The sequence below is a fragment of the Anser anser genome (genome assembly GCF_964211835.1).
Source record: "Anser anser genome assembly, chromosome: 2".
Taxonomy (NCBI): domain Eukaryota; kingdom Metazoa; phylum Chordata; class Aves; order Anseriformes; family Anatidae; genus Anser; species Anser anser.
Window position 1 is genome coordinate 144,052,302 of NC_139721.1, and position 144,179 is coordinate 144,196,480.

Sequence of the window (144,179 nt, forward strand, 5' to 3'; positions counted from 1 at the left end):
ATGGTGCAGTGGTGCATTCGAGGATGGAGGGTGGCTCTTCATCCCTCCTGGCTTGCTCAGCCCCTGAGATCTGGGTGTGATGTCTGGGTGTGATGGGGGGAGGGGGAAGCAGGCCAACCCCAAAACTGGGGTGTGGCAAAAACACAGGGCTGTTACAGGCCTCTGGGGTTTCTGAATGAAAACAAGAAGTTTAGCAAGCATCTACCATAAACCTCTCTTAATCTCAAACTGTTTCTTTCAGCATATGGAGTGCATTAAAAGAATATAAAGCTATTCTCAGTGGAGTTTTACTGTGTATTATACAAAAATTGAATTGTTGTAATAGCAACTGCAGCTGACTACCACCTCTAAAGATGCGGCATAAATCTAAGTTTTAGTGCCCCATATAGTAAACGTTTAGTGGCTAACTTCGCAGTCTGCACAAACGATAGTATGGAGCAGTGCCTCTGTACCAAAAGAAACACACAGCCGCTAATCTGCATTAGAAAATAAGGAGGCCACACAAAATTACCAGAAATATATATTAAACAAAGCAGACCGTTATTAGACACATAAATCTAAGTTGTTGTGAGATGTTGTTTAGCAATAGCAGGATCGTAAAATGGTCCTAATAGCCTATAGAGCCATTTGGCTTGATACAAAAAGGCACATATTCCTTTGACATATATAGGAGTGGTATATTGTTACAGTAATTACCTTAATCTCACAATTGCCATAAATATTTCTGCTTTTCTAGGACTTGAGGATGCTCTGGGTAGTTACTACTCTTACTATAGTATTTTTTTGTTGTACAAGGTAATTATTTAGCATTTGAATGTGACTAATGTTTTCCATATAAATGTATTTAAATGTATATAAATTATTAACTGTGACTAAGAGGAGAAATAATAGAAAAAATCAGGACCCAACACAGAATTGTGGTAATGTCTTATGCATATATTTTTCTGATTTTCCAGATTTTATGTCATTTCCCACATTAAAGTAATCACAAAATATCCCTGTTCTTCTTCTGTTTGTCAATGTGTTTTGAACTTGTGATTTCTGCTGAAAATATACATAAAATTAATTGTTCAGACATCTTTAAATTCACAAGCAAAGACCATGGAGGAAATGTTTTTTCTTAAGTCTGATGAATTAAAAGAGAAAATATCAATGAACAGTAAAAAAGTTAACACACAACCAATCTTTTAATCTAGCAAGAGCTATAAATTTCATGAATAGAATAAGGCAAAATAAATACAAAATGCCACAGGGAGGAAATGCCTTAATATCAGGAAGAATCTTTGTGTCCCATCTCTACAATATTAGAAACATTCTGATGTGTATGTACAGTGATTCTGCAGAATATAAAAACCGTGATTCCTCTGTCATTTATAATCCATAAGCAATAAAGTGAGGTCTTTCTCATTTCCCACGTGAGAAGGGTTGTTTGCATTCAGAGAAGCAATATGCAGTATTTTGGTATTTCAGTACTTGAAATCGTGACTCATTGAAAAAGCAGAGGAGCATTGAGTGCTGAGCTCATGAGGAAAGGCCTAAATGCACGAGTTTGGAGTTCCCACAAATGAATAGATGAACATCTTCTACGTGTGGACCTAAGGCAAGGGTAGGAAGATTCAATCTACAAAGATAAAAATGAACATCACAATTGTTTACAATACTTACAATGACTTTAGACAATAGTAGAAATACTAGAAGACATAATAACAAATAATCCATTTACTACCCCAAGGGTGACACCATTCTGGTGTTGTGCAGCACACCACCAACACAGTATGCTCTTGCATTCTAATAGCTGCAAGAAGTTTCTGGGGATGCTCAATCTGAACTAGTTTCTAGAAGCCTAAGCAGAGCTGGGCCAAACTGAGCCAAATCAACACATGGAATTGTTTTGCTTCTAAAACTTACCATACTTTAAAAATAAACCATAGAAGTAACATCTCCACTTAGCATGAGGAATGGGGAACAACAAGTTGACTGCAGTATGATATAAAATCTTGTCTGAATTCACCAAATGTGTCCAGGACGGTTCCTGGACATTGGGCAGCTGCCATGAAATGGCCCAGGTCTGTCCTGAATTCCCCCAGCCCCTGGACAAGGTGTCATATCTAACCTGACTGATGGGAACGAAACCAGGCTGTGCTAACTCCCCAAATCTGTCTAGGGATGTTTTCTGAGAGGAGGAGCTCTGACAGCTTTAGGGCCTGGGAACACTCCCAGTGGGAACACTGGGAACACATTCACTTTGTGAAGTGTTGACGCAACTAGGATTGACACAACAAAAGGGGCAATAGTCAAACAATAGCTGAGCGTGTGTATGCATGAGAAAAGTAGCCATGAAAAACCCTTGAAGTCTAACATATTTTAAAATCTTTCTGAATACATACTGTTGGTTCCTGCAATCGTTCCCTTTAACCACAGTCACCAAGATCCCAGACCTGCATCTGGGGAGGGTGAAGGTCTGGTCAGCAAGTAGGCAATATTTGCAGGGAGTGTTGGCAGGACTGATGCCCAGGCACCTCTGCTCACCACGCCAGCATACTGGCATTAATACAGTCCAGTGTCCCTGGAGCAAGCCTCCAACAGTGAAGCAGCAGAATGCAGACAGCTCAGCACTGCCCTGCGTCTCTCTCACACCAAAGCTGACCCAAGTCCCACCGCTGCCTGCATCCTGCCTTCCAGCCCTGCTTCTGCTTCCCTGCCCTCGTTTGGAGGCACTGCCTCCACCTTCCTGCACTCCCCAGGCCCATCCAGCAGCCGGTTGTGTCCCCCATCACCCACACCCTACCTCTCCAGCCGCTTCCTTCTCTCCCAGACACAGCTCCACCTCCCTTGCCCGTGAGTCACATCCTTCCTGCGCTGCTTTTCACCACACACCCCGCCTCTGTTTTCCCTCTGGTCTCTGCCCCAGTCCATTTGGAGAGCCGATATCCACCATCAGTGAACCTCAGCCTTCCCAGCATCGTTCCTCTGCTGTTTGAGTCATCTCCTCTTGAGCACCAAGCAGCTGTGGAGCCCAGGACACCCACTACAGAAAAATCTGCCTTGGCTGCTTGTCCTGGCCCCAAGACGGTGAGCCACGCCACGGGGACACTGCCCTCCCCATCACTGGGGCAGCTGGAAGAAGGCCAGAGGAAAGGGAATGCTTGGGAACTGTGCTGAGAAAATGGAAAGCCCCACCCAACAAAGTGCTTCCCTCTTCTGAAATGTAGAAACTGGCAAAATCTGGGCAGATTTTCACAGGGCAGAAAAAGTGCAACTCGGAAGCAGGATGCTTGTGTCAAAACACTCCAGTGCTAGTCTCTGCTGTAATTAGGATTTTTAACACTGCTAAAACAACATATTTCTCCAAGTCTTTCTCCGTGAAATACTAAAAATGTTTGGGCAGCAACACTGAAAACGGGCAGCAGCAGTAACAAATACCACTTGGAGCAAAAATCCAGCTCAGAAATTTCTCTTAACTGAATGGGCACAATTCTGCAAGAAACTGAAAAATAGGATCTATGGGACTGTCAACACCCCCTGCACATAAAAGCATTCTCATAATGCAGGTAATATGGATGACCAGTGCCTACCCAGTTTAATGCTGAATGGATTAGCTGTTTCAATACTGCATTTGAAATGTTCATACGTATGCTGGGCTCTCACACAATCAAGTGGTAGTGGTTGTTGCTGTTGTCTTTTTTTTTTTTTTTTTAAAGCTGACTCTCCAATACCAATGCTGTACCGTAGCCTAAAGCAATTTAAATGATTGACTAGCAGAATGTGCTAATAACTTTGATTAGCTTCATTTATTTGCATATAATTATTTGCTAATTTCTCTGCAGTAATTAGAACTGTGGCACATTGCTGACATGACTTTTTTAAACAAGAATGTTTTTAGTAATATTCAAACCTGTTTTGTAGTTTCCAACTGGTGCTTTCCAGAAAGAGAAATCAGCTTCAGGAAAGATATTTCTAAAACAAATATGTAATACTTGATTTCGAGCAGTCATTATATAGACATTTTCCTATGACTATGCATGTTTGAAACACAGAAGACCAAGAAATAATGGAAGTGACCCAATGTTCTGCACTTGAAGCCCCAAACAGGTTGAAAGAAACACGGATAGAAAATAGTTCAATCCTGTACTACCCTAATAAATGTATTTCAATTGACAACTGTATTTCAATTGACAACTCTACCTGTGGTTTTTAAGCACATTTACATTTGCTTACTAATTATGCATATTGCATTTTGGTTAGCGATTTTGGGGGCTGCTTGTGACTATATTACTCTTGTAAAAGTATTTAAATGCTGCTTTTTTTTCTTTCACCATTTTAAATCGCACGTCTACTGTGGATGACTGGGTGCTAACAACTGAAATATTTTGTACAGAGCTAGCCTGGATACTAGTGTCTTTTCTTTTCCCTCATTAACATGAGGTTAGCATGCAATTCAGAACCCAGTTTTGTGCCTATGTCCCTACAAGACAGAAGAATAAAAGTCAGGGAAAAAAACCAACTTTGTTCTGGAAATCATGACTGGGCAAATGTAAACTTTCCTGAATGCTTTGCCAGCCACCTGACAACTTTAAATAGAAGACAGTGAGCAGGTGAAGAAACCAAACAAAGTCAGCATTAATGATGCTGCCTAAACAGTTTAGCTGTCTTTGCTCCATTTCTCCCCCAGCTATTGCTGACTGTGACTACAGATAAGTTGAACAAGGATGGAGGTCACCAAAACAAGAAATGCCTCCATAATTAAGGGCTCAATATGTTTCACAAATACACCTTCTCTGTCTGCTGCCAAACAGCTGTGGATCTGTGATATCTTGTAAAAATAAATTAAGAAACCTGAAAGGCTCTTCTCGTAATCTAAATGTGGAACTGGAGATGCAGAATGAGGATGAAACTCCTAATTACTCTCCCCAAGCTCATACTTGCAGCATAATCAAATCTGTCTACCGGGGCGATCTGCACTTAATCAATTGAAGTGTGATATAACCTTGCACTTCACAAGACTGTGAAGCTAGAACTAAAAAAAGCCCTGTCATTGTTATGAGCATATTTTCAAGGCACAGAATTAGCAAGCTCTGCTCTCCAAAATGAGCCCCTCAACATTTAATTAACTATAGTACACTGAAACATTTGCTATGGTTTGTGCCTAGCTAACAGCTGAGCCTGCCAACACCACCAGGTCCTTCCTCTGTGGTCCTAAGTGCAGCCTGCCATTGGGATTCCTTGTTCCAGCATGCTTATTAAATGGTAAAATGTTAAGTTCTCTGCTTGTTTTAATGCAAATGATGACTTATTCAGTAAGGAACCAAAGCACTTTACAGTTTTTGCATTGCTGTATCTCAAAGTCTGAAGAAAAACCTAATTCTAGAAGAGAAAAGATTTTTTTTTCTCTTTTGTAATTGAGAATATTCATGATAGCCTCGCTGAAAACCTATGTGTAATGTCAATAGATGCTTAAATGCTGTGTTTGGACAAATAGTGGAATTTCTAAATCACAGGGCAGCTCCTCTGAATGTTACATCAGGAGTGGCAGTTTGAGAAGCAGACTTTTCCTCCATGATTCTCTTGTCTTTTAATTATGGGGATTCAAAATAGCTGGGATTTTTATGACTTTTATTTCCAGCTGAAAATGGGAAATACAGGGACACACAAAGCCAGAAAAAGATTTCAGCTTTCTGAATCTGTAACTTTTGGGTTAAAAATTTGAGTAAAGATTGTGTGTCCACTCTTGTTTCACTCAGACTTGTTTTTTCTGCCTTCACAACTGTTATTCCTATTCCATGCCCATTTCCATGTTCCTTTCCAATCAGCATTTGAAATAGAAGTATCAGCAGAAAACACTTCGGTTTTGTTTGTCATTTCTCGTGGAAGGCAGAGTGTGTCAGATGAGTACTCATCTGCTTTTCAGTTTGGGTAATCGCTTGCACCTGTGTGAAGTAAGGGTCCAGGCCCCTGTCCTGCTGCTGTAACACGTCCTGCTCTGATGACTGTACATCATTGTATGAAATGCAGGGGGAAGCATCTGGCCTGATTACTGCATTTCTACTGGAAACAAAATCTGTCAAGTAGCAAAGACAAAATTCTGCATTGTAAAACCTTCACATTTTTTGCATCTGTTTATTGTGACGTCTGTCTCGTAAAGAAATGAAGGCCATCTTTATGCCACGGCATAAATGAGCAAACCCCACGTTTCTGCTTCCTAGTTGTAGCACAGCCTGTGCTCTCATAAAAATACTCTACCAGTAAGCAAAATGGGAATGCAAAGGCATGGTAACTCTTCTCACTCCTATTTTGTCCTATCACCTTCTGTCAATCTCCAGACAAGTGGAACAATCTTCATAATTTTAAAAAATAATACAATTCCCTGTGGGCCTCCTTCCATTAAACAGGAACAACAGAACATTAGAGGAGGTCATCTGTCTCCCTGAATTTGTCAGCAAAATAAGAACATCGGAATTATGAAAATGTCCAAACTCAACCAAAAGTTCATTAGCATTCTGAGGAGTCACTTCAATTAAAGAAAACTCTTCTTTTGTCTGTCTCACACTTGAAATGTGGACTAAAACTGGAATATAAATGTGACTATATTTTATAATGATTTAATGTGACAATCTTTCTATTTGCAAATGGCCTAGCAAAGGGTCACAACTTAACATCAATTCATAATGTGCACGTTCAAAAACATACCATAACAATTTGCAGGATGCTTTTTAATTAGCTGGCAAAAGACACATGGAGATTTCTTACATGATTCATTTTTTGCATGTGTTGCCAGTTCCGAACCACTGGTAACTTGAGTTTTTAAATTTCTCTTTGGGATGTTTGCTAAAAATCTGTCAAGAAGCTCCTGCAAAGCTTCTCTTCATTTCCAAACAACTTCAGGTGGGCTGCCTTTTCCTGCTGATGGGATAAATGTGCTGAGCATTTTCAGCTGGATATCAGATGAAACTAACCAAAATCACGTCCTTAAGGCTCTGATTTTCAGAGCACTTAACACTAATAACTGCAGCTTAATGTGGTTGAAGCTGCTGGGGCACTGTGTCCCTGAAAACTTGAAACAGCGCTGTCTTCTTGATGAGGATGGTGCTTGGTTCATCATGCCTGCCCGGAGAAGAGAGGTAGGGTGATTTGGCACATATTGTAGTGGAGGGAGAGCAGTGCCAGCTCCATCACGCACCATGCAGAAAACTATAAAAGCCAAGTGAAGCCAGGGATCTCTTGCAGCTCTTGATTTCCATATTTCCTTTTAGGAGAAGCCATTGGGAAGTAAGTGGTAGTGGTATTTTGGAGGTTGCTTCTTTTTTGTTTTTTAACTACATCTTTATTAACCATGATCCAAAACACAAAACAAAAAACAACAAAAAAGGAGCTTTTTAACCTAGTTTTAGTGTAGCGTGGTCTATTTAACAGCAAATTCCTTGAAACTTTTTTTTTTTTCTTTCTTTCAAAGAGCCAAGAGCTTCCTTCTTCGGCTGAATGTGACAGACTGGTAGCTGAGTGTGTCTCAGTCATACCTATGAACATGAGGCCACTACAAAACCTCAGGCTTGTCCTCAGACTTGCTGTAGCCCTGCCATGTGATGTGCCCATTCACAAACACCTTGATTATTTCTCTCAGCTGGGGGTCCAGAAAAGGAGCAGGACTCAACAACATCAGCACTATCAAGTAGTGGCACCCAAAGTCAGCGTCAGCAAAGCAAGGTCTAAACTCTGACCTCCGTAACTGACAGTCTGTGGTTACTGCAAACTGACAAACTAAGGCTTAAACCACCATCTCGGTGTTCATTGTAGTTGAAATTAAGGAGTGCTGTGACTGATATGAACTTCATTTGCACCTAAATGGGCATGCTAGGGTCAACCCAGCACAACTGGCCATTGCCAGTTGCCGTAATGTCATGCTACAGTTAATTTTCTGCTGAAGCACTGCTCTTGTGTCAATTGTCAATAACTTGCATTCACTTATTTCTTTCACAGATCCAAGCACGAAACTTCAAAGCGCCACTGAAAAAATATTATCATTTTCATAGTCCAGTGGGGCTCCTTGCTCACCATGCGTAGCGAGTTCCACACAGAATGTGTTTACTTTAATAGAATAAAAAATAAAAGTGTTTTATTAGCTGTCAGTCTTAGAAGCTGGAGTGGATTGATTAAGCACACGAGACAGGCTGTACAGGGTTAAGCTAAGCAGTCATTTACTCCATCAGCTCTCTGACAGCAGCCAGTGAGAGGAGCACAAAGCCAGGGCAGCCATAAAACACTTCCCCAGCACAATGCCCCAGCTTCAGGTGACCCGTCACTCCTGCACTACAGATTCCGTTGCCAGATTTAATAGAGCTGGATGGAGTTTTCTTAACCTGCTTTGCCTAATCGCTTTGTGAAGCCCAGAAAACTCTGTTGAAAGTCTCTGGAAAGAAATTTTACAGCTAACTATGTATTATTTCTTCTGTTTGTTTTGAATTTGCCATCTGCTTTGTCTGAATCTTCCTGGTTCTTTTATTAGAAAACACGATGAATGCAACATCCTTATTTACGTTCCCTATACATTAGTGGTGTTGTAGACCTTTCTTACAGCCTCATTCAGTCATCTCTTTTCAGATTGAAAAAGCCTAATCTATTTAATCATTTCTGATGCAGAAGCTATTTGATACCTTTGTCATCCTGATATATTGTCTCCAAATCCTTTTTTTCAGACCTGCCATATGCTTTGGAGATGGGTGGACCAGAACTGCCCACAGTATTCGTGGGGTGGGTGCCCCACATTTATACAGTGTGGGATGACTTTCTCTACCTTCTTCTCTTTTTCATTCCTACTAGTTCCTAACACTCAATTTCCTTTTTTTTTTTTTTTAAATTTATTATTATGACTCCTGAGCATTGAGCTGACACATCCATAACCTGTTTATTATATTTTCAAGATCTTATTCCTGAATTATAATGATAATTTGAAGACTGTCACTGTATATATAAAGCTAGGATTGTTTTTCTCAAGCTTGCTACTTTACATTTATCTACTTTGAATTTCATCTGCCACTTAACCATCCAGTCAGTCTGTATCACCATGTTGTGCTGTTTTTTTTTTCAATTGCACTGAAAAACTTTTTATCAACAGAAAACATTTTCATCTCCCAACTAACCTCCTTTTTTGCACTGAAAAACTTTTTATCAACAGAAAACATTGTCATCTCCCAATTAACCTCCTTTTGTGGGTGATTTAGAAGTGGGTTGAACAGCTCAGACCCAGTAAGACTCCACTAGTGCCTTTCCTGCATTGAGAAAATTGACTGTTTATTCCTATTCTTCATTTCCTAAATCTTAAAAATCTTAACTCCTTTTATTTATTTATTTATTTATTTATTTATTTTTAAGAACTTTTGTTAAAGGATATTGTCAAATGCCTTTTGGGAGTCCCAGGAGGTTGAATCCCAATTAGTATGTGCAGAATAGGGTGGGAATTGCTTGTTCAGTGTCTCTTCTGTACATGAAGTAGGGGCCATTTAAGGGCACTGCTAGAAGCCACACTTAGAACAAAAAGCAAGGTGATTCTTCATGCGATGTGTAGGTAAGTTTCGGAATTCATTGCCACACATTAGCAGGATAGTGTAAGGTTTTCTGGATTCAAGAGACAGACTGGCCAAGTTCGCAGATGACAAATCTATTTAGGGTTACTAAATTCATAGAAGTCTGCCCGAGGAATTCCTGGAAGCCAGAACGATTGGAGGCCCCAAGAGTACTCATCAGGAACATCACTTACATATTTCTTGGTCTTCTCTTCCCCAGGCATTCACTTATGGAGGCAAGACACTGGGCCATTAGCAAATCCAGCACAGCTATTTTATTTTATTTATTTTATTTTATTTTATTTTATTTTATTTTATTTTATTTTATTTTATTTTATTTTATTTTATTTTATTTTATTTTTTTCCTGCTGCCTAGGTTCTTATCTGGGTGTCTTCTTGGTTGCCTTCAAAGATGCCTGCCTGGTTTCCAAGGCATGCCTTCCTTTTTAAAAGTTGCTTCTCCAGGGTACTACGCTTTTCCCAGCATACACTGATTTATTTTCTACCAATTATCCCAACACAGTTGTGAAAGCTCCTAGATGGTAACTATCCTTACAACTTTTTAAAACTTGTCATCACATTTGCCACCCTCCACTGCTGCAGTGCCATGTCAGCTTTAAATGCCTTTGCAGCTTCCATTAGTAGGTCAGCTTTTAAATCACCTGGACCTGGCAATTTGTTACCTTAATTTTTACAATTTCTTCTAGAGATTCTTCTAATGAACTCACTCTGAGATAGCTTCTCTGACATATTGTCTCTGATGTATGAAGAAGGGTTCCAGCCCAGAATTTTCTCTAAACTCCTTCAAGGCTGCAAAAAATCATTTAATTTTCCTCCTCTGCTTTATCTTCTCTGAGAGCTCTTTTTGTACTTTGATCAATTAATGGGCCTACAAACTCTATAGCTTCCTGCTCCTGATGTGTTTGAAGAAATGATTAATTATGAGGTTTTTACGCCTTCTGAAAACTGTTCTTCAAACTCTTTTTTACTGGCCTGAAACCAGAAACAAGGGAGCTTTGCTAAAGGCATTCATTTTGATCTTTTTTCTTTCTTTCTTTCTTTCTTTCTTTCTTTCTTTCTTTTTTTTTTTTGTATTTGTACTTCATAAAAGAAAAGAAAATTCTTATTGATTTTCATAATCATGCACATATACAGATTTGCAACTGAATATACTTTTATACCAAATTTGTTACTCTTTTGGTCCTACATACATATTTATTACAGCAGTTACACAGCATAACCTGTTTTTCTCTGTAACAACATTTTACATTTTTTCTACCACATTAGTATACACCAAATAACTAGGTACTTTTTCCCTTGTGATTGTACCAAGTGTCTACAGTATGGAAAGTGGATTTCAATTTAAAACACACTAAAACAGAATTTCAGCATTCTCTTTCCTTAGGCAAATGAAATGACTCAGCTTTTTATTATTTATTTCCTTTAAAGAAAAGCCATGGATGCCTTTCCATTTATCTGCTTATGTCCAGCTGATTCACAGTTTACTTTATGCTTATGCCAGTTTGTTGCTCTGGTGTTCTTCTGAAGACGCTTTTTCCTCCTTTGCATTCTTATATTCGCTTCTGGATGATATTTACTGTTGAAACTTACATGCTTCTAGTTTTGTACATGCCCAGTTCCATGTGACAATTTGTGGTCATTAGTATGTCCTTTGTTTGTTCATATGTTTCTATATTTGTAACTTTGCTAGTCCACTCAGCTTTTGATAAAGAGAACATTGTGAATTAAAATTATTTCTTGCTTTCTGTTCTGTCTTAGGACCGTGTTGTGTTTGGGCATGCCTCTGTTCTGCCTCCTGATGGCAATAATCCTATGTTGTTGCACAGCTTCATCTTTGTAGATGTTGACAGATGTTTCCTATGTTGCTTTCTACTTTACCTTGTGCTCATGTTGCCAGAAACTTTCCCTGATTATACCTTTATTTATGCTTCTTTCTTGTTGTTCATAATGCAACTGAATTTTCCATAATCTCTGATTTACTCTTGGTTATTCACAACCATTCAAGTTTTGCCAAATTTGGTGGTCTTGTTGAAATACGTAATTTTCTCCATTGCTCATAACTTTGGGGTTTATCTGTATGTGCACAGAAATGGGGGGAGGGTTAAGTCATTAACAAAATGCAGCTCCTCGCATTTCAGATGTTCAGTCCCAGGATATCCATGGTGTCCCTTGCCCAGGCTGTCTCATGGGTCTCTCTACGGCCAGCCCAAGAGGCTGTGGTAATAACACACTAACCCGATACTTTTCACTTGTTGCGCTCTTCTCCTTCTGATTTCATGGCTAACAATATCTGCCTCCTCACTAGAGGATTATTGCTCCTATCTAATTCTAACTATCTTTTGAGGTCACTTTATTCTATGAAGTGTCTCTTGAATGACTGTTATTAGAGATATTTTGCACTTCTAGGATTCTTAATGATATAACTTTTTGTTCAATGTATGATTTTCCTTCTCTGAAACCTTGTTCTTAGGTGCTTGTCTCTGATTTCATTCACTGTAATATCGCCGACATTAACATTTTCTGGTACTGACACTAATAATAGCCTATTTCTTACATTTCAGATTGCCATTCATTTGGCAGTTTGACAGTAAAACCCTTTCTGACATTAGCAAAAGTAAGACATTAGGCTTGTTGGGCACTTCTAAAAATCTGCCTATGCTTCTTTACTTGTAGTTGCCTACATTTATTTATTTATTTATTTATTATTATTATTATTTTTAGTTAATCTCATCTCCTCCCATCTGGTTTTATTTACTTCATTAGAAGAAAACAGTAAACCATTTTTAAGGCAAATACATCTAACAAATAATGAGTACTATTGAGTAGTTAACCATGTTTACAATTAAACAATTGTATATCCACAATTTAAAAAAAAATCTGTGTTGGATAGCAGGCATGGATCTGTCTGTGTGTTATGAGATTTCTAACCCTTCATAACCCCTGGCCCTCCAGATTCTGTTGAGGTTCTTGAGTCAAGGCGTTTGTAAGAATAAATTTCTAGAAGTTTAAGGATGTTCTTTGAAATTTCTGACAACAGAACCCACTGTGGAGGGATTAAATATACACTGTTTACTCCTTCCCTTCTACTGCCCTTAGAGGTGCTGAGCAGAGCACAAGAGACCTGTGCTTCTATGAAATGATGGAGCAAGATGGTGCCCATACATCACCTCAGATGTTGCTCTGCATGATCTGAGAGTCTCTCATGATTGCCTCTTAGAGGTGAGCATGTTTGCCTTTGCACCTCTGACTGTTAAGGAGTATTTTTGCTTTGCTCACTTGGTAAGCCTACCAATGCCTATGCCCAGCAGTAAAGGAAACTGTTCAGATGAACTGCCTGCAGTGCTTATTCATTGAGTGTTGACTCAAGACCAATCTAAACTGGTATACAATGCAATTGACCCCTCAGTGAGGCAGCCAGTTTCCAGGCACCAGATGCATGACTGATCTCTGCAGGGAAATGAGATGCAGCTATATTCACCCTGGCTCACTGTCCAGCCCCTATCTTAGTGCCCAACTCCCCTTCCAAACTCATCATGGTATGCTGTTAGGGCAGCTCGGGCTTGGCCAGGAGATGTGCCCTCCCGCAGAGCCCCCACTTGCTTGTTGTGTTTTCTGATGAGGGGAAGCTGCTGGTGGCTCCCTCCAGGCCTACCCATGCCAGTCCACTTGTCCACACAGAGTATCGCACATGGGAATTTTCAAGTGATTAATGTTAGCTAATTCCTACAGCATGATAATTCCTGCACTGCGGTCAAACTTTCTTTTATCGCTTTGTTCTTCAGCATGAGCCTGGTGGTCCCAGAAGGATCAGGGTCCCACTAACCTGGGACTCGTACAGATCTTTAATGGGATGTGGTTCCCTGCTACACAGTTTGCAATCTACAAATTCCTTGTGACGTACAATGAAGACCAATCTACAGAACATAGGCAAAGGAATTAATTGAATGTCATATCTGTGAAAGCCAAAGGGCAAAATCCTGGCCTCACTGGGGTCACTGGCCAGGCTCCTGTTCATTCCAGCAGTGCCAAGAGTCTTTGGGGCTCAAGCATTTGTATTCTGCTCATGTTGACCTATTTCAGGTTGAAATTCCTTTTAGTATTGTTCACTAAGCCATAGGGCTTGCCGGTAACCTTAGCATGTTTTGCCAATGCAAGCTGACAAGGGCATGACATAATTAGCCAAGTTTCACATCCCACTGACCTTGCCATCATGACTTAATCTGCCAGAGTCTGTCATCCCTAATGGTTTGATTTTAAAGTGCTTTACTGCACTTGTTTATTCACCTAGCATGGCCAAGTGTGAGTGTTCAGCTTCTGTTAAGGAAATGCAGATATGCAGAAGCTGCTGTATGTCTCCTACAACATGAGAATTATAACAAAGTTTGATAATATTTTAGGTAGTTTGCTGGAGTAGCAGGCTGGCAGCTCTGCTTTGTCTTGTTTTCTGATATCTGAGTTATGGATTTTTTTTTAAAGGCTGATATTGTGTGAATTGTGTCATGCTGAAATACCCAGGTTCTGGGAAAACTTGGTGTTTCTACTGAGAGGGTGATTGATCATATTTTGCACATCTATCACATTTGTCTTTCAAAATTTCACACCATTTTATAGGCCTCGTTACCCTGATATTTAATTTAGAGAGAGTGAAAAATCATTTCACACTGGCAGGCCTGGCCAGGAACCATCTTCTTCACTGCTTCAGTCTCTCTGTGCCAAGAGAGGGAACTCTCAGTGCCAAATCTCCAGTAGAACGCTGAAGTACTGCAGGATTGTTCTGCAGACCAAGCACCCAAGGAGTGCACCTTCCACTAGGAATAACACGAATGAGAAATATTAATTCCAGAGCATTGTCTGTACTCTTCTCTACGTGCTGTAGGGAGGGGGAAAACAAAAAGTAAAAAAAAAAAAAAAGTAAAAAAAAAAGAGAGTTTATGTGGTGTCAATCCTTCTCTTTTCTAAGTGGCTTGGGCATCTGGGAGAAAAGAGGGAGCTTATGGACCTGTCCCTCAGGTACTCCTGTTTGAAGTGCCTTTCCACGTTCCCAAGGCCTCTCTTCTATTCCTGTCCAACAAGCTGCATCATGGCCAGGAGAGTGAGCATTTTACCACACGAAGGAAGAAGTGTATATGCTTTACAGCTGTTTTGCTGAACTCCTTATACTGTTTTCATTAAGAATTTGTCTGTATGGGGGAGTTATTGCAGAATAAATTTTTGAATTTAAAGTGTTACATGCAGTCTGTACTCATGCCCAGTGCAGACTGAACCAAAGAGAGAGACGTTTACAGTATGGATTAGGAATGTCCACATGAAGAGTTAGTATGCAATAACTATTCTAAGCTATTTCCCCAGGTAGACAAGCCTAAACATCTGATAAATAGGCCTATTGCTTTTTCTCTTAACCAATTAAGTGCTTATTTTAGAAGGATAACATGAATTATCACATAACTATTTCACTGCAATATGTCTTACTTAGTACATTAATGTCAGAAAAGGCAAACTACTGTCCACAGACTGGAAGGAAAGGTATTAATGTTTTTGCATGAGATGACTTAGAGATGACTTTTGGCCTTATTATATTTTGGGTGAAGATTATGATGTATTGTTGTTTTTGCAACATTTCACATTTATTTCACAAAATAAATCACATAATGGACTGTCATAATAGCTCCAGTAGCATGACAGCAAAAAAGAATTGGTAGAGCTACACTTCAGTGCACAGTGAAATAGCTAACAATTTGTTAAATATCCCATGAGTGGATTAAATAGGCATATGATCAGTTATGTGGCTGCCAAGCCACAGCAGGAACCAATTAGAATTCACCAAAAATAATTTAGATGAAAACTGATGAATCTATCAAAACCTAATTAAATTTATGGAAAAAAGCAAACAGCTCATTGACAGATTATATAACCACCAAATTTCTCTGTAAACAGTCTGCAAAGGATGGCTACTGAAAGAAGAGCTGTATTACTGGATCTGCTTTGCAGAGTGATGGGTCTTCTAACATTTAATATTCTTCTGGTATCGGTTTCACGTAAATAACTCCCACAGAACTGAGTTAGTCGATTTTACATGAAGTAGCATGAAGTCATCCAACAAATTGTAACTATTGTTAATAGTTATATTAAATATTGTTGATATTGTCACGGCCAGTCTTATGTGAAACATGGAAGAGCCTGTTTAGGGAAGAATTAAATGCAGAAGAAAGATGCAGATGGGGACCTGTCTTAAGGATCTGATTTTTTTTTTAATATCTTGAACTATAAAATCTGTGAAATACAATTGTATTTTTGTCTCTGTTTTGCAATATCATTTTGGGGTAGGGCATTATTTTTATTGAAATGCTGGATATTAAGCCAGCAAAAGGTGAAGCAAACCTATATGAGAATGAACACTGATATGAGATATCGGTAACAAAATGCATGAGGCGGAAAGGCAAAATACCTCTCAGTCAGGATTTTTAGCTGCAGTAAATAGACATGCTGCCTTCACAACAAAAAGACATAGGCTTGCATAGTTATTCTCATTTAATCACTGCAAGGAATTTGCCAGAAACAACACTGCTGCTCATCTTACTCTAGCAATGTCAGGATAGATATTTCTGCAGTGTACCTTACACTCCAGTTACTTCTCAGATTCCTGGACTGTTCATTCTCCCATGAAATGCTTGCACATCGTGAACTATAAACTGAGTTTTCTCTTAACAGAAATTCAGTTTTCCCTATTCAGAAGTGAAGCTTTCAGCTGCCAAGAGAAGAAATGTTGTATGTGCTTCTTCTCTATGCCTTTGCTTCTCTTTCGTGATGACCTGAGAAAGTGCTAGGAAAAAGTCTGATTCTTCTCTCTTCAGACAGGGAATAACTTTGTTCTTTTTTGGTCCTATTTTCCCCCAAACTCAAGACAAGTGGAAAATCAAATCCTTCCAACACGGGTAATAAAATTCTCCCAAACTTAAGAGGCAGATTATTTACAGACTAGATACCCTTAAAAGAATAAAAAAAAAAAGAATCAAAAAAAAGAATCAAAATACAAAAGACAGCATATGTTCTGTCATCACCAGATGAATGGTAGTGTTATCCAGGTTCCTGCAGTGCGTAAAGATGCCTGAATTGCCTTGTGTAAGATACCATTACTGTCTATGAAGACATTTTCAAAGGAGCCTCTCTTAATTCATAGATTCGTTATAAGAATGTGTTTACTTTCTTTGTGAAAAGTAGCAATCACATGTGCTTCATTTGCTGATTTTCCTCCCCTAAAATGAAAGTTATTCTTCAAACTGAGGTAAAAACAGAGTTGCACTGTAGGATCTGATGCCTTTTCATTTCTCAAATTAACTTTAAACTAAGATGACCTGAAATGGTGAAGAAAACTGAACGGGAAAAAAAAAAAAAGAAAGAAGAAAAAAGCAACCTGAAAGATGAAACAGAAGAGCTAATTGAATTAACCACCCTAAAAGCGAAGGATGAGTTCCTGGTCACAGCACGGGGCTGTGTGAGCAGGTCTCAGCATCAAGCAAAACAGCTTCCCTGAGCCTGAAGGCTGTAGGTTGGTGGTGAGAGGATAGGATACGCGTGTTGCTGCCACATGAGTCTGTGTTTCAATACAGAAAACTGGAGAAGTGACTCACCAAAAGATGTTTCATAGCTTTGGGTGCAGCTCCTGCTCTGGGTGGTCTCTGAGACGATGAAGAGAAGACTTTTGGGCACGCTGGGCAGCGTGGAGGAGCAGTGGGTTGCAGGAGTGATGCACTGGGTCATTATGCAGGATGATACCCTGTGCAACTTCTCACCAGCTGTGAGCTTCTAGCAGAAAGCACGCAGCAGACAAGCTGTGAATGTGTAGCACTTCCTCAGCACTTAAAAACACATCACCTCAGAGCTAATACCACAAAAGGAGGCTGCCACTGTCTCTCTCCTTGCTCAAATCAGTCTCAGGTCATAAATAAGTAACTTCATACACTGCTGCTAAGTACTGCAATAAGCTCTCCAAGGACCAGGACAAATCGGATTTTGCCGAGGACATGACAAAATGCAGGAGCACAGTCCCTCACTAGTAGATTTCTACGGCTTGTTTTTAGGAGAGCTGGAGCACCGCATCTCCCACCGGCTCTGCCAAGAAGTCCTCTGACAACAAGGCCATTTGCTGCTGTGGTGGGTCCCCCAGGCTCCTCCTGACCAGCCATAGCCTGTGCCTAGCTCTGCCCTTAAAGACTTAAAGGACAGCCTCCTTCTCTGTAGCAAGGAAACAGCCCAAAGCTAATTGCTAAAAACTTGCTATATTTTGAGTTTCTGAATGTGTGAAACAGAAACTTCAAGTATTTTCGTTATCACAAGCTGATTGGACAGTAAAATATTTTTTCACATAAATATAAACACTTTTAGAAATATGTCCTTTCCACATCCAAGGATCAGTTTCCATGTGTTGCTCCTAAATAGTGTGGCTTGGGAGGAATGGAAGAAAATATGGCTGTAGATCCCTTTGAAACATGTATCCTCCTTTTCTGCTATGGCTGGTGCATGGAAGGGAATAAGGACATGTCAAGTGAGTGCAAGTGAAACTTGCTCATGTCTTGTGGTAGGTTTTGTATCAGATGTTGCCAGTATGTTCTATGTTTATGTCTGACCAGTTTTTGATAGTTCTTGAAAACTTTGTAGTTTGCCTTGTTAGCATTTTCTTGCTGTTTATTTTTATTTTTTATTTTTTAATTATACACAAATTGGATCTCAAAGTAACAGCACTGGGTATTAATAATATTCAGCAGTTGTTTATTTAAAAGACAAAACAACAACAAAACCAGATAGCTTTACTATTTATTTGCATAAGTAAGCAGGAACAACTTGACATGCACAATTCCTAATGTAGAAAATTTCATGAAGTCCCCTTAATAGAGGTAGTACATTGTAAAGTCTAAGAATGTATTGCAGGGCATCCTTAAATGAGATTCAGAGTCTTGTGGAAATTGTCCATTTTTTAAAATTGCTGGATATGCTCATGATAGGGAGCTTGATTCATGCCCAATAACATCAATAAAACTATAGTCATTGGCTTCACTGAAAACAGGCTCAAACTAATTATTTGCTGCTGTTTTTACATGTGCAATTTATTTCGGACTTAATTTTCGTAGGTACTAAGGCACACCCCCATAACCCATTGATTTCAAATAATGCTTTGGGTGCCTGGCACTTAAAAAAAATGAGGCTTCATTATCCTCAAATTCAGTCAAATTGATAATCCACATTGGAAATAATGGACTAAGCTAATGGAATCTGCAAATAATTTGGAAATGGTGAATTAGTGCCTCTCCTGACAGTCGTGGAGAGCTGCCTTATCTAACCAGCCCTATCCATTTTTTCACCTTCTCTGACAACAGGCTGCCAGGTGTAGGTTGCTCTGCACAGCAGCAGTCTTCAGCTGAGGCACTTTCTGTCACCCGAAAATATATTCAGTGCTTGAAACTAGCCTATTATTAATAAACACTGGCACATCTCAGGGGTGGTACTCATCTTAGCGCTATCCTTGTATAAATCTTTTTACTCTTTGTGTGATACATTCTCAAGATAGTAATATTTTGTATGTCTGGAAATTATTATTATTATTAATAATAAAATCCCTTCATTTTTCTCTGTGAATTCAAACCTGAAACTGGCCAGTGCAGAAACTGTATAAAATTGGATAATCTGATTACAGAAAGAACTGGATGGGTAAAAGAGTCGGCAATGACATTCAGCCTTTGTTTAACTGGCTCAAATACATTCCAAGCCAGTAGTTTCAGAGAGGCTTTACTGACTAAAAGTTCCTTTGAAAAACCTGTGAAAAAACAGTTCATCTGTCATGTTTGGAACACCATCCAACATAGAATAGATACCAGCACACGTAACATTGTCTGGTATCGTAGAGAGGCTGTCAGGATTTAAACCAGAGATGATGAAACAACAAATGGGATTTCTGGTACTTACAGGAGCCTAGGAGATCCAGTTTCAAATGCTGATTGGCCTCACTACCCTAACTAAACAAGAAGAATGGGAACATATGTATAGCAAGAATAACTACATTTTGTTATTTTATACAAAAGGCACCTAAAAACTCATGCATTTTTAATAAAAGTCAAGGTTGGAATAACTATTCCTTATTTTTAATGTCATAAGCTCAAGTTTCATTTCCAGCATCTCCAATGACTGCTGAATATTCTCCTAAAATGAACTTTGGATGAATGATTTCTCCATGAGTTTTAAATTCTGTATTTCAAATGTATGAATCTCCTGGTATAACAAAATGGAGAAACTAGACTGAGGCTTACTCAGGAAAGCTGAGCAGACATGAAGTTTAGAGTAAAGCCACATGCATTGGTTCTGCCTGTTCTATATTTTAATCCACAGAATGCTATATAAACAAAATTTAAATGGAGAGAAGTTAACAAGTAAGGACAGAGAATGAGTGAATTAAAGGGACAAAAATTGACAAAATAAAACAACTTGTGTTTTAAAGTTAAAATGAAAGCAAAAGGTGTAAAATTTCCTGAAATACTATAAAATTATGAAGAATTTGTTGTTTTCCATTCTTAACATTGGGAGAAAGGTGAATTAAAATAGGTTTTTATTTTCAGAGGTTAGTGTGATAAAGACATACATCTTTGCAATTTCTTATTGCTGTTTTGCTCATGCTGCACAGGTAAAGGAAGCAAAATCCTTTGAATATTCAGTTCTAGCTCTTCCTGTAGGCTGTTTGGCATCCTTGCAGCTGCAAGAAAATCTCACACCAGATCCAGGTAAGTCTGGCTGAAGCAGATGGCTCAGCAGGAATGTCTCAGATGTTAGGACTTCTCTTCCATTTGAGGACTTGTAAACTCCCTGCTCATTTTTTCTCATGCTTGTGCTGCGTCTGTCCCATGAACAGGGATGGAGAACATTCAGTGCTGGATTCCATGTTGTGGCATGCCCCAAGGAGTAAGAAATAGCCTTCCTGGCCTCACTGCTCCCCTGATGACACAAAGATGTGCCAGGGCTTTAGTTTCCACCAAAATCTGTGATTATGGCAGTGAAAAAGTGCAGGTATCTTATTGCCTGTTGCAATTACAGCTTCAGTACCAAAGTTCTTACACCTGTGACATCTGTTAGATCATTTTCACTTTAGTAGAACTTACCACCTATATGGAGCCATTGTTTTTCTGTTTCTAACCTGCCTCTCACCCTTAACAAAAGCTGTCTGTATTTATAGAAGTTCCTGCTGAGAAAGTCTTGCTTAGCCATGACATGAGTGATGACCTGTGCACCTGAATCTGGAGGGAATCTGCAACTAGAACAAATGCTCACCTTAGTGGCAGTTCTCCTCGGCCTGGGTACCTGAGAGGCAGCAGGGTTTTCTGATTTGTTTGTGTTTGGTAACAACATCACCTCCTATTGTGTTATGTTTTTTCTTCCTTCCAATAGTAGAACAAATACTTTTAGGGCAAAAGTCACTGTGACAGCATCCAAGTTATTTAGCAGGTTCCAAAATTCTGAAGGAATGTGATATTTGCAGGATTTTTAGTAGTCCCATAAGAATGTATGACTGAATTTGCAATGCATGGTATTGCGATGGATATCAATCTGCATCTGGAGAGGATTTTAAAAAGCAATGTGCTGCTATAGACGACAGCAAGGTGAGTTTGTAATCAAAACAGTGAAGCACTGAAGTGAATTTTATCCTTCGCAAGCCACTCCATAAGCCAACAGAACATAAAGAAGTAGACAAATAGTTATGTCTCTCTCTCCTTTGTATTAAGCTATGTAGTACCCCTCAGAAGGCCCTGCAGCAGAGGATGATTGATGCACGTAACAGCGAATTTCATCCTGCACCCAGAGGACACGAGTGATTGCTGTGCCTTTGCTCTTCATTTTACGCAGCATACCATACTTTTGGCTTCATGCTTTTCAAGTCCTTGAGCGTAATCAAAATAGTGATCCTGAAGTAAAGCAGACAATTTAGAAAAACATTTCAGATATTCTCCCCCTCTGATTTTTTATTTGGCCTCGGATCAGTCTGGTTTCTTATTTAGGCAGCAACCATGTTGGCATTTAAAAACAAACACTGTACAGCTAAAGCCAGCCTTTGCAACAGGTACAGGAAAGACAACACCGTGTTCTCAGGCTGAGAAGACTGCTTGACTGGATTGCGTCATTTTAAAAAAGTCTCTTTTGTCTGTAATAAAATATTAATTCAATATTTTGCATTAGCTGTTCTTATTTCCTTATGTGCAGCATTCTTTCATACATTTCTGGTATATTCTAATAACTCTACAGACCTAGGAGGAAAAACATGCTTCTAAAAACTTCTTGCTAATGGAAGAGTGAAATTACAAGTCAGTCATCTTAAAACCACTGAGTTACAGTACTTTCCTGTTTACTAGAAACATTATTTACTTTTTCCAAATGGCTTTATCTTCCTCTTAGATTTTCCATCTCAGCCTGCTCTCCAGCAGAAATAAATAACTGAATACAGTCTTCTGGTGTGGCCAAAACCTGTCTCTGCATTAGCTGCCCTGGGAAGTCTGCACAAAATTCAGTGCTACCAGCACTCAGGTATGTCATCGTGATTTCTATAGGGTTGGGATTCTTGGTATTTAGAGGAAATCTGTCTAGGTCTTGGTATTATTGTTATTTTTTTTCATAGAAATCGTTGTATGGAAAAACAAATATGAGGCTTAAAACATGGGGAAAAAGCAGCTTGTGTGTCAGCAGAGCTTGCCTTGAGAAACTAGTAACCTCTACATTTTCAAAAGAGCGTAGCACGTATGCAGTTTTGCCACAAAAACGTGTGTGCACTGTGGGCTAGTCCCAATGACAGAAGATTTTCCTGTCTTAGCAAAAAGACTTGGTTTTCCAGGTGATGTGGGAGCTGTGGCAAGGAAGCTGGGATCCTGACAGTGCTGGAGTTGGTGGTGGTGGGAAAGGTTTCTTACAGCCACCATGTGCCACTGCAGCCTTCAGCTGGAGAAATGGCCAGCTGGAACCAGGTAAAATTTTAATCATGCAGTGAGTTTTAGAGTGCCTGTTCTATGTCCTGAAATGGTGGAAAACATGGCATTTTTTGCATGTTCGTGACTGGTTTTTTGGCTGCCTTTTTATTTCACGTGGCGCATTACTGAGCGGGGGGGGGAGCCAATCACACACATACAGTCTCCAGGCATGATGAAATGCTGCATTTATTGATTTCTATGAATTAAAAATGCTAGAAACCCATACAAACTGCAGACCAATACAAAATACCGTATGGTTTTTAGAGCACAAGCCCTGCTACACTGTGCTGCTCCTTCAGCTCCACAGGTGAATGCTGTTTAAGAGAGATATCCTACACAGAACCTGCTGAGCCACGCTGGTGAGTTACTATTTGTTATGAATGTGATCTGCATTTTCTAGCTTCAAATTATGTCATCACTGTCACCGTTCAAAGGGCAGCATGTCATCTTGTCTTTGTGTGTTGATGATGTAGAAAAATAGCTTTAGTACTTCATTTTCTACAGTAATCACATGTGGTTTTGACATACTCTGTGTTTTCTTTAGTCTCTGGGAACTAGTGATCCCTATAAACCGAGCAGGTTCCTTCAGTATTCATAAAATGTCTTGAAATGTTTATCAGTAGTTCACCACTGAATATGTAAAATGAAGTTCATACCATTAGCCAGATTTACTGGAGTTTATTTTTGGAAGCTCCAAGTGTTGATTTCATGGTTTCACGATGGCTCTACATCTTAATATACTTGTTGCACAGAGCATTAGTTCTGTTACTCTAAAGATAAACTGGAATACTCTATAAATCTATAAAGAAAGGCATAATCCCATAATTTAATGCCTGGTGGGTCTGTCATAGGTTTCCCTAAGTCAAAAACGACAACTGTGGTTTTAGCATTTTATCAAAGGTGCTTTGATGATGTTGGGAACTGCTCAATCATGTAGTAAGAGCAACCATACTAGATGAGACCAAAGGCACACCTCACTCCACATTCTGCCTCTAACAGTTGCAAATGGCAAATCACTACGGAGAAAGGAAGTATAAGCAAAAATTCCCACGATTTCTGCCAGTCATCGGTTTAGGGACTTCTGTGCCAAATATTGCATCCACAGCACTGTATTCAATATTCTTGGACTTCACTTGTAGAAATCCATCTAATTGATTTTTGAAAATGTTTGTATTTCAGGCTGAGTCAGGCGTTACTCACTGGGTGCTTCAATTTCTTTATTTTAAACTTGAAATTGGATAATTTCAACTGTGATCTTAAGATATGAAGGAGAATAAATAATGTTTTATTTGCTAGCTCCATACTGCTCAAGATTTTAATACTTTAGTTACATTCTCTCAGTTACCTGTTTTCCAGAATGGGGGGTTCTGGTTTTCTTGGTTCCTCTTTGCAAGGAAATTGTTCTATCACCATTCAGAATCTGTTCTACTGGAGGCTTAAATCTCGGTGGGATCCTCTCTGTGGGATTGCTATTACAGCTCAGGCTCTAATAGGCTTCAAAATGTGTTAAGAACTATCTGTAGCTTTACTTAGCACCTCTAAAATCAAGCCATTAAAAATAAGAGTTAAAAGTTATTTTATTTTCCCACTGGAATTTACCCATGGTTAAGAAAAAAATAAAAATAAAACAAAAACACATAGTTAAAAGATATGGATCTTTTTTCCAGGAGGAAATTTGACAGCACAAATACACATTCACATGTTAAGTAATTCTGGAACTTTTTTTATCCTTGATGTAGAGGTGAGGAGAGGATGAGCTTCATTTTTTGCATTGCTCTTCATAGACTCATTCTCTACTGAGCGTTTAGGTGTCCTTCCTTCCTTGGTCACAGGCACATAAACAACAAACATGTAAAACAATTGTATGTATACACACACTTTCTTTTCCTTCTGGCAACTTGCCTGCCCTGCAGAATAGTTCCTGGTCCATTGCTGCTGCAAAACCATGGCTGGCAGTGCTTCAGCAGGATCTAATGAGCCTACGTGCCAATAGTGAAGACAAGGACACGGCGTTTGTCCCATCCTCCCACTTTCCCCTTGAAGACTGATAACCAGGAACTTTCAATGCCCTATGAAAAGAGTTTGTGTGGTTCTCCAACCTACTCTTATTACTCTTCTCCTTGTAGTTGCATGTTACGAACTCCTACTGCTCAGCAGCAGAAGGGCTGACTTAGCTGGGAACAGAACTGAGGATGTTTGGTTTGCCTTCCTGTTAATGCTGGCGTGTCACTGTTCATTTCCATTTTATTGAAATGTTATGACTTTCAGCATTTTAATGTAATTTCAGTGGATATAGTCCAGTACAGAGTTCAAACCTAAAACCTTTTTTTTTTTTTTTTCATTTGAGCTTTTATTTTCTAATATATTCTTCAGTTCAAAACCAGATGATTCCAAGGTCATCATGTTCTTGCAGCATCAGAAAACTAGTCTTCTTCTCCAATGCATAAAAAACATGCGACTAAATTAAACTGTAAAATGAATTGCTAGGAAGGGCAGAAAACGTCTTGCTCCACTTCAGTGCCAAAGTGGGCAGAGAAGTAAATCTTTGGGCTCAAAAATAAGGCAATACTTGGGATGGGGGAAGGCAAAAAGCTTTCAGTTATTTGAGGGATTCAGAACAGATATTTGGGGTTGAAATTAAATATTTCTTTAAGGACTTTAGTTTGCCCAGAGAGGCTCTGGATGCTCCATCCCTGGAGGGAGGTGTTCAAGACCAGGCTGGATGAAGCCCTGAGCAACTTGATCTAGTGGGTGGCATCCCTGCCCATGGCAGGGGGGTTGGAACTGAATGATCTTTGAGGTCCCTTCCAACTCAAGCTATTCTATGGTTCTATGACTTTTTTTCCAGAAAAAGCAGAGAAAAATGTAAATTTGGGATTAGATTTGCAAGGGAGAACCAGGACTCTGTTGCAAACACCCAAGCCAGAGGCATTGGTGATAGTGGTGATAAAGCTGGAGACAGTGCCCTGGCCCACCAGCTGATGCTACCCACGTCCCCGCTGGGGGGCCCTTCCTTCATACACCCAGATCTGGGCTCTCACAGCAGACTTGATCTCACACTTTCCACCAGTTCACAGAGAATTTATAGCAACTCCATGGTTCAGGAAAAAGCCTCCTTCATGTAGGTAGATTACCCATTCCCTGTCTTGTCCTGGGTGTCCTCAAGCAGCCAATTTTCATAGAAATTGTAGGAAATTGATTTTTCAAGACCTTTCTCTTGTTTTAAAACCTTGTTGAAATTGGCTGAGTACTCTGTCACATACTACTGCTAAACCCTATAAAAGTTTTAATATACATAGATGTTTGGTATGTATATTTTAATATTTTCTAAAAAAAAACAAAGCAATTTCCCCCCCCTGCTGTGTATTCCCTGCTTTCAGGGAGGATTGTATGCTGCAAGAGGGTGAGAATGCTGCCAAGATGAGGAAGTTTCTTGCAGTATTCCTTTCTTCCAAAGTGCAGAAACTTCTGAAGGACAGTTTTTCTGCAGAGCTCCCTGCTCAGAGATCTGAATTAAATCCAGGAAAATATAAATAAATAAAGTCTAAAGCTCATCCCACAAGAAAAAGATGAAAACAAATGCATGCTATAGCCCCAGAAAATATAAAAGAGTAAATTAATTCCTCATTGACGTGGATGCCAGGTCATGTTGCAAGGGGAATGAATTTGGCTCTGAACCTGAACTGCAAGCCTGCAGCCTCCCCAGAGGTTTGGGTTTGTTGCAGTGGCTCTGTGTTGCTGTGAACGCCGCTTTCTGGGAACTAAGCCTTCCTCCCCTAAGTAATTCTGTAGAATTGCAATACTGTATTTAATCAGTTCAGGTATCTTAAAATATTTCCTTGCCCAGCAGGAACATCACTGCACAGACCCAGAGATCAAGCAAACGTGTACTTTGTCCCCATTCACAAAAGCCAGACATTCCTTCTTTAGAAGAACAAAAGGTAGGGAGCAGACGGAAGAAGGAAAATATGAAAATATTACATCAGACTTTTCATCCCTTTTGTAAGGTGATAAAACTTCAGGGAAGTTTGTTTTCCTGCTTTTTTTAATACTCCCGATCTCTACTTGAATTTTGGAAAACAATAGTCTTAGACATAACAGTACCTTAGTGACCTCATGTTTGTCTCAGAAAGACAACAGAGCAATAAAATCAGTGAATGCAGAATTTTTGTGGAGATCACATCAACAACAATTTCCTTCATTTTTTGTGGTGCAATTGAGAATGAGAACTTTCCTATAAATGGAACATACCCAGCGAAGCACAACACATCATCACAAGAATCCTATCACAATACCAAATATTTAAAAAATGTAGATCTTCATCTCAAAATGGAGCATCTCAAGCTGACTCAACACTTCGCTTTTTGCTTTCCACTTGTGAATAGTTGCATATCCGTATCTTGCTATTTGTTACGGTTACAGAAGCTGTAGATAACAGCTAACAAAATTATGAAATACTTAACCTTATGTGAAGACAATAGGAAAAGTGATTCCTTTTGAAAAAATCCCACTGAACAGGGAAGGTGGTACTTTTAGCATCTCTAAGGCCCTTATTCTGCCCATAGGAATGATTACTGCTTACTTCATTAGGAGTACCTGAAAGAACAATCCTTGTCTGCAGATGACAATGCACTGTTTTAATGTAAGGTACTAATCCACGAGAATTTAGTTTTGCTTGTGCAAAGGACTTTATATATAATTTCTTAAGGTCATCTTAAATTGATTAATCATGGGTTTGAATTAACCATAAACAAGGTTTTCTTCAGTATAGCTCTGGTGTAAATAAGTTGTTGCAAGTACATGTTTACGAGGCTTTGAACCTGCTTGTTAGTCCCACAGAGAGAGACTCTAGGGCCTGTACTAAACCTGAGGGACATCACTGGGATTTTCCTATAAAATGAGGTCATTTGCCTCGCACTCTGTAGGTCTGGGACCTTCTGTTCCCCTGTGTGACAAGGCTTGGGAAGCATCCTGTGAGAGAGCAGGAGACCTTGACTCTGCTGATGCCAGTGAGAGCAGAAACCATGCAGCACCTCTCTGGATACCTAAACAGCATCCTAAGTAGTGGGATCTCCTAAATAGTAGGATCTTGACAGCAGCATCTCTTCATAAGAGCACCGCACCCTCTGTGGCACATGGGGTGTGTATATATGGGTGCCTGCAGTGCAGCATCTTCTCTTCAGTCCCTCACAGCTTCCTTGACCCCTTTCTGGAAAAGAAATGGTAGAGATTTGGTCTCAGCTGGACTGAGATCATTTCAGCTGTCTTTGAATGAAGCCATCTAAAAAGTTTCTAAATAGAAAAAGATTTTTTTTTTTCCTGTGGTTTATGCTAACAATATTGTTAATATTATAGAATCATTCAGGTTGGAAAAGACCTGTAAGAACATCTTGTTAACTGTACAAAAACACACTCTGCTGAGTAACTTACAGCCCAAGAAGCATCACAAGTAATGAAAACAAGCAAGTCCTTAGCATTACTTTAAGTGAAAAATTCAAAGCTGGAAAAATGCAGTTAACTTTATGATCATGAATTAAGCTACCACTACTGTAGCTGTTGTATTTTACACAAAGGAATGCAGTACATAAAGGTACATGCTTTTATTTCTAGCACATGTAGTCAAATACCATCCAGCAATTCCTCTCACAAGTATCTTCAGTGAAGGGGCAATAATTTGCACTAATGCTTGGAAACCCAATCAGAATTCATTAATTTTGCCATTTAGCAAGGAATGGACAGCTTTAGCAAGAAAGAGTAAAACTCCACTGAAATAACCTGACTAAAGTTTGGCTTCAGGACACCAGCATGAAATTGTATCGAACAACTTTTGCTATTAGTGCTTAGCAGAACAAAGCCTCAATAAATTAATGCACCGTGACAACAAACACTCTTATTAAAAACACATTTTGTGCATTTGATTTTCAGGACTGTGCTCAGTTCATCATTTGAGGCAACGCTTGGCATCACTGCAACTGTCATACAGGCTGCTGAATCAGAGACACCGGCTCTGCATCCAGCACTGCTACAGGCCTTCTGCATTGTCTTGGGCAGATTATTTCGCCTCTCCGGGCTTCTGTTTCCCCTGCTGTCTCTTGCATGACTTATCTGTTTAGATCTGTAAATCTCCAAGACAGGCATTCTCACTCGATGTGTCTGGTGAGCAGAAAGCCCAACTGAGTCCTGGTTCAGCTGCAGCCCCTGTGCATGCTTATAATACAAAAAATAACACTCCCTCTTTCTGTGGGCAGAGATGCAGTGTATCACACTTAGCAAAACCAAAGGCTTTGTAATAGGATCTCCCTCTAAAGCATCTGCTCTAAAATCTCAGAGAGATGGGCAAACTGCCAATTTGTTATTTATTTAGATTAGCAAGTATGAAGTTTGGAAGATCATACATTAATGATGTTCTGTTGCAGCTCTAGGTCATGTTGAAGTGGGATCATTGTACTCCATCACTTTATAGTACTCCATCACTTTTTTTTTTTTTTTTTCCTCCCAGCACTCTATGCAGACAAAGCGATCTGCTTCAGGATAAAAGGTCAAGTTCAGGCTGTCCGCTTTCCAGACAGAAGTGTCAGCTGCTTGGGAACACAAGGTGTAGAAAAGCAGAAACAGAAAGTGTGTTTCTAGCTGATTCCACCTTAAACATCACCTGTAACCTAAACCCACTACCCTTTCAAAATAAACACAGGCAAACTGGTGCCTTTGTAATCAGGCTTTTTAAGTCTCAAGCTTTCTCAGTCTTACCTCTAAAATTTCTTAGATAAGCAAAATTTAAAAAGATGGCAGCTGTAGAAGGAAGTACTCTGAGCTTGGGGAGCTCCTCGTGTGCCACCCGGCATCACAAGTCATTTATGTAAGTGGAAAAAAAGTGAGATGAATTTACTATATTCCATTCATACACTTTTTTGGGGGTCTGTTTTGAGACTCACAGTTATTTTCAAACACAGATGCAGTCGTATAAAGTTTCTGTCATGTCTTATCCTCACTTTCTAGAGGGACTACACAGCCAACTGCACCCAAGATTAGCTCCTTATTATCTCAGGGCTCCCTGCGCGTTCAGATTCTCGCAGGAGATATTTTCCGCAGCTCGATCCGAGCATAAAAGCCTCTGTTTCTCCAAGTGACGGTCCCACAGAAGAAAGCAGCAGTTTCCTCGCTGAGGGCTGCATCCTGACAGCCACCACCCGCCTTGACAGGGGGCAGCACAGCCCCAGGGGCCGGGGCAGGGTCGGGGGTCCCTTGGGGCGCCCCCCTGCAGCAGGGGTGCCGAGCCAGCCGCCTTCCTCCCGCTACACACATGTAGGGCTGCGAAATAAGAAAGCGCTCCGCTGATGCAACCGTGAGGATGCTTAATAAATATTTATAGCCCCTCACCGGGGAGGTGATTGGCAGCGCGGGGGCAATCCCTACCCAGCAGAGGCAGGCTGGGAGAGGAACCTGGGGGCGCTGGGCACCCGGGGGCTCCGTCCCTCGCTCCTCCGGTCCTTCGGTCCTTCTCCCTTCCCCGCAGCCCGGGGGCAGCCCCCGGCCGGGACGAGCGGCTCCCCCCGCGGGGCGGCGAGGGGAGGGCGCTGCCGCAGTGACTGCAGTCCCGGGGAGAGCTGCGGAGCCGCCCCGCCGCAGCCGGGCTGCCTGCAGGTGAAGTGAAAGTCGGCGGGGGGAAGGGGAGGAAGAGGAGGAGGAGGAGGAGGAGGAGGAGGAGGAGGAGGAGGAGGAAGCACGCAGCCCGCCCTGCAGCCGACAGCTCCGCGCCGCTCCGCGCAGCCTCCGCCTCTCCGCAGCTCGCCGCGGGAGCGAGGGGTATCCCGAGTTTGCCCCCCTCGCCTTGGGGTGACCTTGGGCCGGCTGCCCCCCTTCCCACCCTCCCACCTGCCCGGGGCCGGCCGTGAACTTGGGGAGGGCGGAGGGGGCTCCCCGTGGTCCCTGGGGAGCCGTGGGGGGCTCCGGCAGCCCGGGCGGGGGGGGTCCCGTAGCGCAGCATCCTTCGGCTGGCCCGGCTGCCCCGTGCGGAGGAAACTTACCGGTACGTCCGACTTGCGAAGTTGGTGCTTTGTGAGCGCGGAGTACCGCAAAAATGACTTTTTTTTTTTCCCCCAAAAAAAATGTTTGCGGGAGGAGGGGTGTGTCGCGTGTATGGCCTGATGTCGGAAGCTTCCCATCATAGAATTGCTGCGCTCTTTGGAGGGGGGATACAGAAAATGATGTAAGAAAGTGCGATGTCGGTGGGAAGCTTTCCCTTTGAGCCCTAGGGGCAGAAATCAGCGTCCCCAAAGAAGCCTCCCCAAGCCTGGAGCCGCCGCTCTGCCCGCAGGTACAGCGGGGGGATGCTCAGGGGTGTTCGGCGTGTGGCTGTGCCCTCAGGTAGGAACTGCTCGCAGCCCAGGGCCAACTTTCTGCTGCTTCTGGAGTTAAAACTAGTGTTAACTTTAAGAATTTGGCTTCTTGGTGTTTGGCAAAGTTCAGCTGCTGCATGTGGTGCTGGTGGCTGAGGTGACGTAAGTTTCTCAGCATATTTAGACGTCGTGTTTAGTGCTTCGTTTCGTGCGCTGCTGTTGAAAATCAGTCGTTGTCATTCACTTTCATTTTTCTTGGACTTTCTGTGACGTGATAGTTTCAAAAGAGTTGTTTGGAGCTCTGCAGATGAGCACTGCGTACCGCCCGGGGAAATCGCCAGCTGCTCTCGGGTTGCTCAGGAGGGCTGCGTGGACGGTAGCTGCTTCTTACCGTGACAGCGTGTTTAGACTCTTGGGCAAAATATTGCATAATACCAAACATTAAAACTCCTTAAGTTTACCTCTTAATAAGCTGCCTTTCTGCAAGTTTGAACTGAAAATGAAAACCATGTTTATTTATTTATTTTTCTTCTGACCTTGTGAACTGTGTGAAGCAAAGTGCAGTGAGGATGCAGCGTATAGGAGTCTGTATCACCTGTCTCTAAGAATTAAAATTGTATATAGTGACCAATCTAGAAGATCTCTGACTAAATATAACAATTCTTTTTTTTTTTTTTTCCTTAGCTCTGTGTTTATCGAGAAATTTAACCTAATCTCAAATTCCTCCTGTAGGCTTTGATAACACCCTAAGTAATGCATGCAGGAAGTCCTATGCACGTAGTTGGTCCTGGTGTTACGTACATTGAGCAGGGTGCAGTGCTAACAGAGCACAACTCCTGCAACCAGAGAACAGCTCTGACCCCGTATTGTACGGACCCGGAGCTCTGACTGACGTACATAGGCCCGAAGACTTTACATAATGTCATAGTTCAGGCTTGTGGGTTTTAGACAGCTTTTATCCACAGATCATTGCAAAATTGGAGGAGGTCGTCTAGTACTGAGTGCTTTTAATGCTACTGTGCCTGGAACTATATACAGAGGGGGTTTTGTTTGTTTGTTTTCTGCTCCTGTGCTGCAGATGAATTATTCTAAAACTGTTTTGAAAATTTACTCTAGTTTAGACCGGCTGTGTTTTCTAAAGCACTCAATGTACAACAATAAAACTGCCATTGAAGAAAACTACTGCATTTAGTTACTTTTTTTTTTTCCACAGAAATTCTTCCCCCCATCCCAGAAAGCATTGCTTTTGTATTCAGTCATCTTTTTTTCTTTCCCGAAAAAAATAGATGTTCTGAATAGCTAACTGTTGTCTACCTATTTCTCTATTTGAAATAGCAATCTCCTGTTTATTGCTTTGTGATAAATTGCTGTGCTGTTAAGCTGTACGTGTAGCTTTTGGTTTAGACTATTGGAAAAGGTGGGAAAAATTTAGTTGCCTTTTTCTATTCCCTCCTTACACCCCCCCCCCCCCCCCCCCCCCCCCCAATTCCTAAGGAAGCCACTACTTTGGAACACCAGAATTGTTTCTTGAGAGAGTACATTCATCTCTCTTTATTGAAGGTTACAGCTTGGCAGTTCTCAAGTGTGGACACTTGTGTAATAGCTTCTGTCCGGGCGGTGGTTTTGCTGGGGCAAGGATGACGTCTAGGCTGCTGATGGTAATAGTTTGGATTTTGTAAGGTTGCCCTTAATTGAACAGCTCTCTTGTGTTTGACATTTGCCATGACCTCCAGCTGTAAGCAAAGGGAGACTGTTAATGATTTTGAAGTTCATCTTTCACTCAGTTGAAAATGAGGATGTTTAGTTCTAGTTCCTGTTCTAGCTCTCAGCCATGGCTGAATCTTCACTTTTTTTTTTTTTTTTTTAGATAGTCTATTGGATCCCTATGAGACTTGACTTTTACACATGTATGGAAAAATTCAGCAATGTACTGAAAGCCTAAGTACTTACAGGCTGTTTTACAGATACAAAAGTCTTAAAGATAAGACTCGCTTATTTTTATAATTGCTATCTGGATTAACCAGAGTTTGCAGAGGACTATTAAAAGTTGCTACAAGCAGTGAAGAAAGCAAGGAGGAGAAAATAGACTATGGGTGGCAAACATGGCACTGAGAATGGACAGCACGGTGAAGCAAGAATCAGAGGACATGAAACAAGATGAAGGGGGAGGCAACTGAAGTAAATGGAAAAGTAGGATGGAAGTAATGCTGGCAGGCAGGGAGAGGAAAAAACAGGGACTTTCTTGTTCAGTTTGACTCATCGCTTCTATCAAATCGTGCTGAGTTAACAATCTGATGCAGGATGAGAGATTGTTTTTTCTTACCTTTTCTTATGCAGGTCATTTGACATTATTGTGGTGGGTAGAAGCTCAAGCCTGTAGACAAGAACTGTGTTGCAAACCCAGCTTAGTTATCTTAGTCCAGTTCTGGTAACTGACTAATTCATTTTGTGCACTACGTCAGTCCTGGGCTCTTCTGCTAAAGTAGTCCATGTGGCTGGTTTGTCGTGGTATCTCTGCATATTTGATCCCTGGCAACGATACTGAGCTTGTCGGCTCGAGCTTTCAAAGAGCCATTGGTGGTAACTGCTTTCCCTTGTAAATAGCCTGGCTGGAACATAAATTGCTGACCTGGTGGTGAAGGTCTTTCCAATCCATTACAAATATGTGGGTCTTTGGGCCGCTTTCAAAACATCATTTTCCAGGAGGCATCATTGAGTCTTTCATTCTGCAAAAAATAAATTGCTTTTGCTTGAATGTATTATACTGTGGTGCATAGGAGCATTCATGTGTCATACTAGACATCCAAATCCTTTGGACTGAAAAAGATGTGTTCACTACTCTTCCAGTGGAGACTCGCACAGATGCTTGACATTGTTTATCCGTAAGTCTACATGGCATTTGGTTTGTAGATATGGATTCACTGAAGATGTATGGAACTTTGTATGCATAGTTTATATATGTGAAACTGCTCCTATTATGTTTTCTTGACAGATGAATAGTAGTGCTTCTTCCATTTTTCACCTAACATAAGCTGGAATTGGCTACATTCTTGGATGCTTTGCTTCAGAATTCATTAAATACTGGAATGGTAGTTTTCCAAGCCAGTATGAAATGAATTTACTCCAAATGTATATAAAGATTCAAGGAAAATACTGAGATTTTCATTGCTAAGACTGAGGTATACTGCCAGATCTTGGCGGTAGTAATGTTATTTTTGCCAGGATTGTGTGCGATGTCAGGAGGAGAAACAGATTCCATGCTGTGGACGGAGTGGAATGGGACAGAGCAGTGTAAAGGTTTGCATGATGGAAAGGCTTGTGTTTTGAAGGGGATATTAAAATGATCTGTTATGCCTTTTACTGAAGCTTCCCCATGTAAGGGAAAGGGAAGAAACCCGCCTTTAAATCTCTTTTGAAAACTTCTTGGGAAATGCTTCACAGACCTATTGGAGTATCTAGGAATTGTTTGATACACTTTGTGCAATTTAATGGTAGGTCTGTAAAATATTGTGGGCCCTGAGTGTTTTTTTTTTTCTTTCATACACTGTAGCTTTTGTATTTGTAACCATATAGTTTCTTTCCTTGTATTTCTTCCTTCTTCCCGTAGTACTCTTAATCTTTTGCTCTAGGCCCCAAACTGCGCCATTTTTAAAGTGCAATTTTTTATTTGTTTGCTTTTAATAGCATAGACTTAAACCAGTTTTCATCTATGCAGAGGAGAGAGGGGGAGATGCAGGGGAGCCTGTTACTCTTCTATGCTTCTTCTTGGACATAAAATGGTTTCCCTCTAGAAGTAGTGAGTTTGGCTGAGGAAGGGCTTGAGGTTGTAAGGGGCCTCTGGAGATCATCTGTTCAGATTTGCATCTGCTTGAGCAGGTTGCCCTGGACCATGTCCAGGTGGCTTTTGAGTACCTCCAAACTCCTGGTGTTTTGCGTGTTGTAATGATGCTATATGCATCTCTGTGTTGCCCAAACTCTCACAAGTCACCATTTTTACTCTTTGGCTTGCCTACCTGTTCCTTACCTCTCATCTTTCATTCAGTTTTCTTGTGATCTGTCCCCCCAAGGAGGGGTACAATGCTTCTTGTTCTCATGCTCATTTCTCTTTACAAGGACAGGGCAGGAAGCCCCTGCAGTGCCAGGTTGCATGGTGAGAAGTGTGAGATGCCAAGGCTCTCCTCTCTGTAAAACAGTAGCAAGAAAGAGCTGCAGCAAGCAGGTGTGGGTTCCAGGAGCTCGTACATGCAATCTCTGTTGTTGTTGTTGCATTTTGGGATGTGATGCCACAAGCAAATAAAGCACTGCTCTCTTAGTGTGCATTTGCCCTACTGGGTATAGGATGTCTTAACTCTGGAAGAGTGTAACTTAGTTTTGTCTGATTTAGGGGTTCTGGACAAGATACATCTCAACATACGTGTATCCCTCCTTCTCCTTTTCTCTGCAGGTGTAATGTTAGGGTAACCCCAGATCATACTTTTGTGTGCTCCCTCTCCTCATATCTGGATGTGCAGCTCACACAGAACCCTCTCTAGGTGGAATCCCATGTCTCAGAGGAGACCTGCTGGGGAATGAACAAAATACGTATTTACTTATTTGCAATCTGTGATGTGTTCGTAGAATTTCAGGAAACACTGCAGGTTGTGAAGTTAGTTACTGCATGACTAACACTGCTATTTAATTCTGTACTTACCTTGAAATTAATTGAAACTATATTGCTTACATGAGAAGTCTTGCTGAGTAACTCAAGTATAATGTACAATGTAACATGCAGGATTGCTTATAATTAGACATTTACTAATTGTTTTAGAATTGAAATGTATAGCTTTTTTTACATAGGAAGGTTATTCAAAGTGAAATGTAGCAGTGTCATCTTTTTCTCATCATTGACATACTATTCACTGATTTAAGAACTTTTCTTGCACTAGCAGATAAAATAATAGAAGCAGTTATCCTGCAGAAGTAGAACCTTCTATGAGCTTGTTGGAGTTAGCATTACATTGCTGTTGGATATTGGGATGGCAATGGGAAGGAAAAACTATGGGATTCTCTTGGGGCCAGATAAAACAGACCATGCACTGTCAAGACAGTTAAGATTGAGTAATGCTTTAGTAAAGATGAGTCCTTCCTTGGAAACTGCATTCTGTCTGGCAAGAGTCTAAATTCTGCAATTAGGAAATATTTTCTATCCTTTATTGCTATGGCTATATATGGAGGTTGCTTGGAAATGTTTGCTGGAGGAAGTTTTTGGAATTACCCATCTTCACTTTGAAATCCGTAAGGATGGATTATATATGTTCGTTACTTAGTCATAGGCTATGCAATTAAGACTCTGGCTGAATATTTACTACGCATCTGGTGAGGAAATGCTTTCTGCCGTAACTTTTATTCTAATAAACAATGCTTCAGTATGGATAATCCTGTTCTAACATTAATTGGAACATAGAGTTAATACTTCTTATACATCTTCAATTTAAAGACTGGTGATGTAGTTTTAGTAGGCTACTGCAGTATCAGCAAAGCAAAATTGGAGAGAAGTGTGGAGTCACATATTATAAGCATGAATACAGGATTTTTGTACTTTGTCCAGTCACATTTCTAACAGTCTCATACGTGGTGATATAGTCATTATAAAGACTTTAATTGGCTAAGAGCTTGCCAGCTTGCATTTGCCAACTCTGCTGAAATCGTGGCCAAACTTTTCGAGAGTAATCTGCAGTTGGCTGAGAACAGCGGATATAAATAGATGATATGGTGCTGAATTACAATTGATTATTGAAATTCAGCTAGTATGTAATAGATAGCCATAAAAAGGCATCATTGTTTCCCTAATATGGGGCTTGAAATGAATGCAGTCTTTTTTTATTTAGCAAAGTTAATGTTTATCACAAAATCATAAAATCTAGCCTATATTTTTGTGATTCTTTGCAAACAAAAATCTTTTTCTGTTCTTAATAAGAAAAGAGTTGTGGTCTATTATCTGGTTGGTTTCCAGTAGGAACAGTTCATTATTTTATTTGGTGCTAGGCAAAATCTGGATGAAGACAAAGTGTATTTTATATAAAAATTACTTTGAAGCATTTTGCTTCAGAAATCATACTGGAGAACAACAGTATCCAGCTGATGCTTTTGTCATAATTGTTTGCATTACCTCCTCCCAGTAATAAAGAATATTTGGGGCCAAATTGGAACTTAAAAAAAAGGGGGAGTGGGTAAACAAAATTAAAATACAAAATCTTATCTGTGGAATCAGTTTTTACTAACCTGTACTTAATTCCATAACAGACTTTTTCAGAGGCTAACATAACATGCCATGCAGTCGGACCTTGATATTGTGTATCATAAGGGCTCATGAGATAAACCAGACTGGAAGGGACCTCAGGAGTCCCCATCACAACCTCCTGCTCACGGCAGGAGCAGTGAGGTCAGACCAGGTTGCTCAGGGCTTGATTTGGTTGGTTTTTGAAAACCTCCAAGGATGGAGCCTGCACAGCCCCCCAGGGCAACCTGTGCTACTGTTTCACTCTGCTTACAGTGGAAAAAGCTTGCTGGGTTTCTCCAACCTGTGTGATTGTTTTGTGCTTTTGTATTTGATCTTGCCTTTGCTGTTTGTCACCTAACAGGAGGGTTTGCAATTTGATTTCAGGAGAAGAGAGCCACATCCCTAACTTGGCTATTTCACTGAAGTGCTTGGGATGTCCCCTTTGTACGTAAGGGAAATTCAGGGCCTCAGAGACAAGCTAAAATGCCGCTTCCTGGCGCAGGAGGTGAAGCGTGGGGTTGTGTTTGATATCCTGTCACCAGGGTGCTGAGACACATGGGGCAGTGCCAAGCAATGGGTGTGAAAGAAGTCCAAAGTCTAGCATTTGCAAAGTGTTATGGGAGACTGAGACCAGGACTTAGTCCTGAAGCTTTGTCGCTGTGTGTTCTGCAGCTCGAAAAGCCAACATTTAGTTGCTGAATTACTTCTGCTTCTTCAAAACATGGGACCTGAATACAAGCATACAGGTCATTTTAGGTGAAAGACGAACAGGTTACATGGAAGCACTTTCAGTAGTGTTTTAAGTTAACTTGTATGTGGCTGCCCTCAAACTAGCAGTTCATCTATAGTAGGTGTCATGGGAGTGGTGACTTAAGCAATTACTACTCTTCAGCTCCTGGTTGGCACTGATGGTTTGTACAGCACAATTCGTGGTGAAGATGCCTGCCATTTCTTCTCAGAAAGAGCAGTCAGGCATTGGAATGGGTTGCCCAGGGAAGCGGTGGAGTCACCATCCCTGGAGGTGTTCAAGGAAAGGTTGGACGTGGTGCTTAGGGACATGGTCTTGTGGGTGATATTGGTGGTAGGGTGATGGTTGGGCCAGATGATCTCAGAGGTCTTTTCCAACCTTAATGATTCTATGATTGTTGAGTTCACTTGGCTTGAAAGTGGGAAAGAGCAGATCCTCAGCTTAGGTGGATTTAAACCCATGTCTTCTGCACCCTCGTATCCTAACTGCTAAGCTGCAGAGGGCTGTTTATGTGTCTGCTATTGAAACTCTGGAGCTGGAAGAAGAAACTTCAAAATTCAGGGGGACAGAAAAACAGAGCCATTTCTTAGTTTGATAGCATTGGGCTGAGGAGTATGTGTCACTCAACTCAAGTTTGGTCTCTAGATGCATGGTCTCTCTGGCTTTACCTGTGTTACTATGAAGTTTCTCACTGCTGCCATTTTTGCTAATGGTATTAACAATGAATACATTAGCTGTCAGCATGCTAATAAACATCATTAACTATCCTCGAGCAGGTAAGTGACACAGCTGTTGAAAAGGCAGGGGTTGCACGCTGCCTCGTGTCTGAGCTCCTCGTTCAGGTCTAAGGGATGGAGCTCAGCAAAGGGAAATGTGAGGGCAAAAACTTGGAAGCAGATGAGTCAGCATATGAGATTCTTCCTTTAGATGTTTGTTTAGTGTTACCAGAACACCAGCATGCACTGGAATTGTTTGTCTGCGGTTGCATTGTTTGAGTGGTCTAGCAACCCATGGCAGCTTAATAGTTTCTCGTGTTTTAGTTGATATTGTTGAAATTGCACTGTGATATCTAAAAGCTTCCAAGTGATGCAGCAAAGAACATGATAATTCTATTTTAACTTTGTTTCAGTTTAAAAAGTCTCTTCCCTACATACAGGAAGTTTCTTTTGTGTCTACCTGACATGGTTGCTGTGCCATTCTTGGTTACTTGTAGGTGCAGATTTCCTGAGAGTTAACTTCTTTATTATTTTTACCGATTCCAAGGTGCTGTCTTGTTTATGCTAAATGTTTAAAAAGCAGATTCGCAACCAAGTGTCTCCATGGTTAGACATTAAGTTCCTGTTACTTACTGTATTTCTGTAATTTCATAATGCTTGTAACCAGTTCTTTTATGGGATCCTCTTTACAGTCTCTGGCACAGAGCTGGTCTCTGGCTTGCACAATAGAGACCAGACCTCCGAATGCTTTATATCATTCAAAATAAAGTAGGCCATTCACTAGCATTCAGCGCAGCAACAAATTGTTTTATTTATTTATTTATTTTTGCCTGCGAAGGGGCAAATCCCGCTCACATTTGCGGGCAGATTTAGAAGAGAAGCGGCAGATGGAAAAGAAGCTGGGGCATGAGATGCGCGGTCCAGGGAGGAGTTCAGCATCCGCTGCTGGGGATTTGTGCCTGAGGGATGCGAGTGGCTGAGGCTGCTGCTGCTGCTCCTCTGCAGCCACCGGAGGGAGCTCGGCGCTGGGGCGAGGTGGCTTGGGGGGGACCAGGGGGACTCGGGGGGAGCCGGGTGGGAGCCCCCTTCCCCTGCATCTCCCCTCACCCGCCTGCTCTTGGCTCAGGCTGCGCACAGAAGACAGGATTTGTCCTTTGCAGAACATCTGTGGCTTAGCTCTTATTTGCAGCGCCTTGTTTCTCGGGGCGCTGGGATCAATGCTGTTTTATGCATCCACCAGTTTGAAAGGTTATACGAGGCATTGTGTGCCGGGCCAGAACAAGAGCCTCTTTCTTACGCCAGCATGTAGCAGATTTCTGGAGTCGCTGGCAACTTCTAATGAATGAGAAAATTTTACTTTTTCTTACTAGCTTTATTTTTATGGTTGACATTTTAAAAATTCTGAACAAATATCTGTAAAGGGCACTGAATAAGATGAAGATTATTAAGTTACAAAGATACGAAGTAGAGTGGTGTAAATATTTAAAACACTAGTCTCATTTATCCTTTTCCTTCTCTAGTAGATTATGCCAGTCGGATGATCCTGAATGGAAGAAAGTTTTCATACGCTGTTCCGCCCCACCCCAGAAAAGGGAACCCCAGTTCTACTGCTTGTTTAACTTTTTGCTTTGCTTTCTTCTACAACAGGAGTTCAGTCACGTTACTCCTTTACTCTGAAGAATTTTAAAGAATAGCAGAGACTAAACCATATGAGTTTATAATAGCTTCATAGCTTATCAAATTGTTGAAAACAGTGCTTTTTTTTTTGGACCAGATTTCTGATTTCAAGGCACCACAGATAAATGCAAACATTCTTGTGCACAGAAGCTAATGTACCACTTGTGTGTGAGTGTGACTTGAGCATCTGCCTGCGGCATTGGGCCCCTCGGCTTATGCCTGAAGAGATGTCAAGTGTGCAGAGGTGTGCAAGGAACAGCATATGGATGCCTTCACGTATCCAAAAATGAAGTCGTTCTGCTTTACTCTTCCATTTGGAGGAATTCATTTCAAGCAGAAAGTATGCTCAGAGCTACTTCTGTTTCCAAAAGCACGCATCATTGCTGAAGAGACTTGGAAGGATTTCAGATCTGATTGTGCTTTTGCATTAAATAGATGACTTCTGGTGTTTCTGTTTCTCTGCGTTTCCTCTACTGCTGCTGTGTGTTTCTAGATTTCCCCACATCATTACTGCTGTTCGTCCCAGGAAAAGCCCTCGAGTGGTTGCTTTCCTGCACGGGTGGGTTAAGGCACACTCTGCATCTTCTGTGGCACCACCTCTGTCTGCCTGGGGGACGGGAGGGGAAGTGGGCTCTTCCCAGTTTACAATGTGCTATTTAGTTCAATTAGTTAAATTTTACATACCTTAATGTGGTGTAACTCCTCCCTCATGGAGTCCCCTTCTCTGACCTGCCTCTGGTGTGTGCACTGGCAGACTTCGGTATCATTTGCCCCTTGTGCAAGTTCTCGTGCTTCAGGGAAGTGGAGGAAAATAAGTATTTTATTTCCAATTTTCGTCCTGCTCATTGTGGTGGTGGGGATAAATCTTCTCTAGGTCCCAAATATTAAAAGCCTGCAGCAGGCCCAACCCCAAATCCCATCCCGTTGCTGGGAAGAGAAGGGCAGGAGGTAATGGCTGGGGTGCGTAGGGGTTCAGTGGGCGTGCTGGGACTCTGCCTCCCTCCTGCCTGCTGTGGTCCAGCCTCTGCCTTCCCCGGCTCTGCCTGCAGGATGGCATGCAGCCTTCTGGGAGCCTTCAACTGTGTCCTAAAACTATGTGTGAACTGATGGGACAAGAGAGTGAAAAGCAAAACATGTAAAAGCATCACTGAGCCAAAGAAGAGCAGGGTGGCTCATGTCTTCTGAGATGCATGAAGATGCTTTAACATTTAGAATTTAATTTAATTTGATCATTTCTTTATTTTACCGTTGTTTTTCTGACTTGTGTTAGAAAAGCAACATGATGAGAGGAAGCTGACTTCTGCTTTTTTTTTTTTTAAACACAGTTCAGAAATCTGTTAATATTTTCAATGAAGAAATCCTAATAGTTCTAAAATAAGTATATTTCTATTATCCTTTTGTGTTTTCTTGATATACCAAAATGCCGGCATCTCAGGCACACTTTAGTTTCCCAATTTGCCTATTTGAAATGAAACTTCTCTCCCCTATGCATATTGTTGTTGACCACATCAAGAAGTAATATGATCTAAGAACCTATGACGTTGTTAGGATCTCTTGTTTCCTACCAAAGGACTGGAGTGTCAGTTGGGCAGGAGAAGCAGTATTAAAAACAGCTTGATAAATATTCGAGGGTAAAAGTTTCTGGATTCCATATGAACTTGAAGGTGAATATTTTAGACAGGAATCAGATACACAGTGAGAATAATAAAAATACGTGTATTATAAATTGAAAATCTGGCAATGTGTATTTTCCATATGAATAGTTTAATTTAGAAAATGACAGTGAAGATTCAGAATACAGAATTTAACTCAGTCTTACTGTGAGGCTTATTGTCTTTGTAGTCTTGAAGCTCCAGCACAAGGAGCCACATAATATGAGAATTTTACTTGTTGAAGAAATATTTTTCTCTAATGGAGAAATATTCAAATATGAATCATGTATTCAGTGAATGTCCCAAACCATCAGAACATGAAAAGGATCTAAATTGATATTCTGAGAAACAGTAGCCTTCCAGATCAAACTCCTTTTTCATAGGTAAAGAGATAAATTATGACTTTTTTTTTTAATACTCGGGATTTGTGATAATCAGTATTCATCACATAGAAGGATGTATGCACAGGGTCAAATAATAACACACATCTGCGATTGTAATCTGTAGTTTCACTTTAAATGTTAGGAGAGTTGTCATTTAGCCAGTCTGGGATTAAATTAAATCTATGAATTAATTTTAAAAAAAATGCTAGAAGAACTGCAGACTGCAGATAAGGTTGGGAGCACAACATTCTATTGCGATGTAGGGTATGGGAAAGCTGGGCTACTTCAGTAAATGCAATTGAGTCTTTATGCAGTATTGTGTTCCCTGGAAACTTACGAGGAATGCAAGTGAAGTGTGACACAGAGTTTTGCACGAGGGCTTCACCAGAAGAACTTTCAAACCCAGCAGAGGCATTCTGAACCACTGGGGGTGGTGCTTGGGTTGTAGCCATGGTGTTTTGTTTGGTTGTGTTTTTTTGTTGTTGTTGTTATTCAGAACCACTTATTTAAAATACTGCTTGATAAGAAAGTCTCCAAATCAGGGCAATAAGCGTTGGTGGCCATCCTCATAATCCCTCATTCTGACATTTTATTATTACACTTTTTTCCTTTAATTTCAGAAGTGCTGTCTCAGCCAAGAAAGGAGTCTGTGATAGTTTATAAACAGAACCTATATATATGTCTGTGTATATGTACTCATCTGTGTATGTGTATATATATACATGTATATGGAACGATGTGATTACATACATATTTGTATTACAATACAAAGTGAAATCATGTTGACCATTATCTACAAATTTCTTTTGGATTAAGAGTATTACTTGTTTGAAGAGCATAGATCTCAAATGTAAAGAACAAATATTTTGAAGGGACAGGAACTTTTTTAGGAACTAGGTTAACCATAGTGAGGCTCTAAAGGAATCAAGCCAATTGCTCAATCTACGTCAGTTTCCTCATATAGCTTCCCTCGAGAGTTTTCTGCCTGCAGCACCTTCCCAGCCCAAAATTAACCTTTTTTTCCTTGTTGTGGGAAGCACAGGATCTTGGTGAAGTCACCTGGGAGGAAGTCAAGGTCCCAAAAGTCACCTTGCTGAAGGTTGCGTGCTACTCGACCTCCCAACACGTGAGGCTGCAGGCTCCTGCACAAATCCCACAGCAGGAAGGCAAATAGATGGTTCACCTCATGTAATGCACAATGTCTCTGCTTTAAAGTTGAAACTGAGTTCATGTTTATTCCTTTCAATGTTTCATATTTAAAAATGAAGAGTAATCATCTGTAGTGGCACACTAAGTAAACTGCTTTTTTTCCTCTTCAGAAATGCTCTTCCCCTGGAGTACTCAGTGGCAACAGGGGTAAAAAGCAGTCGCTGTGGTTGTGTTCAGAGAATATGATTTCTTTCCCGGCCTTGCTCTTTCAATGAACTTTTATCTTGCTAAAATGAATATTTTACGATTAAGAACACTTGGTCACATCTGGTACTTCTCGAAAATGCATGCTTTTCCAAGAATAGCATGCAAACATGAAATCAGAATCACAAGCAGATGTTTGCTAATATGGCCATAGATAACCTTTCAGCTTCATGCTTAATTTTCATAAATAACCATCTGTAAGGAATGCAGATTAATGGAGAACAGAGATAATCTCTGTCAGTGTTAATATGGTAACTTTACTGTATTGCTGATATTGCACTTGTTACTATAAAATTGCATTTCCTTATTGTATAAAATTGTCAGTTGCTATTTTCAGAAAAGTGACACTTCCTTCTTTTCCTTTTTGTCATAACATTTTCAGGTTGTAAGAAAAAGAAAAAAAGTGTTTTTTTTTTTTTTTTTTTTTTTTAGGACACAAGGTGAATAGCTGGGTCAACAAGACTGCTAATTATGGCTTAATTCATTAACAAACACTATTGTCCCTTCCCCCCATCCATAGTTGATTAGTCAGGTTGCAGTGGAATAGAGCAAATCCCTCACTTTTCTCCTTTGCCTTTGTATATTCAGTGAGCTTGGTGCGGCTCTTGCAATAGGGCTGGTGTAAGTGGGGTATTGGTTCACTTGACTGCTGGCCTCGAATAAGCTCATTTAAGATAACCTTAAAAACCAACCAAAAAAAAACCCTCCCAAACCTCTATCATACATTTATAAGGCAGGCCAGTATCTCTTGCTTCTATTCTTTTATTATTCCCCTTTTAAATTATATTTGGATTTGAGCAGCTCAGCGTACAGACACAGCTGACAAGTTTTCCTTCACTGAAATGTCTGCCCATCACTGCCGGGCTGGGAGAGCAAGGCCTGGGCTGTGCTGCGCTCTGCATTAGCCCTTACTGACATGTCCTTGTCATGTGAAACCTTAAGCACCGACACAACATCATCAGATGCTGTCACAGGGAAGGCATGACATGGGACAGTGTTGGAAGTGTCCCCAAAGAGCTGTATTTTCTGCATGCTTCAAGCGTGAGGTAACCTCTGTCTGCTTTCTGCTGCAGTACCCGGTATGCCCAGGCTTTGGTGTGGTTATTGGAGGTGGTTTGGGAGTTCAGAATGGGGGTAGTAATGTTTGAATCTGTAAATAGGAATTAGAGATGAATTTGGAAGGGGATGCGAGTTAGCAAATGTGCTTGTCCAAGGGAGGAGCCTTGTAGAGGAGAGGCATGAAGTGCGTTGAGTGGCTGGATCCTGCAAATGCCCTCCCTAGGCTCCATCCAGAAGCTGTGCTCACTGGAGGATCTGCACAGCTTAGCAGGGCTGCTTGAGCTGGGCAGGTGGAGAGGGGAAAGATGGGCTAAGCACCAAAACAAGTTTAAGCAAGAAAATAACAAACCCATAGGAAGTATTCAGTTAGTTAGCTTAGAAACTTCCAGGCATGTCACTTGGTGAAAATATTGACATTCCTCAGAAACAGAAATGTGCGTGGGCAGAAAATCTATATCTCAACATCCAAATTTTTAGATGATGTAGAAACTGTTTGGGAAAACAGTACAGCACTGAGAATTCATTAGAGCTTTGCTCACATTATAGTTGAAATACCTTCAAAGAGAAGCTAACAATTAAAAGAAATTCAGAAGCAGAATAGCCTTGCAGGCATTAGGAGAGGGGTGGGTAGAGCTTTACGTGTTAATAAAATATCCCAGCTAGGATATTATTTTACATCCCCTGTTCTTTAGTTAGATCCCTTGGTAATTTACAAATGGAGAATAAAATTTACAATTATAGCTGATTAGATATTATGAGTTCTCAACAAAGCATGTTTATGTTCTGCATGCAATTATTACAGAGTTGCTGGGCACAACTCTGTGGTTGAATTTGAGTCATCTTTTGTGTTCAAGCAATTCAGTCTCTTCTGTATCGCATGAGAAGAACAGTTTATTCTTCAAACTGTAGTAATCTTTGGATAAAGAATATTTTATATAATTTATTTATTTATTTATTTATTTATTTTTAATCAGTAAGTCTCTCTGAAACTTGTAGTGGAAAATTAACCTAATTTCTTCAAGTATGTCCTGTACAAAGGATTTTGATTTTGTCAGTTGTGATTATGTGGACTGCATTCAGGTTTAAATAAGCAATGTTGCCATTCTCAATTTGGAAGAAATAAAACCAGCAACCCTCTTTGGCTGCTATTCCTCCTCCTGGCTCGCTGACCTGTGTGCCTTCAAGGACATCAGCCCTGTGAATTCCAGATATGAGCCTGTGGTTTTCGTTAATGGATTGTCTGGGTTTGTTCTGAGCAATGCCACTTGTGTGTCCTGGCATGGGTGTTGGGCAATGCAGATACGTCCTCCCACTGCTGCTCCATCTTGCTGGGAAATGGAAGCAAGGAAGCTCTGGGGTTCTGCCTTTTGCTTCCTCTTTGGATAGTTGGAGTCTCGCTAATGCAGCCAGTGGTTTTCTGATGTGGCTACCTCAGAAATGGTGAATCCCCACTGTTAAGCAATGTTCTTAAAAAATGTTTGTGTTTTAAAGTTTTGAGAGAAAATACACTGTGATTATCAACCTGCAAAACTTTGTAAATATGGCGTATGGGAAATGTCACTTAACCACTGCTAGATATGAGTTAAAGGGCAAATTGCATAATTATAACTGAGACTTTGGTAGATTTGGATTGTTTGGTGCACTCTTGGAAATGCTTATTTTTTCAAGGTACCATCACCATGAACCTAACTTGCATTAATTGCACAATGAATTGTTCAACTCATACTGTTACCAACATTTTCAGTCATTAGGCAGTATTTGTTCTGGCCTTTTGCTTTTAGATATAATGTCTTATTTGAAATGGCTAGAAGTAACTTGCAAACGGGTGAAGCTTGGAAATGGATATTGGTAAAACAAACCTGAAAAACACTATTGCAAGTGGCAAAAGTTCACTGTTTCTTCAGGCATATGTTAGCTCAGCCTTGTGGCCAAACACTGAAGGACAGCTGACGCTATAAAAGTCTGACCGTCTGTTTGCTAGCAGCTGTTGCAGGACATCACTCTGGGGTTAGAAATGTTTGGTTTTGAGACTCTCACAGTATTTTCTGGTGTGTGTAGTTTCTAAATTACTTATACTTCCAGCTTTAATTGCATTTTAACAAACAGTTTTTTGGTTAGTCAACCTTGATGATATGTTGCGTGCAGCATTTAAAGCTGAGGCAATGCCACAGCTGCCTGGAAGGACACATCTGCTGGTTTCGAAAGGGGCTTTGGCACTTTGGCTCTCAAATCCTTTTTTTTTTTTTTTTTTCCTGTTTTAGGTTTCCTGAAGCCGCAGTGCTGCGATGCCCCGGCATGCTCCATGGCAGAGGTCCCCGGCCGCCCCGCTGGAGCGTGGCGCTCCCCTGTAGGGAGCTGGGTAAGTGTGACACCTCGTCCTTGGTGTGGATATGTCTCTTGTGTTTGCACAGGTGTTCCTGGGAGATGGGACAGACCCGGTAATGTGGACTGCTTTCATCAGCCTCTTTCTGTGCATTTTACTGTGCTCTCTTGGCTTAGAGTACATTGGGAAAAGATGTACTGGCTGAAGATGGTTTCACATTCATTTACATTTATTTCTAATGTGCTTGAGCAGTATTCCTCTGGAGAGGTGGCTGTGGTTTGGATGAATTGGTAGGAGCTGGAGATGTTCACTAGGATGGTGAGCTGCCCCCTCCTCAAGGCATTTTTTAATACAAAAGAAAAGCACCGGGGTAGGTAAGGTAGTGTAAGGAGGTCCAACTGGAATGTCCTCTTGCTCCCTTCTCTTAAAAACAACATTTTTCCAGAAAATAATAGTCTTCTCTGCCATGAACAATGTTGATTTCCTTCACACATCCTGAGTACCATCACATCTGCCATGTGTTCCTAAAATTTCTGAGGTAATGCTACCTTTCTTGGAATAATTCCTCTCCGTGCAATATACTAATTGAATCATATTCCTTTTGCAAAATAAAGGTGTAGTGGGTACCTGGAACCTCCTGTTTGACCCATGTAAGTAAGATATTTGTCCATTTTCAGTGCTTGAATTGTAATTGGGCCATTCTTTGTGGTTTTATCAATGCATAGATCAGTATGTTTGCCAGGGAGCCTTGCTGAGCCATAGCAAACATTGCTTATGATTCTCGTCTTTGTGAATAAATCTAGATATTTGTGTCAGTGGTTGTTGGTTTATGGATAGTTACCATCTGTTAGACAGAGCTGTTGACTTCTGGATCCTTCTGCTCTCCCTAGCGAGAAGTCCCCACGGTTCTGTGGGGAATCTTTAGGAATTTATCTGTCTGGGCTAAATGTCAGAGGGGAGGACAGCTAAAGTGCCAATTGGTATCTGATGGCTTGCTTTAGTTGTGTGTATGGGCAGGAAAGAGATGCATATCTGAATCAAAGAAATACTGTCTTTTATTTTTATAGAGCTAAGAACAGTCCAGCTGCACTCCTGGATAGCCTGGGGCCTGAATATGTCAGACTGAGCTGAGAAGAAATTATCCTGATTTATGTAGATAACACAGGCTGATTCTGGGATGGTTCTTCAGACCTTTGGTTTAGGAAACTTTCAGATTACTAATGGACTGTTGCCCTTTGGATTTAATTTAGACTCTGACAAGAATGCGTTTTGATTCTTTGAATTCTCTGAGGCCAAATACTTGCATTTTTGGTCTACTACTGTACTTGCTTTAGTAAGTATCAGCTCAATTATGCAGTGATTGACAACCATTGTCAGTGTCTGACATAATGGGGAAAAATGCTGCTGATGTTGAAAAATAATCTCATTCTTAGGAAATGACCCTCCAAAGTCATGCTGTTAACCAGTTGTTGTCCCTTCTTTTCCTGTCTTCTCGGTAACAGTCGTTTTAACTTCTGGTCGTGTCCTATCCAGTGGAATGTGTTCAGGACCAGGGTTTCTCTCTGTGTCCCAAGAGGGACTGCACTTCTACTTGCCTCTAAGCAGTGCAGTGGCAGCAACCCCTGTTCTTCTCACCTTCAGGCCTCACTACAGAGTTACCTTGTCACCGGGATTTTAAGGCCAAACCACTGCTGTTCGCTCAGGTGTTTGAAGCTGTTTCTGTTCATCGTGCTTTGCATTCATTAAATTGTCTGCCTATAGATAGGGTTTAAATTCACCATACTAGTATGACTGCAGTTCTGAGGCCAGGATTTCAGTCCGTGCCAGACACCTTCTTTGATCCAAAGTGCAACAATTCTTTTTAGTACGCTTAGGACCTGCAAGTGGCCTGCTATTTAGGGGGTTGCTATTAACTCAAGCTGGGAGACAGAAAAACTTTGAAGTGGTGTCTCTCCCTTTAAATCTGGTCAGTGTCACTCCAACCTTGAATATGTTTTTAAAATACAGCTTTTTCAGAGATTAAAAAAAAAAAAAATATCTGCCTTATTGTTGTTTTTCATGGTGCTTTTAAGTGTGAGCACCTTCCAGCAGTAGTTTTTTGGGGGTCAGTTGATTCACATCCAGCTATCACTGGCATTCTCTGCAGGTTGATTGTTGTATTAACTGATTAAAACTGGCTTGGTAATATCAAACTAAACTAGACCATTTTGGGCAACCTAATAGAGAAATGGTTATGTGGTGGGGTGGACCCGGAGCAGCACTCCCAGCCTTTGCCCTACGTTCCTGGTTTCCCAGTGCCGAGCTGGAGTTTTCCTCCAGCTCCAGTCAGCCCAGTGGTTTTTTAGGAGCTGAAATGAAGCTGTTGCAGTGGCTGGGGATCTGGGAATGAGGGACATTGAACAGCTCAAGCTTCATGACCCTATCACTACTATGTCTCTCCCTCTCCTACACTGCTCCCAGACATGTACTTGGAGAACCATGTGAAGATGAGGAGGTTGAAGGGAATCTTGTGGTTGTTTATTGCTATTTATTGTCGTTATCCTTGCTGCTATGGATAATCAGCACGTTTTTGGTTAGTTGTGTTAGATGCTCATCACTTACCAAATTTGTGTGTTCAGAAAGTTTTTTCACATTTGCTTTTCAAATCTATTGCTTTTCCTGCGGGAAAAGAAAGTGCATGTGTTCCTGGGTTGTGCGGTATGTCTACCTTCTGGTTCTCCTTCTGAGTCCTTATCTCTGCACATCTATTTGCATTGGGTGTCTGTATTACAAGTGCCCTACTTGGAAATGGGCTTTTCTTGACAGCATGCATAAGGCACTCACAACCTGCGTTTCTTTTGCTTGTGTGCCTAAGCAGAACAGAAGTACCCAGTGTATGATTTTCAGTTCCTGTCAGTCATTTGAATGAGTCAGAACTCTTTTGCTTTACAGAACTTGCCTTTGCCAGTGTGTTGGTGTAGTGACTGCTTGCTCTCCTTGTTCTTTGTGTGCATCTGTTTCTGTGTGTATCTTCTGCATTTCTTTTCTGCTTTCACCTTTCTTTAAGTGTTAATCAAGAGGGAACATCCTAGCTGTATGGCATTCTGTCATCCCTTTCCTCCTTTTTATTATTTTTTATTCCTTCCTTTTGTTCATCCTTCCTTCCTGGGATGACTGTAAAATTGGCCTATCCTATGGTGGGATGCTTGCTTTGAAGTTGTTCACGTAAGGTGATATTGTGTAGGAGGAAACTGCATCCTGAGCAAATGCTCAGTTTGCTGGTCTTCTAGTTCTACTCTGTTTAAAAAATATTAAGAAAAAAATTAAAAACATGTATGTGAACATACTTGGTCAGTCTGGACTTCATCTCAGACCTGGCAAGTCAAGGGACTTGGCACTGAGAGCATTTCCATATCTGTGCAGCTATCTTCGTATTTTTTAATAAAATCTGCAAAATGCTTCTTCTGAACACTGCAAGGTCCTGAGAGAGGCAGATGGTCTGTACAAACGAGTACACCATGACCCTTTTTACCTTCTTCTGTGTTATTATGAATGCCAAAGATGTAGCTCTTAAAAGCTCCTGCATCCTGAAATGCTGGACATGGCCTTGAAAAAGAGGCCACATGCTCCTCCTCACCTTTTCCATTCTGCAGCAGATCCTACAACTTACTAGAGCCTCAGTTCTACTGCCCTAGTACCTTTTTTGGTGAGAACATCTAGATGTCTATTTTAATTGTCCGTGTGAATTTATCTTCTGTGAGATATTAGTTCCACTCCCTCCTTCCCAAGCTATAAAAATTCTGTGTCTTCCATTGAATCCTGATAAAGAGGGCATCTAGCACCCTTGCGGTCCTTAGAGGCTGGGCTCAGCACTCACCATGGACATGACCTGAGCAATATTATTACAGTAAACCTCGGATGCCTTGTGATGAGCCCTGGTGTGTTAAGCTCTTCCTTAAGCAATGAATCCATTTTTAAGGTAGGTGTGCTTTTAGATAAAAGCTGCCCACCGCAAGTAGACCCCGAAGCAGGGAGGAGTCTCATCCATCTGTGTGTTGATCTCTACCTCCCTGACAGGAGCTGCCAAGATGTTCTCTTCATTTTTCCTCTTTTACTCAGAAGGAACTACAGGAATCCCTGTGGAAGAGAAGAATATTTTCTTTTAACACCACCAGTTCTCTGCTGGGGTAGTGTCTTGAGGGACTGTTTGGTTTCTTCATCTCTGTTCTTCATTAGCTACTAAACTATCTTTTACTCTGACCACCTGATTGCTCCTTCCAAGCAGGATGCCTACATTTGTCTAGAATGGGAGAGGACAAATTTTGGTCCTTTGTGAACTCAAAAGGGATGATGGCCAATTCTTCCATTGGTAACTATTGAAGAACACATTTTTTGCAGTGAGGAGTGTGACTAGGGAAACATATAGGACTTTTCCGTCATCTGAAGCTTACGTCCATCCCCTTAATCCTGGGATATGGGTGCTGAATCCTCTATCAGGATAGAAAAGTTTCTCATTGCTGTGAGGATGTTTTCTCTGTTCACTCTCCACCAGTTGATGATCAATTGATATTTTCTGGGGATCTACAGGGTTGAAATCTCTGAGGGTGTGTTGTCATGTCAAGAGCCCTCTGTCCATACCAGGCTGATCTGATTTTATGTAACGTCACATGTCAGGTACTTGACTCTGACCTGCTCTTCATCTCTGCATTTTTCTACTGAGGTGTTTTTTCCCCTCTTGCCCAAGGCCATTTTCAGGGAAATGGGACACATCCAGTTCTGTACAGATAGTACTCTGCAGTGTGTCTGTCCCTAGCAAAGGGATAAACCTCTTTTTGTTCTCCCTCAAAGCTCCCTCCCGATTTTGTGTCTGAGCACCAGCATCTCTGGGAGTTTTCTGTTTGGTTGTGTTTTTACTCTTAAGCCTTTCACCTTCCTCTGGGGCTGAAATACTCCTGCTGCTTCTTGGTTATCAGGTGGGCCCAGGAACCTCTTAGGAAGCTGCCAATGCATTTCCCATTGCTATTGACAGCTCAGATGAGGTCAGTAGCATCATTTAACCTCTGCAGGTCATTGGGATTCTGTATTGCATCTCTCTTCAGGTTTCAGCCATGTACTGTGCCAGTGTGGAATTATCTAGAGATTATTTGGCCTTTGAGTGTTGGGGGTGGTGGTGGGGGAACATTATTTATCAACTTCTTTCTTTAAAATGTCTGGTGAGGCAGAAGGAGCAGCATGCAGCACTACCAGTGGTGCTCAGGTACAGGAGGTCATTTAGTGGAGTCGAGTCACGAACAAACGGACAACATGGTGTAAAATGAGGCAGGTATAGGTAACCTCAGTGGGAGTTTCCTTTTAAAATGAACCCTTGGCGTACACCAGCATTCAAAAGAGGAAAAAGAGTCGGTGTTGGGACTTCGGTGAGAATTATAATATGGGGAAAATGTTAAAGCAGTTACATTTTTTCAAATATTTTCTCTGTACCATTTTTATTGCTTTTTTTTAATTTAAAACAAACAAACAAAGCAAACTCCTGTGACGCATAATCATGGCTACTTCAGATCCTGTGTGACTTCAGGAGAAATGCCCTCAATACCAAGATTCCTTCTGGCCTACTTTTTCTCTGTTAAATTAATAACGATTTTAAAAGAATGTGTGAAATGTAGTCATAGGTGCAGAGCATAAAGAAGTGGATGTGAATATTGAACAATAATCACTGTGCTAGAAAATATTTCTGTAAATAGACTGGGCTTTTTTTCTTTTTAGGATTTTTTTTCCTGTGTTTGTTTTAATAAACCTAAACCCAGGTAGTTCTAGAAGGCTTGGTCAGCAGCTAGGCTGTACTCATTTTGAGGAGTAGAGGATTATATTTACTGTTGGAGGAGAACATGGCTAGTAGGAACTTTGTCTTGAAAATTATTTTAAACATGATGAAAAATGGCTCAGTTAACTGTCACTTTTTCCTGTCTATATTATAAAAGGAATGAAGGATCACAAATCAGTAAATGAGAGGAAAAAATGGAAATCACATCAGGAAATAGATCAAGGCACACTAAACACTACTATGGGAACAGTAAATTAGAACAGCTGCTTCTGGTTTTTCTGGGAAATCAAGAAACAACTGGAGCAAAAAAAAAAAACAACTGATAGATTTTTCTTGGATTGCACTTCTATTTCTGCTCTCAGACCTCCTCCGCCCCTTGGACTTTCTCCTTTCCTCCGTCTCTTTTTTGTCCTTTTCTTGAAACAGTTGCTTCATTGAAAACCAAACTGAAGCCTACAAAGGCTCCACAGTGAATGAAGAATAAAGGACAGATTCCGAATGTTGTTGATTTGGGCTCCATTTGTCTATAGTGCTTGTTCCTGCTTTGAGATACAGATGTGCCCCTTGGTGGTGGTGAGGCTGGCATGCCAGGCATTGGGTCATGGGACACGCACTGGTGAGCCTGGTACCTGCAGCTGTGCCAGCAGCGTTTATTTATTATTAAGAAATTAATACAAAAGTGAAATGCGGTGAAATATTTTCACAGATGGACCACATCTGTGGCATAACCTGGAGATATAAACTGGAGGATTATCCAGCATTTTGCCCAATTATTTGTCTCTAACCTTCTCTTGTCCCCCTTTTGCTCACAGCTCAGGTCTGCAATGTTGAGGGGCTTCTCTGCTGCCTGTAGGTTTCTCTAATATCTCCTGTTTTGGGGCTGTGTTCATGGCTGGTGCTCAGCCCCAACCCCTGGCCGTGGGGCAGTAAGCGAAGCAGGGCTGTGGGCAGCGTGGCGGTGTTGGTCTGGAGGCAGGGTGCCAACCCAAGGCAGCCGTGGTGGGCAGTGACCCCATAAATCCCACCGCCCTCCCTGAAGCACATCCCCACGCCTCCTGCCTGCTGGGGTACGCCGTGGGATGCCTGCAGCTCATGGATCTGTGATTTATGGCCTGTGGTCCAAGGTTTGCCAGCTTGGCAGCACAATGCTAGTGGGGGCTCTTTTACTATGTCTTAGTGGTATTTTGGAGGTTTATTTGCTATTACACGCTTGTCATTCCAAAAAGGGTATTAAATATGAAATAAAAATGGCAAGGTTTTAAAACACAAAAGAATTCAAGCAAAAACATAAATCTGTCTACTAGCTTTTAAAGTTTTTATTTCTTAAATGTTAAGGGCTAAAAGTCTATTGCTTTCTTTTTTTCTTTTTTTCTTTTTTTTTTGGTAAGCTTTCTAGAAGTAAGTGTGGCACTTCTGCAAACACCAGACTACAAGAACTAAGACTTTGAAAGAGCCAGATGATACTGTGAGACTCTGGGGGGAAAAAATATGATGCTTATAATGCTGGAGATAGCTCCTTAAAGTAGGCCCTCTGCTTCTACATCTCTTTATTCTGGGACATGAAAGAGAAACCTGAGCCAGTGCAGGATTACGGAACTAGGTTACAAAGCTGGAGCCAGACTATTTGTTTAGTTAAAGCGTTAGAAATGTATTTTATACGTTTATTTTGGTTTAAAAAGTGCATGGATTTGGAAAAATCCTTCTTTCCCCCTGAGAGTTCTTCCTTTCAAGTAATTAAAGCAAGACAGTAAGCAGCAGAGACAATGAATTGTAAAAATTCATTGCTGGCTACAAGAAGAATTTGAACCTCATCCATCTGTCATCCAAAAAAAAAAAAAAAAAAAAAGAAAAGAAAAGAGCCTTTCAAAAAGCAGATGGTCCTGTAACTAAAACAAATCTGGATTCTGGCAGACAGGGTGAGAAAAGTGAGAAATGTGCATTTTGAGAAGAGGGGAAGTACTGTGCTGGGAACCATTCGTCCAAGTGGAGGGCTCTACCTCCTTGGGCAGAGGATGCTCTGGCAGGCCAAGCGAAGGGAAGGGATGTTTCTATGGCACACAACTGCGAGCATCAGAGGTCAAAATTGGTAATTTCATTTCCCTGTGCAGGCTCACTAGAAAAGAGCTTTTATGTTCTTTTTCTGAAAGGCGCTGTCTCCTAGTGGGTATTGATGAACATCTTACTGCAGTTTGAGCATTGCTAACAGGTGGTTCTGCATAGGATGGATTGAATCCTACAGTGGGAATCATGGACTAGCATTACAGAAACCTCTTCCAAACTAAAGCTCTACACTTTGTGCTATGCACATACATAATTGTTCGCTCTTACTGCTGCAGTCTAGCAAGGTTCTTAAATTAACAACCTGATTAATAAATAATGCCAGCTCTCCATCATTTAATGGCACTTAGATGATAGCAAAATACTTGCTAGAAGTTTTTCTGCCTATTACTCTTATGTGTGCTTTGTCTAGATGAAGTTGTAGTCATGTGGCTTTATCTGGGGCTTGTTCTCTCTGGGAGTCCCTGTGTCATTTATTGTTCTTCATCAGATTCATTGGCTGCAATGGATAAGTAAAACTCAGTGTAGGCTGCATGCTTGCCACAGATAGCATATGCTTGGCAATTGAAATTTGTGGAGGCTGTCTATACCTCTTGCAGGTGACTTGGCCCTGAGCTGCCCAGCACACTGTTAAAAAGACTTTACAGGTGGCTGACCATTTGCTCAAAATCACAAAAAACCTTCTCTCGGACACAAGCAATGCTCTCAGGAGTTTTTCCATCGTCTACATGCACAGCCAGCAGCCTTTTCAATAGTATGTGGTATGTGGGAAACACTGACAAACACAGCTGAAAAATACAGTAGCTAGCTCAGATGCATTCTCATTTATAGGAGAAAAATTAAGTACTTCAGGTTGAGCCTTAAGCCTAGATGATGCTTGTAAAATGGGTTAGAAATATGAGAACAAGTGATTTGGTAACTACGAAATTGGTACCTCATTGTGTCCTAAAAAGCAGGGAAATGACTAGAGAGAAAATGATCATGAAAAGCCAGGTCATGGACGTCACAGGGTGTCTCCTGGGCAGGAGCCTCCTTGCTGCCTTGTGGTGCTGCTCGGAGCTGCTGGCTGAGACAGAAAGCAGGGGGATGCTTTCTGCAGTCCCTCGGGGTGAGTTCTATGCCCAGAGGGGCAGCACCTGCCATGCACAGAGATGAAAAGCCAAGCAGAAATGTTTTGTATGATTTGTGAGTATGTCGTTTAGTTTCAGTAAACTATCCTCCCTTTCTACCCCTTATGTTAGTGCTTTTTTAGTGTGTTTTTCTTTCTCCTGCATGAATGCAACATGACTATCAAAAATATTTTTAACTCACAAAATCAGCTAATGACAGTTTTAAAACATTCCACAGGGCAAAAAATAAAGCTGTGTGACCTTGCACCTTCCTCTTCTGTCTCTTTAACAAAATGATGTAAACCAGAAGATGTGAAGAACCCTGACATACACTGCTGTGTGCATAGGGAGGCTTCTTCCAGAGCCCATCAATCTTTTTCTTTATATCCAGGAATGTGAAAATGGTACAGACTCTTCCAGTCTTCATCCTCGTGCGTATCCAATATTGTATTTTAAATGAATTTTAAAGTACACGAGCTTTTAGTCTCATGAGAACATATGAATAAATGATGTGGATATTGGTGTGGAGTTTTCCTCTGAAGGACTGGAGGTATTGTTACATGGTTATTGTATTGATGTGTTTTAAAAGTGATTCCTTTTAATGCATGTTGTCACTGTCAATGCATTTCACTGACCCATACAGTCAAAGTCAGAAAATGCCCTTAGCTTGATAAGTAAGAAGCTAGAGGGGAGGGACCCAGTTTCGAATCCATTCTCTGCCCTGTTCATGGCAGAATCTGAACCACAATTTCTCACCTTGGGAATTCTGTGAGGGGCTGTGCTGTAGGTGCCCTGTTTGACATCACTGACTACACTCTTCCCAGAGATGGGTTGTGACCACCGGGACACTGCCTGGGACAGCAGGTGACCCTCTCCTAACCATTGTTCCTGTGGTTCCTGCATCTGAATGCAAAGCCACAAAGGGAATCCAAGAATCCCAAAGGGGATTCTCTACCCTGAAACTTCAAGTGACTTCATCTTCTAGCTGAACCCTGTGCCAGAGTGACTTACCTTGTTTTGAGTCAGACAACTTCATAATCTGGTTAAAAGCGATTTTTATTTATTTTTTAATACAGTATTTTGTATTAAAATACAAATACAATATTTTAAAACAATAAAAATTGAAGCGCTCCATGTGCAGTGTTAAGGCACAGTGAAGCACAAGTTTATACATGCATGCATTAATGTGTATTCAGTTTTTCTTATGTTCTGTTTTATTAAGTATTACATTTGTTTGAATACTTAGACTTACTTAAAATTAATCTTGCTCCTCTTTGGGAAGTTTGTGTATGTACTTCTCATAGCAATCTGTTGGCTCTTCACAGTAAGATTTACAACTTTTGGTGGTGCTCATGGCTGTGGCACTGTCCTCTGCCAGCTATGTGACAAATGCCTGTTGGCTTTTGCTGAGGACAAGATAATAATAAAAGTTTGGCTCCTGCCAAGCTAGAAGAGCCCCATCTCCTTTGGCTTCCCTGCTAATGAATCAAAGCCAGCCACTGCGTGTTTTTTTTTTTTTTTTGTCAGTGAGAATGTGCTGCGTTTGTTAAAACTCGTTTATTGAGATCCTCTAATGGGTTCAAGAAGAAAATGAATTCTGCAGTTCTACGCGTCTAATGGAGTATTCCCACTCAGACCAATTTATCGAAGAGTTTGAACCCAGCTCCTTTTCTCTAGTCCTTCGCACCTCTCAGGTGTGTCTTTGTCAGGCTGTTGATGCAGTAATTTCTTGAAAATATTAGTGGGAAAATCGGGTTTGAAGGAAGATTAGACTTATAGTCTAATAGATAGGAGTAGCGAAGGAAGGAAAAAGGCAGAATTCACAGGCATCTTTCATAAATCAAATTTGCTGTAATAAATGTCTATGAAATTCTTGAAGGAAAATGAGTTGTAGGTCATGGTGGTATTTTTTCCCTCTCTCTACGGAAGGAGTTGAAACCTCTTCAAACTCAACAAAAAGGCATCAGTAAAGTCATTATGTCTGATGACCACAGCCACTGCAGGACTGCATCTTTCATTTTAATTTCTCCGCAACACACAGTAGCTTTAAGATCTTTCTCTGTTGTGGGGTCTTTGGTGCATCCAAGAGTAATTATTAGATGCTAAATAAATTACATGGTGAATATTTTCAGAACTTGGCGCCTCTAGGATATTTTGCATCTCAAATATATGGTGTGCTTTATAAAGACACAAACTCAGTCCTGGCTAAGACCCAGCAAAATTGAAACGGAAGAAAGCAGAAACTGTGGTGGTCTTACAGCGATGGATTAAAATTAGACAGTAGAGGCTGTTGCTGCCCAGAACTGGTCATCCCACTTCAGTAATGACCCTGAGCATGGGATATCTGATTTTTGCTTACCCTAATACAGTGGTCTGCAGATTTAATGGGTGGAAAAAAGCCTCCTGCCATAGCAGTAGTGGTGGCCAGATCTAGGGAGCAGTGTGGTGTGGGGAAGGAGGGGAAGGGTGATAGCTTCAGCTGATTTTAATTTGCCAGAAGTCATCCTGCCCTCTCTTAATACAATCTGCTGGAGAGCTGTGATTAAGTGTTCTCCCTCTTGATAACAACTCACTGAAAAGCAGCTTGCAGGCAGAGACAGCAGCCAAACAGCTGCGTGTTTTAGAAGGTGTCTGATGGTGCTCCGGCATCCCTCGGCAGCGCTGCTGATAAGCTACAGCACGAAATGCCACCCACAATTTCTCTGGCACTGCAGTGGAAGGCTGTGCGAGTTGCACTGTGCACAATGTGCTAATTGCTACAAAGTGGCTACACTTGGTTGGGAATGACAGGGTGATTGTTTTTGTGTGTGCGTGTGTTGGGTGTGTTCTTTAGATCTCGTTCTTATGTACTTAGCTTGCACCATTCTTGTTCTGAGCACTGACATGCAGACAATTTTTTTGTACTTTGGCAGCAAACGGAATTTTTGTTAATCTCAAAAATGCTGTTGATTAACTGCAACACAAAATTCAAAGCAATTTTATTTAAAACTAATTGCAAATGCAAGAAGAGGTTCTGAGTTACAATATGAAGACCTTTTATATTATTGAAATACCTTAGAAAACTATAGCAAATGTTTAGTTTTTCTTTCAAAGACATCGTATAGTCACAAGTACCTCCTACCCAAAAAGTAGCTGGGCTCCAAAAGCTCACAACTGAGTGTCCCTCTGCATCCCCTCAGGGGTGGGTAGGGCAACCTTGTTCCTTCTTTGGCAGACAGTGCTTGTTGTTATCATTCCCCCCACCACCTGCATGAAAACATTTCTTTAACTGTTGGAGCTGTTCCAGCCCATGAGACAGGGTTATAAGGTGCTGTATGCAGAAATGGGGAGGAGGTTGGGCGTGTTGATTTGGGAGGATGAAGCCCCTCTGTCTGGAGGGCAGAGCTGGGGCACCTTGAGAGCCAGTGGAGGTGAGGGAGAGGTGGAGATTTCCCCATGGTTGGTCAGAACCAGCCAGTGGTCACTCCCAGCAGTGATGGTGGGGCTTCGTTGCTCTGTGATAACACCCAGGCTGCAGGGCAGCAGTGGCAGATGTCTATGAACCTCTTGTCTTTCTATGGCCAGGAGCCACAGAGCTCTTCCAACACTGCACAGAGAGGCAAGCCCAGAGAAGGGTAAGTTACTTGCAGCTCCTGTTGCAGCACATGAGCATCCTAGCACGAAACAGGCTGCTGCTGCTAGCCCCAAATGAGGGACATAGAAAAAATGCAAGTTCATGCTAGTGTCTGCTTGTCCTTTCGCAGCCAATTCATGGCGTTGATCCTAGAAGCGTGCTGGGTGTGTGCATTTCTTTTTGCTGTATGAAGCTCTTCCCTTTCTGCCACCTTCCAGCTGCAATTCAGGAGGGGTAAAGGAGGTGCTCAGAGATGGGAGCTGTGAATGTGATGGCAAGAAAACTTCATGGTATTATTTTTTGCTATAATAAAACAAAAAATAAAGTGATATGTAGTCATACATGGCAGTACCACATGTTCGCCATGCTGTGGGAATTGGAAAAGGCAGCACTGACTGAGTGAGAGAAGTATTAACAGTATTAAGGGAAAACAAAATGCTGGGATGCCTGGGTTCTGTCAAAGAGTGCCCACAAACAAGGGAGGGAATAAAAAGCTGGAAGGAGGGAAAGAAGATGCTGTGTAGCCTGGTATTCAAATTGGGCTAAAAGGTCTTGTCTGTCTATTGATGGAAAGTGAAGGGAGAAGGCAGGGTGTTTGGAGGAAGGTGTGCAGTGTATTGAAAAGCACCGAAGTCAGGAAATTAAGAAAAGTGTTTAGAGGCTGGAAGGTTTCTTGTTGTTTTTTTTTTCTTTTTTTTTTTTTTCCCTCTCATACTACTAGTGGCAATAAACTGGATTGCTCTGTCATACAGCAGAAATCATGGTTGTCACTGCAATACTGCTTGAAGTGCGGGATGAATGAGAGAAAAGTTTGAAAGAAAGAGAGTGTTTATTTTGGTTAACAAAATAATTGGGCAGATTGCCACTGAGCTTCCTGAAGTGGAGCTGCATGCATGGCTTTAGCTGTTCCTTTCAGTGTTTAAGCCCCATTTTTAAAGGGGCGTATTAAAAAAATAGAAAATAATCGTTATGTAGTCCCTGAAGAATCGTGTCCTTTGGTTTAGATTTCTTTAATGTTTTAGGTTTTTCCTGCTTAAAATTATAAGAAATCTTTAGATGAGTCCATAAAAGTTGCTTTTACATTTTCGTAGATATCCCTAATAAATATGTATGTAATTTATTTTTTTAATTCCCTTGCAGTTTTCCACTGTTTTCAACATAAATAACGCACAAACATCAGACATGTATGCTTTTAAAACGAGCCTGTATATCTCCATTCTTGGCTGGTAAATTCTGCATTAACAGTCCGTGGCCTTTTCCTGCAAGGGCTGTTAAGTGTGGTGCTGTGAGCTCTTTAGCTGTGGCCCTTCTTTCACGGGCAGTGAGCAGCTTCGTGGGCTTCTGTGCCTCTGAGCATCCTCCTGCTCTCCACAGAAGGAACAGAATCACTGGTGTTTCCACAAATGTGTTCACATCCCTCCCAGCTCTGTGCTCAGTGCCTGCGACTGGATCTGATGTGTATGAATTCAGCTGCAGCAGTCAGGATTTAGTGCAATGAAGATGCTGTTGGCCAAATATATTTGAGTTGGTTTCTGTTTTTTTTTTTTTTTTTAAAACACACAAACTTTTCAGAAAGGAAGCAGAGGACAAGAGGAGATGCTCTGTGGGAAGTCAGGGCTTGGAGGCTTTACAGTTTTACAGAGCCCCTTGGTTTTAGGGGAGATGTGCTTTTTCTTGGTCATAAAATTTAGGTGTAAGAACAAATTTCCTTCTCTCCTCCAAAATTAGGCGTGCTGGTATCTTCAGCTATGTGCTGGGACTCTGGCCATAACTTACCAGTTCTCCATCTTATTGCAGCATCAGTGCCATCTTTGCCATACAGGTACCTGACCTGCAGAACAAACATTTCCTGACATGCCTTAAAGAGCTATTGGGTTCCACATGGGACTGGGGGTGAAATGAAATGTTTTGTGAAAGGCAGGCAATCCAACTGGATGATTTAGCAGCCCTCTCTGGCCGTAACCTGTATGAAATAGCTGAGCTGTTTTGCTGAGGGCTTGACTTTGAGGTCTGATTTAGAGCCGTGCCCCGCAGAAGGATATGGCACACTTTAGAGGCATTTTCCAGGCTAACCAGAAGGATGCAATAATTACCAGTTGCACAAATCATTAGAGGCCTTCTGTGGTATTCAAAGAATGTTAAAATAGACAGAATAAAATGGGCCTTGTCTGTTTGCAGTTGCTGAAAGATTGCCAGAAGGCTTCCTGAAATGAAACCTAGCTCCCCATCCACCTCTTACACAGTTTGCTTTGTAACTTGCAGATCTATCTTGTCAGAGCCGTACATAGCCTTTCATTTTTGATGAGACTATTTGCTGTTGTTACAATATATATTTTAAAAGATTTTGGAGGGTTCCAAATTGTCGTGCTTTGATCAGATGCCAAAAGTTATTAACAACAGCTTGCTATTATTTTACTGTAAAACTAACAAATGCAGGAAGTAATATATCTCTTGTGTCTTTAAATTCCATGAGCTGGCTAAATTTCACGTTATCACATTCATTGCAGTGTTCTTCAGAGTGCAGTACCAAGTAACTGGCTTCCAGGCACAACCAGTAAGGAGTGAGGGTGAGTGGGACCATCTCTTCATGCACTGGTACTGATTTCTACTGATTTTTACCCTGGGTGATGGGTAGGAGCTGCCAGCTCCTGCCCTAATGGTTCCCACGTAAAGCCAGTGCTGCTTCCTCGGTTGTAGAGTGCTTTACGTTTTGTAGGTTCAGGTTTTGTGCCTGCTGTTATACAATATATAATTTTTGTAGTTAATAGCGGTTTAAAACTTGCTTCTCTCAATGCTGTTTCAAACAGACATGATTTTGCAATGCCACCTCCAGTTTTTGCTGGTTTTCTTTCAAAAGATTGTATTAATGGTCCCTTTTAAATATTCTGAATGGAGCCCTCTGTGCATTAAGAGCTAGATCTTAGGCTATATGAAATTCCTACTTCCACATTTAAAAAACAAACAAACGAAAATTGTGAAGATGACGAGAGAAGCACTGAATTTTCTAGGTTTGCTTTAGGCTGACATATGTCTGCTGGAATGGCACAGCTGCCTCAGCCAGACACTGGTTTTAGTGGAACTGAAGACAGACTCAGTCTGCAGGAGGTTGTTTTTAGCCTCCTAATGTTTTACGTTGTATTTTGCATTGTTCAAGTGAAGTCAACAAGAAAATTTGCAGGCCTATTTTCCTGTGGTTTTTATAATTATTATTATTATTTATTAGTGTGTGTGTGTGATCTCCTCTGCTGTTCCCAAGTGCAGCAGAAAGGGCATGTGTCTCCCTGCAGTTCTGCTAATTACTCTGAACTTGGAACAAGAGCTGGTCCCCTCTGAGGGACCCATGGAGGGAGAGGTGGCTGCATGAAGCAGCAGCAGACTTCTTTGGGTTGTGTTGGAGTGCGGTATCATCTGCAGGTGGCTGCTGGGAATGCCTGTGACAAGGGTCTTGGGACGTTGTGATCGATTTTTTGGAAGCTATTGAGATTTTATCTGGCTGCCTTCTGTTGCTATCTTCATCTCCATCTCCGAGTCCTGTGATTGTGGGAGATGCAGCCTTCATTCTGCAAATGGCAGTAATCCGTTGCCCTTGTCTTTACTGCAGAAAAACATGAAGATGTGAAATGAAAAGGGTGAAAGTTTCTAGGATCAAATGGAAAAAAAAAAAGGAAAAAAGGAAAAAGGAAAAAACAACTCGCAATTTCCTTCTCTAATAACCATGAGTCATCTTTTTGTGGGGTCATAATTTTTTCACTACTTAGGGTTGGAAGAATTGTTTAAAATCCACAAACACATAAATATGTTGTTGTGCATGTTTGTTTTGTGACTTGGGAACTTGATTCCTTTAGTTTTCAGTGAATAAAGACCTTTATAAGACGAACTGCATAACAGGAACTGTTTTTTCCACATCGTGGGGGAAAATAACTTTTTTTTTCTTTTCTCTTTATAGTTGTGACTCTAGTTGAGTCTCTGTTAGAAAGCAGTTGAAATGTGCAAGAAAATGTCCAGTTCATATTAAGTTTATATCTCTTCCTATAAATGATCTAGTTCAGGTACTGTAAATTAATCTTAATTGAAAATAGAACTTGTATCAAGTGTATTATTACACAAAGGAGAAAACCTCCCTCTGTGCCATGCATTGTTTTGTAGTCCTGCACCCTGGACACGCCAAATCTTAAACTAAATATTTTGAGATCTGGTCACAGTTTTGCTCACTTTCTCCAAATGTGTCTGCAGTCTGAAGCTTACCAAAGTATCTATCCTGGAATGATGTTTTCCCAAAGATAGTTTCACTTACAAGCTTTCTAACACAGTAAAGAAAAGCCTAATCCGATTCTGGAAAGGATGAGAAACAAGGCAAACCAAATTGCTGAAAATTGCTCTGGAAATTGCTGTAAATACAGTGCAAATGTTGTGCTGTTCTTGGAACTTTCAGTGGTCCTGATTAGCTCATGTGCAGGCAGGTTTTCTTTGGACAAAAAGAATCGACTGTACTAAAACTGTTTTCTTTATGTGGAGAAATGTGTATGTTATGTGAAACTCTATCAGTCTTCTAACCACTTCTTGACCAAGTTCTTCTCAACTTGGATACTAGGAGGCAAATGTGTTAAAAGTATTGGTTGGATGTCATGCTGTAAAGGACCCTGCTGTCAGCATGTGTGCCCAAGTAAAATGGTAGAGCACTTCCCAGTGTTCCCCACTCCCTTTTTTTTTTTCTTTTCTTTAATGCATGGATGGGGTACATGTGCAGCACATGCTTTGCTTTGCTGCTGTACGCAGAACTTCTGGTTAGCCAAATTCCAGGCTGACACACAGCCGCAGGAGTTCACCAGTAGGTCTGCTGGCCTCCTTACCCTGAGCTGGTCTTGAACTGATTTCTCTGTGCAATCAATTCGTATCAAAACAGATGCCAACAATCTGTATTAGCTGTGAGTTAAATTCTTATCAAAATGGACTGCCCCAGTTCGTGGTGAAACAAACAGCCCGTGTCTCTTGTTCCAAAAAAAATGTACCATCTGGCTGATAATGCTGATTATCCAGAAGTATTACTAAAAATGTCTGCGTGTCTACAGAGGAGCAAATAATTGGCCCTAGGCAGAAAAAAATCCCGCCTTCACTTCTAAAAGTTATGCTGATTGATAAGGTGATTTGTTGTCCCAGAAGGCTCAAAGATGAGGAGCCGGGGGAGGGAGGTTGTTTATGGGGTGGGATTCCTTCTCCTGCGGGTCCGAGCGGGTCTTGCGTGTGCTCTGCTTTTAGTCCTCTCGCATTCCAGCAATGCTAACTTTTATAACCATAAAACATGATTATCCCTGAGACATGCCTGATACTGTTTTGAGAGCAATTCTGTTGCAAAATAACTGTAATACAGCCGAATGAGGAACTCAGATGGTTTCTCTTAAAATTGCAGGGCAGGTCATGTTCAAAAAAAAGAATTAAATATTAAATGGGGGGAAATACATTGGAGCCGAGCCCAGATTCTAGAAGTAAATTGTTGAAGACTATAACCTGGTTTCCTCAATGAGTATTAATCCAAATTGTGTATAGCAGATATGGCGGTGAGTAATAGTAGTTAAGCTAAGGATCAAGAGTCCAATTTCCTTCACATCTTTCTAGGAAATATAAGATCTCATGTTGCATAGCAACAGTCGAAGGTATAGCAATATTTGCACATGAAAATGCTTAGTGCTTTGGGAAGCATTAGATGGCTGATGGGATAGGTAGTGGAGAAATGGTATTATTCTCTCTTAGGGTGCTGGTTTAAATTCAGTCTTGACTGTGGTGACTGAAGACCATTAGCATCTGAATAACTAGCTTGAGGTCTGCAAAATGAGTTACTGGGCTCTGTCCAGTGTTCAGGGGACCCACATTCACATTTCAAAAATGATCCCTGTAATTGGCAGTGCTGTTATTCTCTGAAGGTGCAGTAGATACAAATAGCTGTGGAGGCAGCCACATTACTCCCTGCTTGAGAACAAGCCAGCTCTATTGCAGAAGGCCCGATGCTCTCATCCTTCTGGCAAATAGAGGGGTTTCTGCTATTCCTAGCTTCTTCCTAGATTTTTTTTCTCTACAGCTGTGTGGGAAACTTGGAAGGGTGTTATTTAAATTTCAGAGGATCCTGGTATTTTCTTTGCTTTTTGTGTTAACTGTAAATGTTTTGAATAAAAGGTGTTACCTAAGACTTATTTTCGTCATCTTCTGAGATCCTCCTAAATTGTATCGTTTTAATTTTTCAGGATCAAATTTGAGTTCCTGTTGAAGGTAAGCTTTCCAGAAAATATGAAGTCTCTGTGATACCGCTTTTCAGAGCGTCTTTGTTCTTCTCATATGGCACACAGGGCAAAGGGTTGGTCTGCAAACCAGGAGAGCATCAGAAGAAGCAGAGGAGTTAAGGTGCTGGAACCACGAGACAAGAATTTGGAGTCCCTTATAAGCAGTTGGGTAGTGCTGTCCTCATCAATTGTTAATTGTCAAAAAGGCTTGTCAGACGCTCAGTATTGCTTCAGGACATGCTGAGCTTTGATGAGGGATGCTCCTGCTGGAGTAACAACGAGCAAATGGCATAAAGACTGGTAGCTGGTAGCATACCGGTTTACCAGTCATGGGGCTGGTTGTTAGCTTTTTTAATTTTTCTTTTTTTTTTTTCATTTTTAAAACACAGATTTAGATTTAGCTTATTTTACCAGTATTTAATACACTTTACAGAAAGTGTGTATAGTCAAAGATTGCCAGGGTAAATCCAGCACAACTAAGAAGCATCAGAAGTTGTGAGAATGTCCTACGCCACATGCAACTGTCAGTCAGTGCTAGAGCTGACTCTTCTTTTGCTAAACTGCCTAAAGTAAGCTTGGTAATGAACTCTGTAAGAACACTTACAACAGAAGAGAAGTCTAGTTTTAAGATCTAATAATCTTTAATCACCTGAGAAAGAATTCAGTGATGGACTCCACTTCTTTACTTTAATACAGGAGACCTCAGGGCACACCTAAATTAAGCAAATGACAGATTTACAGGACATATCAGTTGTTTTTTTTATCTGTAAAAAAAAAAATCTTTCAATCAGAATAATTTTTAAAAGTTGTATCCATTTCAAAATAAAAATGTTTTTAATGATTCTACTTCTGTTGCTTTTCCTAAAGGTGAGAAATTATACCTATGACATTTAACTGAAAAGATAATAGCAGGAGCAAGAAAAAGGTGTTTAGTAATGAGGCCAGTGACACTAGAATAGTAAATGAAGGGGGAGAAAACCCACTGTACACTGGTCATGAGAATAATTTTGGTGAAATCTGTACTTTTGAAGATCTTTGGTAGAAAATGATTCACCAATCTGGAGCTTATGCTATGCCAGCACTACCCCCTTGAACGGGTTGAGAAGTTTGGAGGCTGCTGTTGCTCATGTGTGGAAGGTGAAGAGTAACGTTCCTTCTGTAAATCTGGGAACCAGCAGCAGATCCAGAATAGTTTAGGCACTGTACCACCTGGAATATTGCTTCATGAATTTTCTTTATTCTCGCTATGTACTGCACAAACAACATACTGTTGTCTATGTATCATCTAACTGTTTTTAAACTTGTGGATTTAAAAATACATTTGGCAGAAAAGGTAATATTCCAACATTAAACTGTTGCTATTTTAAAAGATAATCCCCTCCCCCCAAACAAGTGAAGTGTCTAATAACACTTTTTAACCCACACCCTACCCAACATTTTTATTTCTCTTGCATTTTAAAATTGTGCACACACACATTATTATTTTCTTTTTTAAAAAATTTTCCTAGCAGTGCAAGAGAGAATGTGGGGCTAGGAGGATGGACTATGAACAGAAGCAGGTGGTTACTGTAGCTTTTGCGTCTTCTCAAGGAATTCACAACAGCCTGTTTTAAAATAGGTGAATGATTGTAACCTTACCAATATTTTATGGTACTTGGAACCTGAACAACTTACCATGTATTCTTAGGCAATTTTTTTTTCCCTCCAGAGCTTCTAATGGTTTGTGCTTTATTTATATATATATATATATATATATATTTTATTTTGACTGTAAAACTTTTTATAGTGCATGGTTTTAAATATGCTTTCGTCTGTCTATTGAATGTGAGACAAGGCAGTTTTCAATTGTGATTTTTGTTTAAGAGGGAAGTGATTCTGAAAAAGAAATTTTATAAAACTTTGGAAATCATATCCTATCCAAAGCACATGTGATTTTTTTATGGGGGAAATTTGAGTTTAGTCCAAAAGACTGCAGAATTTCCATTACCTTAGAGACACTTGTATCCACAACAAAATTGTTAATTGTGATCTGCTTTTAAATCTCAGGATCTGGTTCAGTTTTCCTTTTTATTTCAGGAGTGTTCATATGAAAACTGGAAACAGAAAGGAATATATCTCATGTTTGTACAATCAGGGCCAGCATTAGCATGTGAATGGAGTACCTCTTATTACATGTCTGTGTTTCTGTTTATTTAAACTGTATTAAGTTCTGCAACTTCTTTGGTGGGAATTCTGCATGCCCCATATATCTGCAAAACTCGTCACATTCACATAGAGTCCCAAATATGGTTTTGATTTAAGCAATTATTTTAGGCACCTTTGGGGCTGAATTCTAAATAAACTAGATCCAAAAAGAAACTGAATATTCTGCATGCAAGTACAGTATTATGTATACCAAGCAGATAAGCTAATGCCCAAGTTACTTTTTTCTTTCTAACTTTGGCTGACGAAATTTGCTATTGCTTCTTTACATTTTCACTAAAAATTGTTTAAAAATATGCAGAAACTTGGAGAGATTCATAACATTTCTTGTTTCTTGGCTACTGCTGTGGTTCAGATGTGTTTTAAGACAGTGTCCCAAATTTGAATTAATTTTTTGAATGAAACTACTCCAATGTAACCTTTTTGAAGTTTCACGTTTTCACCTTTTTCAGGTAGTTTTGTAGCAGCAGGAGTTCTTGTATGCCCAGTGCACACCAGGACTGATCTCAGGCCATGTGTAACTTATGTTCCATTAATTGCAAGGGGAATTTCCTTGTGCATGAATGTATCTCTAGGCTTCTTTCCCATATGGAACTCAGAATTAAACATGTAAACCTAGGTCATCTGAGTTTATAAAGTGAAAGGAAGATGATATTTTCACTGGAATTAGCTACTCCTAAAAGCAAATGAACAAAAAACACTTTTAGTGTATCAAGCCTATCATTGAGTTTTTGCATAGAAATAATATTTTTCTTTGATATTTTTTATATTTAATCTGATGCAGTCTAAACAAACAGGTAAAAATGATAGAAGTGATAGCCATCCCTTTCATTTTGCTTGAGTTTTCATGTGATTCTGTCACAGAAAAGATGAAAGGCTATTTCCTTTGCTGTGACTTCAAAATATATACACACATTGTTTTTGAAAGATTCTACATTCAATGCACATATATCAGATAAAAAATAATAATAAAAAAAAATCTGGTTATGTAGAAGTTATGTTAATCTTGTAGAGCAATGGCCAATGTTTTAGGGCCCAGCACTGTAAAAGCGTAAGGATGCCTTGGTATGCCTTGGTATACTATATTTCTGTTATGAATTAAAAGGGGTGGGGGGGAGGGCGTTTTTTTAATTTCATGCTTATGAAGTAGTCTGTACAAAACACACTGATGAAGGCCTTAATATCCTCTGAAATATTCCTGATTTGATACCCCTTTCGGTGCTTCAGATCATCAGATTTTTGTCTTAAGCTAACGAAATGGCTGAAGTGCAGAGTATGGAGGGGTTTGCATGAGAGAGATACAGGAGCTGAAATCCACTTCCATGAGCTCTCGGTTGTGTTTCTTGGTATAGTTTGACCCACCTTCTTGAGGAAGTGCCTGCCACCAATCCAGTGACTGAAATTACTGCTGTGTATGTGTGCATGTGTATGTGGGCATGAGCCCACCTGAGAGCCAGACTGCCCCAGGAACCAAGGCTACTTCCAAAGTGGAGTCTGGATCTGTGCTGATCAGAGTGTGGTGCCACCTGCCACCTCTGGGCTCCTGTTTCCTGTTCTGGTTTCAGGACAGTTTTCCATGAATGCAAACAAGAGGATCTACTGATATTTTGGAGTCCATGAGTACAGGGGGCTTAAAGAAACATGGAGAGTCTGTAGCTCAACCTTCTTGGGCCAAGGGAATTGCTTCTATTTAAGTTGGTGGGACTTCACAGAGGCAGCAGTCAGTGGAGAATTTACTTTAACACCAGGGGCTGATACTACGTGGGATGTGGCAGGCAGTTGACAACAAGCAGCAGAAAGCAGAAAAAATACTCAGAATAAAACCCTCAGGCAAGTGGTAGGCAGGGTGTCAAGCTGACAGAGTGAATGATGAAAGGAAGTGAGTAGGTGCCTGTTTCCAAACAGCAGTGTTGTATGAATGGCAGCACTCGGGGGAGTGGGTTATTGGGAGGATAACGGGCTGCAAGATGAAAAATTGGCATATGGAGAGAAATAGAGCTGCATTTAAAAACATGCAAAGGAAGGCTCTTAGGGAGGCTTTGGGAAGAGGTAAGGTGAGCAGAAGGAGGTGGTGAGGAGGGTCCTGCAGCCCTGGTGAATCCAGCTACACTGCAGCTCTTCAGCTTAAATACGACATTTACAGGCTGCTCTGCATGCCTGATGTTAGAGCTCATGTCTTTTTTGTTTGCTCTAACCTTGCCCTTCAGTGTGGTGTTCCTCATCCCTTGGCTTTGGGTTGTGGCTCCGTGGCTTCTTGCTGTAGCTGACCTGCTGGTCACGGAGGGCTGTGAAGCCGTGTGGTGGCTGGATTGCCCAGGCTGGCGTGCGCTGCTTCTCCTGCTTCAGCTGCCCCTCCTCAGCTGTTTTCCCCTTGGTGCTGTGCTTATTCTTGTGGAAGCTGATCTGGGGGCATATTTTCTGCTCAGCCTTTCTGTTTGTCAATGTTACTGATCTTCAGATTAAAAAAAAAAAAAGTTGCTAAAGTGTTAAATCACACTTTCGAAGTGAAGGTTTGCCATTCATAGGAGCAGCCGTTTTATTTAAGAGTGCTGCAGGTGCATGAGGGGGCACAGGAGTGGCAGAGGGGACAACATGATCCAAGGTGCTGCCAATGAGTCAAACAGAGCTGCTGGCTGCCTCATTGCCCTGAAGAGACACTTCTGTCATCGTGTAGCTCTGGAGCACTCTGGGGGGCTTTTTTTTCTATGAATCATTAAATCACATTGTGGAGAGCAACTAATCCAATCACACAAACTGAAAAAATCAGAAACTTAACACCCTCTTCTAATCCTTAAAAAAAAAAAAAAAAGAGAGAGAGAAAGGAGAAAGAGAATAAAAGCTCATGAAGAAGGATCCTGAGGAGGCATAGTCAGGCCAAGCATGAGGCATTGCAGGGTGGTGCAAACTTTTCCAGCCCAAACAATTACTAAAAAAGATTTAATTTTCCAGGGTTGAAATGAACAAACCTGAACTTAGAAAGACACTGCATCAGTTCGTATGTTTATGCTTAATTTTCTGATTTGAATAATTGAAAGTCAGTGGAATTGTGCATATTGATGGGTGTCTGCAATGTTCAGTGTTGTTTAAAGATGGGTTGAAAAAAGGATGCATGAAGTGAAGGTGCTTGAATAGCTTCCAAGGGAAAACCTGGTTTTTCTCTCTCTCTGTTGTTGTTGTTGTTGTTTTACAATGGGAAATCCGTGGTGGAGGTGGAGCTGCAAGCTGTGCTTGGAGGCATTGGTGGCAGCTGTGGAAGAGGGGATGGAGCACCAGGGCAGTCCGTGCGGGCAGCTTGGGGCAGCAGCGTGGGCTGTGCTGGTTCTGTGCTCATCCAGCAGCATCCTGGGAAGCACTGGGCTGTGCCCGAAACTGGGTTGTATCCCCATGGAGAATGGCAAAGCTTGAGAAATTTCAAACCGGATTTGGTGCTAAGTAATGTTTTTCAGATGTGGCAGCACAATGCTGTTTCATTTGTCGCTAAAGGGCCAGATATTGGCTGCAGCCTGTGCTTCTGCTGACAATGGCAGCCCGTGCAATTTACAACTCCAAAATGGGTGCCTGGTGCTGGAGTTTTGTCCTGTCCTGCTGCTTCAGCCCTGCTAGTAGCTGAGCTGACCCCGGGAACAGGAGGGGAGCGCCCTGCGTCCGGTGCTGAGCGTGGCTCTCAGCCCTGCACATGGGGCAGTTGGTGCTGGGGATGTTGGTCGCTGGCAGCTGGAAAGTCATCAAAGCTCTCCTTTAGAAACGTACGGGCTTTCAGTTCATCCTAATGTACGTGCTGGCGCTTTTAATGGACAGGCACGCAGTGTTTTTTATATGCACTGAGTGCTTTCTAATTTTTTTCAGATTTTTTTTTGAGTACTGTTTCCTGCTCCTTTTAGACCTGTGCGTGGCTTTAGCACTTGATCTTTTTCTGACACTCAGTAATTTTTACTATGGTGCTAGTTTTACCGAGCACACCGTCATCACATTTCCTTATCTCAGTCAGAGTAGGATCACATCTTTCACTATCACAAATGTGTATGCGTTCTGTCTTTTAAGGTGAATGCATCACTTAAATGAACTTTACTGTCCTCAACAGTAGCTTGACCAGATAAATTGGATTTTAAATTATCCAAGGCCATATTTTCCTTCTGAAACTGCTGTTGTATTAACTGTAGAATACTATGAAATATCACTGAAAACCTCACTAAATATTTGCATTTATGCTGCTGAAATATTTTTACATAATATTTAGCTTCAGTTTCTTTATGTGAATGGAAAAATACATTTGCTACATTGTTTTTCCACTTTGTTCTTGAAAAGAAATGTAAGACCGGTTACTATCCTGTCTTTCCATAAGCCTGAACCATAATTTCGTTTCTGTTGTTATTCTAGGAGGGAATACCATAAATTTAAAATTACTGGGAATGTTTTTGTGAGGTTTTAGTTCCCTTTCCCTTTGTAAGATTTCTGGAGAACTTTAAAATGCTGAGGCAAACACCCTGTCACAGCCTTTTTTAAAGTAAATGAAGTCTGGAGTTCATTTTTTAAAAAAGAATAGAACTGTGACAGCTTGATTAATATGAAACAATAAATAGCTTTTTTTTTTTTTTTTTTTTAAATCCTAGGAGACTTGATTGGTTCATTCTTTTAATTGTTACTTGCCACTACCTAGCCTGTACTGACTATGGGGTCTTCTTTTGAAGTTACATTTCCAGGAAGCAGCAGGGCATTTGTGCACACCAGTGGTACTTCCAGAAGGAGTGTAGACTGGAAATCAATAACCTGTTACCAGCATATTTCTGTCTGGTGTGTGCTTGTGGAGTTACAGAGAGGAAGGTGTTATGAGGGTAGAGAGTAGTTCGGAGCTTAATTTTGGAATAAATGTGCTGTGTCAGCTTGAGTGTTTTTCTTGTAGCCCAATGTAAAAGGGGGAATTTGATTTAGGGACCTATTGATATAGGTGCTTGAATGGGTTTTCTGTTTAAATTAAGAAACTTTTGGGGCTGTATCGTTTGTTCAGTATCCTTGCACAGGTTCATTGCAATAACTAGGAAGTAAAAGCAATGTTGAATGAGATTCATCTCCGCATACAGTTGCAGAAATTAATTATGGCATGTGCTGAAGGAAATACAGTGGAGACAGCCAGACTGTTTTTATGAATAATTTTTATTCATGTATTTGTTTTTGTAAATTAAATACCCTTTCAAACTTCCACACAGGTAAATTGCTGTCCAGTAAATAAATGGTGATCTTTCTATGCCATTTTCCCATGCATTGTATGCTTTTCTGCATACATTGAAAGTCTCCCTGTTGGGAACACCTTCCAACTTAATTAACAGCAAAACACTTTCTTTCACATGCTGCTCCTAATCTTGTACCTGTTCCCCTCCACACCATGAGTCTTCCTCCAGGAAGGTTATTTTAGAGGTGTTGGCTCTGTGACTGTTGGTGGATGTGGCTGGGACAGAGAAGGAAATATAGACTTCTGGTACTATGAAAATAGCCTCTAGAAAATCTGTTGGGATGCATAGGTGAGTGGAGAATCAGCTGTAATCCTCTTTTCTCTGTTAGGAAAACAATAAGTAAACTGCGTAGGGACCTGCCATTGAGGTACTCAGTCTGACTGCTTAGAGAAATCACTGACACACTTATTAGCAGTTCAGGTTTGGGTTTATGCATGTGTTGTTGATTCAGAATAAACCTGTTAACAACAGTTAATTACTTATAAATGTTTTCTGCAACCTTACAAGATCTATGTAGTGCTATGTAATTTAGTTGTCAATTGTGTTAAATTCCTTGACGTTTTCTGTCATAAGACTTTTCAGAGAGCAGAGATAAGCGGCATTTCACCAATGAACTTTTGAACCTTAGCTAAGAAAAGAAGTGTGGAAAATACTAACAAGGTAGTAGACAAATTTATGGGTTGGTAAGTGTCAGCAGTCTAATATAATTGCGTGATAGGAAAACACCCCCATAAGCAAGAGCAGTAAATTCAAAGTTTTAATCCTAGCCAAGTGTTTGAAAGCATCCTGAAAATAAGAAGTGTAAATATTGCCTTGTTGTTTAAGAAAGAAGAAGTTTAACATTACTCAGAATGTGGATTGTTGGTAAATATGCAAGACACCCATGGCATCACTGGTGAGGTGCCAGTGGATCATAAAAACTGATGTGAACTTGACAGCATTGTTGGGGTAGTATCTTCAGCCGTCGTGTTAGTCTGTGCTAAAAAGGATTAATTTGATATTGTCAGTAATGAAGATTGGAGCAGTAAATCCTGGGCAGCCTTTCTCCATATGGTGAGGAAGGAGAGGTTCCAATAATGCAGGCGTGTTTGTGAGATGTCCCCGTGACGAGCAGTGACCTTTCATAGAACTGCAGCTCTTTTACTAATTGCCTCTGCTTAGAAACTTTGTCTTCTTTTCCCCTATTCCTTTAAACTCCGTTTTGTCTTTATTTATGTTCATACCATGTCCCATTGCGTGCACGCGAGTGTCTGAGCTCCAGAGGTGCAGCTTCTGCCCTCAAGTGGGCCTGGTTCTGTCCTGCTGCCCAAGTGCTGTCCCCCCTTCTGATGAGTAGCCATAGAGACCTCTTTCACTCGTAGTCAGCTGAAATTACCATTCAGGGGTGAAGGAGCAATTCAGCTACAGAAGTCACCTCATGAGAATTACCAGTCTGTCTGCCTTGGGTGGGTTTTGTAATAGTTACGTGCACCTTCGTAACAGCAGGACCTCTGCACAGCAGAACAGTTGCTTGTTTTCTTGCTTATTCAGTTATCAGCTGCCTTACACGTGGCTTTTTCCTACTTTCTTTGGTTGTTCTTCTCTCCCATCCCACATAGCATTTGTTTATTATTGAGCACTTATTAACCAGAATGTAACAAGTGATGGAAGCCCAGTTAAAGGGTCAGCAAACAGGAGGCTGCAGGGAGGTTTGCGGTGCAGATCAGGCTGTCTTTCAGACAAGGTCCAAAATAAAGCCTTTTAGGCCAAACTTCTCATAATTTGGACTCCTTTTTAGTGGAGACTAAAAGCAGGTCTGGAACAAATTGATGCTGTGAAACAAATCAAACTTCCATATTCTAATATATAATTTTCCTTCTGACTCCTAAAATATTAATTTAGGCCTTGGATAAATAATAAAGACAAAGAACAATCTTCTTGTCTCAACTGAATGTGAGGGTGGGGTGTGCTTCCTGTTGAAACACAGTCGCAGACACTGCAAAGCAAAAGGCAGCAAGAAAGCAGGCATTCAAGGAGATACCTTACACTGGAAACATCCCATCCTGGGGATTTCCTGGAGCATTTCAGCCATTCCCAACTACCTACTAAAAAGCCTTGACTTCTTGCAGTGTTCTCTGAAGGTAAACCAGTTGGATTCAGGTGTCTGAAAAATGAGCTCAGAGTCTGGGGGTGCTCATTTTGAGGCTCGGTGACCTTTATTGCATGTCTTCTGTGCCACAGTGGCTGCTGGGGAGGAAAAATATCAGTGTCCAAGGTTACTTCAAAGTTCATATGTTGGAGCTCTTGTTTCAGAAAAGTAATAGGCAGCAAATGCCCTGGCTTTTGAATATACCACAGGGATCTTGCTCAATTTAGGGCAAGTTCCAGGGTTTGTACCTGGAGGTGCGGGGATACGTATCGTAGTGGTGATGTCTGCGTGTCCAGAAAGTCACAGTCTTCTTGATGATGATGGGTGGAAGGCAGAAACCTGCTGCTGTTCTTTAATCACCCAGAACTGGAGAATCCAACCAGGTTTTCATATCTCTGAGACAGAAAATAAAATGATAGTTACCATTTGTCATGGGGCCTTGTAAGAGGTTCAGCCAAATCCTTTGGCAGCTTCCCCAAGCTTATTGAGATATGGGTTTGGGTAAGTAATGAGGCCATTAAAACAGCTGGCTCTGGTAAATAGTCTTGGATTGAATTCTCCCAAGTTAAGATGAATGGCAAGATAAGTACAAACATATATGTAAGTAAGGTTCTGGGTTTGGAAAGGACAGACTTCATTAATCTGATCCCTTAGTTTATCTATGTCTGCTGGGCTAAGCAGCTTGAATATAGAAGTGGCTGGAATATAGAAGGGTTTTTTTTGTTGTTATTTTATTTATTTTTAATTTTTTATTTATTTATTTTCTCCCTCACAAATCAGAAATAGTATAAATCTGGAATGCATGTCTGAAGTCAAAGGAGACATTTTTGAGAACAAAGCATTGTACTTTACCGATGTTTTAAAATAGAATGAAAAAGAATGTCCCTTAAAAAAAATAAAATAAAAATGTGGGTAGTTTTCTAATGAGAGAGTCCAGGGCAAAAAATATAAGTGGTTTTGATATGGAATTTGACAAATATAATAAAAGGAGCTGAGTATCATGCTGGAGATAAAGAGGGTATTGGGCTTGCCTAGTGAGCAGTTCTTTAACCAGTTCTTGCAATTGTCCTGATCTTGGTACCCCAAGTCTTGCTCAGGCATTAGTGCAGCAAATATCATGCAGATATTGCCTTGTGTTAGCTCAGACTGGAAGCTGGTCCCATGGGCTGTATCTGGACTACTAAGCAGTAGCAGAGCATGGTTGTGAACACCAGCAGTGCTGGTTGTGGGTCAGCATGGCCTGGGACACCAGAACTGGTCCCCATGGCCAGCTTAGGGCCTTGTCCAGTCAGCAAGATGCACGAGCCACAAAGCAGTCTGATAGTATAGGAAAAAGGACATGTTACAGCATACATTTTGAGATACTTAAATCCTTTTTGGAGGAACGTATGTAAGACTAAAAACCTGATTTTTAATACTTCTATCTACAGCTCTCTTTAGTCTGCTCACTGACTGCTGGTCTTTTATTCCTCTCCCTCCAATTTCACCAAGCTATATTACATCCCTTCTGCCCATCTCTCCCCCCCCCCAGTCACTGTATCTCCTATGTATTGTGTAATCCCTGTAATCATCTTTTTTTGTTGTTGTTTTTGTTTTGTTCTCAGAGTGTCCTTTAAGTCTTATCTGAAAATCTGCTCACCCAGGAGTCCCATGTTCTCTAATGCTGCTCATATGCCAGGTCTGGTTGTGTCCTCTGTTGGAGGTTGTCCTCTGCTCCCCCTCATGTACTGCCAGAGTCAGGCCCTAGAAGATAGACTTTTCACTTAGTAGGAAATGAAAAAACAGACTGTAGGTTACCCTGTGAGGTCATGCTGCCTCTAATTTTTTTTAATACATGATTTATTTTTTTTTTAACAACAGGAATACATCTGCTTTGTTTTTTCACAGGCAAATGGGATAATTACAGTGAACTGAAGCTAAAGGAGCAGTGGTCACACAGGCAGAGGAGAGCCTGAAAACCATGGTGTATGTCGAATAGTAATAATTTTGCACTAATTGATGTCCCTGTGAAGGACAACAATAGCTGAGGACAGAGGGACATAGGAGAAGCCCTTTAGAGAGTTGTGTCCTGGCTGTGATAGAAGCAAGGACAAGTTAAACTTGATATGTGGTATACAGTACTTCAGAGGAGGGCAAAAATAACAGTTGCTGTTCCTGAATTTCTCTGTGAGAACACTTTATAACAGCAGTGGCAGCTCTGTCTCTGCTGTAACCCACTTGTGGGTGGCCTTTTAAGATGCTCCTCTCACAGCTGATGCCTCAGGGCAGCACGCCATGGTCCCACACAGCAGGAGAGAGGCGGTTTTGGTACAGTCACGGCCTCTCTGGGATGAGTACATAACATCAGCCCCCTCCAGAGGTAAATAGGGATGATGTCTGCAGTAACGCAAAACCAGTTTATCATGAAAAGGTTTTTTTTGCTCTCCTGCCCCCTCCCCTTTTCCCCCTCCTTCTCCAGAAGTTAGTTGCAATGATTTATTAGAATGCTGCACAAACCCTTCCCAAAGGGCTTCTGTTTTCATCTCAGCTACCTGTTTTACAATAGTTAATTCTAAAAATGTATAAAATCACAAACTCCAGACAGTTGTTGATAAGGATTCCTGATAAAGTAATTCAGTGCATCTGCTGCCAGATAGTCTGGCTCCGTAAGTATCGCTGTCTCATACATGGGCTTTTAAAAATAAAGCTGAATGACCTCTTCATTTGATTCTGTAACTGATTTGTTTGGCCTTGAGTTATAAAGCAATAATGAAATACCCTCAATCATAGCTCCAAAGTAATTATACAATATAAAGCAGTTATCAGATTCCTGAGGAGCTGCTCACTACACTTGGGCATTTTGCTGAGGAAGTTTCAAGGGAAAAGCAGAGCTACACTCAGCAGTCACGGAGTAAGAGAGTTAGAGACTAAAGAAAATAAGAAAGGGAGCAGGAAGACCTGCACCCAAAAAATGAGGGGGGGGGGAGGGGTAACAAAAACAAAACAAAAACAGTGATAACGGGAAGAGTAATAAGAGAGAATGACTTTCTTTGAGAACAACTTTCTTCACCACTGTTCTTTAGAAAGAAGCAGTGAATTAGTTTAATTGGAAGAAGTATTTCTTCATCAACATGATAAATGTATGGTAATGGTATTTTCTTGTATTTTCATCATAGAAAAGAAATGATTGTTTAATTCACACTAACACTGAATTCAGTATTGTCTCTGTGCCTTCAAGTCTGGAAGGAGTAACTGGAGTATGTTACTGAAAGCTGCACGTCGGAGGTAATATAATGCATTATCTGTTTTATGGAGTAGCCTATCCAGTCAGCCTAATTTAAGAATTTTCTACGTGGTAATATAGGAATGCTCAACCTTTGATTTTCATTTATTTATTTATTTATTTATTTATTTATTTTTGTTCCTGCTTTTCACCTTCAAGCTTTAATCAGTTGAACCTTTTTTTCTTCTTCTTCTAACTTTTTAACTTTACACTCCTATCAGTTTTGTTCACGGAGTGAGGAAGACAGTACATTTTTAAATAAGCAAGGATGTTCTGATGTTCCATTTACCTTGTACTATGTTACTTGTATTACACAAGTCACTTGGATTTACTAGTTTTTCTTTAAATTTCAATGTAGTCTTTATAAAATTTTGTTGTTGTTGTTGTTTTGTTTGGTTGGTTTGTTTTACATAGTAGTTCATGTCCTGGTTCTCAGGGATTGGAAAAAAAGTTTTAAAATGTGTGTTCTTCTCACAATAGTCTTTCTCCTATTGTTGCCATTGCATTCAGTGTGTTTTCCTGTTGGGTCCAGTTCTTTCTCTTCCCTTTCTCTTTTCCTCTATTTTCTGATCACTTTACTTGGTGATTGCTGGCTATATTCTGAGCAATGTGATCTTCTGGATATCTTTTCATCCTCAGATGGAGATTTCTTCCTTTTCAGTTTCCCCGTGAATTTAATTTTATATCTGGAGTATAGGAGAGATTAAGTCGTGTGCTTTTAGGGGGAAGTTTTGGGATTTTTTTTTTTTTTCAGTGGTGAGATGTCTCTGAGGATGTAGAGCAGGTTCAAAAGGGAGTTGAATTTTGTTATCTCTGTACTCCTGTCTTTTATTGGAAAAAAACACTTTGTTACTGATGCGTGGGTAGGAGGGAAACTTGATGGCAGCAAATCAGTCTAGTTGAAAGGGAAAATCAGTTAAGTTGAATGGGAGCTTCTTGTGGCAGACCTTTCGAAGTGGACTATCCTTGTAATTGCCTGTAATTCGCAAGTTGGCTGTAAAATGTGAAGTTAAAGTAAAAACGATAATAAAAATCCTCCCCTGCTCATTCAGAACACTATGCTATAAATGTTTTGCACTGCCTGATTGTGGTGAAATCTTCAAATTGCACTAGAAATCAAACGTATCTGTTCCACATCCTTCCCTATTGAAACAGCTTCTGTGTTTCGGTAGTGGTCTTTGCAACACGCACACTTCTTTATTTCTCTGTGCCGTAGAGCACTCTCAGCAGAGAATAGTGTTTTAGTCTGCCATTTCTGATTTATTCAGTTGTTTCTGATTATTAGCCAGTGGGAAATGAATCTGTTTCTGCTTTAGATCATGTGTGCTTTCTTCAAATTTTTTTCAACAGCGTATAGACTTAACATGCTATTCAGTACTGAAAATTGCCTAAAAATATCAGTAGGATTTAATGGCTTTTATGTCTTAATGGTTTCTATTTTAATAAGTGCTTAGGTTAAAAATAAGTGAGGATTACAATTTTTATCTTTTTAATTATTATTATTTATTCCATACTCCGCAAATTCATTCAGTGATCCCAGAGTCAAGCTGAGTTCATTCCTTCTCACTCAATAATGCAAACTTTTCTGAAGAAATTATGTCTTAATTAAAACAATTATATACTACCCAGGTCTTATCATGTCCTCAGCGATGACCATGTAGATCATCTGAGACTAATACTTACTGAAGAATAAGTGTTGAAATTTGCGTAGCAGTGGCGATAATTAATTTCCCTCCTGCTTCCCCAGCTCATGCCATCGCAGCTCTGGGGAGAGGGATGGGGCTGTGCTAAGCTGACAAGGCTGAGGGCCATAGAAAACTTTGTTTGTCCCTGATAGAGGATTCCCAAGCAGGAGGCTGTCTTCTCATAGTCACTGCTTCAAAACATAGTAACAATTTGGATGTGGCTGAAACTGGGCTGATCAAACCCTAGTTTGTTTACTTATTTTCATCCTCTTCAACTTCCTATTTTTCTCTTTCTTTTTTTTTTCTTTTTCTTTTTTTTTTCCTATAAAAAAGAAAAGACGTCTTGCGATTTTTTCTTGAGATGACTTTGATTTTTTTTTTCCCCATTGAAGTAATAAACCGGTGCATTTAATTTTTAAGGCAATTCACTGGATAATAGGATTTCAGGGTTACTGCTTTTATGCTCCCAGGGAACCAGTGTTCATGCATCCTGGGTTGAATTAACGCTTCATAAGATAGGCGTTCTGCTTTTCCTATAAACGAATTCTCTCCATTGGAAGGGAAGAGAATTGCAACTGAAGCTCAGGGAAAAGCTATTTTCCTGCATGTATATTTACTAATAATTTAGAGAGTTGCGTGTCCTATATATCCCACCCCATCTAGTGGAAACGCTGTGCAGCAGCACTGCAAGGTCAATGGACCTGGTGGAATCCAGGTGTTCGACACTGCAGGAGGCTGAAGATCACGGATCTGTTTTCACTCAGATATTGTATAAAAATGCCACAAAGATTAATGATGAATGTTTACTCCATCCCCTTGAAAAACACTTATGATGGCTTGTAACAACAGATGAGGAGGTCTACAAATGAATATATATATAGTTCTCTTTAACAGATCCATGCTGAAGTCCATGTTGACAAATGCAAATGGGAAAAGAGGATTTATGAGGAGTGTCAGACAAAAAGTTAGTCTGGGGTCTTTAAAATAGTGAATTCTGAGTGGAAGGGCCCATGCTGTGTCTCCTGATATCCAATTGTAATTCTTACAAAGTGTTTGAGCAGGTTGCATGCTGGCATTTCTATGCCATGGTAGTCATGCAGCTCAGCTGGCTGCTGCGTGTGGTTCGTGGCCAGTGTTCAAGTGTGCCATCAACACAAGGAACTTTGGTTTTGCACAGAAATACATGGATGAATATTTGAATAGTAAAACAGGGGATTTTTAGGAAGCTATTGTAGGGCTTCTGGCTCAAAGTTATAGCTGAGTACTTTTCAGTATCTAGGTTTTCTTAATTAAAAGTGGATTTTACCTTAGTAGGCATATCATTTACCCAATAGGCAATGCAGAGAGCTGAAGCAAGTTGAGGATTGTTTCATTATGTCAGATTTGGCAGAGTATCCTGTAGTAAAGGTAGCTATAGTGACATGCATTGGAAAGGAACTAACTTTTTTTTCTGTAATAATGGATTTTTTTTGTTAACATTTTAAAAACAAAACTGTAAAGGAATTAACATTCTGAATTTTGTGATGCATTTTTGATGTGCTTTTCAGCTGTGCTAGGAAGAAGTGTTAGGAAGAAGAACCAAAAGCATCACTGAGGAATGTTACCAAAATAGCAGATTTAAAATATTGAGGTAATGTTAAATGATAGACCATAATCTACATTACAAAGCAAGACAAAGTAAAAGTAAATTTGAAGAAAAGTCACAACAGAAATTCCTGGATGATAACATACAGTCTTAAACTCATTCAGCCGGCTGCTGCCAGCTGGTGTCATGGCATTGGTTAGGATGAAGGCAACAGCTGAGAAAGCTTCTTGGCTAATAACATACAAAATGCTACAAGTTATTTTGTATTGTATTGTATTTTGTATTGTAGGTCCTGGGTAGGACAAAGGACAAAGGGTGCGAGGAGTTGCACGTGTGGTTCAAGTTGTGTGCTGGAGTAGATGTTCTGTGCCACTTTCTGGGCTGGACACATGGGCTACATGGAACGGTCACAGTAGCTCAAGCAGCCTCTTCTGAGGTATATTGGGCTATATGTTTATATTAGGGTATATATGGTTATATTAGGGTATGGTTATATTGTACTCCATGCTACTTCATAGTGTTGTTTGACCTTATGTACCTTTGTGTGGTTCATAGAAAGATAAACCTGCTTTTATGTGGCTCTGTATTAGAAAGCCTGCTTTCTTATATGCTAGCATAAAGGTGAGCCACATGGCAAAACCATTAGTTCAAAAGTAAAGCAGTTAGCTACTTCCCAAGCATAGTTGGGAAAATGTAATTTATTGAGCAGAATTTTTATACCCTCTTTGGGTTTAAGAGATGAAGTGTAAATAAACCGTTAGCAAGAACAAATCAGATAGTGAGGGGTGCTGGCTTTGGGGGCTTGCAGGCTGGTATCTGCCAGCACTTATGGGAAGGTGCAGCTTCCTGATATTGAGGGAGAAGACACGGGCAGCCACTGGAAAGTAGTTGCTAACATGCAGACCTACCCAAAGTGCTGGAGGTTGCGACAAGGATAGTCTGCTGGAGATACCCAGATGCTTCCTTCCAAGTGCTGTGTGCTACCAGCAGAAAAATAGAGGTGAGGACTGCCACGTGTACACATTACAGGGCTTTGTACCCAGCCTCAGACCAGGATCTTCTTCTTCAGAAGAATCCTTTCTGCTCTGAACAGCTTGAGCTGAGAATGGAAAGAGAAATACTAAAGATAAAGTGAGAATTGCAACTTGGTTGTTCTCCAAGTGCCATCTCTTCCCTGAGCTGCAGCAGAACTCATTGTTACAAAATAAGCCCGGCTGTAACCCAGAGTTTGTGTATAGAGAACAACTTGAAGAAAAGGAAGAGTTTTAGGTTAGGGAAGAGTTTCTCAAACAGTGGCTACAGCAGAAAATCTACGTGTTGCTGCAAGGCAAATACTGTTGTTATCAGGTTTGAGGGGTGTAGGGACAAGGGGGATGGAAACGTGCACTTTTACTATGACATCTTTTTGATTTCTGACATAGAAAAATCATTTCACTCTTTTTTTTTTTTTTTTCATATTCTTTCTAAATTAAAGGATTTTTAGTCCTGTAAGTAGGAGAGGGAAAAATGTTGAATATAGATTTCAAAAATGGTACCTTGGGAGAAAGAAATCAATATAATCTATATCTATTTATGTAGATTCACCTAGAAGCATGTCTGTAGACTACATTTTATTTTTTCAGATAAGAATTGTGCTTTCAGGAGACTTTTCTGGTTTGGCATGTATCTGCTGCACAGAAGTTTTTAAAGGAAATTGGTGTTGAAAAAAAAGAAGTGCTAACCACAGACTTCAAAATGGAACAGCTTGGTGGAAATGGAACTGCCTGTACTTTGATTTCCATACCTGAGTCTGTACGCTGGTACGAAATTGTCACCTTCTGGAGAGGGAGAGATTTAGTGAGGTGAGAATTTCACTAAAGACAGAGGTGGGGGTGGAACAGAGCCTTTTTTTTTTTAATTATTTTTTAAAGGTTTCTCCCTTTTAGCAACATAGCTTAGTTCCTGAGGGTTATTAATCTCATTATCTCATTCCTTTCAAAAGAAGAATAGATTTTAGCCCTTGGATTTTCTTAGTGTGGTTATTTTTTTCTCTGATGTTGTCAAGAACAGACCTGGAATTTAATATTTGTAAGAGTGAGCTGTGTTTTGCTGTGTGCCAGCTATTCTTTCTATCAAGAAATAGAGATGAAGACCTGTTTCTTTTTTTGTTTGTTTGTTTGAAGAAAGAGATAGCATCACTATACTGTTTTCTTTCTTTTTTTTTTTTTTTCCTGATTTGCATCAAAATCTCAGCAAACCTTTTTTTCAGGAGATTTTGTTTTGCTTCTTCCTCTCTCTTTCAAATCGCTGTCATGCAAATCCAAGTGTAAACATTTTTACATTTACAAACATTTTGTAGCACTCATAAAAACACGACTTTTTCAGCTTTATGCAACCACCTGCCTTTCCACATGGAAGGCTAAATTAATCTCTGCTTTGTATCTTGTGATGTCTCAGAGTCTATCATGAGTATATGCATGATGTGAAAGGTCTGTCAAAATAGAGAGCACTTTGGTCTAAAAAGGCTCCAAGCTTTCTACCTCTGGCATATTCTTCTGGCTCAGAGTGATACTTTAGTCAAGGCTGGCCATGCCCTGGCTTTTAATCTGGTGTCAGAAGGTTCCTGTTTCAAACTGTCACATTCTTCAGCATTTATTAGTCCCTTCTGGACACGTAATAATAAATTCATGCTTAGTTACCTATCTGAGGGTTTTTAGGCACCTCTTGCTATAGATTTAAAATTACTTAATTTCTAAAATTAATATCCAAATTTGAATATGAGAGTGATGTTTCCATGTGGTGATGCTAATTTTTAGCGCAGGGTTGGCTGTTGTAGCCTGCAACTCTGCTGGCTACAGTGTCTGTTTGTTTAATCTGAAATATCAGTGTGGTGGTCTCCTAATGCTGTGGTGGCTGCTGCCGGAGCTGGGAATTTTGAAATGATCAGTTCGTCTGTCTCCAGGTTGGCAAAACTTTGTGAGACCTGCATGTGTGGGCAGTCCCAGATAGTGAAGTCCCAGCTTTGTTCTTAACATGGCTGTCCATAGAAGAATTGTTTTGCTTAATGGCTGTTTTTGTTTCATAATTAATCACAGTTAAAAAGTCATTATTTAATGATGAAAGAATGAAGAGTTTGAGGAAGAAATTCAGAAGCATGAAGTCCTTCTAAAAGCAAGTATCTGGATGTGCTTGTTAACAGCTGCAGTTTTAGACTGATTTCCAAATTCAGTATGTGTTACCTCAAAACATCTCATGCCTTTCTGCTACTTCAGGGAATACTCAAATTGCGAATCTGTAGATACTGATTTATAGGGAACGAATGCAGTGCATTTGTTATACAACCTTGGTGTCTCACACATCCATCTACAGAGAGAAAAGCAATTGACTTCTCATTTCCTATGTTTCACGTTCTTTTTATGAAGCAGAAAGAAGCTTGTGATGAACTGTTATAACATCTTGTTTAATGCATATATTAAATCATTATGCTGAAACTTTAGCCCAGTGAATGTTTCAAGAATGTTTAGCTACAAGTTGTGTTGGCACCAGTTGATAATTCTGTGACACAGAAATATTTTTGACCTCCATCATGGGCATAAGAAACTTTACCATTATTTTATCTTCCTGGGCTTTAAAAAAACAAACAAACACCACACACCACAACAACAACAACAAAACAGGTTCAATATTTGATTGGGAGCTTATCTATCTGAGCAAGACTACTAACTAATGAAAGTAAAATTAGATTGCTTTCCAGAGAGAGCTATTTCTACATGCAGGTATGCCTGTTCCTAGGCTTGCTCGTATTAGATTACTCGCTGGATAACTCTGCAAAACAAATTTGTCGAAGGTCAAGATGGGTGAGTGTGATTTACTGTAAATAGGGAGTGAAGGTGATTTATGCTGTCTGTTCTCTCCACGTGGCAGCTTGGGTCATGCCTGGTGACTCCAGTGCCTGTAATAGCTGGGGGCTGTGCTTGTCTTCTTTGCAGGATCATTTCTCCTGGTTTTATTTTCACATGTTTTCTCTGCAGGAGAGGCACAGAAGAAGAGATTTCTTAGTGAGTTAATATATTGCATGGACAGCTGAAATGAAATCCTTTGTGTAAAGCCTGTTTTGTTGTTATGCTCTTCCTGTTGCCCTGCCTTTGATACATTTAACACATCTCTGCCTTGCATGGGTCTGAGCAAGTGTAGATTCCATTTATGTTGTGGATCTAGTTATGTCCGTGTACATCTTGGTGTCTCTAAGCATAGGTGTGCCACCTCCTTGGCATGAACCTAACCACCTGGCTGCAGGATGCCCTGCAGTGAAGTTGGTGGGGGATGTACCATTTATATGAGAAGTTGTTGACTATTTTAAATACTTAATAAACAAGAAGACTGCTGAGAAGGACAGTGTACACTTGAGATTAGGGCAGACATAGGAGAGCTAGGGATCCCTGTTTCCTCAGATCAAGAAGGGAAATGATTTTGAGTTTCCTCCACAGATGGCTGCGTCCACTGACCAGCCAACTGCAAAGGGTGGAACCAGGGCAGGTGTTGCAAATACAGCTGCAGTCTCTTGCTTGCTGCTGCTTTGGGATGGGATGAACTTAAAAGTGCCTCTTGGGTTGGGCTTGGCAGGGAAGGTTATGGTAATTCTCCATTTGGGAATTTCTCCAGCTGTAAAGGAAGAGGGCTCTGAGCAGCCAGGAGGCTATCCTGGTGGTTGAGCTAAACGAGGAGGGGGCTTCTCTTATTTCTCTGGATGTCACTAACTGTTTGCCTGTGTCTTTTATTGCTGACTACTGTTAATTATTTCTGTGCTGGAGCTCCATGTCAGTGGTTAATGCTTTCCTCTTTGGGTGGTTTCCAGTGACCTCTTTTAACAGTTATAGTTCATTTTCTTTTTCCTTTTCTTTGCCATTCATTCAGTAGTTCAAGATAATATACATATAATATATGTAGTGTGCGTGTGTATATACTTAATCAAGTGCTAGATAATTGTTAACATTTCAGAGTATTTATATGGCAGATAGAAATATACACCCCTGCCAGCAGGAAAGAAATTGATTGAGCTCATGCTGTGAAACAAATAAATAACTGGGGAGAATAATGTTAAAGCTTACTGGCGATAGTAATTGGGTCAAAGAATCCTTCTGTAGTGCATTAATCTGTTACCTTCTAAATAGAATTTAATATGAAAAAGTTTAAGAATATGAAACTTTAGACTCTTCTGCCAATATCCTATTCAAATGGGTAACAAAACCAACTGGATGTTAAAAAAATAATTTGGACAAATTTAATTCTAATAAAATTTATTCCAATAAAAAGAATCAATAGCACCCTGATAGTTAGAATACAAATAATTGTGGACTTCTGATGCAAGTAAGTGTTTAACTCTCTTTAAAATGTTTTGTAAGCATTAATGTTTTGTCTCTAGCTTTGTGATCTTCTAATTGCATTACACAGCTACATTAATATTAAATCATCATCCACTTTGAATAAACCATTTAATAGAGAAATAATTCTACTACATGAATGAAAATAAAAATTTCTTAGTTTTGGTTTTCAGAACCAAACAGTTAATTCTTGAATGATGTTAGCTATAGCTATTTTTGGCATATAGTCAAGAACAGTAACCTGAGTTGAGGAAATTAAAAAATTAAAGCATGAGTGTATAAATACCTAATTTGTCTTATTACCAGGTCTCTATATTATTCAAGTTATTTTCTGCTACTAACTATGATAAACCATCACTTGATTTATAAGAATAGCATTTATTTTATTCATAAAGTTATGTTCCATTTTATTAACTTAAATGTGATAGAAGTGATCTTATATGAGGAAAAAAAATGAGGCTGACCAGGGCTGGAATCCATACTTCATTTTCCATTTTATTTACTGTGTTGTTATTTACGTTTCCTAAAAACAGGAAAAAAAAAAAGTGATTCTACTCTGTAGACTGATAACTAATATTAATTCACACTTAGTGTTTTTGTTGACCTCAGTAGGTTTAAAGATGTGGCAAAGGATGTGTTTTAACCTTGCAAATCAAATTTGGCCATGGAATTCTATTCTATACTGTAGCATAAATTGAGAATTTATAACTCAAGATTACATGGATACTCTTTGGAAGTAGATGGGACCAGGGATTTTAATTTTGTTGGTGACTGACTGCAACCTGTCTCAGTCTTCCATTTTGACATGTTACAAAATTGTAGAAACATCCTTTTTTTTTTTTCTTTTTTTTTTTTTCTTCAAAGTTAGCAGACAAACACACAAAACAGATTTCTTAAATGGGAAGCTGCCATATGTTTGTTGGGTTTTGGGTTGAGCAGGTATGGTTGTATCAGTATCAGTGTGTGGACTTCACACCAGGACTAGTTAGAAACCCATAATGTGGGTCTTCTGCTAAGCTCCAGCTTGCACCAGTTTCTCCAGGAGGTCTCCAGGCTCTGCTTGGTCTGAAGGTGACCTGTAGGCTGGCAGCATGTTGGAGCCAGCTCAGAAAATCAGTGCTAGCCCTAGTCCTAGGGGACTGCTCCTGGGAGCCAATATTTTTTTAATTTTATTTTTAGTGTGCCTGTAATATGTGTCAAGAAAGCAATCCCAATTTTTATCAGTTTGTAAAGAAGATAAAAATGAAGGCAAAATAACCTTGCTGAGCTACTTGTACTACACAAAAACATCCAGTTCCCTTTGATGCACAGATGTTCAGAATAATTCTGCAATTCATTTTCAAGGAGGAAAAAAAGAGTCTAGCTCTTTTAAGGCTGCAGGTTTTCTCCCCTAACTGAAATTGTGAGGTATGTAGTGGTTGTCATTTTTAATAAGATGATGCTGAGTAAGAGTAAAATAAATGGAAAAAAATGACTCCTGTAAAACTTGCAATCATTTTATAACTAATGTGACAAAATGACATTTTTTCATTTCTGAAATGTTTTACAATAACCTTGTAAAATTTAGTGAAGTTAGAGTGTTAGAAAGATTAAACATATAATAAGGGAGAAGAGCCTTTCTAATAGCAACGCTTAGGGAGTGCTTAGTGGAAAAAAAGGTCTTCAACAGAAATATAAAATTAATGATAGAACATTTTGAGAAGCTGCAAAAGATGCAATTAAAAAATATACTGGTTTTCTAAAAATGAACACGGGCAATGAGTTTGTTAGCTGTGGAAAACACACAGTGGAAAGGTAATATGAAATGACAAATACAAAAGCATTTTTTCCCCACTGATATTAAGCACTCAGATAACTAGCAGAAATCTGTAAGAGCCAAGGAGGAGCACTGCAGATAACATTGTAAGCCTAGCTCGGCCCTATCCCTGAAGACTTGTCGGGATAATGATACAGTTTAGGAAACTGCCTCAGGACATGTTAGGAAATGACAGGCACTCAGTTGTAAACTAAGCTGTTAGAAACTATTTTAAGCTGTCAAGCAGGAGAACACTTGGGAAACCACAGCTTTGTTAAGTGTGGCTAGTGTAGGGTAAGGAAAAGAAGAAGTGCTTCAGACAGGTGGAAGAGGAAAAGCTAATTGATTGGGACTTGAATTTAAAATATATCTATATTTCTGTAGGAAATGTGCATTGGCAGCCTCAGAATTATTGTGAAGTTTTCAACAGCCCTGTGATTTCATTTAAGATATTCCAGTTGGATTTGCTTTTCTTAGGAAATTATACTGGCCAAAATTGTCAGATAGCTGCGCTGTTTGTAGTATAAATCTAGGCACAGGGCAACTATTCATTTTTCCTTCCCTGCAAGCAGAAACCTGGAGTAGGTGTATGCAAAAAGTCCTTTTTTATGCGCTTGTTAATCGTTCTTGAAGCTATTTACTGCTCTGAAAAACAGGGATGTGTTGAATTTATGATTGGCAGAAATCACAAATGGATGAAGGATAGTTTAATAAATATGTAATGTAGGGATGTTTGCTGTACATATAAATGAGAATCCTAATCAAAGGACATTGGGTGTGCTTCGTATGCACATAGTTCGTAACATAGTTCGTGGCCAACTGCTAAATAAAGAGAGAGGAAGCACTCTGGAAGCTGCCTTGGAGGGTGGAGAAATGATATTTAAAGGATGGCAGTGAGCTTGAAAACTAGCTCTTTTTAGGAAAGCAGTTAAAAGTAAAAGCTAACCCTCTTCCTGTGTCTGCTTCTCGTTACCCATATTGATTTTGTAACATGTTATGAATGACGTCTCTCCGCCAGACACATCAAAGTATCTAACCATTAATAGAAGAAAATACCAGTGATTCACGTACCAAGATTATTTAGTAGGAAAGTGTGCAAAAGTCCGCTTTTCAGAGTGAAAGAGCCAAACCCATTTAAAAAAGAAAAAAAAAAAAGGGAAGGAAAAAGAAGGAAAACTACATCAGTTTCAGTGATCCCTGAAGTCTAACTTCTGAATATGCAAGCAGGTTGGATATTATGAAGAGCTGTCAATACTTCAGAGCTATGGATGCCAAAGCAATTATGTTTGCAAACCTTGAGATGCATCAGCCTAGTTTTTTACCTTCTGACTTGGGAGCAGGGAAGCAATTTGGCTCAATATTTAGGCAATTAATGTTGGAATTAACTCCAACTTGCGAATTTTAAGGAGTTTACAAAAACTACAGCCAGATATAAATGAACTCTATGGCTCTTTTGAAAGAATCACAGTTTCTGAGTTGGGCATTAACTTCAAATCAGCAAAACCAGTATTTTAAATGTGAGTGGAGATAACGTAGGGCTCTGATGTTGCTGTCCTTGCCTGAGCTTGGAGACATCACTAGGCACAAATTGCTGGATCTCCAGCCCTGATGTCTTACTGATAGCAACTGAACTCACAGCCTAGGGGTGAAGTGATTTACTGGGTTGAGGGAAGGTGAATTGGGAACTGGAAGTTTTCTGATCAAGATTCATTCTTCTTTCTGCCTATTCTTCCCCATAGGAAAGAAGCATCTCTCTACATGGTTTCTCCAATGATGACATGGGCTGTTTGAGTTAGTTTTGTAGGAACACCTCACCTGCTGGTCTCCTTTCCCCTTTGTAAAATGGGATCAGCTGCCATGGTGGGCTTGGACTGGATCTCAGTGGAGAGGGGAGGTGGCAAGGCATGACTGTGGGAAGGGATTTGTGTTCAGTCATGTCAGAATGGTGCTGGTATTTTATTGTGAGAAGGCAAATTAAGGTTTGAAATGGTTCAAGTCTCAATGGAAGACACATCAAAGCACAACAGACGAATTAAATGTAAGGTCAAGGTTTTGTTATTGCTGTATTTAGACAAACATGAGTTGCCACTTGTTCTGGTTTTACTGATAAGTGATGTGAATCGTGAGGTCATGGGAGGGAGTTTTGGTCAGCTCTCTAGTTAAAAATTGGCTTCACATTTTTTCCAGGATAGTGATGAATTGATGTCCAGGAACAATGAAAAAATAAGTACCGTGACATTGAAAATTGAATTCATTTGATGGATAGCTGCTTGCAGTCAGTTGCAGCAAGGAGCCCCCATATCATTACAGAAGATAAAGATCTGGTCTAAACAGTTTTTACTCTTTAAATTTTAGATTCTGTTATTTAAAAGATGCTTCCCTCCCATGCAGGTTTTTAAGTTGGAAACAGGTGAAGGCTCCATTTAATGCCTTCTCACCTAATACTTACTTTATGAATGACTGCATGGCAAGAGAAACCTTCAGCTAAGCCTGTTCAGGAGTTTTCAGTCAACATAGGCTGCCTTAGATGCCGTGCAGTAGAGTAGATGTTGAGTAGGTTAAGTAGAGGTTGACAGAAAGCAGCCTAATTCAAGTGTCATCTCTGATTTCCACTGAAATGGGAAAAGTGTAATTTGCACATACAAAGGCTGGGAGAGTAAAAGAGAGTTCACTTATTGACCACAGATGAATCCTCACACTTATTTTCCTCTTTGAGTATCCTATAGCACAACTAGCATCAGCCTAAGTGAAGTGTTTAAGATGGTCTGACTTTCATAATGGCACACACAGCAATTTTTTATTTTTTTTTTGATTGTCTGCCTTGAGACACGTAGCCAAGATGGTCAGCATGTCCCTGGGGGAACCACAGAGAAGGTCACTGCTACAACAACATGCAGCAGCACTGGCAGGGTAACCCCATGAACTGCCTGCCATAGGGCACCTTAAATTGCCCAAAGCTTGGGAACATGTTTTCCTAATGCCAGAAATGGGTATTTGTCTTGTGTACTTCCTAAAATTATAATCTTGATATGTAGGTTGAAGTTGTCTTATAATGTCTTGTAAAGTTTTTGAGCTTGTAAGTTCAATATTAATGTATTAGTGCTGAAGGCTTGGTAGGTAGGTCTGTGTCTAAGGAAGCAGACACCCCTGGAGAAGAGAAGGCTCTGGGGAGATCTTAGAGCAGCCTTCTAGTACCTAAAGGGGGCCTCCAGAAAAGCTGGGGAGGGACTCTGTGTCAAGGGGTGGAGTAATAGGACAAGGAGTAATAGCTTTGAACTAAAAGAGTGAAGATTTATATTAGATATAAGGAAGAAATTATTTACAATGAGGTTGGTGAGGCGCTGGCACAGTCTGCCCAGAGCAGCTGTGGATGCCCCATCCCTGGAGGTGCTCAAGGCCAGGCTGGATGGGGCTTTGGGCAACCTGGTCTGGTGGGAAGTGTCCCTGCCCATGGCACGGGGGTTGGGACTGGGTGATCTTTAGGGTCCCTTCCAACTCAAACCATTCCATGATTCTATGAAGTACATGGCGTTTAGTTGCAGAGCTTACTACTATTAAATACATGCTTTATGGTTTATCTGTTTTGGAATTTAAATACAGATTTGCTAAAAATCATTTGAAATCCTTTATTTCTAATAGCCTTTTCTCTTTTTACCATTTAGACAAATGTGAGTGACTAATGTTTTCACAGCAAAGACTAGCCATATTGCTTTCAGACATATGTACTGCCTGGGGCAAGTGTGTTTTGTTTCATTTATATAAATATATATATATATATATATATTAGAACTAAACTAGTGAGCCTCAAGTCTTATTTGCCTGCTGGCTCTCTCAGTTCAGGAGCTCATGAAATATGGTTGTGAATTGTTTGAATATGTATATATTTTGAATATGTAAGATCTTTCAGCATTGATCAACAAGGATGCAACTAGTATCATCACGTTTATTATCATCAGTTACACCAACTGGACAATCGGATCACTTGAGCTCAAGAAAGTCTTGCAGGAACCACTTTGCATTCTGACCATCTCTCTCAGCTGGTTCCTGAGGTGACTTGAAATGGCAATGATCCTTACACAAAACACAGCAAAGATATTTCTGCTTTTCTAGTCAGCATTGCAAATCACTTAGCAGGAATTGGTGGAACATTTCAGAACAGAGAAGCCATTCGTAATTTTTGAGGGATGGAGGTTTACTCTGTTCAGGTTTAGTTTGTTTTAAGCCACTATATAGCACTGGCAAAGGTGGAGACAATTGAACTTCTATTTATTTTTCTGGTTTTTCCATTATTGTAAGGCCAAAAGAAATCACAGGCTCTTGTGGCCAATGCGTTACTTCCTCGGTATTAGGGCTGTAAGTCCCTGGCAAACTGCTTACATGGATACGAAGTGATCTTTTAACATACCCAAATGAGTTGTTCTATTTAGTTGATTTTTTTTTCTTTTAATCTCATTAGAGGCTTTTTTGTTTGAAAGTGGGGCACACAGAGCTTAAAATAAGCCAGGTGTTGATACTAGGCTTGGACTTTAGATAGTTGGAAACTAACATGTTTGAGTTTTGAAAGGATGGAGAAAATTTCAGAGAAATGGTGAGTAGAGTTTTAGAGAGAAGTACTTGGAAATGTGAAAAAATTTGGTCCAGTTTTAAAGGGAGTTAATATATAAAAATTCTGAACCAAAGTGTTACACATGATGATTAATGTATAGAACAAGCTGTCAATATTAGCAAAAGGAATGTATGGCTACAAGTAAATTAGCCATAATTTTTGCAGTATATAATTATACTTTTCTGATGGATCAAGAGAGTAGTTTGATTTATTTTTTTCTTTCCAATTTCAAAATAATGGAAGTTTGATTTTTGTGTCTGTGTGGTCTCTGGTGATTTAAGGTTTGATTTTCATTTCTTCCAGGCACTTCCATAACCTTGGGAAAGTCATTTCATCAGTTTGTGATTTTGGTTCCTCACTGAATTCAAAAGGGTAGTAACGTGAAACCTGCCTGTGATACACTATTCTGTTTATGTACGTTTTACCTGTAGATACTTCTACCTGAATATAAATTAATTATGCAACAGAAAAATGAAAGTCGTTTCTGGCAAAGAATACTTAGTGAAGAATAATCAATTTGAATCTCACAGTTTTATATGATGATACATAATGGTATAAGTAACCTGACTGCATTTTTGAGAAATAGTTATGTGGATAGTACAGGAGATGTTGAGCTTTATTTTTTGATTAGAAGATTTTTGACTAATCCTTATCATTGATGATAGAAGTTCTATGTAGAATTTGTCAGTGCTGCATGCAAAATGTAGCCTATAATAAATTTTGATGTTAGAGTTCATTCCAAAATATCTGCGATCCACCAGCCTATAAGCTTATAAAAACATAATTAATTTTAGTTAAGGAATGTGCAGAATTTTCCTTGGTAATATTTGGCTTTACACAGCGAGTGGGCAAATATTCCTCGGAAATCTGAGAGACTGTGATGTGAAGCAACAAAAAGCAACGTACTGAATACAGTTACATACAGAGGTATTAATAATGCATGCAAATCACTTGCTATTTTCCAAATGCTTAATTCCTTTCCTGTCTACAAGGACGGAGGGAACAGAGATATACAGTGTAGGCAGGAGTATGCAGTGGATGATTGTAGGACCCTGCTCTGAGTAGAACTGCACGAATGATGGATTTTGCCAAGTCTGGATTTGTGGATGGTTCTCTTGCATACTAGAAATCTATGTTACAGAAGAAAAGGGGATTGCCTTTACATACCTGGGTATAGCTGTGTGGATTTTCAGGAGCACAGAAATACATACAAAAACACACATAGGTGCACGTGGCCCTGCTACCCTCCAAAAATTCCCTTTGACCCTCAGAAGTGAGATGTGTTATATGTCAAAGAGACACAGTAGGAAGTCACAGACCAGGGAAAGGAGAGCTGATAGGGCCTAGTTTGTCAGTATTATCCGAATTGCTGTTAATCCCCCTACACACTGCAACACAGTGATCATCAGCAGTGATTTCCACTGTAGGTGGCAAGGTAGGAACTGAATTTACCTCCTTAGTTTCTGTACCCAAAGAAAGTATTGTCGAGTTAAAAGCCGTCTTCACAATTGTTTTTAAACAACTGACTTATACTAATTAAAGTCTGTATTTGGCCAAACCTGGTTATAAACAATTCATGAAGATCAAGAGATGGTGTTGTTTTTTTTGTTTGTTTTGTTTTTGTTTGTGGTTGTTGTTTGATTTTTATTTTATTTTTTTTCCCTAAAGGAGTCATGGGCATGGAGTCCTTGTAAGGAATTTTCTAACTGTCTTTATAAACTGCTTCTAATCTAAGATTAAATTTTCTTGACGTAATGGTGTGAATAAGTATAGTTCTTATGGTTGTTTCAGGAAAAAGTTGTCATAAAACAGCTGTGCATTAACCGGGCATGTTTAAGGCCTACAGGAGGCTAAATGCCTGGAGAGAAAGGTTTCTGTGTTATATATTCATGATGTTTTATTTACATCTGTGTAACAAAAAAAAACAAATCACGCACTGTATGTTTTCTGATCATATGTATTATTTTAAAATATATACAAACTTGTTGCCACAACAAAAGCCCATGACCTGTCTTTAATTTCCTGGCATACCCTTCAAGGCACAAACCAGTTTGGCAAAGGGGCTGGGTTGCAGTCTCTGGAAGTTGCTACATCCCAGTGAGGCAAGGAGGAGTGTCTCTGATTTCTTTCCTAATGTGCCTGCACATACTTCATCCTGGTGTTGTTTTCTCCCTTTCTGAGTTCAGGTTGAAAAGAACTGTGGAGTTTCCCACAGGATCTCTCCTAGGATATCTCTGGTGAAAACACCTCCAAAATTATGGTAAGTGCACGGCAAAATTGAGCATGTTCATGGTTAAGGTTATTTTTTATCTTGGGAAATGTCAGTGGCAGTTGGTAGCAGTCTGGGGCGATTAGGTGCTGTTCTCAGCAGAAGGTGGAGAGCCTGTGGAGTCACCCTCTTTGGAGGTATTCAAAAGCTGCCTTCACATGGTGCTGGGCAACCTGCTCTGGGTGGCCCTGCTTGAGCAGGGGCTGGACCAGATGGACCCAGAGGTCCCTTCCAACTCCAGCTATTCTGTGTTTTAATGTGGTGGCATGAAGATGTTTAGTGTATGCTCTAAGCAGTTATTGGGCTACAAAACTACTGAGAGCTCCTCTTATTTCCTACAAATGCTTTAGGCAGTAGTGATGTGCAGAGGGGGAGGCTAATATTGCCAGAGAAAGGTGCAGCGTTACACCAGCCTCCAGCAGTCTGAGAATAGAAAGTTTCTCCTAGCTTACTTAAAATACAGAAGGAGCTGTACAGAGAAATCAGTTCAGTCTGTCCTTTTTAAATCAGTAGAGATTTAGAGATTTATGTGCACCAGAGCTGTTGCTGCTACAATATAAATACCTGAAGAATAATGGCTTTGTGGCAAGAAGGAGCTGCAGTATTTGGATTATTCCTTCTGTTGGTAACTTCCAAGGTTTCAAGCTAGCAGAGCTCAGGGTTTTGAGCTAGCAGAGCTCAGCATTTCAAGCCGGAGGAGCTGAGTGACTGCCGGGCCTGTGGCACAGGTTTGGGATGGCAATACCCAGGGCTAGCTTGGGATGAACTCTGCACCAGTGCTGGTGGGCGGCGAATGTTTTTGAGTCTGTGGGTGTTACTTTTGGCAGGTCTTCTGTCTGGAGTGGTTCTGAATTTGGCTTATTGTATTCTAAAAAAAAACATTCGGAGTACTTGAGCAGAATAATGTTTCGTATACTGTTCTGAAGGAGTTTGATGGAAAGGACCGCCAGACTTCCCTCTGCAAATGGATAATCATAATGTTTCCAGATGGCTTAGGTGATTTTGCCTCAGCAAGAGGCAGGAAACTAGGAATAATCTAAGGCAAAGGTAGGCAATATGCTTTGTGTTTGTTCTAATAGGGGATTTGTTGAAGTAGGAGACAGCAAGCCAAAGGTGGTAATAGAGCTGCCTGACAAACAGCACGGCATACTTCTTAGTATTGCCACAGGAACAGCTTTGGAAAAACTTATGGTTAGTTTTTTTAGCACTGATATTTTTTCTTCTGGAAAATGCCATTTGGTCAAAACTATGTTTTCCCTGCTGGAAAAACGAGAGTTCAGTAATGCTCTGGATTTTTTTTTCTGTGTGGGTGGGAGAACAGTGAGGAGGGAGAGAGAAGCATGTCCTACTACAGGGAAAGTGTCAGTTCCAAGTAGGTAAGCTTCTGGTTTTGCATTGACTTTTTTATTTTGTGTGTGTGTGCATTGAAGCCAAAATCACCTGAAATAAACACTTCAGTTTTACCATACACAATGCTTTAATTTACTTGAAATCCATTTTAGTTGTTCTAATTTTGCCTCAAGGAAAATACTTCTGTTGATATTCAATTGGAATTATTTGGCTAAAAATAAATACATAAATAAAAATAGCCGACACTCACAAAAGTGGAATTTTCCACTGAGATGAATCTTAGTTCCAGCAAGTCTTTAATCTGATGTATATTGTTCAGGTGTTGAAATAATTAAGTGGATGGTTGCTTCATGTATTTAGTTTTATCAGGCTATCCAAGTGGTACAGACTACAATAGCATTACATTATATTCTAATAGGGTAGTAATTATCCTGTTGTATTTATTCTGGACCCCACCTGGGATGGGCATGTCAAAATTTTCCATATCACTATAATCTCATACTTGAGTTCATAAAGTCCCACCCTTCTGGGATTTTGTCATGTGCACATGTGCTACTTGATTAACCTTGTTAATTTAAAAGTTCATGATACCTAGTGAAGACCTTGAAATTGTGCATCACTGCAGCATCAACTGAACATCACGCACTCTTAGAAAGACGTATACTCACTAGTCTTATTTTGTAGGTACTGCCTCTGTCCGGTACTTTATGTGGTGAATACCTTTAATGGGTCAAGATTCATAATGCTGAGAGGTGCACTTCATCTGTCACAGCAAGTCCAAACGGTAGTTACTTTGGATGACTTAACTCTTGGAAACCCTATCTGGTACCTTCCTAGGACACAGCAATGTTCAGACTGCCCTGAGGGTGTCTACAGAAGCAGGCCTTGCTTTCACCAGGGTGGATTAAGTTTTCCACAAAGCTCTCCAAATTGCTGTGTGTGCACAATTCTTGTGGTGATTTTTTTTTTTTTGGTGGTGGTGGTTTACTTTTGTTGTTTTGTTTTGATGTTAGTTTTTCCCTTTCGTCTTTGGCAGCTTTCTTTTTTTTGGCATACTGCATTCCAGGCCTTGGTAAAACTGTGGGCCTTACATTTTAATACCACAGTGTCAGGTATGGGACCATGCAGGTTTGATAGGAACTTGCTGAAACAGTTACAAAACGGAAATTAGAAAATAGATGCCTGGACTCTTAGGTATGATTCTTGTGCTGTTGCCTCTCATTTCCTGCTGAAGAACGCTGAGAGGCTGATAGCCATAGAATCATTAAGGTTGGAAAAGGCCTCCAAGGTCATCTGGCCCAACCATCCCCCTACCACCAATATCACCCACAAGACCATATCTCTAAGCACCATGTCCAACCTTTCCTTGAACACTCCCAGGGACAGTGACTCCACCACTTCCCTGGGCAACCCGTTCCAATGCGTGACTGCTCTTTCTGAGAAGAAATGTCTTAATTTCCAACCTGAACCTGCCCTGGAGCAACCTGATGCCATTCCCTCTAGTCCTATCGCTAGTTATCTGTGAGAAGAGGCAGATCCCCAGCTCCCCACACCTTCCTTTCAGGCAGTTGTAGAGAGCAATAACGTCTCCTCTGAGCCTTCTCTTCCCCAGACTAAACCACCCCAGTTCCCTCAGCCACTCCTCACAGGACTTGCATTCCAGGCCCTTCAGCAGCTTCATAGCCCTTCTCTGGACACGCCTCAGGGCCTCAATGTCTTCTTGTGTGGGACCCAAATCTGAATACAGTGTTTGAGGTGCAGCTTCACCAGAGCTGAGTACAGGGGGATGATTTCCTCCCTGGTTCTGTTGGCTACACTACTCGTGGTATAAGCCAGGACCAGGATGCTGTTGACCTTCTTGGCCACCTGGCACACATGTGCCATGAGGCACACACCAGATAAAGGAACACCCAGGACTGGAAAAGAATTGTGGAAACATAAATGTCTGGTATTATAAAAGAGGCCAGAAATACCTTTTTTTTTTTTTTTTTTTTTTTTTTTTTTTTTTTTTTTTTCCCAGGCCTAACAATTGCAAATTGCATTTGGAACCGAGCTTGCTGCTGAAGTGTGGAATTTGTCCAATGTGGGATTGAGCAATGCATTGTTGTGTTGAGAACAGCACTTTAGAAACTGAAGTGCTTTGCCAGTGGATCAGAGGGGAATTCTGAAATGTAGAGGACAATTCTAAGGTCAGAGCTTGTGCTGTGCTAAGCATATTTGACAAAAACATCAGCAGCTGAAGCTGAGGGTCTTCAGTGTTTTGTGGAAGGGTCTGAAACTGGCTGTCTCTTTTTGGAGTCAGCATAACTCTCTCTCTCTCTCTCTCTTTCTCTCTGTCTCTCTCTCTCATAACAAAACATTTCAGAGTTCTTAAAATTCATGCTAGTAACTCAATAGTCTTAAGCCAAACCATTATGCTTTCAAGTCAGTGTGTAAGTATAAAAGTGTAATGATAGTCTTGTCAAATGATATTGAGGCAAAAACCTTCAAACCTCTTCTGAAGTGGTAATCGTGCTGATGGGTGGGCAGAAGTTACGTCCTTAAATGGTGTTGCTGTTCATATCTGAATTTTTGCCAAAGAAAATTTTCTAAATAAGCTTGGCTCCCTGAAAGCTAGTTGTAGGCTGTGTTTGCATCTGGACGTATCTGGATAAAAAAGCTTGCAGTGTAGTCTTGTTGTATTTGAAACATCATCCCTCAAAAATTATTGGGCATTTCTAGACGTTGGGCTTTATTCTTTTTGCCTTGTACAATCAAAGTTTGTTTGTGCACCTACAGATTCTTCCCTATCTCTACCAATTGCTTTTCTCGTCTTACTTGCTTCCTCATTCTTCTCAATCATTGCTGCTTCCACACTCATTTTCTTTCCACCCTTTGCTACTTTTTCCATTAGCTCCCAGTCATATGGCTACTTAAGCCAACATCAAGATAATGTTGCGCTCTACTCCTTTCAGCTCAGTGATAACCTTGTCTGTCTCCTGTTGTTGCCTCTCTTCCTTTGAGCCTTCGTACAATGTAGACCGATCTTAAATCCGGGATGGCCAGAGCATGGTATCTGGGAACCTCAGCTGCTGTGTGGGGGCAGCATCCAGGCATAGAACAGGCAGCAGTTGTGCTGCTGGAGCATACTCCTCCTGTGCAGGCTACAGTTGACTGGTTTTTCCATCATTCCCCCAGGATTTGGCCTTACAATATCATGCTTTTAACTACTTGCTCTAATTATGTTAAAATGCTCATAGGTAACGCGTTAATGAACATTAGTAGATTTTCCCCTCCTCTAAATGTTTCCCATTTTCACTTAAAGTTGATTATTCACAAACACCTGAGGAGAGGCACTAATATGTTCTGAATTGGTGCAGCACATGATACTGATGTTCTTCACTTCCACTTGGCTGTTGATGAATCCTGTTTTCAGTCTGGCCTGCATGTTTTTATTTGTCATTGTGTTTCTCTGTCCGTTAGCCAGTTTTGATACTGTCAATTCTGAGCAGCAATTTGCTGAGCTTTAAATAACCCAAATTTTGAACTCGCTGACCGGTATTATTAAATAGTGACAGGATTAGTCAAGGAGAAAGGGGGGGGGGGGGGGGGGGGGAAGGTTCTTGACGAACTGACCTAATGCAATTGAATGGACTAAAATTGGCCTTGTCATTCTTCCTCTTGCTTTTAGGAATCTCAAGGTAATTATAATTGGCAAAGCCAGTCATGCTATATCTCAAAAAAGCTGAAGTTATAATGCAGTTTTCTTCTGATGATTTGCCTTTACCTCTGAATTTATATAAATAAAATAGTAAGAAAGTTAACAGTTGCTTTATCTTACGGTGTACACATCACATAAACAATGTACCAGAGGTAAATTAAAGGCAAATATCCAAGCAGAATAAAATAATAATAATAAGAAAGTGGACTAGAGAGCAAATGCAGCTGATGCTAAGGAAGGCTGAGTCTAGTCCCACTTCTGGTGGTTTGGTTAGTTAGAAGCCATGGTTATGTTCCACATGAACTGCAACTTCGTATATGTGTTTTGCATTTATTAACTATGTTATGAAGATGATACAGACAGAGATGAAACTGTTATGGAGGATTTGGGATGGAACAAGCATGCTAATGAGCCTATGCAAAAATGCATCTATTAGCCAGATGGTGAGTTACACTGGCATCAGCTTCTGTTTACCATCTGTTTAACACTCAGAAAGAGGAAGAAAAGGAGCTAGAAGTGGTGTAGAGGAACAGCAAACAGTAACAGTATAGTAACCTTCACAATCTGTCCTGAATGCTGTTTCTCTCAAGTAGTTAGAGTGAAACACCTGTTTCTTGCATCTGGTACTGGACACCAAACTACTGAGAACTCTAAGTTTATCAAATGCTTAGTTCTCCCCTGCATTCTCCAACCCCAGCATTCCCTGAAAAAAAAAAAAAAAAAGACCGGTAGCCCCTCATAGTGAGAAAAATACTTTAAAAAGTTCAAAGCAATTTACAATTAAAGTAAAAAACAAACAAAAACCACACGCTTTAAACTGTTAAAAAAATGATTATCACTGGGAGGAAAAAGAAAAAGGTCCTGAATTTAGAGAGAGAAGGACTTAAGGTCAGGACAGTCCAGTAACCTCATTAAAATGCTCATTTAAATGCAGTTTGCAGTCTAAACTTATCAAACTATAGAGTGACAAAGTCAGGGAAAATAATAGCCCAATGTTGTATTGATAGAGGTCAATATTTTAGGCTAAAAGTGGAAAATTCTGAGTTGATTAACAGTGTCCTTATGCAAAGGCAATTTAATCTTAAATTTGATTTTTGCTTGCTCACTAGAGGGTAGCAGAGAGATTGAGTGAGAGCATTTTAGCACAGCTTGTGCTCAGTAGAAATGAGTACACTTGCTAGCGTCTGCATTCTTAGACAAATTTGGTGCCCTTCAAGCTCCTTGGTATACCAGACAGCCTGTGTTTGATGCTGAGTGTAAACCAGCGCTGTAAAACTCAAGAGCATCCTTAATGCAGTTTGATACAATTCTAAATCATTCATGGTTTTAGCATTGTTAACAATTGAATGAGAATATATATATATATATATATTTAGCTTATAAATAAAAACATTTTCAGGATGCACAAATTTTGCAGGAAGCACATTTCCAGTTTGACGATATTGTGCATGGGAGACACTTTCCAATGTAAGAACAGACCAGGTTAAAACAAGACCTTGACCTTGGAGGGGTACTGCTGTTCTAGGCTGTGCTGGTATACATTCTGCTGCAGTAAACACCCGTAGCCCAAAATCTCTTTAACTACTCCAATGAAAGAAGCTGTTACACTGTGCTCAGTTGCCTGCCTGGTTAGCACACCCTTTGCAGGTTTGGAAGGCATGCTGGCACAGAGCAGGGACTAGGAAGCCCCCCAAAAGAAGTGCTAGGCTTTCCTGAACTGAAGCCTGTATCTCAGCATGACCAGAGATCTCTGTGCAATATGCTACATGGGAAAATTACAAAATATTACAATGTTTACATTTTTTCTTTTACAAAATTCTCATTGTTCATCATTGTTTTCCAGTATATCCCTATTTCATGCATTGTCTAGCCTTTCTGCTTTTTCCTTTCTAAGTCTTATTTTTCCTTCCTTTTGAATCTTCTTGCATCTTATCTGTTTTAATCTTCCAGTAATAGAGACTTTGTGGCATGTTAAACATTACTGCCTCAAAATTCAAGAGATTTCAGCGTGAGTTACTTCTATCCTTTCCAAGGTACAGCTCTCCAAAGGAATATCACGAGAAGAGCTTCAGAAAGCTGCGCTGAAGTGTGGCCATACCATACTCCTATGGTATTAACAGGGAAGCCAAAAATGTTACCCCTGTAAAAGAGGGCTCATTCTTGTGTGAGCCCTCCATGGCAAATGGGATGGAGGGGTGTCCTGTTAGGTGTTGCCCAGCTCAATGTTCCTCCTGTCAAATGGCTTCTGTGGAAAAAATATTTGGGAATCCTTTGAGTGGATCATCTCTTGCCATTAAAACCTTTCTCATTTTTACCTCACTTCTTGTCTGAATTCCAGAAAAAGACTGAAAGCCACAGAGGGGATTCATAAATGTGCTCCTTATTAAATATTATGAGAAACAAAAAAGGAAGCATGTTGATGTAGAGAACCGTCCTCCTTGTTTTGCTGATTCAGATGTTTCATGATTAAACATTTCGAAAACAAAACTGAAATATAAACTCACTTTGTACCCTGTATAAGAAATTAAATATGGTCCTTTTCATCAAATTGAATTACCACATCAGTCTTCAAAGACTTGGGAGGCTTTGGAAACTTCATGTTGCAGCACAGCAGACAGATGTCCTGTCTACGGTTGAAGCTTTATTGTGTTTCACTTGTGTGATGGATCATGTCTCTGCTGTTCTTTTATCTCTGTTATAGAAGACATTTTGGACTTTGATTCATACCGGGAGTGTAAATAATGCAATTGGTTCTGATATGCTCCAGTGAGAGTGAGCCATCAGATGAGCGAAGGCCAGATAATATCTCATCTACCTGAAATATAGATTGGAATTTGCTACAAAACCAGCTATATTGCCTATCTTCAATGAATTTCTTATGCATTTTTTATGAATTCTTTTAAAGCATCCTTTTAAAACAAATTTCTAAAAAATTATGAAATTAATATAGAGAGATTTACAGCTAGATATTCATCCCTCCTCTGAAGCTGCTCAGGAAACTGAGATTTGGATAGCAGTTCAGAGACCGTCATTCCACCACAGCAGTACTTAGCTCAGTCTTCAGAAACTACTTACTCTTCTTTCCTTCATCACAAGAGGCTCACATCTGTTTTTCCCCCTTGCTTTAAGTCTGTGACTTTCGACTCCTCCTCCTCTTCCCCTCCAGTCTGCAGATTCCTGTACAGCAAATGTACGCCAGCCTGCCAGTGTGCTCACTTGTCTTCGCCAGGGGTGAGAGGAGCCTACTACTCTCTGTTAGCATACTTGTGCAAAGACTTTAAAAAGCACTTCAAAAACACACTTTCAAAACAGTGTGTCACGAAGCGTGGGGAATGTAAACACCCGTGATGCATAGGTAATAAGTGCTGCCCTAGAACATGCTCATCACGAATAGGGTAGGTTTAAGACTTTCCAAGTCCCTATCTCCACAGTCAAGTGTAATATTCCAGTTAAAAATAACTGTTTTGAAGTCCACATTTGTCCAGGATCCTGCTAGCAGCTATACATTGTGTTTGTTAAAAGTACAAAACCCCAATACCCTCTGCCCCAAAACAACATGAACACCAGCCTATCTCAGTCTTAGGACTTTGATATTTCTGTCATTTTGGTCTTAAGGTCTCTAGCAATTTGGGAAACTGGTGTTTGTAAACCTACCTTCTGTCTCTGGTATTGTTATATGGTCTTTTCCCCTGTGTCTTCACCCTGTGTTTTTTGTTCAGAATTTTTTAAAATATAAGCACCAAACTGCTGTGTTTTGGGTCCTGCCATCTGGTTCATAAACCCTTAAGTGGGTTGAAACAACGTCCCTTTCTTTTGGCTTCTCAAGCTGCTTTTCTACACAGAAGTGATGTCTCCATACTTTAAGGATGTCTTTCCAACGGAAAACCGGCGTTGCCAATATCATGCACAGGACGATGCATTATTGTAGGCACAAAGGTGACATTAGCACCACTGGACACCAATGTTTTGTGTCAAGCTACTCCTGTGGTTTGGGATCCTGCTTTCCCCAGTGCTAGCCTTCGGCGAGGCTGATAGCCTTTCTCCTGATGTTTCCAACAGATGTTCTCTCAGTATGGGGGGAAGAAGGCCTCACCTTCATAACCAAAGTGCAGCTCACCTGGATACACAGATGAATCTACAGTATTAAATGGCAACATCAAATCTTCTATCAGCAACAAAATAGAAATGTAGGGATTTCTTATCCCTGCTTATCTATCTCATCTGCTTTTTTCTTTAGCATTCCTGATTATCTATCTCATCTGCTTTTTTCTTTAGCCTTCTTTTTTATTAGTCAATGTACACTTTTTCTTTTTTTTTTTTTGGTGTGTGAGCTTGTCTATTTATGCTTAGAAGATGACAATCATTTTATTGACACTATCAAATCATAAGTGTGAGTAATGTGTTTCAATGCGTATAGCATATGTGTATCAATATTTAAGAATTTTACGAGTTTTCTTATATGGTATTTATAACCCCCCAGAGTATTTTGCATGTATTCAGGCCGCTTCAGTTCATGTGCTTCATCTAATTAAACTGGACTGTTGATGTTGTGTTTCTTTTTTTCTTTTTTTTTTTTTTTTTTTTAAACACATCAACCTTGATGGCCTCTCATTAATAAATAACTTGTTAAATGATAAATTCCTGTGAGCATGGACTTATTATTCAAGAAGGTAGTGAAAATAATAGCTGGGAAGGCACAGAGTCATCTACAAATTTAGTTTATGTAAAGATAGCCTAGATTATGGAAAGTATGCAAAACCATGCAGGGTTATAAATGGCAAATGTGTGTGCATATGCATGTCATTTCCACAAGCTATTCAACCAATTTTTGCTCAGTGCCAAACCTTGCAACTTTGTTATTTCCACCTCACAGTGTTTGACACTGCAGACATATGTTAAATACGTGGGCCTGCAGCTGTCCCTGGTTTGTTCTATAGAAATGTCTTTACCTTCCCCTCTCCCCAGAGCGCTGGTAACTGCTGCTGACTTTGTGCCAGTGCAAGGGCACTGTCTGGGTAACGGCAGCCCTCCTTTCCCTCCGTATTTTCGTACCCCTTTGAAATTGTCTTCTGGAAAGCTCCTCCACGGCAAGGTACAAGCTGCATTAGTTTGTAAGGAAGAAGAAAAGACAATCTTAGACAAACAAACCTCTTTATCACTTACAGCATTATTCATTGGTAGTATAATAAGCATTTTTGTTTCTTTTTTTTGTTTTTTTTTTTTTTTTTGTTTTTTGTTTTTTTTTTTCTCTCTGGGATTTTGTGTATTTACTTTGCATAGGTAGGACCTTTTGTAAATTGTTTAATACATAGGCACGCGTGTATGCGGCCGTGTCTGTGCAGTCTCATGCCTGAAGTACATGTCAGCACTCAAGCTTGCTGTGAGTTCCCTCTATTTAGATTCCTTGTTACTCAGTCCCAGCGTAACCTTATTAAAAATTGCCCAAAGCACTGCACTTCAAAAGAGAAACATTGCATTGCTTTAGGTGAATATAGGCATCCCCTGAATACAGGCATCCTAGGAAAACTAGGATTGTACTTGGTGCATGTGCATCTACACAGCATCTAGAAACTTAGTTTGGACACTTGACTGATGTCAGTAGTAATGGGTTGTTTCAATTTTTAGTCTTTGTGCATTATAGTAATAAAAAACTGCAGATATTGTGATCCGTGAGTGCCTTTATCATTCTCCATTAAGGCCCTTTTCTGTCTCTCCCCTGCTTATGTTTTTGGTTAAGAAGAAATGTGGGTTTTAAAGCTCGTAAGCGGCTGATTTCACATAGACCACATAAATGAGAGTTATGAAAGCACAGCGTGCTCGGTGCGGGTAGGGCTATGCTGACCTTGCCTCCCTGAGGACCAGGAGCATTTTGGCTGCCATTCCACACTCTTTCATTTTTATTGGATATTTGGAATATCTTCATTGAGAAGTTACTGGCCTTTGTTGCAGATTTTAAGGGTATGACCTATAAGATATGGAGGCAGCATGGATTGTCCGCAGGGTGCCTGAAGGTTTAATACTTTAAAATGTTTAATATATTCCCACTGTCAGGAATGCCCAGAGAAGGGAGCACAGGGGAAGCTACCCTCCCCAGCAGAGCTTTCTTTGCAGCAATGGAAGCCCTTATTCAATGGGATGAGAGACTATTTCTACTGCTTTAGCATTTTTTTTTTTAATCTCCCTCATACTTGTGGATGAGGAAGTGTATTTTGCACATTGCAAGCATCGACTTTCTCAGTAGGAAAAAAAACACCACGGTGTCATATGAAGCCCTACAGTGGGCTCCAATCCCTGGGGCTAGCTCAGGAAAGTCCCCTTTATATCTAAAGGGAAACGGGGTGTTTCCGTGAAGCCTCGCCTGCTTTGTCTCAGTCAGGCATGTACAAATGCAGGATTAGGGGATGCAGTTGAAGTTGCACAATAGTTTGTTGGTGCATAACTTGTGTCTGTTGACCCCATGGCCATTGCCGGCATGCTAATGCCCAGACAGATGGAGTCAGCAGTCACTTTCACTGCTTCTGCTTCGTAAGAACAGGCAGGGGAATAAAGCCAATGTCCGGGGGAGATTAAGGCTACTCGCACCAAAGTATTCATTTGTCAAGTCCTCATGGTGGTGGTGGAAACTGTAGGGGAACTGGTTTTTACAAAGTTACTCATTTTCTTTTGCCGAGGAAGAAGGCAAATTGCAATCTCAGGAACTTGGCGTCTCACTGGATGGTTTCTCATGCTTATAGGAGACTGACTGATTAGTAGGTGATGTGGGCAGTGAGAGCTTTCCGGCTCACCTACTGTCTGCTGAAGTGCTGACACGTGAGTACGCAATGTGCATGGCTTCCTTGTCCGATTTACATTTCGGTGATAATTTGTTTGGGTATCTCAGGGTAGAGCTAAATATGTTAATGATTTTCATTTTTCCTGAGGATTTTGGAATCTGGCCCTCATTTATCTTAATGATTTGTCTAACCTCCAGTAAGGTTTTGAACAACTGTGTAGGTTAAGGAAGCCTCAAGAGAAGCAAGGTGGTTAACTTCATCGAAACTTAGTGGAGTTTGGACACATGAGTTATTTATGATCTTTTGAAAGCCTAATTGGTAGTACTACTGCTTGTTTTTCTGTTTTCCAAAGAAGCACAAAGCAGTGCTCGTAAGTTTTAAGTACTTATTATTTTTTTTTTGTTCAGGACTCTGTAGTGCTTGTGTCTCTTGGGTTATGTTAGTGCTGCATGCTCCGACTGCTCCACTGCAAGAAAGAAACTGCTTAATAATGTTAATTCACTGTTTTGATCGGAAATCTTTGTTGTTGCTTCCAAGTAAGAAGGAGCGCCTTCCCGTGTTTCCTTGTAGTGCTCTTGTAGCATTACAGGCTGGCTTTGTTCTTTTCTGTTCTCGCCAGGGAACTACCCTAGTTTCAACAGCTCGGCCGACTGCTTGCCAAGCTGCCTCCTCCAGCACCGCAGACCAGCTTTGAGGGGGAGATGAGGGAGTTGTTCTGCAACAGCAGGCTAAGGCACAGCAAGCAGCAGGGGCAGAAACGAACTTTTAAAGGCTGTGTTTAGAAATCTGCTATTTTAATGTGCCAGCAGACAGGATGCATCTAGACAAGAAGAAAAATGGTTATTTTTTAATTATTATTTGTGCTGTCCTTAGCTTTAGTAGATCTTGCTATGTAGACTGTTCTCAGAGGTTACATGGTGCATTGTTGACTTTTATGAATAAGCTCGGTGGGGCTAGGGGGAGAACAGCAGTGGGATCTAAAATATGCATTATCGTTATAGATTTTTTTATATATTTTTTTTTAATAGTGGCTTCTCTCTTCTCTATTCAACTTTCCTGCTCTCTTCTGAGCACAGCACAGACATCCCCAGACACTGCTGCCAGCAGCAGGAGAGGAGCAATGACTCCTGCCTACAAAGGGATGCAGCAGCCCGCCGGGGCTTTGATCCCGGTATGGAGGGCATAAGGAAAACATTGAGGAGAAATATCCAAACAAGGACTTGAAAGAGGTTGCTGGCAATAAAACAGAGAGGTGAGAAGAGAATTTCATCAGAAAAAAAGAAAGCTCAGACAGCTCTGAGCCCTTCTGCTTAACCTGGCTGCAGTGAGCTTTCCATTTGCAGGTTTTCCTTTTGGTTATGAGGAGATTAGAAAGTAGTCAGTGAGTGAGTTAGTCAGTGACTGTGGAAGTGGTTTTTGGGGAGAGAAAGAGAACTAGAGAGGGATCCAATCTGTCATGTTCATCCTTGAATGGAATTTTCTTTGCTCAGACATTCAGAGGACCAAAAAATACTACAGGCACTGTTTAGTGTCACTAGTGCTCTGTGCCCTCAGCAAACTGCTCTCAAGTCATTCAGAAAAATCTACTTGAGTCTTTTGCATACAGATTTATTTTTATTTTTATTTTATTTATTTTTTGTCTCTAGGTGTTCTTAATTTTTTTTTTTGGAAGCTGACAATTCTTATTGAACAAGCATTGTCTGTAGTTTACATGCACTTTTATTACTAACATGAAGACTTAAAACTTGCTTGTGAAGAAAGTAATAACTGGATAATTTCTTATAAATACAACTCAACATTTCTTATGCATGGTGCTTGGCTTATATGAAGCAAGAATTTCTATTAGTTACATATACAATTACTAGAAGCAGTTCAAAAAGTTCAGATGATGGCCAACAGCAGCTATTTTACTTTTTCAAGGAGAAAATTTCAAAAAAGTCTTTCAAGATAATACAAGATTTAAAGTGAAAGTGAAATGCTTGATACTTCTTTGGAAGTGTTTGACCAGATTTGGGTGTGATGACTGCCTGGAAGGCTGAGGCTGTGTGTGTGTGTTTAACTAATATGATTAATATCACTACGGCAGCAGAATTCAGTAAAAATTCCCAATGCAACTGTTAAAGATATGTTAACATAGAATATAGAGATGTATTCCTGCAAAGATTAATGGTTTTTCATCTACTCTTGAAATGCTCTTGAATTTCAGAAAGTACTTTATGACTGGGTTGATATCTAGCTCGTGTTATTAATGACTTAATCGTAATATAGATACAAGGTATTCATCTCTACATCTTGCTGACTTGGTACGGCAAAACAGAGTTTCAGAAAAATGTCTATTAAACTAAAAAGGAGAAAAATAGCACCATCAGTCCAATTGTATGCATAAACTGTAGCACCTTCTCTCAGGCTATGACACCAGCCCCCCTCCAGGCTGCTGCTTATCTCATCTCCAGGAAAGTGAAAAATGGCTCAGGGTAACGGATGAAAAAAGATGGCATGAAGTTTCATGATTGCCATAAATCTTCGTGCAAAAAGGCTCAGTAGCAATGGTACAGCTTTTTGAGATGTACTTCTTAAATGTTCTGAATGGATCACCAATTGTCTTTTTTTGGCACAGTGAACTGAAAGCAGTAGTTTTAGATCCCTGTTGTTCTTTTTCTGATGGCAGTAACAGTTGTGATAGTAAATTTTATCAGGTAAGCTCAATTTAGCAAGTATTTAAGAACACAGATTTTAGTCTCTGTCACCACTTTTCTTTAAAGATTAGAAAACAATTTGAAATAACTTTCTGAATTAGGATTTTGGATATGTTTTACTTCCACGGGAGGTTCAGGCTAGATATCAGAAAAAGGTTCTTCACTGAGAGGGTGGTTGGGCACTGAACAGGCTCCCCAGGGCAGTGGTCATGGCACCAAGTCTGTCGGACTTCAAGAAGTCTTTGGACAACACTCTCAGACACATGGTCTGATTTTTGGGTGGTTCTGCATGGAGTCAGGAGTTGGACTCAATGATTCTTGTGGGTCTCTTCCAGCTCGGGATATTATGTGATTCTATGATTGTATGATCCACTGTATAGTGCTCATCTCATATACCAAATGCTATCTATTTCTGTGAACCTGGCAATTACTCTGTTACTTTCTGAGAAAAACAAAGTGGTGGGAAAATATTTTTGAATAATGTGAAACTAATAGTTATAAAAATCTTTAAACTTGATGATTGTGTCTTATCTGCTCCTAGCCTGTCATGTACAAGTTGAGGCGTAGAGAGGTCAGATGGAGTGTTCACTTATGTGAAGGAAAAACGTGCTTGAGTGAAAAACATTAAATAATTTTGTGTGTCAAGGACTGAAAGGGTGAAACATCTCCGAACTTGAGTTATTAAGACTGCTCCAAACTGAGTTGTTTTCACCATGAATCTCTGAGGTTGGTGAGAGCTTAACCAGTGATTTTAACGGTATGTGGCACACTCAGTGTCCCATGGTGAAGCTGCTTGATGCTGAGCATCTCAGGAGAGGAGGTTTGCAGCAACGTGGTTAGCTGCTTGGAAGAGACCCCAGTATTATCTGTGTTAAGGAACAGGATTCACTTTTCTGGCACTGGAAAGGATTTCTTTTTCTTTTTTATTTAAAAAAAAAAAAAAACTTTTAGCTTTGTATTGTAACAAATATATACAAATATATATATAATATATATATAAAAGTGAATGCAATTCAGCTGATAAAATTTGCCCATGTATTGTCTTGTTTAAACATTATATTTATATTTTTAAATTTCCTGAGTCCAATTGCCTCAGCCAGACTCTGAGTCTGACAGCTGATGTAAATGGAGCTGGGCCTTTCAAAGTCTTTTGAGGACTGGCCCTGTATATTTGTCTGTTTTTATCCATAGAAAACAGAGCTATGGCTTACTGAACTGCATAAATAGTATTTTCCATTGTTCCTAACAGAGTGTACTTCAATTACTGTAACTGATTGCGTCCGCATTTTCCAGTGCTAGATTTCCTATTTGTTGTGTCTAAGTATGTATTTAATATAAGGACACAAATATTTGTAATATAACAAGCTTTAGATTTGAAAAACATTTGTAAATAAACGTGAGTAGACATAAAAGATTGCAGTATAAAATAAATACAAAAGGAGTAAAGTATCTCAACATCCTGCAATGAGCTTATGCCCCAGTACCGTGCCTGAGGCTCAGTGGACCTGTGGTGATTCCTCACTTAGTAAGCACATACAAAGTCTACCACTAGTGTAAAGCAGACTAAATAGCGGATGAAACTAGAGCTCACATCATTTTGTAGCCTTTTTTTTTTTTAACAAAAACATGGTTTTATCTGTTCTTTGTTCAAAATTTTTTTCAGCTCTCTTTCTGTGTGACTCACAGTAAATAAGCTGCAGATAGAGTTGTTGCAAATAAATCAATGCAAAGCATTATATGTGGGAAATGCTTTCTAGCATTTCCTTCCCTCAACCATCATTCACATTGCCAGTTTATGCTAATTTATCAAAACTATTCACTTATGAATTTGTGGGAGGAGGGATTTTTAAGGCATTTTATAAATATTAGCAGAAATTGAAAGCAAGGCCTCTTTCTTCTCAGGCAGATGTTGGAAACCGCTAGGTTTGCAGCATCACTCTTCTCTCTCCCTCTCTCAATAACTTATTTGATGCAGAGTGTAATTAGCTCACCAAGAGACCTTGTCTCAGCACTTCCCACCACATGTTAGTGAAAGGTTGGTTTGGTTGGTTTGGGTTGTGGGTTCAGGCTGAAGCTGGAAGAGGCGGGAATCAGAGCTTGGCTCTCCTGCATCACTCAGGTCTGCAGCTTTGTGGTAAAGGGTGTCATCACAGGTGAAATAAATGGTATTCACAGAGAAGGGGCTGGTGTAAGCTCTTCCTCTTTCCTCTATTTTCCCATCTTCTGGCTTAGACATATTCCTGGAGATGTCTGCGGGTTCTGCCCTTCAATTTTTGAGTTTCCTCCCTTGCTATAAGGTGTCCTTAGGCATCTCCAGTAGGTGTGCAGAAGCAATAGGCACTGTTTAATTAGGCACTGTTTAATTAGGCACTGAATATTCACTGTTTAATTGTGGTTTTCCTGGCAAATGAAGGAGCAGATCTGGACTTTGCCTAAAGAAGCATGCAGGAGAGTACACAGTGGTAAACCGAATGCAAAGTGGTAGGATGAAATTTGCATTATTTGCTGCTGCCCCGATGCCTCAGGGCATGCAGTCAGTCTGCAGGCTGGCGTATATATTGAGATGAATGGTGAAATTAAAAAAAAATAATAAATTAATTTTTATAATAGCTAATCCTTTTGTAGGCTGTTTTGATGCTTTAGAGTTTCGTGTTGGTTCCTCATGGAAAAAAAAAATAACAACCTATTATTCAGCAACTCAGTTGCATATGATGAAAGGTTTGTGGTTGGAAGCCATGAGAAAGGGCTTATTAATTTTCTCTGCCGTGTATAAATTAGGTATGTGAGGAACTAGCTGAGGTAGCAATTAAAACTGAGTTACTTACAAATATAGGCATGTGGACACAGAGTGAAGGAATGAGAATTTTGGAAAGGGTTTTCTTAGTTTTTCTTATCTAGAGGCATGTTTTATTTAAGACCACTGTTTGTAAACTACATGTCCAACACAAGAACTGAAATTGAAATTTAGATATTAGGGCAAGAACTGTTATTTTGATGTGATTGCATTGTCTCTTTAGTTCTTTTACAGATTATGTCCACCGTTAAAACTAAGTTTTATTTTTTAGGGAATGAAAACCGAAACAATTTTTAATTTATTTCCCTTCTTACAGAATTTTGTAGTTATACAGCTATTTTTCAGCAGAGATTAAGAAGTCTTGGCTCAGTTAACTAATTGTACATATTTGCTCTGAAAGCTCAGTCTAAAATCTGCAGCAAAAATTGATGTTTCATGTTTGTGGGGTTCTTAATATTCTTAGTGAGCTAGAAGATTCTATAAGCAGTCAACATCTGTGGCTACAATGGTTCAGAGGCCCTTGGCTTTATTCTACATTTAATAGTTAAAAAAAAAAAAAAAAATTGATTTTCCAGCAGGACTGTTATGATAAAGGACACATTAATTTTGTGTGATCAGGGATAAATAACAGTAACATCTGTTCCAGATGTTAAAATAGCTAAAGGTTAGAATATGAGCAAGTCACAGCTGTTGTGACTCAGCTTTCTAGGTCTGCACAGGTATCCAGCAGGTTGGAATCTTATTTAGGTGTATGGGAACTGCCCCACCAAAATTGTAGATGCCTTTTCTGGCAGGGTGATCCCCTCCCATCCAGCCCAGTGTAACTACCTGCATTCATTCCCTGGGCGGTTGTTGGAGACCTACATCTCTGGACATGTGCAACAGGCAATCCTGCCTGCTTACCTTAGGTGTCTGGCTTTATCTGTCAACTCTGTAAGGAGCACGGATACCTCAGCGGACCAATCCAGACAGTTTAACTTCAGTGCCTGTCTGCCACATCTTGTGTGAGTGTCTCAGCTGAGGGAGTGTGAAGTTGTAAGCACTGTCTGCTCTTTAAGTTGGGTTTGGGCCATTCGACAGCCAAGAACTCAACAGTCATAGAGGAAATGAAGGTGGAGCCAGACTCCAAGGCAGTGATTAGGGTATTCACCTGTCTGGTCCCTGTTTCCAAGCCAGTTCTTGCTTTTAAAATGCTTAACCAGTGATTGAAAGCATAAAATGCTTACATATGCTTCCATCATTGCTGCCACTACTGCAGACTTGGCCACATCTCATTTTTCAGCACATTTAAATAACTTAAGCTGTATGCTGGAGTCTGCCTGTCTTGTAGCACAGCTGATCAGCAGATGCCTATCCACCATAAGCATGTCTGTGGGTAATTAAAGCTAATGCATGGGGAACTTTTCCTAGAAACATAACTAAGGAGTCACCTATTGAGTTTTAGTGCCTAGAAGGTCAGGTAGTTCTGGATAATGGGTGAATGATGTCTGTCATACAACTTAAGTAGGTTTTAAGTTTCACCTTGGCATTTTATTTCTTTTGCACTTTGTCTTTCTGCTACCTCTGGGCTCCCAGGGGAGCTCTTCGCATGTGGTTCCTTTTGTGGCTTCCCCTCTCTCATCAGCAAATTACTGGCCATCACTCACGCCTCTTCTCATCGAAAACTGAAACAACTGTATGTTAAACTGAAGCTATCTAGACTTTTCTTAAATATAGTCTTTCCTCTTTTTTTATGACAGGAATACTCAAGTGAAGCTTATCTCAGAGATGTTTATGAGCTGATATTCCTGGCTTCTTCAGTGTCTATCGATGAAAGCGTTGGTTATGTCTTTTACCTCGGACTTGCAGGTGTTATCGTATGTATGTGTGAAGGAGGGAAGAATGCAGTATAGGGAAAAGGGATTTTCTGCCAAGTGAGTACCAGCTCTGACAAATGGATGTCACTTGACTTGCACACCACCTGTTTTGTCTCTTGTCCTTTGTTCTCACCAGTGTATGCTGAGCATGCCCAGGAAAATGAATTGCATTTTGTCTTTATTAACTACTTTGCCGTCTTATGAGGGCAGACTTACTAGACCTTTCTTTGCCCAGGTCATGACAAGTGAAGGAGTTAGTGGAGCTGGCACATTTCTTTTAAATTGGAAGAGATCAAGAGGAGATGGAGCAGTAGAGGGTGGGAGTTCTTGCTCTGCAGATGCTGCTTATTTCCTGCACTCATGTCCACAGACAGTAAAACCAATATCAAAGAGGGAAATGAATCAAACATATGCACCTCCATGCTTGTTCTACAGCAAATGGTGATTTTAGTACAATCATTCAAAGTTATTTATTTTGAGGTTCACTGATATTAAAAACAATTTTTTAGTTGGGGATAACCTTTGCTGTAAAAATTCTGTTTCAGTTGCAAAACCTGCATAAAGTACTGAAATAAATATTAGTTAAAAAAATAGTCTTTGGCATCAGATTTCAAATGGCATTTAGATGTTGTGTCCAAAGAGTGTCACCTGGATTGATAATGTATTAGTTAAAAAATTGAACCCTGATTACTTTTAGGATGTGTATTTTGTATTTCTGTCAGTGAACAGTACAATGCTTTTGTGTATTTCCTGAGGTCTTGGTGACAAAGTTCCTTTGTCATTAACTGAGAATTGTGGGAACTATTTCCAGATCAAGTTTTATGCTTGATCAGTTGCACGTGCTTACTCTAATGATATTAACTTAAAAAAAAAAAAAAAAAAAAAGGTCATGTAAATATATATTGTTGGGAAATAATAATGTATAAGCAAAGCTAGGATCTGCTTATCAAATAGTTTTCAACCAGATAACAAGCCAGAACATCACCCTGACTAAAAGTGAAATATGAGAAATGAAATTTAGTTTGTAGAGATTTGGTTTTGCAATATTTTGTCCGCCTCCAAACACAGTGATGCCAGATCAGACATCGGTCTGTGGTGATACAGTTTTGTTCATTTAATTTGCAACTGTTTTCCTTCTATTGTAGCCTGTAACTAAAAGCTTTAGCAGAAGAAAGTATTTTTAAGGAAAAACTGAAATTTGGTCTAAGTGAGAAACTAGCATACAGGAATTGTAATAGGGACTAAGGCATGAAAGGGGGGAAGGAAGAAAAAGGAAGTGTTTTAGGAAAAAAATAAGTTCAGGGAGGCCTATGAAAAGATGTGTCATTTGAAGCACAATACTAACTAAATGATTACAGAGGGAGAGTGGGAAGAAAAAGTAAAATTGCCACTGGTTTTCTACACCTTACTTACAGTAAATAAAAGCTGTACATTTCCTCAGTAGCATTATTGCCTCTTTAAAACCTACTTAATATGTGCAGTAAAAAAAAATAAAAAAAATGTGTAGATGTATTTCATCACATTTCCAGGTGAAATTTGTAGTGCAGACATAATTTGGTATTACAGAAAACTACCTTTGTCTTATGCAGTCTTATGAGTGAGTGTACAGAGACTTCAATGATGTTAAAGTGATTTAGCTGTTACCCTATCCCATGCTGGGTATTCTTGGAGCAATGATCAGCTCTCCTTGTGTCATAAAAACCTTTGAAAGGTGATGTGGGGAGGACTGATTGTTGGTATAACAAAGTACAAATTAATTATTTTTAACAATTATTCTAGTATTTCAAAATGTAAAGTTAACAATTCAGAGTAAAAAAGCCACTTCAGAAATCCTGTTCCAGAGTTCAGTAAGCAAGGTTATTAAGTTAATATTCTGAATCCTATCCTGATGCTTTCAAAAATAGCATCTAGTGAGTCACCCATTGGACAAACTCTCTTGGTACTGAAGATTGCTCATTAAGAGCAAACCTCCTGCTTCTGCATTTCAAAAAGCCAAAGGATTATGTCTTTTTTTTTTCTTTTTTTTTTCTTTTTTTTTTTTTTCAGGAAATGGATATTTTTAGCTCACAGGCCTGGCACCACTAGCTTTGACAGGCTACATAAGATGCCATAGCAGACCTGGAGAGCTGTTCCTGTGGACAGTGACATGGTTCCCATCTGAGCAGTGCACCAGTAGCACGGGTGGCTTTCCAGGGCTGCTCAAGCTCAGCTCCCCTGGCCATTTGCTAACAGCCTTTCTTGATGGTCCTGTTTTTTCTTTCGGTGCCCTAAATCTTATCCACCATCATTTATTCTTCAGATCTACTAGATTATTTAAATTCAAAATGTGAAGGGAGTTCTTCAGCAAATAATGGCCTCCGCTTTTAAACTAAATTCAAACTAATAAAACACTTATGTAAAAACAACCTTGGAAAAAATTACCAGCTGTATTGGAATAGAGGATCAGTTAAATTTATTTCCCTAAACACAGTCTGCTTTGTGGATTTTTCCTTCAACCACAACAAACTTGAAAGGAAGAGAAACGTAATTCATGAGAATGTAGGTCAGCCAGCAGAACAAACCCCTTTTTTATCCACAAAGGTCCCAGATTTGACAGTCTATATATAATAAATAAGTAATGATTGCGTGCGGACTATACAAACTAAACAAGTTATAAAACTTGGAGGAAAACCGGCTAGACAGTCTCGATCCATTCAGTGTCTCTGATTCACTTCGAGGCGGTCTCTAGCATCTCTGCTTCAAAAAACAGCAATCATTTGCCATGCCTGCAACATCACTCTTTATGTCCCAGGCCTGCAGTGGACCATCTCATGTCCCAACCGTGTTCTCATCAGAGGGGAGCATTTCACTGCTGAGCTGGCCATTGAGGTCAAAGCGCAGAGGCAGCCAGCTCAGGGGACTGGGAGATGGGGCAGGCACTCTCATCTCTGGTTTCTCACTCGTGTTTCCATCTCTGAGAGGTAACAGCCTCATCTTAATGAGGACAGTGAGGCAACTCAAAGTATATGAAGATGTCCATGGTGTAACCTTAGAAATGGAAGATGAGCTGTGACATTTTTCTCAACCAGATGTTTCTGTACCAGAAGAGAGGCAAAGAGGGCTGGGAAGATGATGCTGCAATAACGTGGAGCAAGAGCAGGCCACAAATAAAATGTGCACAGAAAAGGTTTATTAGATTGCATTAGTATCATGATTCAGCTGGCTAAACTATTTTATGTTGCTTTCAAAGGTCTGTTGGGCTTTTTCATGTTTTCCACGATAGACAACTCCATCCCATTAAATCCCATGAGTGAGCTCTTCTAGAGTTTCTCTCTGCTGCTTCTGAGAAATGTGATTTAAACTTGAATGGTGATGTTCTCTGAAAGACATTTTTTCTTATAAAAATACTCTTCCCTCGCCCTCTTTGTATGTCACTGCATTCAAATCCAGTGACTTATCTGACAACGCATAGATAGTATTGCTCTGTGAAGTGTGTTGTGGAAAAGGCACCATGTAAGCTGACATAGATATAAGAACTGTAAGCATGCATATAAACTTGAACACACTGGAATAACTTCTGGACTTAATCTAACTGGATGAGAGCTGCTGCTAATGGTTTGGTGTAGCACGTTGTGTCTTTTGCGACAGAATACATATGTGATGAACTGCTGTGCTTTTCCTTAGCAGGTCATTGCAATGTTCTGAGAGTTGATGGACAGCAAACAGATGAGAAAATGCATGAAACTCCTGTCGGTCTGCAAAATGACAACTGTGTCCTTGCTACCCCACCTCATACACCATTCCCAGCTTTTCCTACTGACTTGTGCCAATTCACAGGGTTGTTTTATGGCACTAAGAGAATGTCAACATGATGATAACCACTGAACAATATGGTGACAAAGCTATAACATACCTTTATCCAGCATTCTTCCAGTCCCAGGTGTGTTACAGCTGAGTTATCCCCTGCTGTGTCACTCTTAGCACCCCCTTCCCCCCAATTATTTACAACCAACAGCCCATAAGTATCATGCGCTGTGGCTGCAGTCTGCATTTACGTGTATCTCAGTGGGTGAAGTGGTCTCTTCTACTCAAGATGAGAAATGCAAATTTCCAAAAGATGAGCAAATGAGATGATGAAGGAAAAGATCACCTTCATTTATGTAACCTTCTGTTAAGTTTCATCTTCTGAAAAGTCTCTAAGTACATTCGTAAATGAAAGTTTGTGATATCTAGGTGTTATTACTGGCAATGACTAATGTGCTAAGAAACATCTATTAGAAATTAAATTTTTATCATATGCAATTATAATGATATACTAAAATCTATGGCGGTAAGTATGATACAACCTTTTAAAATTTATTATGACATTAATTATTGCGACTCTAGTCTTAGCCCAAAACTGTTTGAGGTGAGTTGTAGAGCCTGAATAAAGAAATAAAAGAAATGAGAGAGTTCACTTTTTCTTCCTTGAACTTATGTGAAATGTTTGCTACATTCCCTTGCATGCCAGGCAAGGCTTTACAAGTTCCTGTAGACCGTAAGTAAATGGGTATGTGGCCAACGTGGTGCCTGGAGGAAAAATGTTAACATAATGATAAATCTAAACAAGGAACAAAGCAGCCCATCAAAAATAGCACTCGTAAAATGTTGATGCTTGAAGGTTGGGAGGGATGGGTTGCCTGAGGAACGATAAAAATGATGATGTTTACAAGCAGACATATAAAGTTGTGTAGAATGACTGCATTGACTATTTCAGTGCAGGAAATTGCAGTAATGGAACTTTAAGGTTGCACGGCTAAAAATCATAACAATTTAAGGAATATGAACTACTAGCCTAAGCTACCATGCATCAGGTTACATGCAAGAGGCCAAGCAGAAATGTAAAATGTTCTAACAGCTTAGCAGAAATACGTCTGCTTTGGGAACTTTCTTTTATATTTCTTAGCGTAGCAATTGAACCATAAGGGTTCGTCTACTACATTAGCATAGTTTTAACTTGTCTGTACTTGTTCTAAAGGAAAAGAAGAGCAATTGCTGTTCTACAGGAGGAAGAGACTGACTTTTTGTGCCTGATGAGTAGTTATCTCTCAGTTGAACAGTGTTCAGCTGTTACTGTTCCAGAGTTACTGGCAGTGCTGCAGTACTGTCATCTGCCCACCTCCCATGAGAGGTTATGCTCTCAACTCACCTAACAAAAGATTTCCTCAATGTGTGCACTGTAACTGGCACGACAGTCCTGTCATCCATGGTTTCCATCATCTGTGTAATGTCAGGAGTAAGTGTGTCTCCCTGCAGACTTCTGTGCCATAATTTGTGCTTGCATCTCCCTCCGTTGCTTGTGTAGACCTGCTTACTGCTGCTGCTCACTTGTTTTGCCCCCTAAAGCCACTACTCTTTTTCCTGAATGTTTCTGTCGATTCACTGTTTATTTTGAAAACATTTGACCATTTAAATCAGATATTTCATGTCCTCCAGGACCTCTGAAGAGCATCATTTATCTTTCTGCATTGTGGATAATGGACTAAACAGCCTCTGTGAAGCCTGTGCTCCACAGATGTAGTACAGGTTGCAGATGATATGCAAGTAATTTTCTCTGTACTTTCTAGGTCAACAAGTACTTCCAGCTTCTAAGAAGCTTCCCTCAAAATTATCTGTAATGCTAAGACAGTATCTCTTAAGTTATATAAACTGAATTTGAACTGCATATTTAAAAAAAAAAAAAGTCTAATTCTTGGAATAGGTTTTGGTGATTGTTTTCTGTTCTGAGAGATAGGCTTTTTTTTTTTTTTAATGTTTTATTTTATTTTTTTTTATATGGAGCTTATCAGAAGTAGTCCATAAATGTTTCCTTTTCTACTCAGCTATTGCACCTCTGACGTAAATCATGTATGCCTGTACATGCAAATGTTCTTGGGGAGGTTGCTTTTGTTGAGGCTAGGAATGAGAGATTCAAAGAGTATATGCCAGGAAGACGTCTGCTGAGGTCTCCTTGGGTGGCTAGGTATGTTCAAATGGGTTATGTATCTTTGATAAAGAAACAGTTGTGCTGTTTTGGACTAGACAGCTCTAAGCAACACATTTGGATGCTGAGAGAGGCAATCCTATCCAATCTTTTTTTCCCCTTGCTGGGTTACTTTGAACCCAGCTGCTAACTGTCTGTGCAAGGGAGGAGGACACCACAGGGGCGTGTGGTCAAAAGCTAGGGACGATGGGGTGGCATTTCTCCTGAGACGAACCTATTGCAGCTTTGTTTTTTTGACAATTACTTTTACCTGAATGGTGGAAAATTGCAGAAACAAATTCAAATACCTTGGTAAAATTGCATTTTAAAATTTCATTTAGTAGAGAAATAGGGAGATAAAGCTTAAGTTCTCCAGAGACTCCATTTTTATAAAACTGCATACAATATTACTTAGTGAAAAGCAACTTTTCTACAGTATGCTCATTTTCTGCTAATGTGAGGAAGTTTATAGCATATCTGGAAATTAAGTACTAATTTAATCATTCGTTCTTTGTGACCTATAGCTGAAATGTAGTTTAATTTGAATGACAAACTTCAAACTTCTATTTTATCCAGGATGTCTTCAATTAAAGTGAAGCATTCAGTGAATAGGAAAAAAAAAAGAAATACAGGTTCTTGTCTTCATGTCATTGGCTAATAGATTATTCTGGAAGCTTGATAGATAGAAGCAGGCTTTTCCCCAGGTTCTGTTTGGAAAGAGACAAAGTGCTATATTTAATGATAGACAGTGCTGCAGATTGTCATTTCTTTCTGTTACATGTCTTTGTTCGGATTTTTATGCCTGATTGCTTAGAAGATAAACCTTATGTCTCCCATGAATAGATATATTTCAACACTTATGTCAGTTCTGGCCTCTAATATCAATACTCCCCCTCCTATACTAAGATTTACTTGGTGCCAGTTCTTTTACCTGTTCTTTGTGTTGTGAATGGGGGTTCTGCTTAATCATCTACATAGTCTGCCCAGTAGCAAAGAAAAATTTGGAATTTGCCTGGTCTTTATTCTCTGAAATAATGCACAGATTTTCTTTCTACTCACCAATATGCAGCAGCGCCAGACATAATATTTGGCAAGGATCAATGAGGATTGTTGACCAGTGGCTTGGGATTGCACAGTTCTCTGGAATTTTTTCACCCCATTATCAAGTGGCATGCGGTCATGGTACCAAGCCAAACATGTAGTTTTGTTTCTGAGGAGCTATAAGGAATGAGAGCACCCAGGTTTGCCTGGAGATCATGTTTTAACTCCTGTTGGTGTTCCTGGTGACACAACCAGGATGTCAGGAAAGCTGCTGCCTTTCACTACAGAGCACATTATTCTTCACCTGATGAGCACACTGACTGCTCCCTAGTGCCATATCCCCCCCCTAGAAGAGCCTGAAACGGCTCTGAGTATAGCAGCAGGAGGTGTTAACCTCATACTTGCTATATTTGACTTCAGGAAGCCACAGGGCGTGCTGATGTTCAGTGCCACACAAAGACCAGAGACCCTCCAGGGGTCTGGAAAGAAACAGCTGATATTTACAGGGTTGCCCTTCCTAATGAGAGGCTGCTGCTCAGCCCTGGAGGGTCTTCTGAGTTGAGAGTTAGACCTTACGAGTTCAGGAGCTGCAGGGGAGGTTCATTAAATTTAATGAGGCAGAAGGTGAGTGCAAGATTCCTGGAAGCCTTCCATCAGGCAGCAGGCACTGCCACGGGGTTTTCTTGCAAGCTAATGCTCGGAATGACCATGCATGGAGGGGTTGTAAAGGGATTATGGCTCCCCACGCCTCCATGAAAGTCTAGAAAGATGAGTCGTCACAACAAAAGCCATGGAAATTTGATGTCCTGATGTTTTGGGTGCAGAGGAGAGATGCAGCCATTGAAATGGAAGGAAGACTGATGGGGAAGTCAGAAGTGAGGTGAGCTGATGGTAAGACGATCCTCTGGCATTTACAGGTTTAATTTGCTGTCTAGCAGAGGGAATGCAGAGGAGGGTGGTTTGTCTTAAATAACACTTATGGAACACAAAGGTTAAAGTGCTTACACGGGAAGTGAGATGTTGGTGAACAGCTTTCCTTTTCCTGTGAGTTTCAACTCACATCTTCTTTATTAAGTTATTTAGGACATAACTGATTAGGGTACTTGGAAATCAGCAGATGAGTCTGTGCCATTCTCTGCTGCCAGGATTACTTCTGTATTTTACATTAAATAATTATCAGAGTGCAAACCCATTCCTTTGTTTTGGCTCTTTCTCACTTCAGGTTCCTGAAACTTAGAATCCAGACAAGCTGCAACGTGAGAGGCTTTTAAAATAAGATGAAGATGTTCATGTTTGCTATCTATCTAGACATTAATGCTATTCATATTGCTGTTGTATTGGTGGTTCTGACATATATGAGTGTTTCACACAGCTGTGCTTCTTCGTTTCATTTTGGCTGAGAAATAATGAAGGTAAGCATGAAAGAGATGCTGTCCTTAGCAGGCAGGTTTGGAGCCCTTGGTAATGCTAAGTCGTCCTCGGGGCTGCTGTGAGCACACTCGATTGCTGGCATGGGCAGGGCTGCCCCAGCCTGGGCAGTGCTTCCAGGACTTCTCTGTGAAAGGCAGATGAGCTCAGCCAGGAGAAGCAGCAAGTTCTGAGGAATGTTGCAGATAAGCGTAAAAGGATTTTGGTATTTTGTCTGCCTAGGTTAGCAGATGGCAGATGGAATGCAGTACACATTAATGTAGAATAAATAATGAATCTTCTTGAAAAGAGTAAGAGGAAACATCTGCTGAATCAAAACATGATGTGTCATATTGACCGAGAGAAGGAGAGCAAGTTACCATGGAGAAATTCTCAAAACAGGCAATACGAAGAGAAAAAAGAATACTGCAAGAGGGTTTATTTATTTATTTATTTCTAGATCACAATGTATTCATCTAGGAGTGTATCACTGCTGTTCAGGAACATGTATATTAGCTTACTGGTTTAAAGAGCTTCCCACTGCTTGGACGCTAAGTTGCAGAGCACACACGGCCATATCCTGTTGTTTCTGAGAAATGTGTCAGGGATTCACCAGACACCAAAGCAACTGTTCCCATCTGAATTAATGTAGCGAAGGTGGGATAGGACAACTGCTTAAGAAATACACTACTTTATGCTTAGGGGCAATGTCTAGTAGCTTCCTCTGTTGAATTCTTTTGCATGAACCCATAAATGAGCCAGTTCTTCACATCCACTGGAGAGGAACTTTATTAGAAGCAAGCAAATTGTTTGAGTCTTTAGTTTGGTGAATATGTTATTTCGTAGGGAAATAGGAACCATCTGGTTCCTTCCAGTGCAGATTATTGTCATATACATATAGGTGAATTTTAATTATTTGAGATTGTAGATTGAGAGATGAAGGCTAGCGGTGTTCAATCCTGGTTCAATCCTTCTTTTCTTACTGGCACTGTATTTAAATACCGGTACTGTAGTTACCTCTGCAAGGAATGTGAAAAAGGGCCAATTTCTTTCCTGCAAATCTTATGAACTAATAATGGAAATGCAGGTAAATGTATTATTTACTTTTGAGATTCAATTTGGTTTGGCTTCATTTTATGAATGTTAAAGAAATTTAATACAATTGGTTTTAACATTACACTTCCGTGTTAGCCTGGGGAAGGAAGATACATACAAACACATAAATGCTGTACGGCTGTATATTGCTATAGAATTTTAGTGGTGATGTTAATATTTAAAGAATGTTATTGTGTTGTTGCAATTTTAATATTTGTCAATACTTTTAACCTTTGTCTCTAGAAACTGCACTTGTTCATATTTGCAGAATAAATGATCTGGAAATCAGTGAGATGGCAATATATTATTGTGGATATTCTATAAAGATGCACTGACAAGGATTCTGAGATTCCTATCTCATTTTTTTTCCACTGAAAAAATAAACTGAATAATATGGTTTTTACACTAGTATGCCACTAGTTATTGCAGTTCCAATACGTGGGTGCTGCTGGACAAGCACCATAGGGTAGAATGAAGCATTCCTTGATCATGAGGTCCAGTGTGTTGCAGAGCAGAACAGCAATGCAATGGAAGAGTCCACACAATGTTCACTTGGTGATATGCCTTCCCTCAATGAAAGGATCAAATGCATACAAAAGTGAATGGTATTAAGAAGATGTGGGTAATTCAAATGAAAATATGAAGTTTTCTGGACAGCTGAAGGTAGCAAACCCTTGAAATTTAATGGCTCAATGTCCAGGTGGAGACCAGTGATGACTGGTTTTCCTCAGGGCATCAGTATTGGGACCAGAGCTATTTAACATCTTTGTTGGTGACACAGACAGTGGGATTGAGTGCATCCTCAGCAAGTTTGCTGATGACACCAAGCTGTGTGGTGCAGTCAAGGTGCAGGAGGGAAGAGATGCCATCCAGAGGGACTTGGACAGGCTTGAGAAGTTGGCCTGTCCAAACCTTGTGGAGTTTGACAAGGCCAAGTGCAAGGTCCTGCACCTGGTCTGGGGCAATCCCAAGCATGAATACAGGCTGGGTGGAGAATGAATTGAGAGCAGCCCTGAGGAGAAGGGCCTGGGGGTGTTGATGGATAAAAAACTCAACATGAGCTGGCAATGTGCACTTGCAGCCCAGAAAGCCAGCTGGATCCTAGGCTGCCTCAAAAGCAGCGTGGCCAACAAGGCAAGGGCAGGCCCCTCTACTCTGCTCTCGTGAGACCCCACCTGGAGTGCTGCATTCAGCTCTGGGGCCCCCAGCACAAGAAGGACATGGACATACTAGAGCAAGTCCAGAGGAGGGCCACGAGGATAATAAAGGGGCTGGAGCACCTCTCCTATGATGACAGGCTGAGGGAGCTGGGGTTGTTCAGCCTGGAGAAGAGAAGGCCCCAGGGAGACCTTACAGCGGCCTGCCAGTACCTAAAGGGCCTACAGGAAAGCTGGGGAGGGACTCTTTGTCAGGGAGTATAGGGATAGGACAAAGAGGAATGGCTTTGAACTAAAAGAGGGTAGGTTTAGATTAGACATAAGGAGGAAATTCTTCACTCAGAGGGTGGTGAGGCAGTGGCACAGGTTGCCCAGAGAAGCTGTGGATGCCCCATCCCTGGAGGTGTTCAAGGCCAGGCAGGATGGGGCTTTGAGCAACCTGGTCTGGTGGGAGGTGTCCCTGCCCATGGCAGGGGGGTTAGAACTGGATGATCTTTAAGGTCGCTTCCAACCCAAACCGTTCTGTGATTCTATGATTCCCCTAGGACAAGAGCCCAGAGCTCAGAGCTGCCTTCAGCAGCAGCATTTAGAAGTGCTTCTTTTAGTGGTTCTCTTCTGCCTGTAGTTTAAAATAAAACGGGGAATTATTTTTAAAGAAATACTAAATATACCAACACCACTGACAGTTGGAGAGATTTGTCTGTTGTTTGTCTGTTTGGAGATATCTCACTACTTATGTCCTCTCCAGTCTGCCCCCATAGACCATGTCAATGAGGAAGAGTAGTTGTTCAACGAAGAAGTTCTTATTCCAACTTTTGCACATTATTTTTTTTACTATACTATCAGATTTATAGTCGTTTCTGACTGGCTCTCTTATGCTGAGGCAGAGTCTAGGTGTTGCAATACCAATATATCTTGTTCTTTCTTGAAGTCTTAATGTAAATTGATTACTTTGTTTGGTTTCCTATGAAGAGAAGTATCACTAGAATAAATAAGCTGCTCAATGTTATCTGTGAAATTTGGTGGGACACTTGCAATTGTGATATCTAATTCAGCACATTTAAAAAAATAGGAACCTGGTACAAAAAGAAAAAATAAAAATAAGAAAAGAAAAAGAAAAAAGAGTGAAAATGACTGGAAAACTTGCTGAATCAGTATACTGTGTTTACTTGTCTGTAAAGTGTCCACTTCAAAAAAAAACACAACAAAACAAACAAACAAAAAAGCAGCAAGCAGGCAAACAAATGTCTGGGATGTCATTCATAATAAACAGATGAGTATTGGATTTAACATTTAAGGAAGCTAGGCATTTGTGTTTGGGAAAGAAAAAATAAATAAACCTAGACAAACAGAATCACTGGAGAAATCCAAACTTTTCTAAACGCAGTGGAATACTGAAACCTAAAAACAGTAGGCTTCTGTTCATTATGAGTGTTATCATGGTTAATAAGTGCTCTGTCAGAAATATTAGAATGTAATATAGGTTCTGCTGAGAACTGTGAAGTTTTCACTGGAAAGCAGTATTTGACACTCATTGCAAAATATTAAAAGTACAAGTTTTTGTGGGTCACTACAGACCCCATAAAATGGGTTTCCACAGAATGTTATTTTATTTTGAACTGTTAATATTTGTGAAGTATTTGCAGCTGTGGCCTAACAATTATGACATCTTTTCTTACTTATGTTTCTTGCCTGATTTAAAATCTCAGCAGTTACTGTATGTCACTTGGCCTTTTTCAGTGCTTTATATTTTTCATCCAGGTTAACAAGAAAAATATTTAAATTGGCATTACAGAATATTCCTGTAAAATATAAAAATGTTTGCTGATTTAATGTACAGAAGTGACCAAGACAAAACAGTTGCTTTAAAGTACCCCTCCTAATGCCAAAGACATGTATTTTTGTTGTTTAAACATTATGTTACTTGGATAACTCTGTTTGACATGTGGTTGGGAATAAGCTCATTGAAGATGGAGTTGCTTTTGACACGGTCTGTGTGTGTATATGAAGTGTATTTTATAAATTTATATGTGCATGGCAGCAAATGTGATAAATAGCACAAGGTATATGTACTTGTATGGTTTTGGCAACTTCTGTTGCAATGGTTAGGCCATGAGGCTTATTTTTCACATTCCAGACCTCAGAAAGGCTTCAAAGAGCTGCTAATTATAAAACAAGCCAAAGCTCTGCTTGCTTTGATAGGTACGTGAGAAATGGCTCTGCTCTCCTTTTTCAGAGGGGGAACCCTGTAATTCAGAGTGCCTGAGTTTACACAGGGGGTTGGATTATTTATCCTGGCAGCAGCAGTTTATTCCCGGTCACCTTCTTTTTTCCAGGGATTCTACCTTGCTCCTTTGTACTCAGTAAATTCAAAAATTTCATCTGTGCAATGGGAGACAGGCCATGGCGGCCAGAATAAGCTGCATTGCCTGTGTACCTGAAAACAGACAGTTTTAATTCAGTGAAACATATCACAATATTTCTGTATAGATGTTTTTCTCTGTTTTGTTTTGAGGCTCAAAAGCATTTGCTAAAATGCAAATTATATCTGAATAAGGAGATGGAGAGTTGCTATCAAATGAAGTACCTGAATCATAAGGTAGCTGCTTTATTTTATTGGTACTTTGCTTAAGTCTACTCAGTTAAGGCTTGCTTAAAATTAAAAACAGTAAGTATTTGGCTGCCAGCAAAAAAGGTTTCATTTCTCTCTGGTACTTTGATTTCCATGATCAACTTACACTGGTGGGTTTTATCTTATGCTGGGAAGCTTGGTGTCTCACAACATCAGGCTTTTCATTACACAAATTTATACTTGTTTTGCTACCTTGATTTTGGAATGGGGAAAAATTGGAGGAACATTAGGTAGAGTTAGGGAAGAATATTTTTATAGAGGCTGGAAAACATTACACATAAATAATGTTATTGTTTTTATGCCCAATGTGACATCTTGCCTATTCAACCGATGAAAGGCATATTAAGTGAAAACTCTCTAAGTATGTGCAAAAATATTTGCAGTTATAAGGTACTCATAATATTCACGTATTTAAATAGTCATTGCTTTTAATGGATCAAGCTTTGGCCAGGAGATACTAGATCTGCTTTTGCCGCTGCTGCTGACCCTCTGTAAGCTCTTGGCAACCCCTTGCTCCTGTTCCTTTCCCCGTAATTTACACTTTGATGCAGAGGATAACTCTCTGGGGCAAACAGTTGATCTTCAGCATTCAGAACATGTCCAATATAGTGTCATCCCAGTCTTGACTGGAACTTCACTGCAGTATGAAAACACGCATTGCTATTAACACCAGAGTTGTTCCTGAAGCTGATTTCAGGTTTTTAAGAGGAAATGGCTGCATAAAACTTGCTCTTGTGAGTCACAGGATTGTTGTAGGTAAGCTTTAAAGCCTGCAGTGTCTGGCAGAACACTCACTCACGTTTAAAGTAACTAATTAATGTTCCTCTTTACTGCATTCTGTGCCCATATACAGGAGAAGCCTGTATCACAGCCCAGGGATTTTAATGACGTTAAAATGAAAGTGCCCTTGACTTGATGGGGCAGTCTCACCCCAGCATCCCTGCTGGGCACTCTACTGGTCTGGCAGCCTCCCGTCCCCCTCTGCAGACACGTGGAGTTCTTCCAAATGCCTCTTCACTGTGAGGCCCAGTGTGGCTCCAAAAATGCCATGAGAGCCAGTCAGGCAATGGGGGTGGCATCCCTGCCCCTTGGGAATTGTGGGCTGTTGACTCTGGAAGTTCCCTTCTTCCCTCCTGTGCATGTCTCCCACTTTTTCTAGCACTGTGCATAAGCCAAACCCTACTGCGTGTGTCTGCATCGTGCTGGAGCTGGTGCCTGGTGGCATTAATCTGGGGAGCTCGACGCTCCCCGTGTAGGTATGCAGTGAGTGACGGTTCCACCACGATCTAAAAACATTCAGCACATATTTATGATTCTGCTGTCCTCAGTCCAATGCCAAAAATTCTTCAGTGTAAGGCAAAATGAAACAGGAGAGTATTAACCATTGCATTGCTGGTGTTGGTGCTGTTGTGTAAGGTAACACCTGGGCATTGTGTGGTCTCTGCGCATACATGCAAGAGAAGTGCATACCTCACATTTTAGTGGGGCTGCGGTAAAGGAAGTCCACGATTTAAAAGCTTTTTTAAAAATATGTTTGGAGAGGATAACAGTGGTTTGTGCTCATTTTTGATGAGATGTTTTGACTGCCAGAACCTGCTTCTGCTCTGCTCTTAATTGCTTCAGGCGTTGTCCTGTGGGCAGTTGTCAGCATTTCAGACAAATATGCAGTCAGTCAAAAGAGAGGTGTTCCTCAAATTACCCAGGCCACATTTTTTTTTGCAGTGTAGATAATAGTCAAAATGTTGAATTCTTATCTTAATAACAAGCTAGTGGTATAACAGGTTTCTACCAGCCCCTCCTGCACTGTGCTGGTATTTTGGGGGACGAGCTCCTGTGTTTGGATTTATGCATCCTCTGCAGGGCGGCAGCCTGTGCAGCTGTAGGAACCCACCTGGCAGAGCAGCTCCCATCCCCTTCTGAGCCAGCCACAGAGATGAATCCCTGTGGTCATGTTTTCCCAGAAAAAAAAACACAGACTAGGTAACTTTTGAGCATTTCAATCCATTGCTGCTTCATCATGTACCCAGGAAGGTCACTGTTTTTTTTGCCTGTTAGAGCTGTAATGATTTTCTTCAGCTTCAAAACATTATTTTTTGTAGGACCATACAAGTAATCTGGTAATCTGGTAATAGTTTCAGTATCAGTTTTTAAGGTGTGAGTCTTCATTTTTGGCTGCAGATGATGGTGAGGCATAATTATTTCCCTGCATTACATATTTATTTCCAGAATCTGCAGTGGATTTCCCTGCTGCAGGACATCAGGCTATTTGTTCCTCAAGTTGTCCTCTGAATTTCCTCAGCGATTTGCTCACTCAGTAATGTCGCTGGGGAGGTGCTGTTGTTTGTTTCCACCAGGGTTCAGGTAACGTGTATTTGGCGCCTGTTCTTTTCATTTCTGCTGTTATAAACCTTCAAGTATAAACCTGCAAGTAGAGGTTAGAAACATATTTAGAGACTCAGGCTTGACCTGAAGACAAAATCCAAAATCACCAGAGCTCAAAATCAGCTTTGCTTCTTTTGTGAGTTGTCCACATGGGACGCAGTGACTGCACTGGTCTGGGGTGGAGCAGCAGGTCTCTCGGACTCGTCCATACCCTGCTTGTCAGGACGAAGCGGTGTCACGGTGACAGGTCCAGAAGAACAGTGTGAGCCTGTGCCTTGACTTAGGGGGTTGGCTCCTTGCCTAGTTGAGAACATAATTGAGGATGGCCTAACCTTTGGAGGAATGTGGACTGAATTCAGAGTTTGGGGTGCCTGCCCCCTGACACCTCCCCAGCACCCACGGCTGCTCCTGTTTGCTCCTGTCCCTGGGGGATGGTGCCAGGGCAGACCGATGCGTTGCCTGATGCTGCTGTTAGCTTTTATCATGGCAGCACTTTGTGGCTTGAAGAAGATTACATTTTTGGCAGGAACAAGATATTTAAGATTAATTTGGAACCTAAAGCATTATTAATAGTGTTGCACTGAGACAGTATTTAAGGGGAAAGCAGTACTTTCAAAGTTATCACAACACCAAATAGAGGGGTGGTCACTGGCTTTAATGAACTGCTCCTAGACTTTTGTTTTTAATTCATCGTGAACATCGTAAGTAGGTCACTGCATATTTCAAACATTTCACCCAATACTAGAGCTCTTACTTAAAGCCTGATTAGGAGAGGTTACTCAGTGCTTGTTTTCAATGTTTGCTCCTTCTCTCAATGCATCTTTTCCAGTTCATGTTCTTTATATCTTAATATTGCTGTATTGCTTGTGGAACAGACTGCAAATTATTTTTGTTAGTGTTTTTTTACTAATCTAAATAGCTTGGGACTTCTATTTATTTATTTATTTATTTATTTATTTATTTATTTTTGATGCACTGGCTTTTAATACTTGGCATCTTTTCATTATAGATTGAGGCTTTCTATTGTTTCCACATTTCTGTTTCATAATACTTTGTGTGTTTTTAAGATGTCCATTAAATATAATGATTTTGCTGTACACGCTCCCTATATTGGACTGCTGAGACTCTCATAATCTGTTCCTTCTGTTGTTTGGGTTTGGGTTTTTTTACTCTCATTTTATGCTTTTACTGCAGCATTCTTATATCGTATCCTCATGGCTTTCCTGGCATATGCAATTATTTTAGTCTTTTAATTACTCTCTTAGGCTTTTATTTAGCTAACTTACCTGTTTTTATGTAATTCATTTTAAAAGGTAAAACCCCACTGAGGTGTGCTTTTCTCTCCAGTGAGGTTGCTGATTTGGGTACTTTGTAGTCAGTAGCACAGTGACACCCCAGTAGTTGTGTCTCAAAATAGGCTCTGTGCACTGCTTGTGACTGAATCAAGCGCTGCTTTTTGTTTTGTCAGTTCTGTGACCAGCTGCTTCCAAATGTAGATTCAAAATATTTTAGATTTTTGATGTCATCCTCATGGGCATGGTCTACAAGGTACTGCTGGCTTTGGGAAGAGGGGGGGAGTTCGTCAACCCTATTGCACCGTGTCTGGACAAGTGAGAGGGCAGCAGGGACCGGCTGTGCACATGGGGATAGGCATTTTGTGCTGTGCAGAGCTAACAGCAGCTGCTGCATGTGGAGAGGAAGACCTGGGCTTGCCAAGGGATGTCTCACTGATGGGACTTTGGTGCAAACAGTGGGGCTCCACCAGAGCGCTTGTCGCTTGTCTAAGCTTTTCAGAATATGTCTGTGGACAACCTTCGTTGTATTTGTCATGAAGCTTGGAAAAGCAAGATGCATTTGCATGGCTCAGGTTGGTAGAGGCAACCTTAAACTTGAATTCTCCTTCCTTCATGAAGTCTGACTGTAGGGTTGTAACAACTCTGAGTCCTTTGTTGGCCTGAGAGTCCAAATGAGAAAAAATAAAATGTGTATGAGTAATATATACACTTCAATAATATTTATACAGCTGTAGGAGTTTTACTTTACTTAAAAGTTTCAGCAACTGTGTGTAATCCTGAAATATTTCCAACAGCCTTTTGAACAATGAACTTAAGGTATTGTAAGTGAACGTCCCATGATCTTAGCCCAAAGCCCATGCATGTAACACATGTTGTGTTGTGAATTGATAAATCTGAACACCCGGTCCTTATTACTACCTTTATTTTTCTTTCTTAAAAGTATGTATTTTGCTGCCTTAAAGCTGATATGATAAGCAGCTCAATAACATCAGTCTGCGTTCCTGAAAAATAGGATGGCCGTATACTGTAACTGCAGATGTTGAGAAAGTTTGACATAAAAAAAAAAGTTCTGATAACTTCTACAGTTATCAAGGTCATAGAACAAAAAGTTCTCACATACTGTAGGAACTTGGTTTTAACCTGTGTGTCATAAAATAGAAGCTGTAAAACAAGTCTGTGAAATACAGTAGAAGAATATTAGTTGTTTTCAACTGTCAATTCATTTTGTAGGTACTGAAGTAGACTCAGCTGTGTATCAGTTCAGTCCTAGGGAGAGAAAAAGTGTATGGTCAGCACAGACTAATGTCTTTTTATGAGGAAAGGTTCTTATTCCATTAGGACTGCAGGTTGTTGAAATAATAAAATATGTACTCTTCACCTCTTATTTTCATTTCCTGATGTATGATAGCTTGAACTGCTGTTGAGTAAAATTTGCAGCAAATGTTCTTCCTTGTGCTCATTTGATATAGTTCACACTCCATTAATGTTCTGATAGAGAGAAGGATATTACTGCGTAACTTCTTATTTTCCTGTACCTCTGAGATGACTTTGGGACACCATGCTGTGACTGCAGATGACTGCAGAACATAGCACGGGGTTCAGGCAATGTCAGTGAAGTGGGGTGGGTTCTGCAGTGCTACTCACAGACTCTTAATAAACTCAGGCTTTGTGTTTTGAATTAATTGTGTTGTTTAACTTTTTAAGTATTAGTTTAGAGCTGACTTTATCCCATTGTGCACGTACTTACTGGAGAATCCACACTGGGAAAGCCATTCTTGTTCTGGCAATTACTTTAGCTAAGCATTATCTATCTGCAGGCCACCTGATCAGAGCAAATTATTTCAGATTAATAAAAAAAAATAAATTAAAAAAGTCAAAAAATCACCTATCCATGACAGGAGCCCTGGGCAACCCGTCTAGTGGGTGGCATCCCTGCCCATGGCAGAGGGGTTGGAACTGGATGATCTTTAAGGCCTCTTCCAACCCAAGCCCTTCTACGATTCTGTGGCAATTCTATGACATTGCAACAGAAAGGTGCTTTCTGAAAAGACAGAATTTATTTTGTCTGTTTCAGGTTGTCCTATGAAATGAAATAATTATTCACTTTAAGCTTTTTTTTTTTTCTGTTTTTTTTTTCATGGTTGTCTTTAGCCTTTTCTTCAACAGCAGATTATATAAAGGCAATGTTTGTATTTGAAAAATTGTCTCAGAGAACAAAACTAGACTCAATAAGCAACCTGATGAAGAGGAGATACTGAATACCAAATTAGTTTGAATACAAACAGTTGTTAAAGAGGTAAAGATCTAAAGACAGATACCAAAGGAGCTGTCTGGGTGGAAAAGATAAGGCGACATAGATCACTTTAATGAGCACTTCAGACAAAATTTAAAATTAAAGTGCTTAAACTTGGCACCAAGAAATGCTGAATGCTTTTCATTCTTTTGAACCAAAATGAGCATAGAAACTCCTTTTTCATCTGGCAGGGTTGTATTTGTCAATCTAAATACATGGCCTGTCAGAAACAATAAGTATTTGCAGATTCCTTTGAGGTCGCTGGGAGCTGAGTGTTCAGCAACCTTTTAAATCTGGCCTGAGTGTTGGTGATGTAGTGCATGAATGTGGCAGCTGGCAGGGAAGGAAAGGGTTAATGAGCCAATTCTCCACGGAGGGGCCCCAGCAGATTTATTCTTATCAGGGTGGGGCCTGTGGGTGTCTGTGACTCTGTCCAGTCTCTGTCAAATCCAGAAGAGGACAAGGGTGTGCAGTGAGGCTGGAAGGAGCCCGGCTGCTCCTTGGTCGGCTGCGATAAACCAAGCTGCTTCAACCCCCTGAGCTGGGATGGGGTGCCCATGCTTGAAAGATCTCCCTGTAAACGGGCATCACCCTGTTGTGATAAGAAGGGGCTCAGCACCAGCAATAATAGCTACACATTGGCCATCAAGCTAAATTTTATTCCTTTACTTTGATTCCTCAAAAACCTTTGGTGATGTACCTGGCCTATTGTCTGAGTCTGGCAGTAGGAGGGGTGATTTCACCCCTACATGTGGCATGTTCTGGCAGTTACTTAGTGTACCAGTTACTCAATGTAACTGGTGAGACCTGCTGGTATCCACCAGGAATAAGAGGGAAAAAAAGAGCTTTATGTTATTTTTTTGGCTTGCTAATAAATATTTTCATTTCAGTTGTTCTTAAAATTATTTTCTAGGACTTGCTATTTTGGATTCTTAATGCCATTTTACAAGCTACTCTAGAGAGTCCTGAAAATTAGATACCAGTCTTTTCACTAGGCAAAACATGAGGTATTTTTGGCCTGTGATTTCAGCTGGGTTTTAAGTTGATGCATTTCTACTGATGTGGGAGTGACCTGAGTCAATCCTAAGGGGAATAAGTCCGAAGGCTCTGATCTGGGCTTTGGAGCAGATATTGCTCAAGATCTTCTGATTGTGCAAATTAGGAGTTTAGGAAACCTCAGTTCATGCTAGCAGCCATCTGAAGAAGAGGTGGGACTGTCTCAGCAGCTCGTGGAGCACTGTGGCCTTTGATTTGCTGTTTTCTTGGTTGCTTTGTAAGTCCACCCAGTGTGAAGGACTGTGCAGCGGGGAGAACATCTCCATCTGTTATCTTGATTGCAGTTCCAGTTCCTGTTCAGTTAGTTTAGACAATGTCAATATTTTGCAAACTCAAGGTATCTTGACTTATATCAGTTTTGCATTCTTATCCTTTACAAAACAGTCATACACAGCTGGGAGATAGCCCAGCATCTTACTCATGTGATAGGAAAGCAAAAACATGTCAATGTACGATGCTTGCTTGAACCACTGCTGAAGAAGGTGTCCTAAGCAATGTCTCATGAACTTCCTCATTACATCAGTGTTACATTATTTTGGACAAAATGTCGTAGGAGACTTGAGGTGATGCACCTGTGTCTCTTTATAAGTCACACTGTTCACTGAGAATGAGCCATTTACTCTGTAAAACCTCTCAGCAGGCTGGAGGAGAGGAGAAGTCACCTTAAAGGCTGGGAAGAAAGCCTGTATTTGACTCCAAGTTTTTGACTGAGCTGTTAGGTGAGAATTTAGTTTCATATTGGATGAAGGGAGAGCTGCAATTTTGGTTAATAAACAGAACAATAAGTGAAACTTTTCAAGAAGATAATGGACCATGCAGACACCTTTAATTGATTTATGGCTTCTATGTCATTTTCCTAGATTTCTGTGCACTTCACAGGGACAGTGAAAAAATAATAATAACAAGTGATGTCCTGATTTTCTAAAAGAAGCTTTCTGGGAGATCAGGAGGTGTGGCAGACCACCAATTTGAGCTGATTGCATCAAGTAAAAGCTCAGTATTTTTTATGCCCAATTTCACTCCTTATATACAATGATACATTCTATTTTCTCTCTCTGGAAATTTTACATCTTCATTATTTACCCATGATGAAAAGTAAATGAGTTTGTCCTCCTTGACAGCCTCCTGGAGTAATAACACTTGAAAAGAATTTACAGTTCATGTTTCCTTCTTGATTAGAAATGTTTCATATACCTTTTGCTTCCTTGTGTTCTGCCTGTCTGCTGTAGGAATAACTCTTCCAATTTTATCTGGTACAATCTTTTAGGAAGCTTCAGTCCCTGGAGTCTTTCTTAAATTGGTTAGAAAACAAAAAAACATCGAGTTGTATTTGAATCAAAAATCCTTTCCTTCTTGTATTTGTATAATACGTGAATTGCATTTGGACTCCTGGAATTTCTGAAATATGGCACCATCTAGGAATAATAGCTATCAAGCAAGCAGCCTCAAAGTAAACAGTGCGTTCGCTGAGACTGCAGGTTTTGAGGCCATACTAATGACGTAAGTGCTGTCCTTGGGGAGGCATTCCTCTCCTTTCAATGACAGTCTTTACATCTCAGAAAACATGACTCTCTTTTCGCGCTGCAATATCTCACGGAACGTACACTTGGTTGAAAATTTTCGCCAATTCTAGAAGTTGGCAGGACCCTTACCTGGGTATACCTGGCTACACATATTGAACAGTGACACTGCATTGTGATTCATCCATCCTCCACCACAGCAGTGCAAGCATCAGCCAGACCCCTACACGAGTAGTGTAGTCAGCAGGAATGATGGGCTGATAGCACGTGTTCAGTCCCATTTTCCTCAAGGCACTGAAGTCAGTGTAGCACTAGTTTAGATCATCACCTATTTCTCCAACCTTCCCATATGGCATTTATTGTGTAAAAGGATTTAAATAACCATCCATATAAGATGTTGCTGAGCAGCCACGTGGAGGATGTCAAACCACTGGGAAAATGACCGTTTTTCATAAGATTAATAATGCTGAAAAAAGTGCAGTTTTCATGATTGAAGACAGCTGCTTAGTGGAGAAATGTAATCCTAGGGACAGCTTCTAGGGGCCTTGGCTTGCTCTTGTTTATTAGCATGGCCTCTGCCATGGCTTCTTATGGGACAGTGGTGGTGTTCTTACCAAAAGTTGATACGCAAAACTTGCAGGGTATTTTTGTTGTCAATGTTATTCCTAGCAACCTGGTAAAAAGGAAAAGGTGCAAATGAATTAATGAGAAGTGTCTGGACACGCCAGGTGTTGCTGTTCAGCTCCTGCCCTGAAGGCATAGAAGGTAGTCTGCAAAGTTGTAGCAGGAGTCTCCTGTCCCTCTGTTTGTTCTGGACTTGTGAGGAGCTCTTTTTGCTGGGGAAGTAAAAAAAATAAATAAATAAACAAACCTGAAGAATCGTGAAGATGCCTTATGTTTGAGAGAAAAACATGTGCTTCATACCCCAAAGTGTTTGATCTGGCACGTAAATTTACTCACAAATACACCATTGTATACTTTATTGAGGAGTTTGGTAAGTATGCATTTTAGGCAAGGTTCCAGCAGTTCACTTGTCTCTCTGTTGTTTGCTGGCACGTGAATAATAATAAAAATCCCTCAGGAACATTGACTTTGTACAAAGTTCTGGGTATAATGCAACAAACTGGTAAGTACCAAATTCAGTCGTACTGCGTACTTGTGCAAATGTGTGTGGTGCATAGGAATAAATGACATGGTGAATTAATTCAGTATTCATAGTATTTTTGTGTTAACTTTATCGTATATTTTCCATAGAGTTTGGGGTGAATTTTAATTTCTGCAGAGTTCTTAACTGTCTGGAGAAAGACTGGTGTCTGTACAGAAAGCATGTATGGTTTGTGGCACTCAGTGAGAAGTTTAAAGCTGCATTATAAAGCATTTAATGATTGTTTAGGAACGACTTGGGGAAAAGTCTGAGGTTATATTTAATTTGATGTAACTACAGGGCATGAAGTAAACAGTGATCCTATTGTCCTTTGCTAAGTAGTCCTACAGGTTCCCTTGTGTTAGATCTGATGCTCTAGTTAGATCTGTGGATTCAGGGTAAATCAGTTAAACCAGCCAGGCTGATGGGGAAGAGGCTACTGAGAGAGGGATCTAACTCTGGCTTGCTTTGAAGGTCAGATACAATGTCTGGGTCTAGCTGTGATTGAGCCTAAGGAAGGAGAAAAGACTTTGCTTTTCAGCAGTCAGCATTTACACCATGAAGTATGTGTAATGCAAAACTTCACACTTAGAAAAACACCACCACACATTCTGTTTTGTTGCTCAAATGTTACCCTTTGAGTTCGGGGACTATAACCCTCCTGCACTCCCCAACGAGCCATGTTTCTGGCTCATGGTTGTTCAGCCACATTTGATGGTTGCAGTCAGCTCCAAGGGAATTTGACACTGTATATGGTTCTTGCAGTTGAATTTGAGAAACAAGTAAATAAACTTTTTTTCTTCTTTTTGGTAAAGTTGTAATGGTAATCATATCTGACCATATTTTTAATAATGTCAGATATATACCTATATGGCTATATATGCTTTGAAACTTTCTTATACTACATAGTTCAACAAGGCATTTGTAAAACTGAACATACAAGGTTCAAAGCACTTGAACTTCCACGCTGCTGGCAAAGTAAGAGTAGCTCTTGAATAAATTCTATAGAGAGCTACTATTTAAAAAATAAAAAGAGATTCTTGTGGTTCTGTGGAAAAAAAAATACCATTCAATGTAGCACAGAAACTGTAGCCAATTTAATAAGTTTGAGTTACATTTTAAGCAAAATATTAACCTTTAAAAAAATCTACACATTTTACTGGTTCTGGGTTTTAACTGTTCTTTGTAAATGACAAGTGTTTTTTTTTTTTTCCCCCTCACATTCATACATGAAATGAGGAAGTCAGAGTGGTCCAGATCACATCATCAGCTGAAAAACCTAGCTCTTCCACAGATAATGCCAAAGCCACAAACACACAAAACTGTTGAAGAAACACTTTGTCATCTAGTATCTGATCCTGGTGTAGGAGAAGTGGTGTAATTCTTTCATCTTATAGTTGAGGTCTCACTGTTAAATCCTTTTCAAATGATTTTAATATACGATGTAGTTTAGTAAGTCAATAAATAATTGAAAATTACATTTCAGAAAAATAAAAATACTGTCATGTAAATTTAGCTTAAGTGCATATTTATTTTATATATGGTTTATAAAGTTTTTGTGTCGTCTTTAAATTGTGATTCACTCAATTGCAGTATGCACAAGGCACTCATTTTTCATTGAGATGGTAGTTTATAGCAGGTAAAGGATCAAAGAAGAAAAAAATCTCAAATTAATATAAAATGGATAGCAAATAGTTTGTTCTCTTAATAAGGCAATTTGTGCTTTTTTTCTTACAGCTCAAAATTCATTTCCTGTCTGTTGTAGTGTTTGATTAAGTTTACACTTTAGCTTTGAAAAGTCTCTGAAAGCACCTAACCCTGTATAAAGACCTGGTCCTGGGCAGTGCTCATTCATCCATCCTCTCTTGTACAGATTTTGTGCTTATTATTGTGACAGCTCTATTCAAGACTGCCTTCTTGGGTCACTGTTAGGTATGATTATGAAATGTTTTGTTTAAGCGGAGTTAAATATCCAGATGAAAAAGTGTTTTGTCTGTATGCTTCTACCTTCCTGTTTCAGACGTTTTTATTCAGTTGGAATTTTTTTCCTACCCAAATCAGTAGCAAAAATGTGCACGTGCTTTTGAAAAAATAAAAAATGCCTGGCCTGATTATTCATTGTTCACACATTTTTCTTATCTGTCTATCATTGCTGTAGGAGAGACATTTTTGCTCATTTCATTAGGGTCTTTAGCCAGTACAAAAGCAGATTATTAATCCTATCCAACCTGGCTGTCTTCTGTAGCTGAATGACTGGATTTGGAGATGAGGGCATAAATGGCATTCACAGATATCTTGACATTAAGTAGGCTTTTTACACTGTCTCCTACAGTATTTTTGTGTTTGAGTTGCGCCACAGCCTAAGTGGGCGGAAGAACTGTTGGATGATGGGGCTCGTGGGGTTGTGGTTTGTGCTGCGGTCTGCCTGAAGGCCTATGACATGGTCTGTGTGGGACCTGTCACGTTGAATATGGGACCTAGAGGGTGACGGTGAGTACCCTCATTGAGGTTGAAAAAGACACCTAGCTGGGGGACCCTTTGTGGCAGGGCTGTTTTCCGGGGGCGCAGGCCAGAGCAATGGTGCCAGGAAGAACCTCACGGGGCTGGGCATTCACAAAAAAAAATAAAAAACCAAACCAAGTCCTACCCTCTGGGAAGGAAGAGTCCCTTGCAGAGACCCAGTCCCTGGTGGCAGCAAGGGCTGTCTGTGCCCCAGGCCTCATGATCAGTGCATAATCAGTAGATCGATGGAAGAAATCACCTCCCTTAGCACATATTAAGCCTTATCTAGATGCTGGATAAAGTTTTGTGTGCCTCAGCACAGGAAGCACCCTTCAACCAGAGGGAGTGCAGCAAAGGCCCCCAGGGTGGTCAGGGCTGGAGCAGCTGATGCCTAGGGAGAGGCTGAGGGAGCAGAGGTGGCACCGGGGGGACCCCACAGCTACCTTTTAGACACCAGTGGGGAGGTGATGGCTGTTTGCAGTAGTGCATGGTGGGCAGCCAAGAGGCAACAGACCAACTGAAACAAGGGAGTTTCAGGCTGCATATAAAAGAAAACTTAAGAGTGAACAGCTTGTGCAGGCTCCAACCTTGGGGGCTTCCAGGGCCTGAAACCAGATCAAGCCCTGAGCAGCCTGGTCGGATGTCAGCTGCCCCAGCTGTGAGCAGGAGGTTTTTCTAGGTGGTTTGTTCTTTGTTGTGTATTCAATTTCATGTCTCCTACCCTCTGCCTTCATTGTCCCGGGTCATTGCAAAATCTTCTGAACCACTACTACCCTGGCCCCAGACCCTTCTGCCTGTTTAATGGTGGGAGGATGACTGCATGTATGTAGTGCAGGCATTCCTAAATAACCTCTGCGTGTCTTTTGCACTTCACTGTGGCTTTTTTAAGAGTCTGAGTAGTATTACGTATTATCTTAAGTTACTGCAAAGCTTTAAACTGTGGGTATAAGGAATTTAAATGAACAGGAATGGGTTATTTTCTTGATCATTGATTGATGCATTGCTGTGACAAAGCAATGGCATAACTGGCTAAACACGAACAACTTTCATAAAGCAAAGAATGTATCTAGCATCTAACATGGGGCGCTGTCAACAGTGATACAATCAAAGACTTGCTGTTGCTTTTTACTAAGCTTGAAGTTAATGAAAAGTTAATGGGTTGTAATTAAGTAGTGAAGGAATTGAAGATTCTTCATCAAAGTTCCTGAATTCTGCTTGGTGAATAACAGTAATTGATAAATGCAAACATATTGATTTATCCTTTATCCTAATTTCTATTCTGTGAATGTAATGGGCATTTCCTCCCTAATTAATAAAAGATTGCTTTTGAGGGTTTAATTAACTGTTCTTTGAGCTCTTCATTCATCTAAAATTAAACTTCTCTGACAATTATGCAACTTAAAAAAAATTCTTCTCTGTAACATAAACTACAGAAGCATACATTTACTTGGCAACCACTATTAGTTTGCAAATGGAAAGACTTATGGCTGGAAAAAGCCTGCTGCACCTGTTGTTTTCACTGAACAAATCACCCTAAAGTACACAATCACTCCAGCCTGACACTCTGTCATTTGTATTGCTGGAAAGTTTTTCTCATCGATAGTGCATATTTCTTAGAAGTGAGTGAAACCACACAGTTCCCTGAAGTCTAACTGGTATATTTATGATTTTAATAGGGTCATATGGACCATCTGTCAAATAAAGCACTTTGATTCATGAATAATATTAGCTATAAAGAAAAGTGGTTTAAGTAAGGTTTCAGTGTTGTTTTGTGTTTTTTTCTTTTCTTTTTTTTTTTTCACATCTCATAGAGCCAAACTGAGATGTGCTCTTTGCAGATTGCATGTGTCCATTAGCACCATGTTGAAATTTGACCTTGTTTTTTCCTAGTAACCAAAATAAAAAGATTATCCAATTATAAACTTTCTGGGACTAATGGATGCTAATCACAGTTGTGGTCAAGGAGGCTTTGGGGAATGGCATTTGTGTGCCACTTGAGCGTAGTTTTAAGTGACTTTTGTGCTGACCTGAACCTGGATTGGTCCTGAGGTTTGTTTAGGACTGCGCAAGCTGCTGGTGGCTCTGAAGGTGTGTGTGTGTGGGGGGTTGCGCCATTACATAAAGGGGGTCTCCCCCCTGACTCTTTCTCTCTTTATTTTATTCTAGTCTCTGCCTTTGAGTTGCTGAATATTAGATGCTTTCCATTCTTCTCTGTCTCAGATTGACTCTTAGTCACTGGCAGACTCTCAGGCTGACTGGGGGACCACTCTGCATGAGCACCCACTAGTCTCCTCACCATCCCGTTTCAGGGGCAACTGAAATGATATTACCCTGCAAGCTATGAGACTTCCCTTTTAACAGGATTTTTACTGTAGCACAGGAAGAAGTGATGCCTGGTAAAATAAATGGAAAGAATAATGAAAGGAGCAACTCTAACTGCAGAGTTCATTGGCTGAGATGGAGATGGGACCAAGACTGGTGGACAGTGTAGCAGCTTCTGTAAGGTTCTTTAAATGTGCTGCAGTGCACTTGAAAAATATAGGATTATGTCCTGAATCTGGACCAGACTTTTGTTATGCAATTATATTCTCCCAAACTAAAATTACTGGTGCAGTTATGTTTGAGCATAGAACCCTAAGTGGGTGGGTGTAGTCGTTAACCTGACATTGGTGTTACTGAGCCATAAGCGACTGTGATTTTACTAGCTGCAGAATGGGCAAACAGAGGTAGTTACTGCTAGTGGAAGAAGATGGTTAATGTGTTTGTGCTGGAGAAAGTTATGGGGAAGCTTGGGAGGAAAAGTGGGAGAGGCAGAAAATGTTCCAAGCCACTGCTAATTAAATATATATATATATTCTGTTGTTGTATGATATTATTATTCAAAAGTATTAAGATGTCATACTACTTGGCGAGTGACTGAAAATGGGATTGTTTTATTCAGTTGAAGGCATTACGGTATGCAAAAAAAAAATACTTTAAGGTCTCACCTTTAGACCTAGAGGGGTTGAAGTTCACTTTATGCTCACTGCCTCCATTTTTACTATGTCTTATGTCTGCTAACATTGCGGAGTTATTGTAAGTAAAGGAGAAAGCAATACTTTTAATCTAGTTCGTGCATAATCTGGGAACTAGTTGATTTCCAAATTGCAAAACTTGATGTTGGAGTAAATGTAGGAGAAAAATGTTGTGGGAGTGAATCATTTACAAACTGGTCTTTAAAGGCTAGTGGAGATAGAAAAATCCATTTAGTTCTCATAAGTTAAATACGTAAGCTACTTCTTGACCTCAAATTAGTCTTTATTAAGGTGAGAAACCTGATTTTCTTGAGAAAAGTTCTTCCAAACTTCCCCTCATGCAGACCTTTTCACTGAAAGGCATTTTAAGGACTATTAAAA

The 144,179-nt window shown here is 40.2% G+C and overlaps 1 protein-coding gene and 1 long non-coding RNA gene across 4 annotated transcripts; both read left to right on the forward strand.

The window, feature by feature from the left end:
- Nucleotides 1-3,977: 3,977 nt before the first annotated feature.
- Nucleotides 3,978-11,652, forward strand: LOC310893995. Its single transcript, XR_014579467.1, has 2 exons — nt 3,978-7,118; nt 7,451-11,652. It is a non-coding gene; the product is annotated as an uncharacterized lncRNA (long non-coding RNA).
- Nucleotides 11,653-30,089: 18,437 nt separating this feature from the next.
- On the forward strand, nt 30,090-120,957 carry LOC310893991 (uncharacterized protein). Of its 3 annotated transcripts, XM_083823630.1 has the most exons (8): nt 30,090-30,214; nt 47,078-47,175; nt 47,754-59,720; nt 65,956-65,980; nt 96,029-96,102; nt 98,146-98,245; nt 115,164-115,337; nt 117,327-120,957. In XM_083823630.1, the coding sequence occupies exons 3-7, from the start codon at nt 59,542-59,544 to the stop codon at nt 115,314-115,316; spliced, it is 531 nt and encodes a 176-aa protein (XP_083679756.1). In that variant the 5' UTR covers nt 30,090-30,214; nt 47,078-47,175; nt 47,754-59,541; the 3' UTR covers nt 115,317-115,337; nt 117,327-120,957. The 3 variants fall into 3 exon arrangements, with proteins under 3 accessions (XP_083679756.1, XP_083679757.1, XP_083679758.1); XM_083823631.1 differs by lacking the exons at nt 65,956-65,980; nt 96,029-96,102; nt 98,146-98,245; nt 115,164-115,337; nt 117,327-120,957 and adding exons at nt 62,227-62,286; nt 66,058-71,008 and having other exon boundaries at nt 30,096-30,214; nt 47,754-47,789; XM_083823632.1 differs by lacking the exons at nt 30,090-30,214; nt 65,956-65,980; nt 96,029-96,102; ... (1 more) ...; nt 115,164-115,337; nt 117,327-120,957 and adding exons at nt 30,608-30,887; nt 62,227-62,286; nt 66,058-71,008 and having other exon boundaries at nt 47,754-47,789.
- Nucleotides 120,958-144,179: the final 23,222 nt, after the last annotated feature.

What these genes read in the sequence shown, in the direction of transcription:
- LOC310893991 (XM_083823630.1), top strand. Translation starts at nt 59,542, where the DNA reads ATGGTTGGTCAGAACCAGCCAGTGGTCACTCCCAGCAGTGATGGTGGG. An exon ending in AATTTGAGTTCCTGTTGAAG is followed by an intron (nt 65,981 to 96,028) that starts GTAAGCTTTCCA and finishes TTCTGAGTTCAG; the next exon opens with GTTGAAAAGAACTGTGGAGT. An exon ending in TGTCACAGCAAGTCCAAACG is followed by an intron (nt 98,246 to 115,163) that starts GTAGTTACTTTG and finishes TTTTTATGACAG; the next exon opens with GAATACTCAAGTGAAGCTTA.